At 41.2% G+C, this 144,179-nt stretch overlaps 2 protein-coding genes across 7 annotated transcripts in view; one reads left to right on the top strand and one right to left on the bottom strand.

Annotated features, from left to right (window-relative positions):
* Nucleotides 1-12,826, top strand: part of LOC123762741 (uncharacterized) — a 30,828-nt gene extending 18,002 nt beyond the window's left edge. For both annotated transcript variants that reach the window (XM_045749486.2, XM_045749487.2), the window contains exon 5: nucleotides 5,645-12,826. In XM_045749486.2, coding sequence (XP_045605442.1) covers nucleotides 5,645-6,022 — 378 coding nt within the window. In that variant the 3' untranslated portion in view covers nucleotides 6,023-12,826. The remainder of the gene's footprint in view (nucleotides 1-5,644) is intronic.
* Nucleotides 12,827-14,470: 1,644 nt separating this feature from the next.
* On the bottom strand, nucleotides 14,471-106,903 carry Hph (HIF prolyl hydroxylase). Of its 5 annotated transcripts, none has more exons than XM_069332279.1 (6): nucleotides 106,883-106,903; nucleotides 30,877-31,141; nucleotides 27,486-27,754; nucleotides 26,434-26,553; nucleotides 20,318-20,454; nucleotides 14,471-19,136 (listed from the first exon to the last, which is right to left on the bottom strand). In XM_069332279.1, the coding sequence occupies exons 1-6, from the start codon at nucleotides 106,886-106,888 to the stop codon at nucleotides 19,049-19,051; spliced, it is 885 nt and encodes a 294-aa protein (XP_069188380.1). In that variant the 5' UTR covers nucleotides 106,889-106,903; the 3' UTR covers nucleotides 14,471-19,048. The 5 variants fall into 5 exon arrangements, with proteins under 5 accessions (XP_069188380.1, XP_045605445.1, XP_045605444.1 ...); XM_045749489.2 differs by lacking the exon at nucleotides 106,883-106,903 and adding an exon at nucleotides 46,162-46,988 and having other exon boundaries at nucleotides 14,471-19,133; XM_045749488.2 differs by lacking the exon at nucleotides 106,883-106,903 and adding an exon at nucleotides 46,162-46,987.
* Nucleotides 106,904-144,179: the final 37,276 nt, after the last annotated feature.

Genomic DNA, 144,179 nt, shown 5'->3' on the forward strand with positions numbered 1-144,179 from the left:
TGTTCAAGAGAGAACTATCAACATCAGAGGCCCGAGACTGTTCAACACGTTTCCACTACACATAAGGGACATAACTGGCCGACCCCTCACAGTGTTCAAGAGAGAACTATCAACATCAGAGGCCCGAGACTGTTCAACACGTTTCCACTACACATAAGGGACATAACTGGCCGACCCCTCACAGTGTTCAAGAGAGAACTATCAACATCAGAGGCCCGAGACTGTTCAACACGCTTCCACTACACATAAGGGACATAACTGGCCGACCCCTCACAGTGTTCAAGAGAGAACTATCAACATCAGAGGCCCGAGACTGTTCAACACGCTTCCACTACACATAAGGGACATAACTGGCCGACCCCTCACAGTGTTCAAGAGAGAACTTGATAAGCACCTCCAAAATATACTTGATCAACCAGGCTGTGACTCATACGTCAGGCTGCGAGCAGCTGAGTGCAACAACCTGGTTGACCAGACCATCAACTAGTAGGCCTGGTCAGAGGGTTCTTGCGAGAAACAATGGGCAGAGTTTCTTTCACCCTATGCCCCTGTTACCTAGCAGTAAAATAGGTACCTGGGTGTTAGTCAGCTGTCACGGGCTGCTTCCTGGAGGTGGATGCCTGGTCGAGGACCGGGCCGCGGGGACACTAAAAAGCCCCGAAATCATCTCAAGATAACTTCAAGATATGCGATGCTCCGTCATCTCCTCCAGAGTGCTTTATATTATTTGCTGAATATCTATAACCGTATTTGGGAGACGTCATCAGTCTCCGAGGTCATCAGTCACCTCCGAGGTCATCAGTCACCTCCGAGGTCATCAGTCACCTCCGAGGTCATCAGACACCGAGGTCTGGCTTGAGGCCGTTGTTTTTTCTATTTGGTAACCGGTTCTAAACGGATTTCCCCCTGAGGATTTTCACCCCATTGCCCTGACAAGTTGCATTTGCAAACTTTTCGAATGTATGATCAAGGTACTTCTGATGTTGTTCTTAGAGCACAGTCGCCACCTCTTCCTTCTCAATTTGGCCTTTACAGGTGTCGCAGCTTAGCGGATGTTTTATTGGACGTAGAGTCCAGCATTCGTACTGCCTTTGCTGCGAAGACCTCCGTTGTTGCAGTTCTTTTTGACCTGGAAAAGGCTTATGACACCACATGGAGATAAAACATTTTGTCCAAACTACACTCTTGTAGTTCGTGGATATCTCCCACTCTTCCTTCACTTTCTAGTCATTTGTTTTAAGCGAGACTTGGTACCACTTTGTCTGACTCCTGTCGACAATACGAAGATGTTCCTCAAGGTAGTGTTCTGAGTACTGCTCTTCCTAGTTCTCTCTAAATGGTCTTCCTTCTTTTTCTCGTTCTGGGATTTTTTCGGCCCTCTATGTTAACTGTCTCACCCTCTGCACTCGGGGTGATGGCTCACCTTTCCTCCAACGATGGCTTCAACTTGCGAGTGGTGCCGTGTCGTCCTGGGCCACGAATCATGGCTTCAAGTTCTTAACAACTAAGACTTGTGCTATGACTTTTACTTGGAAGCAGGTCGTTCTTCGTCCACCTTTGGTAATCCTCTGTGGTATCTCTGTGGTAATCCTCTTTTGAATAAAGACTTTGCTAAACTTTTGGGGATGATCTTTGGCGCCTCCTTGGCCCCCTCGTACCTGAATTTACCTGAGGACCACTAACACTAGTGGCCTTGACGAGGACAGGAAGCCGGCGGCTTGTCGAAGGTCCCTCCATTTGCCTTGATAAGCTTTTCTAGTTGGATATTGAAATTCAACAGTCTTGGCATTTACGACTTCGGCAGGTAGGCGGTTCCATGAGTTTATAGCCCAGTGGGTGAAAAGGCATCTACTGTTCTTAGCCCACATTGTGGCTTGCCTAGCTTGAAAACGTTGTTCCTTGTTTGTGTTACATTTGACCTTTTGAAGAAATTTCCCGGATCAACCAAATTGTTCAGTATTTAAAAGTTTCGATGAGATCAGTCCTGTCATGCCTGGTGTGCAGTGTTGCTGGCCCTGTGGCTCTCAACCGTTCCTCATACAGAAGATGACTTAGCTCTTATCTTACCTCTAAGTTGAATGCTCTAAGGTCCTAACCTTACTTAAAGTCTTGTCCCATACTTCCTGGGGAGCTGATAGACGCTCACTCATCTATTTGGCAGTAGGTGTCTTACCACTGCACTCCGGGGCGCAGTGGTAAGACACTCGCCCCGCACTTCGCGAGCGATTTGGCTTGGGTTCGTATCCTGGCCGGGGAGGATTGACTAGGCGCCAGTCCTTAACTGTACACCTTTGTTTATCCAGCAGTGAATGGGTACCTGGTTGTTAAACGATTTGCCGGGTCGTATTCCAGGGAAAATTCAGATTAAGATTAATTCAGATTAAGGACCTGTCCTGATTAGGGGCGCCTGACAGCTGGGTAGACAGCGCTTCGGATTCGTAGTCCTAAGGTTCCGGGTTCGATCCACGGTGGAGGCGGAGACAAATCGGCAAAATGTTTCTTTCATCCTGATGCCCCTGTTACCTAGCAGTAAATAGGTACCTAGGAGTTAGCTGCTACGGGCTGCTTCCTGGGGGTGGAGGCCTGGTCGTGGCCGCGGGGACACTGAGCCCCGAAATCATCTCAAGATAACCTAACTGCCCGAAACGCTATGCGTGCTAATGGTTTTATAAGAATGTAAGAACTCTTGTATATATAAATAAAATAACTTTTAGTATAACAGTTATGAACGAGTGATATCTTCCACTCTGCTCGGTCAGAACAAGCTGAAAAAAGGCGTCGCTACATTAAAATATATTATATGCAAACTTCAAATCATAAATTTACTAATATGAAAACAACATTTAGCAGCATCTACGCATTCAAGACATTAACCGTCAGTGGGTTACACAATATCAATATTTCGGAGTGTGGATAGATTCTAAAATGACATTCAACAAGCAAATTCAATATCTAAAGGAGAAAGCAAAATCACGACTAAATATAATGAGAGCAATCACAGGGCCCCGTCTAGGAGCGGGACACAAAGTGTTAAGAATGTTTTACATACACGCCGTTCGTTCCCTAGTTGATTATGCAGCGCCTGCCTTACTCACTCTTTCTCCTGGTCAGTGGGCAAACGTTGAGGTTATTCAAAATGATGCATTGTGAATCATAACAGGAGCTCCCAGATGGACTAAAATACTGAGCCTAAAAATAGAAACCAAGCTAACGTCAATTGAGATAAGGGTAAAAGGGATTGTGCTGCATACATGCTGATCAAGATATTGACTAGACCTAGAATCAGTTCACTTAAAGATATAATCACTGGAGCACTAACTCGGGACAGAAGAGCCTTCAATAGCAACAGGTGGACCCATTGTATGATAAACACCATCAATACATTCGATATAACAAACACAGTCACTGAGAGAGGTGTCGACGAAATACATGCAGACTTTGTTATGCAATCCCCTTGGGAATCTCTGCCAGCAGACTTTAAGATTATGGTTATTGAAGGAAAAAAGAACCAGACTAATCCTCATCTGCTACGTAATATTGCACAGATGCATATAGAAGCAAACTTGGCATCTGACAGCTTCACTTACTTCACAGCAGGGACAAGAAACCGGAGCTCCAGTTAACTCAGGAAACTCTGAAAATAGTTGGGGAAACTCAAATGGGTGTTCGACTTTACAAACAGAGATGCTAGCCATTCAAAAGGCTTTGGAACATGCTCTTGCTGAACACCGACAACATGTTATCATGTTGCATGTTATCATACAACATGTTATCATGCTACGCGTACTAGTGGCTGTACAAGAATGTAACAACTCTTGTATATATCTCAAAAAAAAAAAAAAAAAAAAAAAAAAAAAAAAAAAAAAAAAAAAAAAAAAAAAAAAAAAAAAAAAAAAATCATACATACAGATTCGAGAACTGCTATTGAAACCTTGCAACAAGAACACATACATGATAACATACATCTGATCACAAATGTCATATCATTAATGCAAGCACTCAAACGTCAAGGCCGTTGGGTACTTATCAACTGGGTGCCAAGTCATGTGGGAATAATAGGAAATGACATTGCAGACGAAGCTGCAAAACTTGCAACTAAGAGACGAAATGTAGACATTTATATATCACAGTCTATTACAGATTAAGAAAGTAATTAAAAACAGAGCTATGAAAAAGATGTACAGTGACCACAACACAGCAGTTGCAACATCAGGATCTGCGGGTTGGTACAAGAATTCAACCAACTACGAACCACTTAGTTTGATGAGAGGGAGCAGTAGAACAACAGAAGTACACTTACATCGCATCAGGCTTGGATACCCATGTGCATGGGAAATAGGCTTACAGGTTCCGGAAGATGAGAGGAAATGTCAGCACTGTGGAGAAATGCGCAACAGACCACTGGAACATTATCTAACACAGTGCACAGTTACAAACCCATTAAGATTTGAACTTAGATTCAACAGAGCAGAAGAAGTTGTTAAAGACATGGGACAAAATCTTACTGAAGCGACCATACGAATTATAGATATTCATACTCCGCCCAAGTAAAACAGAAACAAGCAACACTTAGTGGTCCAGCCAGAGGCTTACGGCCCGCGCAGGAATATCCCTGCAAAAAAAAAAAAGCAAGCAAGGACATGCTACATTAACAGATGTAAATTACCGGCTGGTATATTAGATTACACGACCATGCAAAAGTATTAATAGTAAATGCAATCACTGCATTACCACAAATGCAATATGTAATTAAATTATCATACAGTTGTATCTAGCTATGACAAACAAAACATTTCATTAAGCTATAAAACTTCTACCTGACTCACAGGCTTCAAATTTCACATGTACAATGCAAACCAACATTATCAACATGATATAATAAGGTACATTAAGCAATATAATATAATTAAAATTATGACGACTGGATCACCTCGTTCATGACAGGGCTAATACTTTAACACGTCCTTATCAAAGAAACATCTTATATATGTAATATACAAAACAAAATCTTAAACGTTAATACTATCTATGATTCAAGTTATTATAACTGTAATTTCAATCTTTAGGATGCTCCTAATTCTACTATACAACAAACAGCCCATCTTCATATAATGACAGTACTTTAGTAACTGTTTGGGGAAAGTACCAATATGAAGTGATGGACCACCAGAAAGACGACTTGTATTATTGAATTTTGACAAACCCGAAACTTTTTAACTGCAACATAAATATAAGACCTCCCTAACCTCTCCTAGCAATCCTAAGCCTAATACACGCTATCTTGGGCATAATATAGTACTCAGTGTATAAGGGAACGTTTAAGTTTGTTCAAGTTAAGCCTTATTTTTTCAGAGTCTATAAAATTAATAGTACAAAAAGTGGTTTACAAGTGTTCCATCACTATATATTAGTACTTTATACCAAATAGTTACTATAAGTACCATAATTTCAGCAGGATGAGTTGTATACAAATATTATCTAATGCCAATGGTACATCGCATATAAAGAGTGATGGTTAATAATATATTGTTAATATTTAATATATACAATTTAATTTACTATTTAAATCTCACCGAGATATAGTAATACAAATGCAACAAATTATGTCTGGGCCAAATTATTTGTTACTTTTATTAATCTACAGAAAATGGAGACGTTGTGGAAAGAATGGACTGGCGCCCTCTACATATACTGTAACATTGATGACGACCTCGGCCTCAAGAGACTTAGCTTTTACAGGCGCTCCTCACGTCACCACGCAACACTATTCTCCTACTTGTTGTTAGTGGAGTTGGACACTGTCACTCGGGAGAACTCCCTTTTCCTCCTTGACTTCACTTACCGAATGCGGATGAGGAATATGACCGGGTACATTTCCGTATACCAAGAGCACCTGCCTGACGGAGCTGTGGATGTGGTGCCTGGAGGCTCTCCTGTGCCCTCCACCGCTCAGGCTACTGCTGCCGCCTCTGGTGTCCTCTTAGAAACGAATGCCCTTGATCTCACCAGAATTAATATTTAAATGTTGCTTCGAGCGGCGGCTAGTTTATTGTGCACCCCATACTCAGCATAGCGGAATGCAAAGGGTACATTGGCCCCGAGGACAAGAAGCCGGTAGCTTGCTGTTATGGAAAGTAATGTGATTGTACTGAGAGGGCCAATGGTACAAGATAAGAGAGTTCCTAAAATAGTGGAAATAGGAAGGCCCCGGCCCCCAGGGAAGAATATTCCCAGTAATTAATAAGTTAGGTTAGGATATATATCTGCAGTCTAAGGTAATCTCCTATTCCACACTCAGCAGGATTAAAGGAAAACCTCCTATCTTATACCTTATTTATTAAACCCTCTAATAACCCCCCATATACAATAATATAACTATTTTCTTAACCACTCTACTTCACATTAAAAGCCTTGGTCCACATAGGCAGGATGCAAGGTTTTACAATTACAAAACTAGGGTAAAGTCTACTTGGATAGGGCACTAGCCAAGGCTATAGGTAGCCTGGAACAACTTGAGCACAGTGGTTTCACCAACAGTCTCCGGCAGTCTCCGTGGTGTAGTGGTAAGACACTCGCCTGGCGTTCCGCGAGCGCTATGTCATGGGTTCGTATCCTGGCCGGGGAGGATTTACTGGGCGCAATTCCTTAACTGTAGCCTCTGTTTAACGCAACAGTAAAATGTGTACTTGGATGAAAAAACGATTCTTCGCGGCAGGGAATCGTATTCCAGGGACCATAGGATTAAGGACTTGCCCGAAACGCTACGCGTACTAGTGGCTGTACAAGAATGTAACAACTCTTGTATATATCTCAAAAAAAAAAAAAAAAAAAAAAAAAAAAAAAAAAAAAAAAAACCACAAACTAGAGTAATCTTAGGAATATAAACACTAGCTCAGGCTACACAAACTACTACACACTTTTGCCAGAGACCGGTACACCTTATACATATACTTATCTTGTAGAACTGAGAATCAGGATATGGTAAAGAGAGAGAAGGTAAAGGGGTACAGAACCCGCGAGGGGAAATGTGAGCCCAACCACAGCCAGCACCAGAGAGAGCTGCCCAGAGTCCTCCTGCCTCCTACCCTGATTGCTGCCGGACGGATACTCAGCTGATCGTACAGCAGACATCATCCCAAGTTTACTCAGACATTCATTACTAGCTACCTTAATCATTCTAAGAATAGCTGATAATTATTTCAATATTATATTTAATAATCAACAAGCCCAGAGTCTTCATGCTCTGTGAGAAATAAGATTCGTCTTACGTCTGGCAAGGAAGATAGGAACAAAAGCGCATCAGCGGTGAGAGGAGCCAGAGTATAAATGTTATTGTTAATTAACTATCCTTCTCACATGATCCAATCCTATCAATTAATGTAAAGTAATTATTTAGAGCTCAATTTGACATCTGGTTTCCAACTAAGGAACCCAGGGTCGTAACACTTGCCAAAGGTTCCCCACCCATTTGTCCTGATGTTTTTTCTAGCTCGATTTTAAAAATCATGTTTTTTTTTTTACATTTATTGCTGCTGCGGGAAGGCGGTACCATGGGTAGGCCTGTGGGTGCAAAAAAATAATCTGTTCTCAGTCCTACATTGTGGCTTGTTGAGCTTGAAAACGTTGCTCCTTCTTTGTGTTACATCTGGCCTTTTGAAGAAGTTGTCTGGAATAAACATCCTCCAAATTGTTCAGTATTTTAAAAGTTTCGATAACATCTGCCCTGTCATGTATGGTTTGCAGTGTTGTTAGTCCTGTGACCCTCAGCCGTTCCTGGTATGAGAGTTGATAGTTCTAAAATGAGTTTTGTTGCCTGGGGTTGAAATTTTTTCCAGAGCAGCTATGTCTTTCTCAACATTAGGTCTCCACGCTTGGATACAATAATCCAAGTGAGCACCAGAGATATATACAGTTGAATGACTACCCTCTTTCCCTAAAGTCAAAGGTTCCCTTGATTATTCCCAAGGCTTGATTAGCTTTTTTTTCTTTTTACTACTGCTCTCACTTGTTGTGCAACTTTCAGTGAATGATGCATTCTGACTCCAAGGTCCTTTTCGTCATCAGTCTGTTGCAAGGTAATGCTGTTAATTTGGTAGTTGTGTATACCACATTTTCCTTATTATCCGATTAGTGAGAACATCGAATAATCATGTTCTTGCAGCCAAATGTGTGAGGGGATTCATAGTTTATTAGCTCACTGAACAAAGTGGGACTTTAGATTAGGCTTCGAGGAGTGCCTATACAGTGTAGTTGAATTACATTAGCTTCATTGCTGTAGTCTTTTAGCTAGCTCACACAATATTACTTCTTTATTTTCAATATCCAGGGCATTTTTCAACTTAAAAGAAATATATGTATGTGCCTTCTATTATCATGTTCAATTTAAGGGTTGTACTCTAGTGATGAGTAAAACCATTCCTCTGAAGCAACATATGCTCTAATCGATGCAAAAATAATCTGTTGAGTATCATGCTTTCAAAGGCTTTAGACGTGCGATTACTGGTCATTGAGAGGCGAAGAAAAGTGTCAATTAATTAACGTTTTAAATTTGGCACAACGAAATTGGAAGTTCTGCGACAGGCAGCTGCCAAATAACATAACTCGCATTATGCAATGCAAAGTATAATGGATTGTTGGGTAGAGAGTTTCAGTGGACTGTCTCATCAATATCTTCCTCGCCGGGTGCAGTGCTACTGGACTGTATTCAGTTCATAATCAGTATATAGAACATTATTTATCATATTGTTTAACATGATTTATGAGTGTTTCTAATCTTAGATTATCCATACAATTTCCACCTTAATGCTAGGTTGTAACATAATCTGCAGCAGGACTGGATAAGAAACTTGTCCGTATATGTTACCTATGATATTGTTAATATATTTCCAGGTTTTGCTAAAGTGTGCTGAGACCATAAACAGCATTTTGTCAATCAATTTGTCTAAGTTAATTCAGTCTCTTCTTTCACTGTAGCAAGCGAGACTTGAGAGTTTAACATCCAAGATACTCTAATTGCTTCTTATAACGTTACCATATTTATTAATTGTTAATTTAATGCTTTTAGTTTACGATCATCATACATTGATTATGTTTGTCTTGTTGACAGCTTGTTGACAGCCTTTGTATATTTACAAGCTCATATATTATTAAACCAGTTTGCAATATAATCTGTGAAGTTATTTGCAAGCCATTGTATACATTGCATACATGTGTATGCAATGTATAAAATGTCCATACATTGTAATGTGCTGCTACTCTATTTTATATGAAGGATTACAGTGTAGATCAGAAACTAGCTATAAATTCATCTAATTAATATTCCCATCTCAAAGTATGGTCAGTCATACGTAGAATCAGGAGAGAACATGAAATGCGAGTTTAAGCCTGCACTAGCAAACTCTGTGTAGGGCACAAGAATATCTTCCAGTATTCATGAGTGGTAAAACAAAAAAAAACGACAGTCTGCACGTTCGCCACGGGAGCAGACGTGTCCGCTCTGCTGCCCCACAAGACATCCAGACCCACTGTGGTCCGTAGAGGGGGTGGTACGGGAACTTAGCTGCCGACCCAAGCTTCTATGGTCCAGGGCCCATCTGCACCATGTTGCACAGGGTCATGGTTCGCCTCCGGGAGATCCTCGTTATCTCCACGGCTGCGTTTTTAGTACAAAAACTACCGCCAACTTTTCTCCTGCTGACATCCTGGAGACCAGAGAGGGTGTCCACCCCCTCTTCGCCATCGATTTGGACCTTGAAAAGATATTCGCCACCCTGCTAGACGCCGGCCTAGCTTACGCTCACACCAATCCGTTGCTACCTGGGGGACAGGACTGTGTTTGCCAGGAACATAGCACAAGGGTCACCGAACGCGGCCGACGACATCCTCGCCAGCATCAACTCCAAGAACCCTACGCTGACCGCGGTAGCGGCCTGCAAGACCATCACAAACTTAGACGACATCCACAGACCAACACTTTTATTATTATTATTATTATTATTATTATTAATACATGAGGTACATCTGCATTAGTGCAGATACCCTAGACTATATGAAGTGGAGTACAGTGTGTCAAAAAAGCTAACTACGTGATGCTAAAAAAAAATCCCCATCACACAGGATGGTTAGTCATACAGAGGCATGTGGTAGGCAGTCTGCACTGGCAGACTCCGGATGCATTTTGAGGATATCATCAACACAAGAGTGAATAAGGCAGCAGTGGTAATAAAAGTCCCCATCTCGCAGGATGGTTAGTCATACAGGGCCATATGTTTAGTAGCCTGCACTGGCAAATTTTGGGTGCAATATGAGGATATCCTCAAGAATACGAGAGTGAATAAAGTAATTGCAAAGCTCCAGGTACCTCATGCCAACTGGTCTGAAAGGTCTAATAACTGGGCATTCGGTGATGTAGTGTGGGAGATCATGCCGCAGTTCCTGCTCACAGAGTTTGCACCTGGAGTGCTCAGGATTGGGAGATCCGTCACCTGTAGCCACCTGCCACAGGTAACGGTATCCCAACCTGATCCTTGCAACCACTGTGTCGCACAGTCTGGTGGACGTTTTATGCTGCCCATAGATATAGGTTTCAGATCTGAACAAATCATAGCTTTTAATACTAGTACTTTCAGGTCGTTGGGAGTCAGTAATTTCTTCCGGAAGATGAGAGGAAATGTCAACACTGGAGAAATGCCCGACAGACCACTGGAACATTATCTAACACAGTGCCCAGTTACAAACCCATTAAGATTTCAACTTAGATTCAACAGAGCAGAAGTTGTTAAACACATATGGCAAAATCTTATTAAGCGACCATACGAGTAATAAATACTCATACTCCGTCCAAGTAAAACAGAAACAAGCAACACTTAGTGGGCCAGCCAGAGGCTTAGGGCCCGCGCAGGAATATCTCTGCAAAAAAAAAAAAAGCAATTTCTTTCCTATTAGACCTGAATGTTTGGACCAATACAGTTTTGATATTACAGATGGGGATACCTAGATTTGATTCAACTTCATCTTTGTTGCACGCTAATTTGGCTGCAATGTCTGTCTCATTATGATGGGTTATATTTATGTATGAAGGTATCCATATAAAGGAGATTCGAGACCCCTTTACTCTGTGCAGCAATTAGATCATTTATAATTGGTAGTATGAGGTTCTTGCTGTAGATCTTCCAGGAGAAGTTTTCGATTGCTTGAAGAGCAGACTTTGAATCACAAAATATTATTCCTCCTCCAATGTTTTTTAATGTACTGGTAGCTAGGTGTAATGCTGCTAGTTCTGCTTGTGTGGAGGTCAGCCAGTTGTTTAACCTGACACTGACAGTCTTTGTGCAAATATTATTTCTATAAAACCTACATGCTGCTGCAGTCCGTCCAGTAGAAGATTGGACTGAGCCGTCGGTGTAGACACAGTGTTCGTGAGATCTTAAACTCTCGATGACCCTCATCTACTCCAACCCCAACCCACATACACTAAATGGTGTTGTTAATAATGAAACAAAAAAAGTCCACTTATGGATGTCAACCAACAAACTAACACTTAACATAGAAAAGACCTACTACATCCTATTCGGAAGCAAATCTACAAATGCAATTCAGCTTCAGATTGACAATGTAAACATTAGCAATAAAAATGATGGAAAGTTTCTTGGCATATTCCTAGACAAGAGACTCAACTTCAGTACCCACATACAACACATAACTAAGAAAGTCTCTAAAACAGTTGGTATACTCTCCAAAATCAGATATTATGTTCCTAACTCTGCTCTCATCTCTCTATATTATGCACTAATCTATCCCTATCTCAACTGGGGTGCATGGGGTTCAACCACTGCAAACCACCTCAAGTCCATCATCACCCAGCAAAAATCTGCTATCAGAATAATATCAAATTCTGCTTTCAGACACCACACAGCCCCCTTGTTTAACTCCCTAAACATGCTAAACATAATCTCACTCCACAAATTCTCTTGTGTCAACTACATTTACAAAACCCTGTTCTTAAATGCAAATCCTTGTCTGAAACTCTTCTTGGACAGATGTAATAGGACCCATTATCACCACACCAGAAATAAATATCTCTTTGATATCCCCAGAGTTAAACTTAATCTGTGTAAACACTCTATGCAAATAAAGGGACCCAGTTTATGGAACTCACTCCCTATTGAATTGAAAAGCTGTCCAACTTTTACATCATTCAAAATCAATACTAAAAAGTACCTAATTTCATCTTCATAGTTTTTCACTTTTTGCCTTAAAATTGCACTGTATCAATTGCTACCCAATCTCCCAACCTTTATGTTCCCAATTTGAACATCTTTACCATTGTGATCACTGCTGTTTTCTTATGTGCTGCCAATCTGTTGTATGGTGTTTCTAAATCTTGTTTATCTGTATCTTTTGCTACCCAGTCTCCCAATCTTTATGTACCCAATCTGAACATCTTTACCATTGTGATCATTGCTGTCTTATATGTGCTGTCAATCTGCTGTATGTTGTCTTTTAACCTTGTTTAAATTACTAATCAAGCTGTCAATGTAATCAATCAGAGCTTAATATAACAATATGCTTTAATATACCTACTTATCTCTCTCATCTCATTTTTCTCTTGTAATGTATCTTTATCATTTATCAATTCTGATTGAAATTACCTACTTAAAATTATCTGCTAGATTAAGGACCTGCCCGAAACGCTGCGCGTACTAGTGGCTTTACAAGAATGTAAATACTGTACTATCCAATGTATTCTCACAAACCCAATGTACCTTCTTGTATATATATAAATAAATAAATAAATAAATAAATAAGTGTGACAGCTTTGAGTAGAGCAAGATTCTCATTATCTTTCTTGGTGACAGGTGTGTATGATACTTGAATGGTGGGGTACAGATAAAGAGGAATATCAGAGACAGGTAGATTGCACTTACAAGGAATGCTGAGTTTAATGAGATTGTAGGCATTTTTCCAACACTGAAGGTGACCTTCACCACGGCCATCGCAGCGATCCACGCCACGGACTGGAATCACCATACTGCATATACCCAAATGACCAAGGAACGCTACACGGAACTCCAGCAGTGCTTCAAGTGCTACCGGCACTCTCACTATACCAGGAAGTGCACCTAGCAAGCAGAGAGATGCAGTATCTGCGCACAGGAGCCCACTACACGGCCTGCACATCATCCAGTCAACGCTGTCTGCTCTGTAGTGACTCACACTGCAGTCCCATCTGACTGTCTCCACCGACAGGGGGGAGGTAGAAATAGCCTAAGCTACTCTATCCCTTTGAGGTGTATTTTATTGTTTAATAAACGTACTTGAACTTGACAGGAGATCAAGAAAATTATAGCTAACGCTATCACCACCTCACATCGACCAGCAAACCCACTCACGTCTGCATTCCTGGCCTTACCCAGGAACACATCTATGACTACCTCCTGGTCCTGTCCACCACCCAGCCAAGGGGGACGACACAGCCGACCGCACCACCTGTGTCCACACCATCACCGGCCCAGCGGCCCCAGCCTGCAGCCTACACCTGCCCTGTTACCAATCCTGCTCCACCTAGCAGCAAATTGGCGGGCAAAGACATCAACCGCTACTCCCTGTTAAATAATCTCCCCACCTTCAGGGCCTATCACACTAAAATACATACCTAAGTGAAGGGTCCTTACATCATCTGTATGTCAACAAATGCTATACGATCCTGGTCCACTTACCACAGTGCAATACTGGACCCAGGGTCGTAACAGGGTGCAGGAGCAAAAGGTTAAAAAATGACAGATGAAACGCCAGCAATCAAACATCACACTCCGGCAACCTGCACCAAGTCCCCCACCCGCCAACGACGTCTGGAAGGGAAGGCTGCATGAAAGTTGTTGGATAGTAATTACCTAAGTGTAGTTACAGGATGAGAGCTACGCTCGTGGTGTCCCGTCTTCCCAGCACTCTTTGTCATATAACGCTTTGAAACTACTGACGGTCTTGGCGTCCACCACCTTCAAGGGTGGTGGTGTTCTAGCTCTTGTCCAGAAACTGAAGCACCAAACGTTTAGTCTGGTTAAATAACGACTTAAGAAACACCATTTGTCGATGGTAACATTAGATATGTTCATGATCAATGTTGTTTTATATTTTGTAAACATCAGAGATTAGAGGTACTTCTACACACAAGTTTGGCTGCTTCTTAATTAAATAAACTATAAATATGCATTCAAAATAAACATTTTGTGCTCATATATGAATGGAAAATTATGGATGCTTGAGAATTACAAAATCACGTGTATCCCAAACGTGCACAAGCTAGTAGTAATTTTAAAGAAATACTGCACGTTTAAATTGTTGGTTTATAATAGAAATATCATATGTTTTTTATATTCTCCATAAAATCGCATTAATTACCATTACCAGAATATCATAAGTTTGATAACATGTTTGGGTGCCTTTTCTCCCAGGTAAATCATAGACAGTGTAAGATATAATATGTATTCTTTGCACTGGAAAAAAAAGACATTTGAGTTGAGAAAAAGCACGAAAAGTAATCACATTGTGTATATGATAATCACAAATACAGTACAGTATTAGCATTACAAAACGAAATTAATTAAAAAAAACATTTAGTTTCTTGGCATAATGAGGGCTAGAAAAAACTTTGAGCCAGTAAAATATACATCAGCTACAATAGGGGCAAACATCATATAGTATATATATATACACAACACAAAATTACTTTACAAGACAATTTTCCTTTTAATGTCTATATTTAAATTACTTCGGAGTAATAAGAGTACATTATATGTTCACCCAACAAATCTCATATTATACCAAAGATAATGTTGGGTACCTGCTAATTAACTTCTCAAGTTACTGATGCAAGTAATGCTTATTTTATTAGTCCTAACTTTAACAAAATTTCATTACTATGCATGCAAGATGAAGGGTTCCAAAATATCCAGTATGATGAAAGAGGTGGGTATAAACAAGTACACTACACAGCAGGTTGTAAATAACCACTTGACAATAGTTAGGTTAAGAGTTAGTGTGCTGTGGTTGCACCTTCTTCCATTCTCTTTGCTGCAAGATAATATCGATTATTTTCAAAGACCAAAATCAATGGGCTATGCAGAACAGGAATTTGCTTTGTACAAGTTTATCAAAATTTAAAATGCTTTTTCATACTATTTTTTTGTGCTATTTTTCCAATTCGCATGAACAGGCAACATTTGCAAAGCTGAAAGCAGAGACCGTCAAGAAGTAAAAGTATGCTATATAATTATACTGTATATAATTCCTCCCCCCTCAGGTACTCTTAAAAATATCCAATATAATGTGTTTACATCAAAGAAAAATTAATTATTTAGCACTTAGTTCTACAGCACTACAATAATATATCAGAATTCACCTTTTAATGTTCACACATTGTACCTTCTCACTTACATTGTTATAAGATTGCATAACATAGTTGTCAGCTAAATTGCTATCAATCTTTTTGAATACTGTACTTGCAAGGAATGTGCAGAGTTCACGAGAAACAACCACATTACCCTACTTTATTTCATAAGAAAGACAATGTTGCTATGTATATAAACATTAAATGGTGAAATATGGTCTCAGACATAATACACTTTAATCAAAATTCTAGATGGGCAGAATTAATTACTTTACATGCAGCCGTCCATGAACTGTTGGCACAATGCTTACAACCGGTATGTGATAAAAATAAATTGGTATTAGGCTTATATAATAGCCTTTAACAAATTTAAGGTACTAAATGTTAAGTTCAACAAGTGATGCAGTTAGTCAAGAATTAGTACTATGATGAGGTTTGAGCTTGAAACAGGGCCATCGAGGTCCTTCAGGACAAACAAAAATTGAAACCATGAAGCAACTGGAATTATTTTTTAAATGCAAGTACTGTAATTATTAAAAAGGCACCAAGCCCAGAAGACTATATAGCACCACCTGTCATTTTTTTTAATGTACAAAGACATTCAGAATGTTTAAAAAAAAAAAAAAAAAAAAAAAAAAAAAAATTATGAAAATATACCTTGTACATGTTCACAATTTCATCTAGCTTGCATTGTCTTGCAATTGCAAAACATAGTATACTTATTTATGTAGTAAGCAATCTGGCATAATTACATATACCCATTAAGAAAATAATTTTCTTTGTCCAAAGTATTAGACTATTTTTAAGCAACTACAGCAAAATTAGTTTAATGCCTTTATTAGTACTTTTGTATTTCTTTAAAATGGCATTACCTGAAACTCAACATTTGCTTTGAATGACCCAATTTATGTTTAATGTATTGGAAACTATCTGCAATTCATTCAACTTCTAAAAAAGCAATCATGAATTTAAAAGAATAATAAAAAACAATTTCATTCAATTATTTTATGACTCAAATTCTTTTATCTGCCCTCAAATTGTCAACATCCTTTAAATAAAATGTCATACAGAATGCCTATAAAATACTGGGTTATATACAAACCAGTTGTTGCCCAGCAATTCATCTAAAATTGGCTGGCACAATGGAAACAATGGAAACTTTTACTTAACAAAAAACTAAATTATTTCCTAAATTTCCTTGGGTGATAATTTTAATATGGAAGCACAGTAATTTTAATATGGTACACTTCAAAACATACATAGTAATTTATTATTAAAAACATTATTAACTGAATATACAGTAATTTTGAAGAAAAGTTTCCAGTGCACAAACCTAATCATAAGATGACAATGTTAAAGTACCGTACATGCTATAGCACCAGGTATATGCAACAAACTAATTTTCAGGCCGAGGCACAAAATTCACTGAACATTAGAGTGCCAAAATGTGGCACTGTGATCTTGATACATTGACTACAAGCTCATTTCCCCTCAGGAACTATATAGGAATCTGAATTTCCATATACAGTATGTTCTCTTGATCACCACCTTATGATGAACGAAAGAAAACATTTGCATCATACATACAGACTTTTCTTGCATGAAGTGTAATCAAGTTGCACATTTTACTGACAAAAATAAGAAAATAACTTAACTTCTCCTTCATATACTAATGCTGCAAACGTATTTGTAAAATATACATAATAAGTTACAGATTGGATATACTGTACCTTTCATCATACACTATCAAACATTTTAAGTTAAATGTTTCCTAACAAACAAAAACTAGCAATTCCATTCTTGCATGCACAGCCATGTCCAATAATTAATGTATTTCAAACATTAAAGTGAGCTAGTTTCTCAAATGAGCCAACAGCTCTATACGACCAGATTCTTTTTTGTGGGGGGAAATACTGACACTCAGCACATGTGCAAAAATGTCTATATAGTATTTTCTGGCAACAGCCAATTAACCAATTTGTCCAATTCCAAGATAACACTTGAAATCTCTACAGATTTCCAAGGTTAATAAACAAAATTTTGTTTACGAACCTTCGTGGATATACGAGTAAACCATATTAACATGGTCCATCATTAGCAGCAAAAATGTTGTGGGCCCAGGGGCGAGGCTCTAACATTGATACATACACTTTCACAGTCAAATATGGAAGGAAACCTTAGAAAGTAGATCCAATAGCAATCTTGTGGTGTTCCTCCAGATATGCAACCGTTTCACCCAGCTATAATTGTGCCATCCAAAGATGACTAATGGAGTACATTTTAGTCAAAGTTAACAAGTTTTATAACAGTAAACACTTTTGTTAAAAGGCCATACCAATTAATTAAAAAAATTAAACCAAAATATTCAGCAAAACTCCAATAGTTTTTGTCACTTCAATATATAAAGCATGACAACATAGTTGATCAGTTCAGATGTAAACGACAAAGAAACCAGTGACCAAGTTAATTTAAACCGACGACTAATAAGCATCATGCAAACTTGGTCACCAACTACCTGGGGCACATAACATTTTCACCTTCATGGATATCTTTGGTAATCGTAACAAAATTTGAACATCATAATACTGAATTTATCACACAATGTGTGTAAAGACTTATCACAACCACTACTAATCAATATAAATGTAATTTACACACAAGTGTTAATGAAATTTGTAATATAAATCACAATACAGCAACACTATTTCCTAAGTACATATCAACATATGACACATGCAAACCTTGAGACTTGTTTGTATGAGGTATGAATGTTATGTTCCAATACTAGAAACTAGTAACCTGACAAACAGCATAGAAAGCTCTGCCTTCAAATTAAACTGCTTAATATGTGCAAACAAAATTCACACGTCAACAAAATTTTTGCATTTCAGGTTCCATATTTGTTGGATAATGCACTTCTATGGTATTTGCTGTAGAATATTTGTTATAGTACGCCAATTAAGGCCAGATACTTCAGTTACATCTAAACCAATGTCCTACTTATCAGTGACATGCATCATTATTTTACTATGCACGAGTCAAAACTTTTCCCACTTTACAAGGTATATTATATGCATGGTGTCCTACTTAAGAATTCAATTGTGCTTTACAATTAATATCCTAAAATGGCAGGACCAAACAATGAAACAAAGGTTAGGAACTCAAAATCTTGACAGCAAGACGGAACAAAGCATTACAAGGTAGAAACTCGTGTCTTGATTGCCTATTTTCTTATCTTTTTGATTAATTTTTGACAAAATGCACACATGCTGAGGTTGTTTTAATAAAAAAATTGTTTACGTTTCAAAATAAATGCCATTTGAAAACATTCTTGACAGCCAATTACACTCGGTAATAAAACAACCTTTCATCAGGGGGTTGAATTTTCCTCTTTACCAACAGTTATTGAAATCTGAAGAACTTATTTCCTGTAATGATAGTCAACACAGTCTAGCATCATTATGGCACACAGTCACTCACTGTCTTAACACCTGTACATGTGGTCACTGTTATGAACTGATCACGGTCCATGCTAATATTATTAATCTGGTCAAGTTCAGTGTGACAGCTCTATCAAAAGGTTTGCATGATGGTGAAGTCACAGCTATAGTGAGTTCAAGTATGGATCCAGCTGGGAAAGCAGAGTGAAGCAACATCTCGTCAAGTATTAGAAGAAGTATTAGATACCCGAGCCAAGTAATCTTCCCTTTCTTTTTGGTCCAGATACCATACAGTAATGGCATATCTGCTGAGAAAAAGAAAAACTCACATCAAATAACTGTCAATAATATATTAAAATATATATTCATTTACAAAAATTTATATATTTTTAATCTATGTACTGTACAGTAGTACCACAAATAAAAATTCAAAATACTGTACACTGATATTTATGCTATCCTGTAAGAATAATCACCACTGAGAAGTTATTTCTTTCTAATCCTTCTAAGGCACAATTGTCTTTAAACAGGAAGGTGGGATGCATCTCTCATTCCTAACCGAAGAATGTAAATTTTGATTAATCTGCCCAAAGAAAATAATGTACCTATGTACAGAACTAAGACAGGGCCCTGAAAAGTATTTCCAAATCAACAAGGAGCTGTTACATCAGGGTTCATATCCTAGTTAACTCCATTTATAGCAGCACTATTTATGTCACACTCAAGAGCTTATGCTTGACCCTAGCCAGGACTGACTAGCAGATTTATCTGGCCAGGACACAAAACCTCCCATCATAATCTAATCGTTTTTAAAAGGTGTGCACTACCTCCCAGAAGCAACCGGCCCCAGTAGGCTTAAATTCAAAAGGACACAGGAATTTTAGTACATGTGGCAACATGCACAATAATCCCACAAGTGGCATGAATCAATATAAAGGATGGAGAATATTTGTATTGAAATTGACTATTGTAACAAGGTCTGTAGAAAATTAAAAAGTTCTTCATGGCACTAATTAAATTTTCAACAAGTCACTGTCTACCCTTGCTTTAAGTTTATTACATTGAGAGATACCATAACCAATTTCAAAGGTCTATTACTGTCAAATGTAGAATATGAAAATTCATTGCAACTGATAATATCCAATGTAAACTTTTCATAATGGATTAGACAACCCAGGAAGGATAAAAATGGAAGTGTGAGCAGATAAAAATAAAGATAAAGCAAGACAGGAGTAGCAGTAACTAACAAAATTAATCCACAAAGTTTATATAAATTTTATTACAATAAAGTTTAATGTTTGTGAAAAAGGACATGTTACATAGGCAGAACAATGACGAGTACCGCATAATGTTGTGGCAAGTATATTCTTTTGGTGAAATTCAGTGTTTAAACCAAAAAATAAAAGCTTTACACAGCAAGTGTCTTGATAACTCATTGTTGAAACAATGAAATCATTATTAACAATGTACTCGGACAACATGAACACACCTGGTAATTTTAGCTGGTAATACTTCATGAGGATTACGACGATCTGACCAGAAAAAGAGCATACGATCAAACAAAGGTTCAATCTCTGCTACTTGGTCGCTACAACCTTTGGGGTAGATTCGCAATACACCACCATCCTGCAAAATGAAAGATTTATAATTACATAAAGAAAAGTTAACACTGTGTAGTAATGTTGCTATTTTACCATCATACAGAGATGCAGAATGCCCATAAAACACAAAGTTCATCAATTCAGGCAATAATACATTTGCACAAAATTACTATGTTCTTAAGGGCATTAAATGATTTGTAAACTGCCACAAATGGGAATGATATTGGAGCAATTGGATGGAGTTTTGCAGAGAACAGTCAAGTTTTTCGGGGACTCTTGCAACCAAATCTGAGTTCTTTAGTGACAAGAAGTTGATGGCTTATCAGAGGCCAAGATTTATCTGTATTTCATCTAGCTGGATTTTGAATTCCAGCAATTCAAATTACTGGAATGTCAAATTAATGTCATAATTGACATTATGGTTTCGGTGGGTAGGCGGTGCCATGAGTTTATAACCCTATTGTAGTGGTGTTCCTTATCTACCTTTCTACTACAGTATGTGACATAACATATATAAAACGCTAAACTGTAATGCCAATCCTGACCTCAAAAGCTTCATAGAAGGTTGTAACAGAACCCATGAGCACCACACCAGAAATAAATACAGTTTTGATATTCCTAGAGTACGACTTAATCAAACTAGAAATGCTCTACAAATCAAGGGACCCAGATTGTGGAATGACCTTCCCAACCATGTTAAAGACTGTACCTCTCTCAACCAGTTTAAGATAAAAACGAAGCTTTACCTAATAAATTCCCTGTAACCTACCTTACCCCTCTATTGTCAACCAATGTCTTTTTTTTTTTAAAGAGCGCTGTTTGTCGACAGAATTGTATTTGTGCTGGTTTTTCAGCTATGTTTTCATTCCATGTTTTCATTTTACTCTTTATGCTCAATTAGTATTAAGCTTTAGTCATTTAAGTTTTTCATGCCCGAAACGCTTTGCGTAATAGTGGCTTTAGGCATTGTATGTACTAGCCCTATCTATAAATCCATCACTCTTTGTAAAATCTCTTGTATGTATGTACCTTACCTAAATAAACATTTGATTTGATTTGAACATTTCAAAAGAACTATTTTTAATTTCTACAAACACTAGTCATCTCTCTGTGTGAAGACACTCTAAAGAAATTGACACTTAGATCCATGCACTTGGTACTAAGCCACATATCCACTGATATTCTATAGCTTTACTTTTTGTCTGGAGCAAGATTTCCTAGTACAATAATTCAGAAAATTCTTGTTGACTGACCAAAAAAACATTTCTTATCAAGCTGTTAAACATCTATACGAGACTATCCATACAATGATGAAAATGTCCTCTCAATTATATTTATAAAATTTATAATATTTCTAGTACAGTAAATTTTGAAGTAGTTTTTTAGCACTTTAGTAGCACTTTACTATGCACTTTTTTAGTAGCACTTTACTATGAATCACAAAGTTACCACTGTATTTTGAGCCTATTAGTTGCTAGTTGTAGTGCAGCTAACCTTGAACTGAGCCAACTGTTAAGCAAAAGGTTAAAAACTCCATGAACACTACTAATTGAATAATGCCGATGTATAATAGGAAAACTCAAGTCACTCGACCCAAGCACTGACTCAAGCAGTTAGCTATTGACTCTGCTCCTCCTCCTCCTCCTCCTCATATAATACAAAACACACCTTACAATACAAGTCAACACAGTGCCATAAACATTATCATTTTCCAACTATTAAAGCTTAACATTATTATCTGCACATCATGGTATACCCAGCTGCCTCCCAAGGTGGCAAGTCCTTCAAGTTGGTCTCAAGGTGAAGCACACCACCTCACGGCAAGTCTAGAAACCCACATACAAATGTGAATACAAATGACCCTAATACAATTGAGGTCAGTTTATGAAACACTTAAGTCATGCTACACACATGACCTCTCAAATACAGTATCCAAATTCTAGGAAATCTAACAAGTAATTACTTTTTCTTCTGTATAGTAGTTATTTAATCTAAATTTTTGTTTACACCTGATCTTTATTTAATATATGAGCCTCATCTATCGTTGATACGTAATACTATAACATTAAAGCAAAGCCTTGCTATGGTGTACGTGACACAAGGCAAGGGGCCCCGGAAGAAGCATAACACTCAACCTGGGCCACTGACCGAGCACTGACAAGCAGCACAGGTAGTGGGCAAACATTCCCGGGAAATTTAATCTGCATTATATACGAGTATACTTTACCTTATCACAAATTATATGATTTCTAATAATTTTATATATTCTAAATGATAATTAACACAGTAAAAAAAAAAATTCCTTTAGGAGAAGAGAGGGGGGAGGGACATGCATATCTAAAACATTAACAACTGTCCAGTTATTGATTTCATTACGTAATATAACCTGAAGCTAGTCCTATGGATGACAACTTGTATGAAATGTGAATATTAGATGAACAGTTTGTTTTACACAAAACACTAACCCCCCATAAGGTAGGATACCAGCAGTGAAAAGTATCCAAAGTTTGTTAAAAAAAAAAAAAAAAAAAAACAAGACTTAATTAAAAGACAAATCGACAAGGACAATCATTTCTACAATAAAACCATTCAAGATAGATACAAATGATGTTGCAGGTACTTGGGAAGGTGTGATGGGTGCTCAGCAATGGGGTAAACCTGTTCCTTGTTCAAAATATCAACTAGACAACTTCAGCTTTCAAGATGGATTGCTCAATTTACTCAACAAAAAAAAATCTTAATTATTACTTTATAACAAGTTAAGAGTAATGTAATAATTATTTTAACTTCATGGACTGAAATGCTGAAAAGACTTTTTGAATACATGATCCTATACAGAGGAATTGGATTTTGTACAAGAAATGTTGGCTAAATGCAATATAAAAACTTAGAATCTAAAAACAAGACTCTAGGTTAAACTCAAGACTCGCAGGTTACTCACAGGTTAAACTCAAGACTCTACATGGACAGAATTAAATCTTAATATATTCTTCCATGTCTCTTTATATATACATTATTACATAACATATATCAATACAAAATTTTCTTTTCTGAGAACAAAGATTCTCCTAAATTAATAAGAGAATAAATAGCGCAGCAAAATAAAGCACTATTCTTTCTTTAATTTAACAATACAAACTATGATGAAATAATTTTGTTTAATACTGTTCAAGGACCCAGTGTGCAGGAATGCGACCCATTTACAGTACAGGAATTTAAAAAAATGTATATACTGTATATATGTATGTACTCACCTAGTTGTGTTTGTGGGGGTTGAGCTCTGGCTCTTTGGTCCCACCTCTCAACCGTCAATCAACAGGTGTACAGATTCCTGAGCCTATTGGGCTCTATCATATCTACACTTGAAACTGTGTATGGAGTCAGCCTCCACCACATTACTTCCTAATGCATTCCATTTGTCAACCACTCTTACACTAAAAAAGTTTTTTCTAATATCTCTGTGGCTCATTTGGGCACTCAAGTTTCCACCTGTGTCCCCTAGTGCGTGTGCCCCTTGTGTTAAATAGCCTATCTTTATCAACCCTGTCAATTCCCTTGAGAATCTTGAATGTGGTCATCATGTCCCCCCCCCCTAACTTTTCTGTCTTCCAACGAAGTGAGGTTTAATTCCCGTAGTCTCTCCTCGTAGCTCATACCTCTCAGCTCGGGTACTAGTCTGGTGGCAAACCTTTGAACCTTTTCCAGTATGTATGTATGTATGTATGTATGTATGTATGTATGTATGTATGTATGTATGTATGTGTGTGTGTGTGTGTTTACACACACACACACAGTACATATAAATAATGGTAAAATCATTTTTCATCATTTGTTAAATTACAAAGGTTTTCTTAAACCAATTTTTTTCACTTTACTGGTAATTTCAAGTTACAATACTATCATCTTGATAAACAAGAATACAGAAACTTCAAAAGTGATTAGCAAGTCAAAGCTAAAAATTTAACCAAGACCAACAAAGTCCAGAAACAAAATTACTGTACTACATTTCAGTCGAGTCAAACTGATACAGCAAAAAATGTAATACAAATCAAGAATGAATAAGCAATTTGGTAACCGTGACAAGCCTGCTATTGGTTAAGAGAAGTGATAAGGTATGTGTGATATGATTGTGAGGGATTGATGAGCGTGAACAAGTGTTCAGGGACGGTGGAGAGGTTGATCAACAAATTGTGCCAAGCACAAGTGAAAGTAAATACTGCAGAAAAGTTTGAAACAAAGCTACACCTAAGCTGCAAAGATAGACCTTTATAGCCTGTATATGTATAATCTTGAGCCAGCTCCATACTTGCCAAAATTTAAGTAAAATGATGTGTCAGTCTATAGGCATTTATTTTTGTATACAGTATATTTAGTTGGAGAATACTAGGGAAAGAAAAGTTCCGTATAAAAGTACATAGCTTAAATATGCCTTGAGAATTTAAGGCTGCAATTACTATATTTCTTAACTTAGAAGTACTACATAGCACAATACAGTACTACATACTTTAATCCCTAATATAATTATGTATGTAACAGTGTAAACCAAAGAGTGCACCTCTGTGTACATGTTCCCATTCCAGATAGCCCCAATATATATATATACATCAACTAGTAACAACCTTTTAAACAAGAACTGTTGGTCTAGGCTAATATGATTACTGAAGTTCAGCATTTATCATAATAAAAAAAGCGGAACATTTGTCATGAATTATATTATAAAAGGGGACATACACCAAAAATTGTAAATCCTTGGCTGTCTCAATATTACAGTACTGTATACTAGGTTAATAAACTAGAGTGTGGTCTTAACAATCATGACATTGGATTTATCTTAAACCTTACACCTAATTAAGATTCATTAACCTTTTAAGTTACATGATCAATTACCATAAAAAAATGTGGTTTGTTATTTGTAGTAGCTAACCTACATATGCCTTTAAGCCTATAAATGGAACCAACTCGTTAGTGTGATCATAGTGATCATAGTGCTAGTATGACAACTTAAAATACAGTACAGTACTTAAAATTTTGAAGATGGTAACAACCAAATCCATTACATAGTTTAACTGGAAATGTGTAGTGAGCATGTCTGGAACTTACATTGTGTTGCAGGGACAATTATAATTCTATTATTTAAATGAAGTTTTATATCCACAATCTTTTACCATTGCTTGAATGGTAGAACTTTATTTAGCATGTGGTGCCTTTGAAACTTGCTGTAGTCCACATCAACACCTACAGGAACAGGCCCTGTGAATTTCTGCATGTATATATATTCCTAAACAATATAGAATTGCTAATCTACTTCAAAATGAAGATTTGGTTCATTGAAGATGTCAGTCTAAATGCTGATACTACAACCATAAAGTTGGAGAGCCTTGGACCATGTCATCTCACTGGTATATTCAGCATATAGGTAATACCGTGTAATCACACTCGGTGAGTGCCACAGCAACATGCTTAAGAATACTGTATTGTAGTTGGATATCGAGTGGAACCTTAAGTTATAAACTGCACATGGAAAAAATTCTTTAGCGAGTAATAGAATGTTCCATGAAAAATTAAAAAGGAGGAAAAAACAGTACAATTTGAGCTATGGAACTACTGTATCTATTTAGGCAGACTTAATACTCTTGATAAAATACCAAAGGTTTGAGTAAGGATGAGGAGGAAGGGAAAAAGAATGCAAAGCAGAAAGCTATAGAGGGAAATGTTAGTAGTGGAATAAGTAGATCAAGTTTAGTGGCCTATCCATTATGGATTAGTCCCCATGTTACTGTTTGAATGGGGGCCATGAAGTAATTAATGCAATGACATTGGGTTGCAGGTGAAAGCTGTTTGCAATATAAGAATCCCTGCAGGGCTGACTTACGACAATGCAATATTATGAGCCCCACAGCTTAAAGGTTGAGAGTAATCATGATACTGTAGTTCATAACACTACTCAGCTTTGAGTTATACTCTTCTACAACAAGCATGCAGGACTACCAATAACAAAACATACCTGTGGTGTCCAATCTTTGTTGATATAATAAATAGCAGTGATGCATCGACCATCACCATTGGGGTTGTCAACATGTTTCACATAGTGTGCATCTCGCCCAGGGTAGCAAGCCACCATAGCCTGAAAAACAATCCCATAACTTGAAAAAAAAGTGTTCAATTAAAATTTCTGAAACAATTTCATCAGCATAACACAGTACATATCAATAAATGATACAATAACATTGTTTTGTTCTTTGTAAAAGTAACTACAGTACTCTTCTTAAAACCTAAATCGTGACTTGAACCTGGTGTAGGTTAGGTTCTTTATTAAACCTAAATACTGTATTTGGGGGATCATTACATAGAGTAAACAATACATTCTTTGCCTTTCCATAAGAAATTTCAGTTTTGCAATCTAGATACATCTAAAATACTAAGATTGTTCAGTTTGCATGGATAGTCACATTCAGCAATTATTGGCCATTTACCAAGTTCTGTTAATTTGCTAAAATAGCACTGCCATGGCATTTTCAACTAAATATATATATAATAGGACAATCTTTTAAACATTGTGCATTTCATAATTTAAATTAGCTTCAGAAATTTCTTTACAACAGTACTGCTTTGCTATTTCCAAATTCAATGCTAATTAATAACCAAGATGTACTGCATTGCTTAAATGTAATTCTTGCAGAACTTCAGGAGGGTACCGTATTACAGTACCTTTTATGTAAAAGGCTTTGCCCATGTCACTCAAGAGTCCTAGAGCACTCCCTACTACAATATTGTAATTGTACAAATGTTACGATGTTAAAAGCACAAAAATAATCAGAGTTCAGATATTTGATAGAAAACTATGAATTACTTGGTAACAGATAGGATCAGAAGGAAGGTGAAGAAAAGGTACCACGTCCTTCAAGAAAATCACATTGTACCTAGTCATGAAAATTCCACTGATGAACAAGCAATAGGTTTAAGCTATCTCAGGATAAATACTGTACTGTTCTTCAAATCATGCTTCACACTTCCTTAGTCTACAAATATTGTACAGTAGAAGGACAAGGTACACACCCGCGTCCTCCAGGTAATGTTGTAGTGCGCAAGTTTGCCAGCATCTTGGTGTTTGTTTACTTTCGCCACTACAGAATCTACTCTCGTCACTAATTTGCCAATATTAGTGCAGTTAGGCTCGCTTCCTGTGACCCAGGTAATTTTATCACCACGGATCATTCCCCGTGCCTGGTCCTGCACTTGTCTTGAAACAACCTGACCATCCTGGAACACACCACACGAGTGAAGTGCCCCAACCTCTTTCAAGATTTGTTCTGCACGCTCCTCCCCTGAAGGGTAAACAAAACAACCTTGTTAGTTTTTTAGAATTACAAAAATAATTTATAGCCATTATTGGTTAAACATGACAACATACTATGAATAGACGAGAGTATAATTTCACCAGGAATGCCATATTACTACATCCTGCATAAAATCACTGTAGTCACACCCCTGTAGTCACTGATAGGCAAGTACTATTCTGAACTATGCATTACAGCACAATACAAGGAAACTACACCATTGCTTAGAAAAACCAGTTTTTAAAACTAAGCTAAATGTTATTCTTAATGCAAAAAGCCCAGCAACCTTATGATGCATGTGTGCTGTAAAATTATAATTCATCAGTGAGCTTCAATATATTACTGACTTCATTACTATAGTACTGCACAATATACTTGTACTGGTACTTCTAGTAATTTAATATTTTTGTTTATGAATACTCTAGGTCTAATCAATGACATCTTATCTAGTTTAATTAAACAAATTTGGCAAGGTTAGAAAAATTTTACTAGTACTGTAATACACAAACCTTATCTAGACATGCACAAATATTACAAGTACTGTACTTTCAAAGTGCTCAGATTGGTGCAAAGATTTCTTTGGCACGGTAATATTACAAGGCAACCAGGCAGTACCATCACAAACCTAGTACAGTAGTGGTTACTAATTTCCATAAAAACTAAGAAATTACTATGCCAAATTCATCCAACTATTTCAAGATCATATGAATTGCAGTATCAGTTACACTGCACAGTAGGCACAATAGCTCAGGATTCCCAATTGCACTACTGTAACTTGTAATGGTGAAGAAATGAACATTAAAATTGCCAAGTTATGCCTAGATATCACACATGATTGTTACTGAACATGAAAGCAGGAATGTACTGTACAATATTGCCAAATATAATTTATAATTTAGTACTGAAAGTTACAACAGTTCTAATATAGTTTAAGTACTGTATAAAAATTGTGCGCCATGATGGGAAAACAGATACAGTACGAGCAAATTATTTATGAAACGGACTATATCAACTAAAAGGAATTTAACTACACTTAAATATGCACAGCTTCTCTAATGTGGGAATTGGTATACATGTAGGCGAGTGTGTGTTCAGGTGGGAACATAAGCATTTGAATGAGTTCATACACGAGAGCTTGGGAGCCTTTGTTTGTATATTATGAGAAGTGAAGTTTGAAGTGGTCAAGAGCGTCACTGTACCACCTGGCCAACTAACCTACACTTGACCTCTTCAGTGCCTCTCCAGTATACTATCTTAATGCATAGCACAAGACCATCAAGTCTAAACTCTTCATACAATACAGTACAAAAACCATTTTGTAACTTTAAATTCAAGTACAGTATTGTACATTTAATCACCATTTAAAAGTTAAGTTCATACAAATATAATGTGTTATTTTCCAATAGTTACCTTACTTGTGGAACCAATATATATACAAGAACTTTCTTTTCTAACATACTGCTTTAAATCAAAAGTAAAATTCATGATTTGGTCATATGCTACAGGTACTGTTCTGTGCAATTTCCTTTCCAAAATACTATAATTTATGGTAAATAATGTCTACTTAATGCATTCTTCCCTTATGTTAGAAATTGGAACAAGACCTTCCTTAAGTTACAATTTACAGTCTAAAATTGCAGTCAACTGCAATTTCAGGATATAAATTGTAATTTAAGGTTTCATTCCAGTTTCTAAAGTAGGAAGAGAACAATATGCAAGGCCATAGAGCAAAGTTGCAAATTTATATATTCTGCAATGTACAAAACTAAGATTTTTTCTGCTATTCTGCACTGGTACTAAACTGGCTATTGTGGTACAGGAAAGGCCAAAATAGGTTTTAATACGTGTACCTTAATCTTAAAGTATTAAAATTATTAATAAATTAAAAGATGAATACAGTATACTGTACTGTCATTTCAGTGCAGTATATAGCATGTAAAATAGCATTAAAATAATGCACCTCAAAATCAATAACATACAGTACTTTGTAAATTACATCTGCACCTGTAATTATTACATTATTATGCACTTTTATACCCAGTTCAAGGGCGATAGTGTAATGGTTAAAGGGCACACTATGGATCCAGAAACTAAATTTATCAAGCAAATTGCAGTGGAAGATAACTACTTGCAACAAGCTTCTTTCTTAACTCACAGTCGGGAATCCCAGTTTCGACCTACGGGTGGGACAGAAAAGGTTGGGCAAATTTCCTCTCCTAACAGCTAATGTCAATAGTTCAACCTAAGAGGGAGGGGTTACCTTGATACAAGCCTAAAGTACAGAGGTACTTAAAGTACAGAGGTAAAGTTCATCCATCTGCCCGAAACGCTTTGCGTAATAGTGGCTTTAGGCATTGTATGTACTAGCTCTATCTATAAAGCCAACAAACTTTGTAAATCTCTTTATGTATGTACCTTACCTAAATAAAGATTATTATTATAGGTGTGTGTGTGTATTTATGTGCACATACACACAGTATATATATAAATTTTTTTACATCACTGCCCAGATTCAGTTAATAGGTTTCAAGCATGCCTTTGGAATTTGATACACAGCTAACAATAATGAGGTCAAGTTAGGATGCACATGTGTACATCTACTGCAAGACGTACATTAATTAACTCTGCTCAGATGGTTGAACCAAATTACACATTTATGGTAAAATGTCAATAATTCAGGTCATGTTCGTGTATATGTGTAGGAAGCCATCATTGTACTGCAAGCTACATAGCTCAGGTGAGTAAATAATTAAAAACTATCAATACCAATAAAAATATAAAAAATACACGAAACATATCCATAGCATGTTCTCAGATCTATGATTAATACAGAATTTCCTCTACAAATGTACTTGGCAAGACTTCTGGAATTTTAAATGTGCAGATGTAGTTCTTATAATGTATGGTTTTACATCCAAAATATTTACACAGTTGATACCTGCATGAAGCCCTTTTACATTACATTTTATAAAACAAATTTTCCTATTTTTATTGCCTAGGCTAAATGTGTTATGCATAAGGGCGAGTGTCCAGGCTTCATCCATCTTGTTACTCAACATAATCAACAATACTTACCACACTGTACGAAGTAAAAAAGTTTAATCACTTACCCAAGAACTGATCGACGACACAGACTCCATATTTATTGAGGTCACTCATCACAAGCTGCATAACTCTTGAGAACCATTCTTGACTAATGACTCCTTCCTCAAGTGACTGAGAATCTGGACAAACTTCTACGTGATATAAAGAAGGCGTCTTGGGGCGGAAGTGTTGAGAGGACGCCTCTAAGATGTTGCTGGAGTCAATGGGGGTGCTGAGGTCGGGTTCTGCCAGGGACCTTCGCCTTACCCCTTCAACACATCCACCACTCCCCTGAAATTGCAGGCCATAATCACTCATAACAGTACCTTGACTGCAGGCTACTGCGTCAAGCACAGACCTGTCAAGGGAGAAGTCAGTGTGTGCCTGCTGCCTCTTACTTGTTTTCCTACTTTTAACAGCAAGTGCTTCGAGAGGCATGACACCATTTTTGGGTTTGCAGAATGGCTTGTGGTGCTTCCAGTGTTGCCTCTGGTGGTCTGGGCTGCAGTACCAGGCCGCCTTACACCTCCCACATACCTTCAGGTGATCGTCTTCACAACTACACACACCACAAACTCGAACTTTCACTCCATGGTTCATTCTCCTAGCACAAATGAATCGTCTGTCGCTATAAGCACCACAGCCGAAGTTGTCTGCGAGGACAGTGGTCATTACAGTCACTATAACACGGTGGGTACCGGCGAGCCCCGATCACCACAGCCGACCTCTCCTCCAAGTGTCCGGGTCTCTTCTCCTCAACCTGTAATAATGCAGTCCAACATGACAGCTACGAGCTACCAGCCTCCTGGCCTCTCCCTCGCCTGCCATTCAGTTTACTCCAGCTATCTCTCACACAGATCAGTGACATCCACTGACTCCAGTTTTCAACGGAGCAGCTATGACAGGAGTGGCAGGGATATATATATATATAGTGTATAGAGAGGAGAGGAGGAACAGATGACCCGCCACAGGGTAGGACTGGAGCCCGACTGACGTGGAGGGACCCTCACCCTTGACTGTCTCTCACTCACTCAGCTGTTGCCCCACTACCTGTGTTATCTCACTGCTGCCTCACCTCCTACATATTTCAATTATGCTACATTACTGAACTTACAATCATAACAACAATTTATCTTATGATAAAGTCAACTTTAGGAAACGTGCTTTCATTTCACATAGTTCAAATAATAAGTCAGTAATTCAATGTAAGGAAAGTTTTGGATATCAAAATGTGGTGGACGGCAACTCCAGCAGTGTTGACAAATGTGTATTTAACAGGGTTCAGGAAGGGCAGCTTGAAACGATGCCAGAATTTTAAAGATAACAAATACTGAATGTCCGTTGATGCTCATCTCAATCAGCTTATAGCAGCATATAATATAACATGTCAGTAAATGGTAATGTTGGGCGGATGGTACCAACGTGTACCCAAGACAGCTCAAACATTCATGTTGCTTAGAATAGCTATATTGGTATATGAGGGATTTGATTTTGATTATGAAGCACCAGGTAAATCGATTTTATAATAACTTTTTACGATATATATATATTGTGTGTATATATATATACATATATATATATATATATATATATATATATATATATATATATATATATATATATATATATATAAAGTTATTAGTATAAAATCGATTTACCTGGTGAATTGATACAAAATAAAGATCCAATCACCATATACCAGTATAACTAACCAGTATGTCTTGTGAATGCTTGAGCTGTCTTGGGTACACGGTCGGTACCATCCACCCAACATTACCATGTAGGATGTACTATACTACTTGTGCTAAGGGCGAATGTATATGTTTATCTCTCATAATGTTTGGTAATATGTTTATTGTTTGTGATGTGTATCTATGTATGTATTAACACGATGAGAATAGCTCATCGAATAGACTCATCGAATAGCAGAGAATAGACACGATGTACTGAACGGGGTGAGAATAGCTTGAGCTACCTCATCCCTTTGTGTGTATTTTACCTCAATAAACTTATTTCAATTTCAATTTCAATGTAGGATGAGCTGAGGTTCACAGAGTTGTATAACCTCTACCTGAGACAAGTATCAAATCGTGCGACACTAGTGTAGAGCTGGCATATAAGTGCAAAAATAAAACTGTAATGGAAGATGCGATAAGAAAACTGCATAACTTCGTTGGAAAAAAGGAACCCGGAGAAGATTTCTAATATCCCCATCTCACGGGATGGTTAGTCATACAACGAACCAGGAAAGATCATGCAATGGGAGTATAATGTGTTAGCCTGCACTAGCAAACCCTTGGTAGGGCACAAGAATACCTGAGTTTACCTGAGTTTACCTCAGAGTCACTAACACCAGTGGCCTCGACGAGGACAGGAAGCCGGCGGCATGTTGAAGGTCCCCGCCCCCCCCCCCCCCATTTGCCTTGATGGGCACAAGCTGTACTTTAAACCCCAACAGTTTTGGCATTAACAGCTTCGGCGAAAAGGCGGTTTCATGGGTTAATAACCCTGTGGGTGAAAAAGCATCTCCTGTTCTCAGTCGTACATTGTGGCTTGTTGAGCTTGAAACCGTTGCTCCTTGTTTGTGTTATCCTAATACCTCCCAGTATTCGTGAGTACACGAAGTAGTTACGTATAATAGCTCAAAGTATTTCAGTGAGAAGAGAACAAGAGAGGACACATATCGTGTTGATTTAGGGGGCGACGACGATCGTGGGATCGGATGCACGTATATTCCAATCGGTGGCGAGGTAGAGGGACAAGTATTTATATATAGTGTACAAGCAATGGACAGCAAGCAGTAAACAAGTAGACAGCTAGAAAGGCAAGTAATGAAAGCTAACTTCAGTCGTACCTGTAAAAGTATATGACAGAGAACAAAGGTTCAAGAGTCACTGTCTAAATTTAGCGAGAACAAAAACATCTCTGGAACATGAGGTTATTTCCAGAGGCCAGTTAGGTAAGAACACACACACACCGGGTTATAAACACAATAACTTACCAGTATAGCACTCACACTCCCTTTTTAACCAGCAATGCTTGAGAAGAGCACTCGCATACAGAATAACTGGGTCAAGAACTCTGACAAGAACTAAAAGTGTAAGATGGGCACACATGGACGCGACAAGTGGACTTACTCGTGAGCTCAGAGCAGCAACCTCCATTTCATGCATTCCCTCCAATAATACAAACTAGTTCTTGTCAGTTTGTCTCGCCATTCATGCGATAACGACTCGTTCCATGCTGTCTCAGTCGAGATCGAGAGAGCAGCTTAACAGTTGTATAATGTGGCAAAATTCAAAGTATTCAAGGATCTGAGAACGTGAAAAAGCATCTCCTGTGTTCTGTTCTACATTGTGGCTTGTTGAGCTTGAAACTGTTGCTCCTTGTTTGTGTTACATCTGACCTTTTGAAAACGAAGTCTGAATCACTATCCTCTAAATTGTTCATTACTGTATTTTAAAAGTTTTGATGGGATCATCCCTGTTATGTCTGCTCTGCAGTTTGTTAGCCCCGTGACCCTCAACTTTTCCTGGTATTAGCGTTGACTTAGACCTGGAATGATTTTTGTTTCTCGGTGTTGAACTTTCTCCAAAGCAGCTATGTCTTTTTGACGATGTCTCCATACTTAATTACAATAAATAATCCAAGTGGAGGCGTACCAGAGACTCACTATTTAATACAAGTGAATAACTACCTTCTTTTCCTTGAAGTTAAATGTTCGCTTAATTATTCCTAGAGTTTGGTTAGCCTTTTTTTATTACAGCTTCCACTTGCTGTGCAACACTTAGTGAATGACAGAGTCTGACTACAAGGTCCTTTTCTTCATTAATCTGCTGTAAGATAATATTGTTAATTTGGTAGTTGTGGTGAGAATTTTTGTTCCATATGCAACAACTTGCATTTTTCTATTTAAAAAGCATTTGCCAGTCTTCCGACCATTTGAGGAGTTCATGTAGATTTCTTTGTAAGACCTCAGTCTCATTTTCACTCCCCACTTTACCATAAATCTTAGTGTCATCTGCAAATTTGATGATATGGTTTGTAATATTCTCACGTATGTCATTGATGCATATGACAAAAAAGAGTTGACCCCAAAATGGATCCCTGTGGCACCCCACAGATCTTCAGTTCATAATAGCAATTTAAAGGCGATGATTTGTTCAACTTCATCTAGTTTTCCATCTTGTTTGTTGGAAGCCTAGCGTGTGGCGGGGCAGGTAGCTCCATGGAGTCGACGCACCCATGACAACCACCTCAGCTCCCAGACACGCGCTCTCTGCTAAATAGTGATGGCGGGAGGGACGTGGCTAGCATGGCTCATTAGATTTATCTCTATCATCTACACATGCCACCGCTTCCCATAACCTTTAGTGCTCAGTGCAAAATTTTCCTGGTTACAAGGGTTACCAAACCTTCCAGCTGATCCAGTCACCACTAGGTCACACTAGTGGCACCACGGATCACACTAGTGGTACCACAAGTCACACTAGTGGTACCAGAGGTCACACTAGTGGTACCACAGGTCACACTAGTGGAACCAGAGGTCACACTAGTGGCACCACGGGTCACACTAGTGGAACCAGAGGTCACACTAGTGGCACCACGGGTCACACTAGTGGAACCAGAGGTCACACTAGTGGTACCAGAGGTCACACTAGTGGTACCACAGGTCACACTAGTGGTACCACAAGTCACACTAGTGGTACCACAAGTCACACTAGTGGTACCACAAGTCACACTAGTGGTACCACAGGTCACACTAGTGGTACCACAGGTCACACTAGTGGTACCACAGGTCACACTAGTGGTACCACAGGTCACACTAGTGGTACACAGGTCACACTAGTGGTACCACAGGTCACTAGTGGTACCACAGGTCACACTAGTGGTACTACAGGTCACACTAGTGGTACCACAGGTCACACTAGGGTACTACAGGTCACACTAGTGGTACCACAGGTCACACTAGTGGTACCACAGGTCACACTAGTGGTACCATAAGTCACACTAGTGGTACCACAGGTCACACTAGTGGTACCACGGGTCACACTAGTGGTACCACAAGTCACACTAGTGGTACCACAAGTCACACTAGTGGTACCACAGGTCACACTAGTGGTACCACAGGTCACACTAGTGGTACCACAGGTCACACTAGTGGTACCACAGGTCACACTAGTGGTACTACAGGTCACACTAGTGGTACCACAGGTCACACTAGTGGTACCACAGATCACATTAGTGGTACCACAGATCACACTAGTGGTACCACAAGTCACACTAGTGGTACCACAGGTCACACTAGTGGTACCACAGATCACACTAGTGGTACCACAGATCACACTAGTGGTACCACAGATCACACTAGTGGTACCACAGATCACACTAGTGGTACCACAGATCACACTAGTGGTACCACAAGTCACACTAGTGGTACCACAGGTCACACTAGTGGTACCACAGGTCACACTAGTTGTACCATAGATCACACTAGTGTACCACAGGTCACACTAGTAGTACCAAAGGTCACACTAGTGGTACCACAGGTCACACTAGTTGTACCATAGATCACACTAGTGTACCACAGGTCACACTAGTGTACCACAGATCACACTAGTGGTACCACAGGTCACACTAGTGGTACCACAGGTCACACTAGTTGTACCATAGATCACACTAGTGTACCACAGGTCACACTAGTGTACCACAGATCACACTAGTGGTACCACAAGTCACACTAGTGGTACCACAAGCCATCAACAACACCAGCTTCACAATCATATATATTTTGTTAAATTGTTCAGCATTATATATATTTGTTAATTTAATTACATTAGGAGATTAAACTTGGGATATATTTTTTTAATAGTGACGGACAGTTTTAGTGACAATGTCATTGTTTTTATAATGGCTAAGACAGCCAGTATAGCTGCCTGTGGCGTTTGGTATTTCCGTCAGCTGGAGGATAGTTGTCTAGCTGTATATTATAAATCGCGCATGAGTTTTAACCCGCTGTTCTGCGGGGAATAATTAATTCACTGCAGCTCTCTGAACGCGCCTCTTAGCTATTGGCTATCTGGTGCAGAGTCCCTCTAATGATACTAATCCATTGCGCATTGTCATATCTATTAAATGTATCGGCTTGCACAAAATTAACTTTAAGCTCATTCCGATTGATTGTTATTGTACAGTGAAGGAATATAAGTACAATATCCTTACCTTATTACTCTATTATCCTTACTCTATTCAGATTTCTGAGAGTACATTTACTAATGTACTTTCTAATTTACTATTGTACTTTTATTTACTAATTTCGAGTATACAGACAATAAATAAACAACCCAACACACACATATGAAACAAAAGAAGGTGGGGAGGGTCAGGACTTGGTAAGGGTCCAGCAAGGACCTACACGTGACGTTCTCTCCATTCCTGAGTTGGCGTACGTATTGCTTCAGCCCCGTTGTTGTGACTTATTCTCTGTAGTATATATATTACCTCCTAGATATAAGGTAATATCAGAATACTGAACACTGAACGTGGAGAGGGGGGACCTGCTGCATGGGTAACAGCTTCTCCTCCATATCTACCTACCCAGGCTTTGCGCCCTCTCAGAGCGCAACTCCATAGTCTTAGACTGAAGGATGCCTTCTACCTAGATATAAGCAGTAAATTATAGTGACTCAATTCGCTTTCCTTCTCGGATCCTATAAGCTGCCTCCCCTCACACTTTACCGTGCTTGTGATCTATCCAGTTTTCATCCTCAATGCCTTGCATTTATTGGGGTTAAGTTCTGAAAGCCACTTTCGCATTTTTCGGGAGGGTCGTACTCCAGGGACCATAGGATTAAGGACCTGCCCGAAACGCTACGCGTACTATTGGCTGTACAAGAATGTTAGAACTCTTGTATATATAAATAAATAATAATAAACAAATAAAAAACTAGTAGTTATACTTGGTTTATTTTATATAATGTAGATGAGCTCGTTTGATCTACCACTTAATGATAAAACTGGCCATTTCAACATATATTGATCAGACTGGGTTTACTGAATCAAAAATTTGATTAATTTTTTATTTGATTGGACGATTGATATCCCCAGGTGCCTACAACCGGGGGATGATAATACTGTGCACTTCTTGCTCATCCTGCCAGTGGTGGCACACAATACATACACTATATAGAGTTCCAGTCAGATTTTTTTACCATAGATTATCACAAGTTATAATACATTGCAGTTGCTATATATAATAGTATAATACTGAATACTGAAACAGTCATTCAAAATACACTTTGAATGTGTTCAAACAGTTGGATATTAATAATTTAAATGGTACATTTTATGTAGGATAGATTTTTTCTAAAATTATTAGAAAATTATAGTACTTCTGTGCTATAATCTTAGGGAACCATTCTCTCAAGGGTTTCATGCGTTCAATTAGTTAGTAACGCGGATGGAAAGCCATCTATCCTTGTTTGTTAAAATGAGGTCTAGTTTGAATATTATTTCACTTTATTGACGCGTATATTTCGATCAGACCATTTGATGAATAATAGTTCAATGTGGTATATCATATGATAAATAATAGGTGTCGTGATTATTTGCTGTAATATCTGTCGTTAGATTAGACCAAAGAAATTGGATACAAGCCCAAGGGGTGCTGCACTGTGAATTGCACAATTTAGATAGTGCTCACTGCGCAGTGCTCACGGGGCACTGCGTTGATTATATTCAGGATAACGTAATATAACGTCATTATTTGTTTTCGATCCGAAAACACTAAAATACGAGGTCTCTAAGGTATTGCCGCCATGTTGGATTAGCGTATGTAGCCTCGTGAGCTCCTGGCAGCCGCTAACATTTTTTCTGTATGTTACTGAAAATAGCCCTGCCTAACCTAACTTAGCGAAACCCAACCTATCTTTCCACTATGCATTCACCCAACATAATTAATGAAAATGGCAATTATTCCCCTCAAACTTGGCTTTGACTTCAGGAGTCTTGAAGATATTTGAAGGCTGTCGACTCTTTATCTAGAGCTGTGACACTTTTTATTAGTCGGCAGCCTTCAAGACGTCTTTCCTGAGCTGTCTTCAGCAAAGGTCAACGGAAGGCTTGAGGGAAATAATGACCATTTTCTTCACTTTGGTTTGACCGATTGATGAAGATTAAGTCAGCACAATAGAGTAGCCCGCAGGTGGAAGATGTTTGGAGTGAATGTGATCTCTGGTCGTGTAACATCTTGAAGTATCTGGGGTTCTCTACAGTGTGGAGGCATAAGCAATTAGAAAACAACATTTACTACCCAGCAACAACAAAAATTGCAGTGTTATTACTTCATGGAATTAATAGAACAATAAGTTAATTTACAAGTTATAATTTTATTGAATCCGTCAAGATTAAAGTTTCAAGTGATCAACTGAACAGAAGTTTAGGAAAGTATTTCACTGCATAACTTTGCTAGGAGCAAATCTAGGAGTCAAAAAAAATTAGAGTTTAAATTTTATTTAAAAAATATGACGAGACAACAAACATCAAACAAATTCTGGAAGAGAAGAAATATTCAATATAAAGAAAATTTGGTGCAAAATATGAACAAAATCGCAGTCTTAGAGTTCAAAGCAATATACAATAATAACTGTACAATAATTGTAACTAACGTGACAAATATTCAGTTAATTTTTTTAGAGCTATTATGATGAGAATTGCACAATGTTGCATTTACCATACCTTAAACTCTTAAACAAACCAAAGAACCAAAAAGGAGGAGCGGTAATAGGGGTGGGGTGCATAATAAACATTTATTCACCCTGCAGAACACCGGTCAGAGGCGGCGACATAGCGTGAAGCGAATGTACTTACACGAGTCAGGTGTAAACTCACCATATTATACATGGCTAAGTGGGAGAAGGCGGCGGGAGGTCCGGAGCTAATGTGGAAGAATCTATGATATATTAGCTGATTGGGGAAGGCATTAAGTGTTGCAGGGGGCGTAGTACTGTCGTGAAGATACGAGAGAATGCACCCGCCCGCCCCGGCCGCCTCACTCCCAACTCTACCATTCGCCCTTGCCACCTCCGCTGCCGCCATTGCTGCCACACATGCGCTCACGAGCACACCTTACCTGCACCCACGTACGTACACGCATACACCAGCACCTCTTATCTTGCCACAGCTGTTAACCGTCAGCGCCTGCCACCCATCACGTACAACAATGATATAAATGCATACAAGAATTTCTTATGTCGAAATACATGTTATCAAAACAAGCTAAACGTTCATTACGTTTCGCCGTATATTTCATATTTGGAAACCGGGTAAATAGCCAAGATTTTCACCTGTTTACGATCAGATGCAGACACGCAGGTAAATTTATTGTTGTTGATCTCCAGCAATAACTTACGCAATCTTTTTGTTTTCTCAACACAAAATTCAGTCATTTATATTGAGACGGGTTGAGTGCCGTTGCTGTAAGTGCTTATCGTATATCGGTTATACTGTGTCCCTCGTGTGGGCGTTATATGTTCAATATTTGAACAAAACTGATGTTGTTGCAGTTGTGAACATTATCGGAAAAGGAGCGAATAGGTTAAAATGCAGATACTGTAAATCAATACGAATTATATGTATGGTCAACAAGCCGCAAGCGTTCTCACGCAGAAGGCACAATCACGCACACGACACAGGAAAATGCGAGGACGCAGCAGCAGATGAGGCAGGACGCAGCAGCAGATGAGGCAGGACGCAGCAGCAGATGAGGCAGAACGCAGCAGCAGCAGATAAGGAGGGACGCAGGTAAAACTCCGACAAACGATAGGACTCGGCAAAAGGCAAGGACTTATGAGAAGAAGACCCGTGCAAGTCAGGCCATCGTGTAGAAATTACAGAGTATTGCAAGTCACCAAGTCTGAGAGTGTGTCACCTCACTCCAACAATGGTTCTCCAGGTGGAGGCGGGAGAAGGTACAATATATATCGAGAAAAGGAAAAATGTAAACTACTGACAGTGAAACATGTCATTTCAGAGTTTTCCAAAATATAGGTGTTATTGGAAATATATGAATAAATATATTATTCATATTTGCCCGAAACGCTTTGCGTAATAGTGGCTTTAGGCATTGTATGTACTAGCTCTATCTATAAAGCCAACAAACTTTGTAAAATCTCTTTATGTATGTACCTTTACCTAAATAAATATTATTATTATTATTATTATTATTATAAATATAATTGCCACTGAAGTGTTTCATAGTAAATTACTAAATTACTTAAAAAAATTAAAATGCAAATTTTACAAAGTAATGAGTCCTAGTTAAACCGACATATGATTATTGTTTAAATTGTATTTCCATCAAAGGCAAGGCTTATATGTGCGGCATTTGTACAGAGCACATTTTATAGGTAAAGCTGAAGCTCCCGTTACAATTAAACTGCTCATTCCTCAGTGGTGTTATTGTATTTTCCAGGGGGATCTTTAAGGAATAAAACATTACTCGAGAATATATTATATCAATAAATATTTAGGGGGTTTGTTCAACACACCATGGAATGGGTCTGGCGTCGGGCCTAAGGTTCGCCAACTCTCAGAATGTTTGGTAATATGTTTATTGTTTGTGATGTGTGTATATGTATGTATTAACACGATGTACTGAACGGGGTGAGAATAGCTTGAGCTACCTCATCCCTTTGTGTGTATTTTACCTCAATAAACTTATTTCAATTTCAATTTCGGGAGGAGTGATAAGGACACCCACATATAGGAACTTACTCTCTACATTGCCTCAGTTATTTACTAAACTGTTATATATTATGAAAAATATCTTATGTTGACCATAATATATGAATGAGAGCTATCAGATACCGGATTAGCAAAATTTAAACTAGCATCATATAACATTTTGCAATGAGGTATGAATATGTATAAAATATGTATAAATGTGTATATTTATGTACAATAAACTAGTATAAAACTAGTGTTTCACCTGAAATAATATCGCATCTATAACTGGATTTTAATAATGTATGTTGGAATTCTGATACATTTCATTTAAGAACAACGGTAGGCTGTTCATCACAAAGTTTGCGACGCGCATCAACACAACCCATTGTTTCCCAAACAGCAAAAGCCAGTCCACTCGTATCAATTTATTTTGATTCACTTTGTGTAACTTGAAGTACTTACACAATACTATGCAAGTATATGCCCTTGTTGATCCGTGGGTTGTTGTGGTTAGTGAAGGGCGGCTGCGTGAAGTACGTGAGAGACTGCACATTACTCTTGCCTCCTCTCCCCCCATCCCTACCTCACACACCCACCAATCCCAACCATATTACTAATTACACTTCTCAATTCAATCTCCTGAAACTGATGGATGCCTACTACTAATTCATCATTCTATCGTGTACTTAAGTTTTTATTCATTCCAAAGTAAACTTGATTTTAATTGTTTTTCATTTAGGTATTAATCTATTATTAAACTAATCTACCAAAAACATTGATAGTCCTAGAGCCCTTACGTGCAATTATTTCCCCCAAAAGTTCCAGTAAATTGTAATTTGTTGGAAATAATTATATAAGATAAAATTGTATAAGCTCTTTAGGGTCATCATTTAAAAGTTTCAACAATATTTTCTTAAGAAAGCGTTTATCATGATGCTTTCAAACGTAAAAGTGCACAGCAGGATGAACACGGCCCTTGGGTGCACAGGCCAGTCCCAGTATTGTTGATACACAGACCCTAGCACGGGCTATGGTGAGTCCGTAGTGGACTTACAGGATTAGGCTAGGGAGAGCAATGGTTTTAAGTTTAAAGATAAACAAAATGCCCATTGAGTCTGTATTGCATTATATCTTCTACCCCTATTCCTGATATTTTTTTGTTCAAACACTACTTAAATACCAAATGTATAATAAAACTTTAAACATACTAAAAAGTATTACACACTTGTGTATATTTAGAACTCTAAAATATCTACAAAGGTGTATTGTTCCCAGTTTGAGTTGCTGATATTTAGTATACATTTATGCACTAATTATAATATTTAACTAAACGTAAGGCAAAAGAAAATCCAAAAACTGGGACCAGAAAAGTGATAACAATATATATATATATAGGAAAACCGCAGTCGAGTTGAATTCGCTCACTTGGGTACTAAATGAGAAAATGATGGAGAAACAATAGGTGTTGCGTCAGAAGCCTGTTAGACGGAATGCGACTAGCTGACTCTTCACCGTTTCCCTGTTTATCTATATCTAATTAATACGCAAATGGACGAAATACTTGATCCCAAGATGATAGCACAGTCGTCGTATAATCATATAGAAAATAACGGTTGCAGATCAGTGTCCAAAGCTAGCCTATCAGTCACGGTGTTGGATGTTTTTGACTTCTGGTAGCTTATCAGTGACGGTGTTGGATGTTTTTGACTTCTGGTAGCCTATCAGTCACTTTGTTGGATGTTTTTGACTTCTGGTAGCCTACCAGTCACTGTATTGGATGTTTTTGACTTCTGGTAGCCTACCAGTCACTGTGTTGGATGTTTTTGACTTCTGGTAGCCTACCAGTCACTGTATTGGATGTTTTTGACTTCTGGTAGCCTACCAGTCACTGTGTTGGATGTTTTTGACTTCTGGTAGCCTACCAGTCACTGTATTGGATGTTTTTGACTTTCTGGAAGTGCTGCGCCACTCCCTTTTCCTCCGCTAGCAAATCTGGGTAAATTACGTTGATGTAATGTGGATCATCGTGGAAAACATTGATCCAACGTCGATTACATGTTACTCGAGCAATGTTTCGCGGGTACTAAGGTGGAAACCTTGACTGTGTTCGGGGACACTTTCTTCCACTGCAGGAGCAAGCATTCCTCGTCAAAGACTCATGGCGCTATATATAAACCGCTATTTGGGCACGAAATTCACAAAGGCTTATTTCCATTTTCTTTCTGGTCAGTCCCAATGTAGTAGTAGTAGTACACTATGTGAATGTGGCGTGATGTATATTAATCTTTTTCACATTAGGATATACCAACCAGGTGAATAACCCTTCATCATCGCAACACTGGTGCCTATTTTCACTAACAGAGCTTACAGAATTATAGGACCTATAACGACTATTGTACATAATAAAGGGCTTAATTTTGGACTGTATTAGGCTTGGCATACGAAAATGGTTCTTTTATTCCTTACCTCTCCAATTGGTTTACAATTTACGTAAACGCTTTGCGTACGCTTTGCGTAATAGTGGCTTTAGGCATTGTATGTACTAGCTATACCTATAAGTTAAACAATCCTTGTAAATATTTATTGTATGTATGTACCTTACCTAAATAAAATTGTATTGTATTGTATTACTACAGTACAACATATGCACTAATATCCACTTGCAAAGTCCATATTCCTCTCAAATACCATAAGTACAATTATTTCGGGGAAATATAGGAAATATGGATCCCCGACCGAATCTCTCCTATTATCGCCGGGCTGCGCAGAGCTATTACGTGCTGTCACTTCCCGGAAAACAACCCCTTCAAAGTAGAGTTCAACTTTAAGTGCTTGCATCCTGTCAATTTCAGGATATCCTGAGGACGTGAAGAACACTTCACGCCATTTGCTATTGTAGTCTAATAATCGTTATATCTCTCAGTGAAATGAGACTGCTATTATTGCCTGAAACTGGTAGAATGCTAATAATTAAGACTATTGGATTAATGTTTCGGTTAGATTTCTGTGATAATTTGTGTTATTAATCGTATTTGATTTTTTCATTAAGTGCAAGTATAACTCATTGCATAAAGCATTTCCCGCAAGCGTTCCCATATAGTACTAGTACTGAGTTACTACTAAGGTCAGTATAACTTAAAAGTTTGTATCAAATGCTGAGATTATTGCATACAATGTGCAGTTTAAGTAATTACTGACACAAAGTACAGATTTTTAGAAATAAATGGTGCAATCTTGGAAAGCCGCGCATAGACTTTTGAGCATGCACCCACCAGACTTGACAAATAATTCCGAATTTGCCACTACTAGCCCTATCATACAAGCCCAGCCCACACAAAGCTAACTTCATGATTTATATGCCAGCTGCAGACTAGGTTGTGAGAAGCGTGTGGTGAGCGCCGGTGTGGTGTCGCTGATGAGGAGCAGGTTGTGTAAGGTGACCCTCACGGGGATTCATCACCCCCCACCTACTGGTACAGCAGGTGTGGGAGGAGACCAGGCGGGGGGATGGGGAGGTGTGTGGGGGGGGTAAGACGCCAGCCACTCAGGCATGCATACACACACACCATGTTTACATAGTGGACCAGGAACGCTTTCACACGCACTCGCAGTTTTAGGTACACAATGCGCACCCACGTGCACCTAACACATTTGACATAAGTGTACCTGCTGACACTATTATTAGAGTCAAACTGAATCTACATAAAGTTACATTTTCTTGCAACTTTAAAAGTATATTAAGCATGATGTGGTGTAGACTGCGTGATTATAAAACATTGTCACACGCTCCCCTGGCAAGCAAGAACGGCAGAATGGGAAAATTGCCCCTCTACACCCAGTAGTAATTACGAATCTATATATATATATATATTAGAAACTCATCCTCGTGAAGGGTTCGAACCCAGACAGCTAGGGGCTCCATTCATCTTCGCGTATTACTTTACCCACTACACCACATTGACTATCAGTGTGGTGTAGTGGGTAGGTACTTTTGAAGTTATTGGTACTTACGGGCTACTCATGCCCGTGCCACCCAAGAGCTATTCCTGCCCGTGACACCTCTTGGGTGGCGTAATCATCAATCAAGTTATTGGCACATCTGTACACCTGCTGACTCTATATATCAAACATTAACGTGAATTTAAATGTCACATTTCATACACCCACATTTTGCAAAGTTACTCAATTTCTTATGAATACTAAAGCCACGCTCATAAGCATTAATAGACGTTTTCCCTTGTACTTGCACAACATAGATAGCAAAAAAGCCTAATTTAAAAGACAACAAAAATCCATTCACACGAAGCTACCTTCTGACACATACACCACTAAAAATATCACACCACAACCACCTTGACACGTATCACCATTCGCCATAAAATATATTTAAAATAATGTCTTTGTATTGATATAAAACATTAAAGTGAGTGTATAACTATATATGTTTATGGTCTTATACATATTTGTGATTTTCCTACAAATAGCTAAGCAAAGTATATCCATTTAATTAATAAAGAATGACTTGAGCTATGTAAGAAAAAAATCATCTGGAGAGAGATTATTGTATTTAAAAAGAGTCAACTTACCCATCTGAACTGAGGTATGAGGAGGAAGTCGCCGTATAAATAAAATAGAGGAACATTTTCGCCTTTGTGTCCACCATTGATTAGTGCTCTTCTCTTTCTAATTATTAGTTTCTTTTCGGCCTCTCTGTCTTTCAATTCCTTGTCTTCATCTATCATTTTCCTCTTTCTGGTGTGGCCGGGAATGGTGTCTGGACAGGTACAGTTGTGTTCATCGCTCTGTTGGCTGGTGTAGTGTGTGTTGGAGGACAGGTGTGTGGTGGTAGGCTGTGTGTCTGCTACCAGGAGGTGGAGAGGTAGGCGGCAGTGGCTGGCCTGGTCTGTTGGTGAGGCCGCTGGAGTCACACATGTCTCACTCTGGTCCTCGGGATTGGTCTCCCCACACATGACCACCTGTTGCAAAGACTGCAGCTGCTCCTCCTCCCTCGAGTTGTACTGGGGTCTTGTTGTTAGTTGCATAATGATCGTTTTCTCTCGCTCTCACAATGACCTAATTTTATATTTATATTATAATATATATATATTGTTTATAAACGAAGGCACCGTTTATCGTTAGGTTAAATGGTATCTGGTACTATATCAAAATTATCACAGAACAATCTTTGGTAATCATTTGTACTTGTAAGAGATCAACCACGTGATATCCAATGTCATTCACGCACAATGCACCTCATAAAGTTGGAGTACGCGAAAATAGTTCCCAAGTTGTGCTATTTATATACCACTCGAGACTCCACTCAAGGCTGTATGAAAGCGCCACAAGAGTGTGTCTGTCATGCCCTAGGAGCCGCGGACGGTGCAGCACTCCGCGTGTCTCGCACTGGAATGGATAAGACAAGTCTGCCAGCTGCGTTATATGTCTTTTGAACCTCCCGCCACCACGCTGCTCCCAATCTACCACACCTGGGCGCATGCGCACTGCCTTCCCGACCTCCCAATTTATAGTTTAAGCATGACTAACACATAAAGGTTATCCTGTTCTTATAAATAAGGCTTCCACTATATGGTGCACACACAAAATCCGCGAGAGAGGGTGTTTAGGACGGTGTAGAAAATGCGGGAAGTTGAGCGTGGCAGCAAGGTGCAGCCGGCCATGTTGACATTTGAGGACGGAGCGGCGTGTGGCGGCGAGGAAGTGTGTACGTGACGGACTCAACGTATCTGCCACTCCCGCCACCTCACTCTCTCACTATTTCCAACCTACAAAATATACTGTGGCTTCATCACAGGAAAAAAGGTTATCATGTATAACCAAACTCAATTACGGGCTCACCATAGCCCGTGCTACATGGACCACTTCGTCCTGAGTAGCTAAATCTTTTAACAACAACAACATACTGTGGCTGACCCCATTGCCACTTCCAGTGATGTTTGGAATGTAATCACACGCCAGCCTTTTTAATCGATTCAGATTCACCCCCGTGGACAATTTTTCTACCCAAATAAGCGCGGGTCGATGTTAGAAAGCGTGAGAGTTTGTCATTCACGTTTGCACGGTGCTCTAACCTGATGTGTTCCTCCATGTTGCAGCGAATTGCCACATTCCCAAACGCCAGAGCCGAGGCATACGGAAGTTGGGATGTAAAGGTGACAGCTAGGAGGGGTCTTACGTAACTTTTCAGAAAAGGGTAGGAGAGTGTGTGTGGGTGTAGGTGTGTGTGTGTGGGTATAGGTGTGTGGGTGTAGGTGTGTGTGTGTGGGTATAGGTGTGTGGGTGTAGGTGTGTATGTGTGGGTATAGGTGTGTGTGTGGGTATAGGTGTGTGGGTGTAGGTAGGTGTGTGTGTGGATATAGGTGTGTGTGTGTGGTGTAGGTGTGTGTATTAGTGTAGGTGTGTGTGTGTGGGTGTAGGTGAGTGTGTGTGGGTGTAGGTGTGTGTGGGTGTAAGTGTGTGTGTGGGTGTGGGTGTAGGAGAGTGTATGGGTGTAGCCTGTACCTGCAGGCTACACCTCGCCCCGGACTCTAGTCTCGTGGTGCTGGTCCGTGTCCACCGTCTCTATCGATTTCAGTGTGAATTAAATGTTTGTGTTATAGGCCTTTTTATGTGCGTGGGTATGTATATATGTATGTACTCACCTAGTTGTGCTTGCTGGGGCTCAGCTTAAGGCTCTTTGGCCTCGCCTCTCGACTGTCAATCACCTGGTGTACAGGTTTCTGAGAATATCGAGCTCTATCATATCTATATTTGAAACTGTGTATGGAGTCAACCTCCACCACGTCACTTCCTAATGCATTCGATTTACTACTCTGACACTGAAACAATTCTTAATGCAAATCCAATTTCGATAATTACAGACTTATAAATATGTAAAATATTGAGTGTTGATTTTGAGTGTATTCATGAACTATAAATAGGTTCAAATGTGAAATTCTTTACAACGTGTGTGATTTAATCACGCGGCAGCATAGTGCTATTAATTGCCCATATTTTCGGGAGTCGGGGATTGTCAGGAGGGGGCCAGGAACTGTTAGGATGAGCTAGGGACGCCTTATAGGGGTTCACTACGAGCAGGGAACAAGACAGTGGTGAAAACAATGGTATTCAGACAAGGGGGATCATAATTTAATTTTATTATTTGAAATTTCAGTGCGAATACTGAAGGCATCAATTGCAACATTATGAATAATATATTTTTTTTGTAGTGAACTCTATTCAATTAAACAGAATAAAAACTGTATTTATAATATTTTAAATGTCAAGCTAGTAAGCAGACTTATTCAATAAATCATAGTATAATTTATATATATATTTATATCATTAATATATTTACAGAAAAGTTTAACTTAGTGCCTTCATAATTAATGTTTACACAGGAACTGATAAATAACAATGGTTTGTTTATTGAATGTTTAGATTATCAACCAACATGGTGAGTTGAAGACAGGTGTGGTGAAGACAGGTGTGTTGACGACAGATGTGTTGAAGGCAGGTGTGTTGAAGACAGGTGTGTAGAAGACAGGTGTACAGAAAATGCATAAACATTTTGTCATATATTTCACTTCCAGTAATAACGACCAGAAATATCTTAACCATGTACTTAAGATTTATGATGTAGGTAGACCAGGAATTCCTTTTTCATAAACTCATAAGTATATCAGACATGAAAATGTTCAGTAAATATCATGAATTACTGAACCAGTCACATAAATGTTATGGGTGCTTGTGGCTTTCCAAGAATGTACCAAGTGAGTACCAATCCAGTATTATATGTATTTCTACAACCCATTGTACCTTATTGTATGTAAATAAATAAAATAAATAAACAACCAGTCATTTGATACCCTGAACCAGTCACGTAATATACTGAACCAGTTACCTAATATACTGAACTAGTCACTGGATATACCAGTGGCACTTATTATACTTGACCTGTTACACTTAATATACTGAACCAGTGTTACTTAGTCATGAACCTATGACAATTAGTATATTGAAGCAGTCACTTAAAATCATGAACCAGTGTCATTTAATATGAACCAGACACAATATACTGAACCAGTATCAGTTAATATCATGAACCAGTGCCACTAGATTTTAGATGCTACTTGGAACTTTTTGTTCCAAACAGCGAGTCTTAAACAACAATAACAGCAATGTGGTCCTTTGGCGTTTAAATATAAATTAGCGCGGAATGAGGTGGAAGGGAGGAGGGGATAGAGAAGAGTAGGGTGTTCAAGAAGTGGTAGTGGGAGAGACAAGGACACGGTTGGTCACCGGCATGGTAGAGGTCTTGGAGCAATGTAACGTGATGCAGCCAACCAACATCTTAATACGGTCTGTTGACGGTTGACTAAACATAATGAAGCTCTTTTCGTACATTCAAACCCCGGAATGACAGTTTATCACGTAGGTGTACCAGCGTCCTTTACCAGCGGTTGCATTAGAAGCTAAAAATAACTTCTGTGTTTACCTTGACTCTTTGGATATACGAGTGTGGCAGAAGGCGTCCTCGAGGTGTCCGCACCCTCCCGCGCGGCGCTGGCCGTCACCTCCCTCCCACTGTCTCTGTTTACACGCTAATCTTATCAACCTAACGGCCCATTCAGCTTGATTTAAACATATCTATTGAAATTTGATCCACACCAAGCTAACTCAGGTCTCCGTTGTATCGTTAATTATTGTCTGTGATGCGAAGCCTGACGTAGACTACGTATTGAAAACAATGATCCGAACACTTCAATTCTAGAAGCATGTGATACTTCATATGTTTTGTCATGGATGCAGCAGCACACCTATAATAATGATTCGTTTTGTAGGGGGGACAGGCAGCCTGTGTATGTATGCACGTTAGGCTGGAATCGAGGTCGCACCCAAGGTTGAACTACTGACCATTCCAAGGACGCAACACGACAAAAAACTAACAAACTCGGGTACCTATTTACTAAAACATGCACTCCCTTGAACATTATATTGTACAATGTCCCATACTGACTGACTTTCGCCCTCCTGGGCTGAGGTATGCTGAACTCTGTAAATAATTATGAATACTGGAACACTTGATATATTGAACTTGTACCCAAGATTGACCATGTAATGTATCAATTATACAATGTATGTGATGTAACTATAACCTGAGCTTGTGAAAGTATCTTTATCACCTTCAGTTATCAAGTGCTTAATAACACACTAGTTTTTATGGAAGCTATCTTACCATGTCAAAGTAGGAGAGACATAAGTGTGTGTGTGTGTATGTATATATATATATATATATATATATATATATATATATATATATATATATATATATATATATATATATACACAAGGTATGTGGAAGCTGGTCAGAATTGCATGTCACCTTTGTAAACGCACATTAATGACACAGTGTAAAAGACACCTCGAACACTGTTTATGTAGGACAGACGTAAATCTCTGTATTTATGTGTGTAGGTTAGATTAGCATTTTAAAAGCATTACAATCACCTTCTGTGGTTGATTGTTCAATAAATTACTGAACTATATGTTTAACAGACCTCTAACCTTGTCCATGGAGGACAGAAGAAAATGTACATATGCTGGTTAGCAGTGTTAATGCCAACCTGCCTGTACATTCCTGTAAATTCTCTGCCACGTCTGTCGTAGGAAAAACAAACTGCTAGGTAGACAGGAGCATCAGGTGATAGGAAACGTGCCTAACTATGTCTGTCCCGCTTGGCATTCGAATCTGGTATTCCCGATTGTGAGTCGAGAACGAATCCAACTATTACCGAGACCACTACTGACGCCGCTCCAGGTAGCGTGAGGAGTGGGGGGACGCAATGATTATGTTCTGAAAATCCTGTAAAGTGATTGATAATTATACTTCCAAAAGGCTTGCTGACACAACTGGTCAGGTCAATGGATCGAAAATCCCTAGGCGAAGTTTCTTATGAACCGTTTCTTAATGGGACGAACAAACACCTTGAGCCAGGCTTCGGGGATAGATCCAGCATTCCAGATTTGGCTATAATATGGAGGAAGATGGCAGAGATGATCATAGTGAACACCATCAGAGTCCGCCTCCGTGAAGTGGCAAAGGGACGGAACAAATTGAAGTTCAGAAAGAGCCAAGAAATCATTGTAGTACCGAACCTGCAAATAACAATCCAAAGGATGAGATTCAGCACAAAATTTACGGCCACGGAAGTCAGGAGGCGAACACAGATCGAGATGTGTGACTCTGGGTCGGCAATAATGGAATCATAAAGTTGATGGACAGGCAATACGTCTAGAACGAATTTACCTGCAGTCTTGCTAATCTTCTTCTAGACATAGGGAAGAGGAGTGTTACCATTGATAATGGACACTTAAGATCTCTAATGCTCCAATTTATGAAGATGAATGACCCTGAGGGCTTCGGGACTGATTTTTTTTAAACAGAATGGAAAAGCCTATTGTCGTAGAGTGCAGGTGTTTCCTCCATGCTGTGAGCGTACGCTGCCACAGATCAAATTCCACTAAAGAACACACTGTTTCGTGCCATGGAAGGCATAGTGGGAGATGGAATAAAGGGCAGCATAAAATAAGTTGAAAGAGAAGAAATTGAGCGTGAAGAAGACTTCGGAAATAGAGGTTTAGGTGGTAAAGAGTTTTCAGTAAGTTTGGTCAAAATGCCACTTAGAGACAGAAAAATAATTCAAGAACAAGATAACAGTAAAAATGCCGCTGTTATTGATGACGTCTAAGTTCCATCAATCCAGGTCCAGTTGAAAGAAGTGTAAATAGAAAGATCACTACATATAGTAGCATTCGACAGAAATAAGAATGAAGAAAGCATGAAGGGTTCTAAAAGACAGCCATGGATATTAAAAAGTGAACCTCTCCAGAGGCCAAAGATAACGTCACCTAAAATAAGTAATAACGTTGGTAAAAAATCTAAAAACAGCTTCAAATCAACAAGATGGGTCAGATGATGGGGGAGGGAGATCAAGAGAACAGATAGTCTGCCATTTACTAAAGAATATACGAGCGGCAGTGGAATGTGTGTGCAATGTAACAAGTAAGTGGGAGAAAGGGAACACTCAACCCACCCCCACACATATAAAAGTAAAGCGACGACATTTCGGCTCGTCCTGGACGCTTTATGAAATCGAAACAGAGACATGCTGAGGAAAGAAGTAATATACATCTTATTTCGATCTTATAAGGTTCTAGGACCTAATGAGGAGGCCGTCACACTTTGGAACGAGCGTCGTCAAATTACAGAGTCTGAGGACGTCCTAATTCCTGGATCAGACGACGTCATCATTGCGGAGTAACGACGTCCTCATTCCGTACTGAGGATGTCGTCAACCTTCTGAACGAGGACGCTGTCAGACAGGAATGAGGACGTCGTCACTCTGTAATGAGGACGTCGTCACTCCACAATGAGGACGTCGTCGCTCCGCAATGAGGACGTCGTCTGATTCCGGAATAAGGACGCCGTCAGACTCCTGAGTGAGAGCGTCATCGTTTTTCGGAACGAGAACGTCGACAGATTCCGAAACGAAGACGTCGTCAAACTCAGGAATGAGGACGTCGTCAAAGTTCAGAACGAGGGCGTCGTCAGACTCTGAAACGAGGACGTCCTTAGTCTCTGGAACGAGAGTGTCGTCTGTTACGTACCCTTATAAGATACGTAAGTGAATATATTAATATGTACATTTATAATTGTATGTAAATTACAAACATGTATATTGTTATACTTATATGTTCTATGCAAATGCACATTCATGTTACAGTGTTGGCGTTAGGCCCAACGTATCGTGGGAATGATTGTTTATTTCTTTGTGTGATCAGTTTCCCACGGGAACTAATGATTTATATGTGATCATAAGTGGGTAACAGAGTGAAATAATAATTGAGTGAACTGTATCTGGCAAATTGTCGTGGGATCGTCCGTTGCTGGGGTGTGCATGCCATTATTTCCTTCTGTATGCATATTTTAATTACTATGTAAAGAACTATTACCTTTTGTTTGTGTATATCAATATGTACTAATTATTCATTAAGTTAGTTTAAGATTACTCTTGTCACAATGTATTGCTCCATTGTTGAAATATTAAATATTGTAATTTTGGCAATTTATTCGCGGGGCAAGGCAATCTGTTTTTTGACTCGCGTGATGTAGTTCAGTAGCTGAGCAGAAGCCAGGGAGAGAACAACATCTTGGAGTTAAGTCATTCTTTTGTTCTATCATAGCCATATATATTAATCTTGATTTAATGTCTGGAAGTTACAGTGATATTTTTAATGTGATATATTGTGACCATATAATCATCTGTTTGCCTTTGAGATTTATTTAATATAAATTATATATATATGCTTAGTCTTTATTCTTCAGTCCTATGAAGATTCTATTTTTATGCTCATTACCTAGTAAGGGGTTATACTGGTGATTCGCTATTGAGAACAGCAGTTGTGTCGTATCCCTAGACTTATTAAAGTTTGGCTGCTGTAGGATCACGAGCCGTAACGTACGATAGGTAACATCGTCAGACTCGGGAACGAAGATGTCGTCAGATTTCGGAACGAGATCGTTTTCAGATTTTGGAAAGAGAACGTCGTTATACTCCGGAACGAGGGCGTCGTCAGATTTTGGAATGAGAATGTCTTTAGATTCTGGGACAAGAATGTTGTCAGATTCCAGAACGAGAACGTCGCCAGACTTCGGAATGAAGACGCTGTCAGGCTCTGTAACGAGGAATTCATTATAATCTGGAACGTCAGACCGGAACGAGGATTTGTTCAGTCCAGTTGGAACAAGAATGTTGTCACATTCAGGAACGGGGACACGGTCAGATTCCAGAATGAGAACGTCGTCAGACTTCAGAACGAGGACATGATCAAACTGCGGACCGAGGACAGCGCCAAACTTCGGACTGAGGATGTTGATAGAGTCCGGAACGAGGATGTCGTCAGATTCTGGAATGAGAACGTCATTAGAGCCAGAACGAAGTTATTGTCATAGTCTAGAACACTCACGTTACCAGACTCTGGAAAGAGGACATCGTTAGGCTTCAGAACGAGGATGTCATCAGACTTCGGAACGAGAACGTTATCAGTATCCGGAACGAGGACGTCGTTAGACTGGAACGAGGACGTCATCAGACTGGAACAAGGACGTCATCAGACTGGAACAAGGACGTCGTCAGACTGGGACAAGGACGTCATTAGACTCCGTAACGAGGACATTCGTCAGACACCAGAATGAAAGCATCACCAGAGTCTAGAACGAAGACGTTGTCACACTCCGGAATGCAGAGGAAAGGACGTAAATGGAGATGGAGCCTGCAGAGGACCAACATTGACAATGGAGGTGCTGATAGACATAGGGGCGAGGCACTGGACCGCACATGGAGGATGGGCAAAAAAAAGTAATACGTGGATGATGGAGTGAAATCCACGTTGTCATGGGGACACCGTGAGATGTCACTCCAGACCGACAACCAGAGTGCAACTCCATTGTCTCCTATAACTGATGAATGCCTTCTACTACTCCAACCCAAGACTGTAGAGGGGTAGGAGAACGTGGCGCATCAGTCAAGGCTTTAGTGGCGAGGAGGAAGGGGACATTTGTGGCGTCTGTGAAAAGGTCCGGGTGTCATAATTAATGCCTTTTCTTGGAAAAGGTGATGCTGCCCTTGTGCTTGAGGTGCAGAAAGAGCTTCATTTTATAGTGAGTACAGTGCATAAGAGTGCAGGGTGGGCACCACTGCAATTAATGCAGAAATTCAGTAGCGTAAAGTAAGCAGACTAACATGATCGGACTCTCCACAAAATGAGAAAAAGTACATTGCACTTCTGAAAGCTGAAGCCACATGGCTAAATTCTCAACAAATATTGCACTGGTACTGGGATATGAGAAATTACTAAACAGAATATAGTTGTAGCAACTGCCACAGAAGGGGGCGGGGGTTGAGGAGGACCGGGAAGGTGACCAGGTGGTGGTGCCCAGACCGGGTCCACAACAGCACAGGCCGCGGCACCAACAAAGAGCTCCCCACTGCGTGAGCTGAAACAGATCTTCTAAAGGGTTTCGACTCGCGGACTTGTTCGCCTGTCACACGAAACTGAGATGAAGTAAGGCAGTGAGGTTGGAGAAATGCAAGGCATATGACGAGATAGTAAACGTCATTTCTCTGAGCCCTCACCTACCATGGAATTCCAACAAGGGGAGGTAAAAGCACTCAGAAGACCCCAGAGGTAACAGAATATACACCCCAGGTAGCCAATGATAAGTTAAAATGGTAAACAAAGAACCTACGGGAATATCGCCATCGAAGTTCCCACTTGACCCAACCCCAGCTAGTCCCGTTAGTCAGAGAAGCCGATTGATTCAGTTGGGCCTCACTAAACCTCCTATTTTACCCTCTATCCCTCTTCTGAAGACGTCTGTTGCATCTTACTTCCAACTGCAGCCACTTCCAGCCGACAGTAAACGGGGAATAAAATAATTTCTATGTTTAGCAAACACATGGGTGGAAGAGCCACAGACAGCTTATGGTCCTGGTTCTACCCAAGTAGAGTGTGAAGGAACCCAGTCTCACTGGGCTCCAACAAAGCCCTCAAGACCCACCACCAAAGCAGTGTAATTGCTTTGAGAATTCCAACTGGAGGAGTCAATCTTGTTGTTACCTTAGTGGATTCTAAAGCAAACTTACTTCCTTTTACATAGGACCTTAAACCATCTATCACGCTCTCACTACCGAAAAATCACGAATTAACAATTCTAGAGAATTAATATAACAGTTACTCGAAAAGCAGCCATGGGTATAAGGTATAAGGAAGGAGTCCGATATGTTGAGTCCAAGCATGGACTTGAGCCAACATGGCGCCACATGATACATATCATCATGAGTAGCTATACAGTGTATGTGTAATGAACTGAAATTGGAGGTAACTGAGGATAAATTCCTCCCAATTTCAAGATCAGATATGATAAGACGCAAGAGAGTAGGAAGTCAACATAATCAACCGGCAACATAATCAACTCACCCTTTAATCATATAGATGAATACATGATCTTCACTATTACTGCCGACTTTCCTGAAGTCTTCTTAGATCCCACATTCAGATGTGCTTTAGGACTCCTCAAGGTCCCATCCTCAGGGAGCGGGGTCTTCTCAGATCCCCAAGTTCGTGAGTTTTCAGCGCTTCTCGCTGTCCTACTGTGTCCTCACTGCACACAATAAACTTCACTTCACAGGATCTCTATACGGTCATCAATACTCATGGTCTACACATTACGCCATATTCACTACACATGATCTTTACTACACACAATCCTCACTATACATAGCGCATATGTGAAGAGAAGTGGGCACGAAGCACAGTCTAATTTTTTAAGTGAGCTGATGACTCAGCAAGCAATATGCTTGTTAGATCAAGTATTGGTTGTTGGGGAGAGTGGTGGAGGTGGTAGAGCCTGATCACGAGGAGGAAGGGAAGATGGTGGCGTAGACTGTGGGGGAAAACAATGGCGCAGTTTATAACAAAGGACTGGGAGTATGGGAGTGGAAATGTGCGCCCGGCCCGAACACAAAAAAACAGATGGCGGTTGAGCACGTAGCTAGCGAACCCAACGCCCGGCCCAGCTACAGCCACCTGCGGCCACAACCTAAATTTGGACTCTCCACGTATCTAATCCCAATCACTCCGAGCCTCTGACCAATTCTAACTTAGCCTAACACCATTCCCAGTTTTATCATTTCGAAATATATCTCCAAACAAAAATCTAACAACTCGTTTCCTTAAACTTTATCCCTAATCCTAGCCAATGACTAATCTTATTCTTACTACTTATTTTATTATAATCTTATCTAATCAATCTTACCTTATCGTAAATTTTAGTTTTTCTCAACTGATTCAGAGTTCTAGCCTAGCCCAACTATACGTATTGCTTCATCCCATCCTCGACTACTATCATAAAGGGTACCACCAGGTGGTGCTCGTGTCGACCCCAAAATATTCCACAATTTAAGTGAGAGGAGCCCCACAATTGAAGTCTGCCATTAGAACATGCATTTTGCATATCAATATCTTACTTTATATGATTAACTACTAACCCCCCCTCTAGCTATATATCTTGACACATAGTGTGTGTCAAGAGCGATCTATATGATACTAGAAAAATCACCTCATATCTCCAAGAATGGTTAGTTATACCAGCCGGTCCTCTTAAGACACAGATACCTCCTGCCACAGGTAGCGTAGCCTAGCCTCATCCTGACAACAAATAAGTCGCAATGTCTTCTAGACGTTTTGTGCTTCATATATAAGTGGGTATCAGATATAAGGAAATAATAAGTTTTAAACTGTACTCTCAGGCTTTTCAGAGTCTGTGATTTCTCTTCTTTCACACTTGAATGTTGGGAACAACATCGAGTACTAGAGGGGTACCCTGCGTTGCCCGGGTCTGTCTCCTATCTGTTCATCTTGCCCAAAATACTGTGCGTATTAGTGGCTTCAGACATTCTATGTACAAGCTCTATCTAGAAATCCAACATTATGTTTGTAACTCATCTTGTATGTATGTACTTTTACCTGGATAAACATTTGATTTAATTTATCTACCTATCTATCTATCCATCTTTTTCTCTAGCTATCCATCCATCTTCCTCTCAATGTCCAACCCATTGTCGGAGTCAGTGGGCTTAATGGCTGTCAGTGTAATGCTCCATAGGATGGGGTTTCATCTTTCCTTTTGGAGCCTTGTGCTCCTGTGGCCATCTTTACTAAATTTGCTGGACAACTTTTATCTTGGGGTTCTTTCTTCCCTCTCCACCACTATTTTCTGGATGAGGCTTCCTGATAACTCGGTTCCGACCTCGAATATTCTTTCGTTTAACTTCTTGTGTTGTGATGGAGAGTGGAGACATTTTTTTGCAGGGATATTCTTGCGCGGGCCCTAAGCCTCTGGCTGGTCCACTAAGTGTTACTTGTTTCTGTTTTACTTGGGCAGAGTATGAGTATTTATGACTCGTATGGTCGCTTCAGTAAGATTTTGTCCCGTGTTTAACAACTTCTGCTCTTTTGAATCTAAGTTGAAATCTTAATGGGTTTGTAACTGTGCACTGTGTTAGATAATGTTCCAGTGGTCTGTTGGATATTTCTCCACAGTGTTGACATTTCCCCCTCATCTTCTGGAACCTGTAAGCCTATTTCCCATGCACATGGGTATCCAAGCCTGATGCGATGTAAGTGTACTTCTGTTGCTTTACTGTTCCCTTTCATCAAACTAAGTGGTTCGTAGTTGGTTGAATTCTTGTACCAACCCACAGATCCTAATGTTGCAACTGCTGTGTTGTGGTCACTGTACATCTTTTGCATTGCTCTGTTTCTAATTACTTTCTTAATCTGTGATAGACTCTGTGGTATGTAAATGTCTACATTTCTTCTCTTAGTTGCAAGTTTTGCAGCTTCGTCTGCAATGTCATTTCCTATTATTCCCACATGAGTTGGCACCCAGTTGATAAGTACCCATCGGCCTTGTCGTTTGAGTGTTTGCATTAATGATATGACGTTTGTGATCAGATGGATGTTATCACATATGTGTTCTTGTTGCAAGGTTTCAATGGCAGTTCTCGAATCTGTATGTATGATAACATGTTGTCGATGTTCAGCAAGAGCATGTTCCAAAGCCTTTTGGAACTTGGCTTCATCTTCATCTTAACACATTCACAAGGGAGACATCTCCCGTCATGCAGGGTGCATTCGCACCTCCACAGATCTTCAGTATCAGCTCTTGATACTGGTAATGGCTTAAAAAGGCCTCCACTTACGGGCTATTCATGCCCGTGCCACCTTTTGGGTGGCTTAATCTTCATCAATCAATCAATCTTCTCCGACAGGATATATGCTCGTGCATTGCACCGCACCTCTCTTCCCTACCCTCCTTCCCTCCATCAGTCCCGCAATCGTTTCCAGGCCTTAAACCCTCCATTACGGACTCACTATAGCCCGTGCTACATGGATTTTTTTCCGAATAGCTGAATCTAAAACAACAACGACAGCCTTCAACCCCGACACCTTCACCAAGTCGTCTTCTGCTTCTCTGCGATCTCAAGCAAAGGGTGTTTCTTGTGGTTCACCAACCGGTATCTCTACCTTTCCTTCCCAGTCTTCTGCTGGCCTTCATCTTAGTATAATTACTCCACTATGTGCAGGCGATGAGTCACAATAACGTGGCTAAAGAATGTTGACCAGACCACACACTAGAAGGTGAAGGGACGACGACGTTTCGGTCCGTCCTGGACCATTCTCAAGTCGATTGGGAAGCCCCGACCAATCAGGTCGGGGTTTGTCCGTCCAGGCCAATGTCCATCCTTCTCCCAGGCGTTTTCGTGTCCGTTCTCGTTCTTCCTCGATTCCTGAGAAAGTAGAGACTGTTGCAGAGTACACCTGTGTCACACACCTGTGTCTCTCAGTCAAAAATACAAGCTTGGTTCCTCCCGTCCGTCCTTTCCAGCGGGTAAGAAAGTTTCAGTCCAACTCCCGCTCTCCACTTCGGACTGTCCGCGCAGCTCCTCTCATCTTGGAGAGGGAGTCAGCTGGCATCACTATGGAAACTCCCGGTACTGTCCTTGATCCAGACCTTCCTGCCGTTCCCTTGACCGCCCCTCCCCAGTGCCTTCTTCCTCACCGGGACATGTTGATTTGCCTCTGCCCCTTCCCGCCGCCCTCTCCACTATACCGTCTGTGCTAGACTTACCCATGCTCTCTTGGTTCGAAATGATATCCCCTTCGTCCTCTTGCTTTTTCAGTCAAACGTTCATTCCACTACCGCCTGTATCTTTGTTAGCAAATGGTACACAGTTTATTCTATTAGTCTTTCGCCACCTATTCCGCTTTCTCTTCCTGATCTTAAGCACCTGTTGGACTCATTACCGAATTCCTGAATTCTGGTGAATTCATGTTGACTCGTGCACTCACACTCTTTCCTGTTTTGATCTTTCTCCCTTCTCCTGTTCGGTGTAGGTTTTTGATAACCTCCACAATAGTGACCATTTGGCTATCCTCGTAACCTTCTTTTCTTTCCGCCCTTCCCTTTCATTCCCTCTGTGGCAGTTTAAAATTCCGTGCTGAAATTTTCAGAATGTATTCAATCTCTGTGCTACTCTTTCTGGCCTATCTGACACTGCCTCTTCCTCAAGCCGCCCTTTTTTCCATTTGACGCTGTTCTCCGCTCTATTTTTTTTTTTTGAGATATATACAAGAGTTGTTACATTCTTGTAGAGCCACTAGTACGCGTAGCGTTTCGGGCAGGTCCCTGGAATACGATCCCCGCCGCGAAGAATCGTTGTTACAACCAAGTACACATTTTACTGTTGAGTTAAACAGAGGCTACAGTTAAGGAATTGCGCCCAGTAAATCCTCCCCGGCCAGGATACGAACCCATGACAAAGCGCTGGCGTGCCTCCCGCGAGGCACGCGAATCACGATTCCTCTCGTGACATGCGAAGGTGCGTTCCCTGGTGATGGGAACCAGCGAATTTGGTACTCCTGAATATGACTTTCGCAAATGCCGCATCACAGGTGATGTTTTAGTGGACGTGGAAGACATTCGTACTGTCTTTGCTGTGAAGACCTCCGTTGTTGCAGTTCGTTTTGAGCTGGAAAACATAGCTTATGACACCAGCTGGAGACACTATATTTTATCCCAACTACTTTCTCGTGGTCCTCGCGGTACTTTCCCACTCTTCCTCTACAGCTTCTTCTCTAGTCGTTTGTTTAACGTGAGACCTGGTACCACTTTCTCTGAGTCCTTTCAATAATATGAAGGTTTTCCCCAAGGTAGTGTTCTGACCACTACTCCTTTCCTAGTTCCCCTTAAATGATCTTACATAAGAACATAAGAACAAGGTAACTGCAGAAGGCCTATTGGCCCATACGAGGCAGCTCCTATCTATAACCACCCAATCCCACTCATAAACATGTCCAACCCATGCTTGAAACAATCGAGGGACCCCACCTCCACCACGTTACGCGGTAATTGGTTCCACAAATCAACAACCCTGTTACCAAACCAGTATTTACCCAAGTCTTTCCTAATCTTCCTTCCTCCTGGTATTTTTACGACCGTCTATGTTGATAATCTTACTCTCTACTGTCGGGGATCAACAGTATCTACTTTCCTCCAATTCACAGGAGGTTCTGGAGGTGTAAACAGGTGCCCAATCAGGATTTTTATGCTAGGCCTACACTCAACCCTTCGGGTAATAGTAATATAAATAGTTCAATCTTCTGGATGGTGTCTGGAGGGTCACAGTCTATCTATAATGTTTTTCATGACCCTCTCTTTCGTTGTGTGGAGAATAACACAGTAAAATTGAGCTTTGGAGAGTTACTTTGTCAACTTCCTTCTCAAGTGAAGTATCCGGTGGTGAGGTATTTACTAAGGTACTACAACCTTCATCTTTATAGGACCCCTTGTTATGTTTATGTTGATGTAAGTCTTTGTTGATGAATGAGATGCTTCTCTTCTTCGCTACCCCCCCCTCTCTCTGTCTCTGTCTGTCTCTCTCTCTCTCTCTCTCTCTCTCTCTCTCTCTCTCTCTCTCTCTCTCTCTCTCTCCACCAATGTACGCCCTCCCCAGCCCTCGCCCTTGACTACAGCTACCATGGCTAGTTTTTGTACTTCTGAGTTGTTTCCCTACCACGCTTCAAGGTGATGCTCTTGTTCCTCTCCCACACTCCCATGTGATGGTGTTCCTCTCCCACACTCCCATGTGGTGGTGTTCCTCTCCCACACTCCCATGTGGTGGTGGTGTTCCTCTCCCACACTCCCATGTGGTGGTGGTGGTGTTCCTCTCCCACACTCCCATGTGGTGGTGGTGTTCCTCTCCCACACTCCCATGTGGTGTGGTGGTGTTCCTCTCCCACACTCCCATGTGGTGTTGTTCCTCTCCCACACTCCCATGTGATGGTGGTGGTGTTCCTCTCCCACACTCCCATGTGGTGGTGTTGTTCCTCTCCCACACTCCCATGTGATGGTGGTGGTGTTCCTCTCCCACACTCCCATGTGGTGTTGTTCCTCTCCCACACTCCCATGTGATGGTGTTCCTCTCCCACACTCCCATGTGATGGTGTTCCTCTCCCACACTCCCATGTGGTGGTGTTCCTCTCCCACACTCCCATGTGATGGTGGTGGTGTTCCTCTCCCACACTCCCATGTGATGGTGTTCCTCTCCCACACTCCCATGTGATGGTGTTCCTCTCCCACACTCCCATGTGATGGTGTTGTTCCTCTCCCACACTCCCATGTGGTGTTGTTCCTCTCCCACACTCCCATGTGGTGGTGGTGTTCCTCTCCCACACTCCCATGTGGTGGTGGTGGTGTTCCTCTCCCACACTCCCATGTGATGGTGTTCCTCTTCCACACTCCCATGTGGTGGTGGTGTTCCTCTCCCACACTCCCATGTGGTGGTGGTGTTCCTCTCCCACACTCCCATGTGATGGTGTTGTTCCTCTTCCACACTCCCATGTGGTGGTGGTGTTCCTCTCCCACACTCCCATGTGGTGGTGTTGTTCCTCTCCCACACTCCCATGTGGTGGTGGTGGTGTTCCTCTCCCACACTCCCATGTGATGGTGTTCCTCTTCCACACTCCCATGTGGTGGTGGTGTTCCTCTCCCACACTCCCATGTGGTGGTGGTGTTCCTCTCCCACACTCCCATGTGATGGTGTTGTTCCTCTTCCACACTCCCATGTGGTGGTGGTGTTCCTCTCCCACACTCCCATGTGGTGGTGTTGTTCCTCTCCCACACTCCCATGTGGTGGTGGTGTTCCTCTCCCACACTCCCATGTGGTGGTGGTGGTGTTCCTCTCCCACACTCCCATGTGGTGGTGTTCCTCTCCCACACTCCCATGTGGTGGTGTTGTTCCTCTCCCACACTCCCATGTGGTGGTGGTGGTGTTCCTCTCCCACACTCCCATGTGGTGGTGTTCCTCTCCCACACTCCCATGTGATGGTGGTGTTGTTCCTCTCCCACACTCCCATGTGGTGTTGTTCCTCTCCCACACTCCCATGTGATGGTGTTCCTCTCCCACACTCCCATGTGGTGGTGTTCCTCTCCCACACTCCCATGTGATGGTGGTGCTCCTCTCCCACACTCCCATGTGGTGGTGTTGTTGTTCCTCTCCCACACTCCCATGTGATGGTGTTCCTCTCCCACACTCCCATGTGGTGGTGGTGTTGTTCCTCTCCCACACTCCCATGTGATGGTGGTGTTCCTCTCCCACACTCCCATGTGATGGTGTTCCGCTCCCACACTCCCATGTGGTGGTGGTGTTCCTCTCCCACACTCCCATGTGATGGTGTTGTTCCTCTCCCACACTCCCATGTGGTGGTGTTCCTCTCCCACACTCCCATGTGGTGGTGTTCCTCTCCCACACTCCCATGTGGTGGTGGTGCTGTTCCTCTCCCACACTCCCATGTGGTGGTGGTGCTGTTCCTCTCCCACACTCCCATGTGGTGGTGGTGTTCCTCTCCCACACTCCCATGTGGTGGTGTTCCTCTCCCACACTCCCATGTGGTGGTGCTGTTCCTCTCCCACACTCCCATGTGGTGGTGCTCCTCTCCCACACTCCCATGTGGTGGTGGTGGTGTTCCTCTCCCACACTCACATGAGGTGGTGGTGGTGTTCCTCTCCCACACTCCCATGTGGTGGTGGTGTTCCTCTCCCACACTCACATGTGATGGTGCTCCTCTCCCACACTCCCATGTGATGGTGTTCCTCTCCCACACTCCCATGTGATGGTGGTGCTCCTCTCCCACACTCCCATGTGGTGTTGTTCCTCTCCCACACTCCCATGTGATGGTGTTCCTCTCCCACACTCCCATGTGGTGTTGTTCCTCTCCCACACTCCCATGTGATGGTGGTGCTCCTCTCCCACACTCCCAGGTGGTGTTGTTCCTCTCCCACACTCCCATGTGATGGTGTTCCTCTCCCACACTCCCATGTGGTGTTGTTCCTCTCCCACACTCCCATGTGGTGGTGTTCCTCTCCCACACTCACATGTGGTGGTGGTGTTCCTCTCCCACACTCCCATGTGGTGGTGTTCCTCTCCCACACTCACATGTGGTGGTGGTGTTCCTCTCCCACACTCACATGTGGTGGTGGTGTTCCTCTCCCACACTCCCATGTGGTGGTGGTGTTCCTCTCCCACACTCACATGTGGTGGTGGTGTTCCTCTCCCACACTCCCATGTTATGGTGTTCCTCTCCCACACTCCCATGTGGTGGTGTTCCTCTCCCACACTCACATGTGGTGGTGGTGTTCCTCTCCCACACTCCCATGTGGTGGTGTTCCTCTCCCACACTCCCATGTGGTGGTGTTCCTCTCCCACACTCCCATGTGGTGATGCTGCTCCTCTCCCACACTCCCATGTGGTGGTGGTGTTCCTCTCCCACACTCCCATGTGGTGGTGGTGTTCCTCTCCCACACTCCCATGTGGTGGTGTTCCTCTCCCACACTCCCATGTGGTGATGGTGTTCCTCTCCCACACTCCCATGTGGTGGTGTTCCTCTCCCACACTCCCATGTGGTGGTGCTGTTCCTCTCCCACACTCCCATGTGGTGTTGTTCCTCTCCCACACTCCCATGTGGTGGTGGTGTTCCTCTCCCACACTCCCATGTGGTGGTGTTCCTCTCCCACACTCCCATGTGGTGGTGTTCCTCTCCCACACTCCCATGTGGTGGTGCTGTTCCTCTCCCACACTCCCATGTGGTGTTGTTCCTCTCCCACACTCCCATGTGGTGGTGGTGTTCCTCTCCCACACTCCCATGTGGTGATGGTGTTCCTCTCCCACACTCCCATGTGGTGATGCTGCTCCTCTCCCACACTCCCATGTGGTGGTGTTCCTCTCCCACACTCCCATGTGGTGATGCTGCTCCTCTCCCACACTCCCATGTGGTGGTGTTCCTCTCCCACACTCCCATGTGGTGATGGTGTTCCTCTCCCACACTCCCATGTGGTGATGGTGTTCCTCTCCCACACTCCCATGTGGTGGTGTTCCTCTCCCACACTCCCATGTGGTGGTGTTCCTCTCCCACACTCCCATGTGGTGGTGTTGTTCCTCTCCCCCACTCCCATGTGGTGGTGGTGTTCCTCTCCCACACTCCCATGTGGTGGTGGTGTTCCTCTCCCACACTCCCATGTGGTGCTGTTGTTCCTCTCCCACAGTCCCATGTGATGGTGGTGGTGTTCCTCTCCCACTCTCACATGTGGTGGTGGTGTTCCTCTCCCACACTCCCATGTTTTTTCTCTTCACCTTGATGGAGCAGCTTGGCCCTACACACACACACACACACACACACACACATTATCAGAAACGAAACTTGAAGGAAATATAATAAATGAAGTCATATTCCCAAGAGGCTACTCAGTTTGGAGACGTGACAGGAAAACTAGGAAGGGAGGAGGAGTGGCTGTACTGGTGAAAAAACACCTGAAGGTAAAAGAGTTAATATTTGAAAACCCTCGAGATATTGACATAATGGCATTGCAGGTCTGGAATCAGGATGATAACCTGATAATTGTAAATGCCTACAGCCCACCAGCAAGCAACACGTGGACAAAGGAAGAACTGGATGACAAACGAGAGGGCCTCATAATGGTCATGAGAGATATTATTGTACAAGCAGATAAAGATAAATCACGACTGTTGATACTGGGGGACTTCAACTTTAGAGCAATAGACTGAGAGCAATAGACTGGGAGGCCTATGAAGCAAGAACGGAGGACTTTTGGACATGCAGATTTGTGAACCTCATTCTGGAGACATTCTTGTATCAACACATAAAGCAAGCCACAAGAATGATGGAAGGAGATATACCGTCAGTACTGGATCTAGTATTCACCAGGAAAGAAGAAGAGATTTTTGACATCCAGTACCTTCCTCCCTTGGGAAAGAGTGATCACGTCCTGTTAGACATTAAATATGCTTTAAGATATCATCTAGAAGAAAATGGGGACATTGAAACAGTTGATAAACTCGATTTAAAGAGAGGCAACTATGGGGAACTTCGAAATTTTTTTAATGAGTGTAATTGGACAGAATTGTTGCTAGGCAGGGAAGTAAATGAAATGTATGCCAAATTTTTAAAACTATACGAGGAAGGCACACAAACATTCATACCAAAACAGAGATGCAGGACCAGAAAACAGGATTGGTTCGACAGAAATTGTGAGAGGGCAAGAGACCAAAAGACACAAAAATGGAATCAGTATAGGAAGAGGCCAAACCCCCCAAACATACCAGCGATACAAAGATGCGAGAAACAATTATACAGCAGTAAGGAGAGAGGCAGAAAGAAATTTTGAAAAAGGGATAGCAGATAAATGTAAAACAGAACCGGGCCTATTCTACAAATTCATAAATAACAAATTGCAGGTAAAGGATAATATCCAGAGGTTGAAAATGGGAAACAGATTCACGGAAAATGAAAAGGAAATGTGTGAAACATTAAATGAAAAGTTCCAAAGTGTGTTTGTACAAAATGAAATATTCAGAGAACCAGACACAATAAGAATTCCAGAGAACAACATAGAGCGGATAGAGGTGTCTAGAGATGAAGTGGAAAATATGCTAAAGGAGCTCGGGAGGAACAAAGCAGCTGGCCCAGATGGCGTTTCACCATGGGTTCTGAGAGAATGTGCATCTGAGCTCAGCATTCCACTTCACCTGATCTTTCAGGCATCCCTGTGTACAGGAATCGTAGCAGACGTGTGGAAACAGGCTAACATAGTTCCAATCTACAAAAGTGGCAGCAGGGAAGACCCCCTCAATTATAGACCTGTATCATTGACAAGTGTAATAGTGAAAGTATTGGAAAAGCTAATCAAAACTAAATGGGTAGAACACCTGGAGAGAAATGATATAATATCAGACAGACAGTATGGTTTTCGATCAGGAAGATCCTGTGTATCGAATTTACTCAGTTTCTATGATCGGGCCACAGAGATATTACAGGAAAGAGATGGCTGGGTTGACTGCATCTATCTGGACCTAAAAAAGGCTTTCGACAGAGTTCCACATAAGAGGTTGTTCGGGAAACTGGAAAATATTGGAGGGGTGACAGGTAAGCTTCTATCATGGATGAAAAATTTTCTGACTGATAGAAAAATGAGGGCAGTAATCAGAGGCAATGTATCGGAATGGAGAAATGTCACAAGTGGAGTACCACAGGGTTCAGTTCTTGCACCAGTGATGTTTATTGTGTACATAAATGATCTACCAGTTGGTATACAGATTTATATGAACATGTTTGCTGATGATGCTAAGATAATAGGAAGGATAAGAAATTTAGATGATTGTCATGCCCTTCAAGAAGACCTGGACAAAATAAGTATATGGAGCACCACTTGGCAAATGGAATTTAATGTTAATAAATGTCATGTTATGGAATGTGGAATAGGAGAACATAGACCCCACACAACCTATATATTATGTGAGAAATCTTTAAAGAATTCTGATAAAGAAAGAGATCTAGGAGTGGTTCTAGATAGAAAACTATCACCTGAGGACCACATAAAGAATATTGTGCAAGGAGCCTATGCAATGCTTTCTAACTTCAGAATTGCATTTAAATACATGGATGGCGATATACTAAAGAAATTGTTCATGACTTTTGTTAGGCCAAAGCTAGAATATGCAGCTGTTGTGTGGTGCCCATATCTTAAGAAGCACATCAACAAACTGGAAAAGGTGCAAAGACATGCTACTAAGTGGCTCCCAGAACTGAAGGGCAAGAGCTACGAGGAGAGGTTAGAAGCATTAAATATGCCAAAACTAGAAGACAGAAGAAAAAGAGGTGATATGATCACTACGTACAAAATAGTAACAGGAATTGATAAAATCGACAGGGAAGACTTCCTGAGACCTGGAACTTCAAGAACAAGAGGTCATAGATTTAAACTAGCTAAACACAGATGCCGAAGAAATATAAGAAAATTCACCTTCGCAAATAGAGTGGTAGACGGTTGGAACAAGTTAAGTGAGAAGGTGGTGGAGGCCAAGACCGTCAGTAGTTTCAAAGCGTTATATGACAAAGAGTGCTGGGAAGACGGGACACCACGAGCGTAGCTCTCATCCTGTAACTACACTTAGGTAATTACACTTAGGTAATTACACACACACACACACACACACACACACTGTACTGGCGTTTGAGTGATTGAAGAAGGGTTAATGAAGTCAAGGGGGGGTACTTAAAACAAAAGGCTGGCATTTCGAAAGGGAAACTATGAGGAGATAAGGAAATTCCTAACAGATATATCATGGGAATCAGAGCTCAGAGGAAAGACGGCCCAAGACATGATGGACTACATCACGCAGAAGTGCAAGGACGCAGCAAACAACTTTGTTCCAGTCCAAAAGGAAAACAATGAAATGCAGATGACAAACCCATGGTTTAATCACAGATGTAGGCTAGCTAAACTGCAAAGTAAAAGGGCATGGAGAAACTATAGGAATAACAGGACTCTGGAGAGCAGAGAAAGATACCAGAGTGCCAGGAATGAATATGTCAGGATGAGAAGAGAGGCAGAAGGACAATACGAAAATGACATCGCAAGGAAGGCAAAAGACTCAACCTAAATTGCTGCACAGCCACATCAGGAGAAAAACAGCAGTAAAGGAACAGGTAATGAAATTGAGGATAGTGGCAGACAGATTCACTATAAACGACAAGGAAGGTCACGAAACTAAGCAGTGGAAACAAGAGGCCAAACACAGGATACCGACTGGGAAATGAAGTACTTCATGAAACTGACAGATAAAAATATCTAGGAGTTGATAACACACCTGTTACCTATCGTACGTTACGGCTCGTGATCCTACAGCAGCCAAACTTTAATAAGTCTAGGGATACGACACAACTGCTGTTCTCAATAGCGAATCACCAGTATAACCCCTTACTAGGTAATGAGCACAAATATAGAATCTTCATAGGACTGAAGAATAAAGACTAAGTATATATATATATAATAGTATATTAAATAAATCTCAAAAGCAAACAGATGATTATATGGTCACAATATATCACATTAAAAATATCACTGTAACTTCCAGACATTAAATCAAGATTAATATATATGGCTATGATAGAACAAAAGAATGACTTAACTCCAAGATGTTGTTCTCTCCCTGGCTTCTGCTCAGCTACTGAACTACATCACGCGAGTCAAAAAACAGATTGCCTTGCCCCGCGAATAAATTGCCAAAGTTACAATATTTATTATTTCAACAATGGAGCACTACATTGTGACAAGAGTAATCTTAAACTAACTTAATGAATAATTAGTACATATTGATATACACAAACAAAAGGTAATAGTTCTTTACATAGTAATTAAAATATGCATACAGAAGGAAATAATGGCATGCACACCCCAGCAACGGACGATCCCACGACAATTTGCCAGATACAGTTCACTCAATTATTATTTCACTCTGTTACCCACTTATGATCACATATAAATCATTAGTTCCCGTGGGAAAACTGATCACACAAAGAAATAAACAATCATTCCCACGATACGCTGGGCCTAACGCCAACACTGTAACATGAATGTGCATTTGCATAGAACATATAAGTATAACAATATACATGCTTGTAATTTACATACAATTATAAATGTACATATTAATATATTCACTTACGTATCTTATAAGGGTACGTAACAACACCAAACCTCTCTCCTGAAGCCCACATCAAAAGAATAACGTCTGCGGTATATGCGAGGCTCGCTAACATCAGAACAGCGTTCAGGAACCTGTGTAAGGAATCATTCAGAACCTTGTACACCACATATGTAAGACCAATCATGGAGTATGCGGCCCCAGCATGGAGCCCGTACCTTGTCAAGCACATGAATTACGAGGAAAGGCTGCGTGAGATGCAACTCACGACACTTGAAAACAGAAGAATAAAGGGAGACATGATCACTATCTACAAAATTCTCAGAGGAATTGACAGGGTAGATAAGGATAAACTTTTTAACACGGTTGGTACGCGAACAAGGGTCCACATGTGGAAACTGAGTACCCAAATGAGCCACAGGGACGTTAGAAAGAACTTTTTCAGTGTCAGAGTAGTTAACGGATGGTATGCATTAGGCAGTGATGTGGTGGAGGCTGACTCCATACACAGTTTCAAGTGTAGATATGATAGAGCTCAATAGGCTCAGGATCCTGCACACCTGTTGATTGACGGTTGAGAGGCGGGACCAAAGAGCCAGAGCTCAACCCCCGCAAGCACAACTAGGTGAGTACACACACATACACCTGTGTATTTATAGTAGTGCCAGGCAGCCTCGATTGGAAAGTTCACTCTCAAATGTGGAAGGTTGTGGCCTCATTTATCTGCCTGTAGAGTGCACCAGCCCCCAATACAGGTCCCTGGCTTCCACTAACTACCAATGCAGCTGATGCAGTCTTCAGCATGTTATCCTTATCCTCTCGTCCTATTCCTGCTCTCGGTCTCTCACTTCTCCGTGTGAGTAACTCTCACCTCTCCCGTCTTCTCTTCAACCAACCAGTAAATTCTAGTAAGCCATTTTTCTCAACATTCTCAGCTATCTACGTTTTCTATTCGTTTGTTTACAACTTTGCTTTCACTCGTCTCACACTCGCATTCCTGACTCTGAAGTTTTTGAAATCTACAGCTAGCCGCCAGGGGCTGATTTCCAGTTCTTTTGCTCAGCTGTGATGAGACTTTTAAGACTTGTACATCAGACCAGAGACTCAGCCTTCACTTGTCCGTGTCCCTCTTGCCTGCACCTCTGCTGCTCCTCTCACTTGTCTGGCTCAGTAATTTGTGTGTCATTCCCCCGTGTTGGTTGATGTATCTCCTCAAGACATCCAGAATGTTGCTCTCACTCCACGCAACCATACCTAGAGCGGTTATATTTAACCCGGGACGATAACGGATTTTGTTTTGTCAACATCCCGCGTTTCAGCGATGCTCTCAAACTCCAGTGTGGAGGGATGATACGTATAAATATTATGCAAGGTATAGTATATATAAATATATCGCTTCATAACTTATAAATATGATATAAGGTATAGTGCGTATATTCCTCATTTAACCAAGAAATATATTTGGTAACGATGGCAATTGAACGTATTAATTAAAACTGTTTTACGAATTTGTATACCTATATAAATATATATTTAAATAATATGTCTAATATTCTCGTAGCGCACAATACCATTAACCGAACCTGACCAACCAAGCAAGCCTTAAGTTTAATACCTAACCTTAGAGTTTAAATAGTACTGAAATAGGCTGCAACAATCAAGTCAGTAAACAAAGAATTCCAACCCTGCAATATGGCCGACTCCCGGGCTGATGACGCAACGGAAAAGTTAGTTTAGTTTATTTATTATGTACCCCATACCCATCTTGTGGGCGGTAGTGGAAAGGGTTACAGAGGCACATAAATGGGCTATGTGATGGAGTGCGAAAAGATACGTGAATTTAGAGACAATTCTATAACCAATGTTCCAGCGATGTGTAAATATTTCATTCAAAATGATCTGCTACCAGAAATTTTAGCCAATTATCCCCAGTTTGCAACGGAAAAACTCCCTTAAATGTGTTCTTGAGTCAAGTCATTAACCGGAAGTCGGCCATATTGGAGGCAATCATTTCTTTATTTATAATATGGTTGTTGCAGCCTTGGTCTGTTAGTCCCCAAATGCTGCCTACCCCAAGGGCCAGGACGGATGTTGTTGTTGTTATAGATTCAGCTACTCGGAACAAGTTCCAAGTAGCACGGGCTATGGTGAGCCCGTAACTTACCTGGCACAGGAGCGGGGCAAGAAGCACGGGCTATGATTAGCCTCGTGGACGGGAGATGTCTCCCGTCTGCCAGGACGGACGAAACAAACAAATATATAGTCTAGAGTAAGTGGGGGGTGGGGGTGGGGTGGAAGGGAACTATCAAGAGAAAGCACAAGCCATTACCACTATATGGCACTTAGAAGAGTGCTTAGGATATGGATTTGAGATGGGACGCGGGGAAGGAATGGTGCCCAAGGACTTGGACCGTCGGGGATTGAACGCTGACCTGCATGAAGCGAGACCCGGTGAGCGGTGGGAAGGTACAATAACCCTACAGAAATCCTCACTCTGACAGCCCGCTCATGCTATATAATTATAACAATTTACGACCTGAAGTGTTCATTTACGAAACCTGTACATCTTTCCTAAAAAATGGTGGCTTAATTTGCATTTATTAAATAGGATTTGGGCTCGGAAGACACGTTCACCTGAGGGTACAAACACCACCATGTTCACCTGAGGGTACAAACACCACCATGTTCACCTGAGGGAACAAACACCACCATGTTCACCTGAGGGTACAACACCACCATGTTCACCTGAGGGAACAAACACCACCATGTTCACCTGAGGGTACAACACCACCATGTTCACCTGAGGGTACAACACCACCATGTTCACCTGAGGGAACAAACACCACCATGTTCACCTGAGGGTACAACACCACCATGTTCACCTGAGGGAACAAACACCACCATGTTCACCTGAGGGTACAACACCACCATGTTCACCTGAGGGTACAAACACCACCATGTTCACCTGAGGGAACAAACACCACCATGTTCACCTGAGGGAACAAACACCACCATGTTCACCTGAGGGTACAACACCACCATGTTCACCTGAGGGTACAACACCACCATGTTCACCTGAGGGAACAAACACCACCATGTTCACCTGAGGGTACAAACACCACCATGTTCACCTTAGGGAACAAACACCACCATGTTCACCTGAGGGTACAACACCACCATGTTCACCTGAGGGAACAAACACCACCATGTTCACCTGAGGGAACAAACACCACCATGTTCACCTGAGGGTACAAACACCACCATGTTCACCTGAGGGAACAAACACCACCATGTTCACCTGAGGGAACAAACACCACCATGTTCACCTGAGGGTACAACACCACCATGTTCACCTGAGGGAACACCACCATGTTCACCTGAGGGTACAAACACCACCATGTTCACCTGAGGGTACAACACCACCATGTTCACCTGAGGGTACAAACACCACCATGTTCACCTGAGGGAACAAACACCACCATGTTCACCTGAGGGTACAACACCACCATGTTCACCTGAGGGTACAACACCACCATGTTCACCTGAGGGCACAAACACCACCATGTTCACCTGAGGGAACAAACACCACCATGTTCACCTGAGGGTACAACACCACCATGTTCACCTGAGGGAACAAACACCACCATGTTCACCTGAGGGAACAACACCACCATGTTCACCTGAGGGAACAAACACCACCATGTTCACCTGAGGGTACAACACCACCATGTTCACCTGAGGGTACAACACCACCATGTTCACCTGAGGGTACAACACCACCATGTTCACCTGAGGGTACAACACCACCATGTTCACCTGAGGGAACAAACACCACCATGTTCACCTGAGGGTACAACACCACCATGTTCACCTGAGGGAACAACACCACCATGTTCACCTGAGGGAACAACACCACCATGTTCACCTGAGGGTACAACACCACCATGTTCACCTGAGGGTACAACACCACCATGCCGCGTCATCCACACCTGGGGCCCGCCTGCCCGCCTACACTTACACTGGTCACGTCAACAAACAGCAATAGTTACGTTGCCAAGGGAATATAGGTAACTCATATTCCAATATTATTTTAAGCAAATTTGTATAAAATAGAATATACTTCCTCAGATTGAATTGGGAAAGGTAATAATAATAATAATGATAATGAAAAACTAATAATAATAATAATAAAACACATTGAATATCACACTAACGTGACTGCATCAATGAGAAAATTCGTTGGAGCCATGATGAGAATTCGAACCTATGCGGTGGATGTTCCCACGCCAGTCCGTCCTCATAAACAAAGGCTCAAGCTCGTTAAACAGCCCGTCCTCCAAACAAAGATCCAAAAGTGATTCCATCCACCCGCCAAACCTGCTGTTTATGAGTGAAAAACGGTTTACACACGACTCACAACTGCTGACGTTCGAACACTTCCGGAACAAGTGTTTCACTGACGACTTTTGTTCGAACCACAACGCTGTAAATGCTTCACCCACGTACTACAAATACAAATAATCGCCAACAGAACCTAAACACCTAACCTAACCTATGCCTATATATGCACAAAATGCTAATATATTATAATATTAATTTATGTTTGAGAAAATTCCCGTTTTGAATGAACAGCATGTAATACTTTATAAAGGCGTCCGTGGGGTCGACCGCTGGATGTAATGGACTTGCAACCCGTCCTCGACTCAAGTCCATTACATCCAGCGGTTGACCCCACAGATGCATTCATAAATTTTAACATGCTGTTAATTCAAAACAGGAATTTTCTCAAATATAAATTAATATTATAATATATTAGCATATTGTGTATATATAGGCATAGGTTAGGTTAAGTTAGGTGTTTAGGTTCTGTTGGCGATTATTTGTATTTGTAGTACGTGGGTGAAGCATTTATAGCGTTGTGATTCGAACAAAATTCGTCAGTGAAGCACTTGTTCCGGATATGTTCGAACGTCAGCAGTTGTGAGTCGTGTGTAAACCGCTTTTCATTCATAAACAGGGGGTTTGGCGGGTGGATGGAATCACTTTTGGATCTTTGTTTGGAGGACGGGCTGGAAAATTCGTTGAAGTTATGATGAGAATTCGAACCTATGCGGTGGATGTTCCCACGCCTGTCCGTCCTCATAAACCAGCCCGTCCTCCAAACGAAGATCCAAAAGTGATTCCATCCACCCGCCAAACCCGCTGTTTATGGATTAAAAAATGGTTTACACACCACTCACAACTGCTGATGTTCGAACATATCCGTAACAAGTGCTTCACTGACGAATTTTGTTCGAACCACAACGCTATAAATGCTTCACCCACGTACTACAAATACAAATAATCGCCAACAGAACCTAAACACCTAACTTAACCTAACCTATGCCTATATATACACAATATGCTAATATATTATAATACTAATTTACATTTGAGAAAATTCCCGTTTTGAATGAACAATGATAGGCCTCGTAGCCTGGTGGATAGCGCGCAGGATTCGTAATTCTGTGGCGCGGGTTCGATTCCCGCACGAGGCAGAAACAAATGGGCAAAGTTTCTTTCACCCTGAATGCCCCTGTTACCTAGCAGTATATAGGTACCTGGGAGTTAGTCAGCTGTCACGGGCTGCTTCCAGGGGGTGGAGGCCTGGTCGAGGACCGGGCCGCGGGGACACTAAAGCCCCGAAATCATCTCAAGATAACCTCAAGATAACAACATGTAAAAGTTTATGAATGCGTCTGTGGGGTCGACCGCTGGATGGAATGGACTTGAGTCGAGGACGGGTTGCAGCAAATGCTTCACCCACGTACTTCAAATACAAATAATCGGCAACAGAACCTAAATACCTAACCTACGCCTAACTACACACCGAAATGTAATGCATAGTAATATTAGTTTACATATGAAAACAAAACAATTTTTAATGCACAGTATGTTAAAATTGATAAATGCGTCTGAGGAGGACGGCCGCTGCTTTAACCAGCCTAGTGTGCGTGGGAACACGCACCGCATAGGTTCGAACCCTCATCACGAGTCCTACGGATTTTCTCAACAATAATAATAATCATAATAATAATAATACCAGAGGCTGGTGGACCCCAATGATGTTTATGCTAAACAATTTATATTTGTGGTGAGCCTAGCCCCGTTCTTCAAAGTAGACATCCTAGTCCTCCACCCTCAGAGGAAGACATCCTAGCCCTCCAGGGTAGACACACTGGTCCTCCAAGGTAGACATACTAGCCCTCCTGCCTTCGGGCTCCTCTACCAGGTACCGGGGGCCGTAGAAATAGCCTAAGCTACTCTATCCCCTTGAGATATGTTTTATTGTCTCAATAAACGTACTTAAACTTGAACCTCAGATGATTGATTGATAAAGATTAAGCCACCCAAGAGGTGGAACGGGCTTGAACCTCAGGTACCTACTCGCTTATATACTCTCCGTCCGTGCCTTCCCTGGGAGTGTTTTCAGCAATAGACCCATCTCTGCTCCCTCTGAGGTAATCCTCAATCCTACTCGACTCCTTCAACTGTAGCCTCTGCTTTCCTTTGTTACCCCAAAGTGCGCTGCTAGAAGATGCTAGTGAGGATCCAGGTGTTCCCCGACCCTGGAGGAATTAGTTAATGTATTGAAATGACCATGAACCCCTGATTCAAGGGGTTCCGACACGTATACTGAAGTAACCTCACTCTCAAACCTCCATGCGCTGTGAGGTACCCACCCCAGTATTCAACTTCGACGGTGGTGGCATATATTCCAGCTGGAACACGGTGGCGGCGGGAGACGCATGGGGCAAGTCACGTAGCCAGAGATGGAGTGAGAGAGCCAGCGACGGGTCGCTCGCCGGGAAACTGTTGCTTGGATGATCTGTTGTCGTTACGTTTTCCTGCTGTGTACACGCGCGCGCGCCATGACCCCTAAGGCTGAGAACGTGGCGTAAGACACGTTCTCTCTCACCTGTGGTGTGAGAGGGGGTGCTCGGGTAGGCAGGGAGGGGAAAGTTGACCTACAGCTGTACGCATGTGAGACGCAGCTATGTGATTATCCGCAGGTATACATATCACAGTGAGTGTACTCAGCTATATGTATTCACTATAAAGTGGTTGCATTGTTGAGCACTAGCTCTTGAGCCCCGTCTCACCAGCTGTCCGTTGTCTAATGCATGGGAGGTATGAGTATGATGCAAGTATGAGGGACCTATGAGTGTCCCGACACTCAGTAGTACCGTAGTACCGTATCAACTTATGAAAGTGAAGAGCACAAGGGTTGACAACAGTTTATGGCTCAAATATGGTGTCTCATTTTTTCTCCACATATCTACTTTTGAAACTAATAACTCTGTTAGTGTTATTTTCTCTATCTATTCCTTCTAACCCAGTTCATTTGTTCATTTCCCTTACGCCGAGCCGGTCGGCCGAGCGGAGAGCACGCTGGACTTGTGATCCTGTGGTCCTGGGTTCGATCCCAGGCGCCGGCGAGAAACAATGGGCAGAGTTTCTTTCACCCTATGCCCCTGTTACCTAGCAGTAAAATAGGTACCTGGGTGTTAGTCAGCTGTCACGGGCTGCTTCCTGGGGGTGGAGGCCTGGTCGAGGACCGGGCCGCGGGGACACTAAAAAGCCCCGAAATCATCTCAAGATAACCTCAAGATATATAACGCAATCACAACTTCAGCATACCCCTGAGTTATCTGCGCCTCAAGTTTGCATACATGTTCCCTTGTTGTGTCAACATAACCCTAACATACTCCCTTAATTATCACTTCCCCTGAGAATCTTAAATGTCGTTATCATATGTCTTCAAGTATAATGAGGCTCAACTTCTCGAGCCTCTTAAACCTCAAGCTTTCGCACTTCTGGCAGGAACCCCGTTGCATACATCTTGATTTGTTCTTGTTTAGCTTGTTTCTTTGTGAGGGGCTCCACCCCGAGGAGATACGTCCAAGAATGAGCCTCAGATATGCCATGCACAGTATTCTGAAGCCTCATTTCATAGTCATAAATTAATTTTCAATATTTGTGTTACTGTGGGTCCTTCTTAACCGTTTCCCGTGTCCACATACTCCGTCCTCCATCGCTTATATTGGATAGTTAGGGCTGGATGGGTTCGTCTGGTGCTCTTGGGTGAAGGTTTATTCACTTGTGTGTTCACCAAATGTGTCAAGATGGTCGCTTCCCAGTCGTTTGCTGGAACCATAGGAGTCTAGCAGTGCTGTTGTTAACTGGTTGTGTCGACCTCTTGAGCTAGCTGTTGCGGGTCCTAGAGGGGTATTGGTGCCCTCGAGGTTGAAGGAACACTTGTCGGGTGTTTCCTGGATAGTCTCGCCCCTTGTGGTTCTGCTGCTGTGGTCCAAATCTGTTCGGCTTCACAACTCATCTTCCTGTCACTCACACTTTTCACGGTATCGAACAAAGTTTTGTTAATAATATACATAAGGGTCTTACGTCCATAAGGGTACATAAGGATCTTATATCCACTTTTGGCTTAAGTGTGTGTGGGGGAAAGAAAGAACAGAAAGCCTTTCTCTGTACAGAGAAAGAGCTTGTCTGTCCGCTATTTTCCCGTCTACAATATTACACCCAGGTACCAGGAGAGGCATATTGTGTAGGAAGAAAGCAATAGCCGGGGACAATCTGACTGTTTCGTGGGACTTGGTGGGTCCACTACTCGTTCAGCCGGGATTCATTGCTGTGTTGTCAACTGCATCTGTGGGTCTTTCTAAACTTTTCCTTGCTCCTCCTTTATCTTGGGGACCTCCTGTTTCAAGGTTAGGTCAAGAATGGTTGGTTTAGGTGCCTTTTGACCTTGCGCAGTGGACCTGCCAGCCCCGGGAAGAAAAGCGCCGGTAGAATCCATCTCTTCTCACGTTATATACGTGAGAAGATTCACGTTATATACGTGTGCTGCAGGGACCCCGCTGTGGGTCCCTGCTGGGAGAGGCAGTTGGGTCCTGGATGTGTCGTTTAGTTTTGCTTCCGCCGTCTGCATAATCTCCTCTCGGTATCCCCAGTTCTTAAACATCTGCCAGAGGTCCTTCAGCTGGGGGATGAGGGGTCTCGTCTCTGCTGTTATTTCCAGGTGGAGACTTAGTGAGTAGGAAAGAGATTTCTTTAAAGCTAGAGGGCAGTTTGAGTCAAATTTAAGGTATGTGTGGAGATTTGTAGGTTTGTAGAAGGCTCTCGTGTGGAGGAGCCTGTCTGCTTCACCTATGTACACTGTAGTATCCAGGAAATTTATTTCTGAGGTATTTTTTTCCAGTGTGAATTTCAGGTTAACATGGACTGCGTTGGCCCATGTGAAGAAGGCTCCGGGTATAACTCCAAAAATGTCGTTAATGTTGCGGAAGTATACAGTTGGTGTGTTCTCCTTCCACATTCTCTCCTGTTCGAAGGCTGTCAAAACTGTATTGGTCCAAACACTCAGGTCTGATAGGAAAGAAATTACTGACTCCCAACGACCTCAAAGTACTAGTATAAAAAGCTATGATTTGTTCAGATCTGAAACCTATATCTATGGGCAACACAAAACGTCCACCAGACTGTGCGACACAGTGGTTGCAAGGATCAGGTTGGGTTACCGTTACCTGTGCCAGGTGGCTACTGATGACGGATCTCCCAATCCTGAGCACTCCAGGTGCAAACTCTGTGAGCAGGAACTGTGGCATGATCTCCCACACTACATCACCGAATGCCCAGTTATTAGACCTTTCAGACCAGTTGGCATGAGGTACCTGGAGCTTTGCAATTACTTTATTCACTCTCGTATTCTTGAGGATATCCTCATATTGCACCCAAAATTTGCCAGTGCAGGTTACTAAACATATGGCCCTGTATGACTAACCATCCTGCGAAATGGGGACTTTTATTACCACTGCTGCCTTATTCACTCTTGTGTTGATGATATCCTCAAAATGCATCCGGAGTCTGTCAGTGCAGACTGCCTATCACATGCCTCTGTATGACTCTGGGGATCTTCAATCCTGTGTGATGGGGATTTTTTAGCATCACCTAGTTACATGTAGATTACACTAGGTGTAATCACCTAGTTAGCTTTTTTGACACACTGTACTCCACTTTATATAGTCTAGGTTAGCTGCACAAATGCAGCTACCTCATGTATTAATAATAAAAAAAGACAGGTCAAACGCCTCGTCAGCTTGGTCGACGTCATATCTATGTACTTAGATTGAAAGTTACATCCTTCGTGGGGGCAAGTGTACATGTATACAACGCTTGACTGCTGTAGAGGGTTCTCCGTCGGCTTCGGGCTGTTTTTGATAAGGAGGTCGGTAGAGTCTTCTTGGTTTTGTAGAATATGATCAGGTTTATGTTTTGGTTAGGAGTAGTGCTTTTTACTCCTTTACGGATTATTTCTTTCATTATTCTTTCTACTTTTTTATGTACACTGTGCATAGTTGATTTGTAATATAATTTTATTGGAGGTGTTCTGGTTTCTGTTCTGGGTTCAGGATTGTACCATCGGTCCAAGTGTCTTCTTATAGCAGCGTTTATTTCTGTGTTGCTATATCCATTGTTCACCAATACCTGAGTTACTCTTTCAAACTCTCTACTCACGTTGCTCCATTCGGAGCAGTGGGTAAGCGCTCGACGAATATAAGCATTGAGAACACTGGTTTTGTATCTTTGGGGGCACTCACTTCTACCGTTCAGGCATAATCCTATGTTGGTAGGCTTAGTATATACATTGGTGCTTAAAGAGGTTCCTGTTTTTGTTATTAGTACATCCAAGAATGGCAGACTATTATTTTCACTATTTTCATGTGTAAATCAGAGTACTGACTCTCTCTCTAGATGGCTTTTTAGATCAATTAGTTCGTCTGAGTCTTTTACTATGACGAATATGTCATCTACATAACGGCAATATACAGTTGGTTTTTGTCTGCTACTGAAGACTCTCTTCGATGGTTCTATAAAAAAATTAGCAAATAACACTCCTAAGGGGGAGCCCATTGCTACTCCGTCTATTTGTAGATACATGTCCCCTTACGGACTGATGAAATGAGTTTCCTTTGTACATGCCTCAAGAAGACTCTTCAAGTGTGGCTCAGGTATGTTTAATTTGGGGGTGCTCTCGTCTCTGTATACTCTGTCCAATATCATTCCTATGGTTGTGTCGACTGGGACGTTGGTAAATAGGGATTCGACGTCCAGGGAAGGAATGATTCCATCGGGCTGAGTAGTTTTGATTAGTTCTAGGAAATCTGCTGATGATTGTAGACTATAGTTGCTTGGAGTGTATGGAGTTAGGAGTTCATTAAGTCTTTTTGCCAGGTGATAGGTTGGAGTTGGTATTTGGTTGATCATTGGGCGTAGTGGGTTACCTGGTTTGTGTGTCTTAACATTGCCTTAGGCGTATCCCAAGCCATAGTCGCCTTGGAGTTTGGTATATATATACCAAATATATGGAATTTGGTATATATATATATTTACTGTAGTTACCGGTACAAATCACTGTTAATTGAACACAAAACAAAGTTGGAGAATATTTAGAGGTATGCTACCAGACTAGTCCCAGAACCAAAAGGTACGAGTTTCTAGGAAGTGTTTAAAAGAAATAAAGGCTAGTGTCATTGGAAGACAGAAGAGTTACGGTAGACATGATTAATACGTGAAAAATCCTCATGCACATTGACAGGTCAGAGTATTTATTAAAGGTGGTATATAGGTGAATAAGTAGAATGCACTAAAAAGTGAAGTGATGAAGGCAGACTCCAGACACAGTTTCCAAATGCAGATATGCTGGGGCTGTGTAACCCGTACAGCAGTTACCTGGTTGATACCTGGTTGATGGGGTTCTGGGAGTTCTTCTACTCCCCAAGCCCGGCCCGAGGCCAGGCTCGGTTGCATGTTGAGGGTCGGGGGCCTAGGAGGGGTGCCTCAGCTCCCACCAGCACACTAAGATGAGTACACACAGGAGCCCGTGGGTGGAGATGGGAGTGCCGGATGAGGGTGTGGCCAGCGGAGCAGCGTGACTCCACTCTTGGCCAAACACCACGTGTCTCACAGCACGGACGCTACTTGGCAATGTCTTGTGTATGTGTCCGTGGTGGGGGGAGAAGGATGTACTGGAGGATGGGTGGATGAGGGAACAGGTGGCGGTGCCCGTCGTCTTAAAAATAACGTCACTCTTGGCTGGTATGCGCGCTATGGCCAAATTTGGACGTAATTTGAAATGAAATTGGCTCACAAAAGTGACGTACTGTTCCGTTTTCTGTTGGAGTCGTCCCTCTGTAAGGTTAGAATAGATGACTTTCAATTCACGTTTTTCATAACGTTTTGAAACTTTATGAGAATTTCCTGCCCACCTAACCTATCAGAGGACCCTTAACTTACTGTTGTTGAAAAAAAAAAATCCCAAATTTATTTTCATTTTTTTTTCATTTTCAAATTACGTCCAAATTCGGCCATACGGGCAAACGGCCAAAAGCGACGTAATTTTAAAGAGGACGGGTTCCCTGGTGACGATTGGTTGGAGCACAGACCGCTCAGTCCCATGCTTAAGAAGACGGACTAAAGCAAGATGTAGATTTTATAGAAGCAACAATGGCAGACAGACTATCAGTGTCAGGTTAAACAACTGGCTGATCTCTACACAAACAGAACTACCTGCACTACTACTAGCTACCAGTATATTAAAAACACAGGAAGAGGAATAATTTGATATAATTCAAAGTCTGGGGCCAGATTCACGAAAGCACTTACGCAAGCACTTACGAACGTGTACACCTTTCCTCAATCTTTGACGGCTTTGGTTACATTTATAAAACAGTTTACAAGCATGAAAACTTGCCCATCAACTGTTGTTATTGTTATAAACAGCCTCCTGGTGCTTCGGAGCTCATTAACTGTTTAATAATTGGAAACAAAGCCGCCAAAGATTGAAAAAAGATGTACAGGTTCGCAAGTGCTTGCGTAAGTGCTTTCGTGAATCTGGCCCCTGGTCTTCAAGCACTTGAAAACTTCTGCAAGATGGAGAACAAGAACCTCATAATAACAATTATAATTAACCTGATCGTTGCACAGAATCATGGGTGTAGAATATCTTCTGTACGGATAACATGTCACGTAAATATAACCCATCATGATGACTGACACAGCAGCCAAATTAGCGTGTAACAAGGACGACGTTGAATTAAACCCAGGTATATCCACCTCTGTTGTTAAGACAATATTGTTCCAAACATTCAACTCTAATGAGAGAGAAATTACTGACTCCAAAGGCCTGAAACACCAGTATAAAAAGCTATAATTTGTTCAGATCTGAAACTTATGTTTATGGGCAGCACAAAACGTCGACCAGACTGTGCGACACAGTGGTTGCCAAGATCAGGTTGGGCTACCGTTACCTGTGGCAGGTGGCTACCGTTACCTGTGGCAGGTGGCTACCGTTACCTGTGGCAGGTGGCTACCGTTACCTGTGGCAGGTGGCTACCGTTACCTGTGGCAGGTGGCTACCGTTACCTGTGGCAGGTGGCTACCGTTACCTGTGGCAGGTGGCTACCGTTACCTGTGGCAGGTGGCTACCGTTACCTGTGGCAGGTGGCTACCGTTACCTGTGGCAGGTGGCTACCGTTACCTGTGGCAGGTGGCTACCGTTACCTGTGGCAGGTGGCTACCGTTACCTGTGGCAGGTGGCTACCGTTACCTGTGGCAGGTGGCTACCGTTACCTGTGGCAGGTGGCTACCGTTACCTGTGGCAGGTGGCTACCGTTACCTGTGGCAGGTAGCTACCGTTACCTGTGGCAGGTGGCTACCGTTACCTGTGGCAGGTGGCTACCGTTACCTGTGGCAGGTGGCTACCGTTACCTGTGGCAGGTGGCTACCGTTACCTGTGGCAGGTGGCTACCGTTACCTGTGGCAGGTGGCTACCGTTACCTGTGGCAGGAGGCTACCGTTACCTGTGGCAGGTGGCTACCGTTACTAGTGGCAGGAGGCTACCGTTACTAGTGGCAGGTGGCTACCGTTACCTGTGGCAGGTGGCTACCGTTACCTGTGGCAGGTGGCTACCGTTACCTGTGGCAGGTGGCTACCGTTACCTGTGGCAGGTGGCTACCGTTACCTGTGGCAGGTGGCTATCGTTACCTGTGGCAGGTGGCTACCGTTACCTGTGGCAGGTGGCTACCGTTACCTGTGGCAGGTGGCTACCGTTACCTGTGGCAGGTGGCTACCGTTACCTGTGGCAGGTGGCTACAGGTGACGGATCTCATAAATCATGAGCACTCCAGGTGCAAACTCTGTGAGCAGGAACTGCGGCATGATCTCCCACACTACATCACCGAATGCCCAGTTATTAGACCATTCAGACCAGTTGGTATGAGGTACCCGGAGCTTTGCAATCACTATTAACTCTTGTGTTCTTGATGCACGTTCTCATAATGCACCCGGAGTCTGCCAGTGCAGACTACTGATCACATGCCTCTGTATGACCAAACATCCTGTGTGATGGGGATATTTTTAGCATCACGTAGTTAGTTCTTGTCACACCCTGTACATCTTCGTTCAGGTTTAAGACCATATAAATGTCTAGGTATCACATTGTAGCGAGAGAGAGAGAGAGAGAGAGAGAGAGAGAGAGAGAGAGAGAGAGAGAGAGAGAGAGAGAGAGAGAGAGAGAGAGAGAGAGAGAGAGAGAGAGAGAGAGAGAGAGGGGAGAGAGAGAGAGGGGAGAGAGAGAGAGAGAGAGAGAGAGAGAGAGAGAGAGAGAGAGAGAGAGAGAGAGAGAGAGAGAGAGAGAGAGAGAGAGAGAGAGAGAGAGAGAGAGAGAGAGAGAATGATGTCGTAATTATCAACAGCATCAAGAAGGGAAGACTATACAGTACAGTACAAAAGCAAAAAACATAAAGCATACATATATGTGTGTGTGTGTGTGTGTGTGTGTGTGTGTGTGTGTGTGTGTGTGTGTGTGTGTGTGTGTGTGTGTGTGTGTGTGTGTGTGTGTGTGTGTGTGTGTGTGTGTGTGTGTGTGTGTGTGAGGATACGAACACTGGACCCAGGAGACACAGCCCTGGCGGGTACTCCCCCCCCCCCCCCCCCCCACGGCTCCTCTGCACACAAGGAGCGAAATTTGTAAGTCAACAAATAATAATTAAATGGAGGAATGTCACACGGTCAGTGGAAAACCTAGGCTCTCTCCCGTGATGAGCCCAAGACTGGTAGTGCTCACAGCGCTCTCAGTTACTGTGTTGACATTCTGTTTTCCTTGGTTGTGCTCGTACTTCACTCAACTGTTGCGTGTACACTCACTTAGATGTGCTTGCAGGCTCCAGCTAGCCTCATGGACCCGCCTTCCCAACCTTCGTATCTTAATGCAATGACTCATTTCTCACGTTTTTATTTTATTTTTTTATTTAGAGGGAACTTTTCCCCTCTCCCTTGCCTTCCTATAACCATTGACAAATTCGAGGAGCAGTTCTCACAGGGCCAATTATAACCGTAGTCTCAAATTTCACCTCGGTGCCATAAACTCGGCCTACAGCCACCATCTTGGACCTCAAGTGCCATATATTGGGGAGTAGAAGAACTCCCAGAACCCCATCAACCAGGTATCAACCAGATGTAGGCGTGGGAACGTTGGAGATTTCTGTCAAGGGAAACAGAACCTTAAGACAGGCCTACAGCCTAGCCAGGAGCCTTGATTAGTGGAAGACAAAGTGGTCTAAGGGGCGTGGCTAATCAGAGTTTTGGCTGGCCTAAGAGTAAGACTTTGTATTCATTGGTTCGAGCCTTGAGAGGAGGAGTTTATTGGGCCTAGGAAAACTTAGAAATGGGAGGAGCCTGTTCCCATTGAGAGAGTTTAAGAAAATATTAAAGTTAGTGTGTCTTGGGAGTGACAGGGGTACAGGTCAGGTGACCTGGGAGGAGCCACTCAACATCTGGGCTGCGTTTGGAGTACTAAGGTAATGTGCCACTTGAGTATTCATGTATATCAGTATGATAATAGGTTAAATAATAATTGTAATTACGAATCAATAAGATGCTTATCTTAACATACTAAGAATGTTAGGTAAGGTCGGTGTTTTCTATGGAGCTTTTCAAGGTAAACTAAAATATTCACAATCAATTAGTATGTCACATATGCACTTATTAAATAAGCCAATATTGAATGTAAGCAAGTGCGAGAACGGGTTGCAACATTACATTCTGTTGCCTCTTAGGATATTAAGAGTAGGATATATATATTTTCAATTTGTTTTCAAATACGTGTTTTAATTGAATAAAGTGATTAATGCATTTTGTGTTTAGTTATCTTGGTTCCCCCCTTTTTGTTTTATTAATATTGAGCTATTTTTATATGTGGGCTTTTATGTGCTGTGCTAGAAATTCCCCGGTGTTCCCCTCCATTTTATGGATATTAGAGTTGTTCTTGAATCCTCAAACAGTAAAGTAAAGATTACATTTTGAATTCTCAAGCATTCTTTACCAAGATCCTTATACCCCTAAAGTTCATGATTATTGGCTTCTGCTCTTCCTGGGAGGTCAATAAAAGACACATTCAGATTCTGAGTAGGGAGGTGGTGGTGGCAGTGTTTAATGAGTTTTTATTCCTTAATTTTAAATTAATAATCCCTTTTTTGTTACTTCCTCCTCATATAATATTCCAGTCCCAATATTAACTGACAGATCATTGAGGGTCACAGTGATCTGCAGTGTTGAGCTGGGGTGTTGAGTGGAGTAAGGGTGTAAAGCAGTTGGGGTTATAACATGGAATCTGCCTTGTTAACAATCTATTTTTCCTCTATAATGTCTACTAAAAAACCTAAAGGGGTACCACCTTAGGACTACGAATCTCGAGCGCTGTCTACTCAGCCGTCAGGCCCCGACCGTGTGTACTCACCTAGTTGTGCTGATTCCTAAGCCTACTGGGCTCTATCATATATACATTTGAAACTGTATATGAAGTCAGCCTCCACCTCATCACTGCCTAATGCATTCCACCTGTTAACTACTCTAACACTGAAAAAGTTATTTCTAACGTCCCTGTGGCTCATTTGGGTACTCAGTGTCCACCTGTGTCCCTTTGTTCGAGTACCACCCGTGTTAAACTGTTTATCCATATCTAACCTGTCAATTCCTCTGAAAATTTTGTAGGTAGTGATCATGTCTCCCCTTACCCTTCTGTCTTCCAGTGTCGTAAGGTGTATTTCACACAGCCTTTGCTCGTAATTCATGTCTCTTAGTTCTGGGACTAGTCTAGTGGCATACCTCTGAACTTTTTCCAGCTTTGTCTTGTGCTTGACAAGGTACGGGCTTCATGCTGGAGCTGCATACGCCAGGATTTGTCTTACATATGTGATATACAAGGTTCTGAATGATTCCTTGCACAGGTTCCTAAAGGCAGTTCTGATGTTAGCCAACCTTGCATACTCCGCAGATGTTATTCTTTTTGCGTGGGCTTCAGGTCACAAGTTTGGTGTGATATCAACTCCTAGATCTTTCTCTCTCTCCGTTTTATGAAGGACTTCGTCTCCCATTCAGTATCCTGTGTCTGGCCTCCTGTTTCCACCGCCTAGTTTCATTACCTTACATTTACTAGGGTTGAACTTTATTAGCCATTTGTTGGACCATTCATTCATTTGTGTGTCTTCACCTAGTTGTGTTTTTGCGGGGGTTGAGCTTTGCTCTTTCGGCCCGCCTCTCAACTGTCAATCAACTGTTTACTAACTACTTTTTTCACACCACACACATACACCCCAGGAAGCAGCCCGTGACAGCTGACTAACTCCCAAGTACCTATTTACTGCTAGGAAACAGGGGCACTTAGGGTGCAAGAAACTTTGCCCATTTGTTTCTACCTCGTGCGGGAATCGAACCCGCGCCACAGAATTACGAGTCCTGCGCGCTATCCACCAAGCTACCAGGCCCCCAACCTGGTATGTGTGTGTGTGTGTGTGTGTTTACTAGTTGTGTTTTTGCGTGGGTTGAGCTTTGCTCTTTCGGCCCGCCTCTCAACTGTCAATCAACTGTTTACTAACTACTTTTTTTTTTTCCACACCACACACACCCCAGGAAGCAGCCCGTGACAGCTGACTAACTCCCAGGTACCTATTTACTGCTAGGTAACAGGGGCACTTAGGGTGAAAGAAACTTTGCCCATTTGTTTCTGCCTCGTGCGGGAATCGAACCCGCGCCACAGAATTACGAGTCCTGCGCGCTATCCACCAGGCTACCAGGCCCCCAGGTGTGTGTGTGTGTGTGTACCTAAAACTAACTTAGCCAAGCCTTACCTAAGCTAGGTCTATGTAGGCTATATATTTGTTGCTATGTGGCTTTTGAATATGTACAAGATTGTAGACATGTGTATCTAAACTTAGGATTTATTTGTTTTTGCATATAGTGTAGGAGGAGCGGGCGCGGGGTGAGCTAGACGGAGGAGAACCGTTGGCCCTGACCTTGCACTACTGGCAGAATGTAGGTCGTCTCCAACCCAATAGCAATTAAACTGTAGGCAATGTAATCCTGGACGTTTAAGTTTATGGTATTTTAGCTCCGAAAACGTGACTCTACGATATATGTTACACAGACGTTTACAATTCGGATATTTCCATCACGCACTGCTTACATCCTGTCATTTAAATTTTGCCCCGAGGGGCGAGTTTATTGGGCAGCGTCACTCATCCTGTGAGTGGACACATCGCCATAGTGACAGTATTGGGCAGCGCCGCTCATCCTGTGAGTGGACACACCGCCATAGTGACAGTATTGGGCAGCGCCACTCATCCTGTGAGTGGACACACCGCCATAGTGACAGTATTGGGCAGCGCCACTCATCCTGTGAGTGGACACACCACCATAGCAGCATGTACAACACTCCCCAATAGGAAGAAAACCCGCTGCGTTGTTCATCCTGTCACTTGTACTCAGACACAGCTGGGACTTGCTTAACAGTCTCAAATGAACAGCTCCTCAAACAAAAAGATTAACATCTATCAACCCATTTTAATCCTTGATGATTTCAGTCTGTACACTGCTGCCTCCCAAGTTTTAACCGACCATGTACCTCTTCCGCCATCATCCGAATGAGTTAATACACAATATTTCAACCCCCGGACGTTATATTATACGACAATAATACAGCGTTGGGGGGTGGCATGGTTGGGAAGCACACAGCGAGGTGAACGGGAGCGACAGCCCTGACTAGCAGGGGAAAATGTACCCAACGACCTTGAGGCTCCTGACTCAGCGGGGGAGTGAGTGAGATGGTCGCGTGTTCTCTCCAGCACCACCCACCTCTGCTTCCAGGTATGTGGCCATCAACACGTCCGCACCTCTCTTCCCACCCTCCACAACCTCCACCCACACACACCTGTAACCGTACCTACAACCCACGCCTCTCTATAGTGTATGTATGTGATGTAACTATATAATCTGAGCTTGTAAAAGCACCTTCATCACCTTCAGTGATTAAGTGCTTAATTGCATACTAGTTTCTCTATCAGCTATCTCACCCTGTCAGAGTAAAAAAGAGACAAATGTATGTGAATGCATGTGTGTGTATAAATGTATTTATAAATGTATATATATATATGTATATGTACGTATGTGTGTGTGTGTGTATGTATATGTATGTGTATAAAGTATATAAGGAAGCTGATTAGAATTACATTTCACCTTTGTAAATGCACATTAATGACACTATGTACAAGACACATCGAACACTTTATGTAGGGCATACGTAAATCTGTGTATCTATGTATTTACGTATGTAGGTTAGCTTAGCATTTTGAAAGCACCGAATCACCTTCTGTGGTTGATTGTTCAATAAACCCTTGAACTATATGTTTAACACTTCTCTAACCCTGTCCATGGGGGACAGAAGAAAATGTATATATGCTGGTTAGCATTATAAATGTGTGGCCACATCTGTGGTAGAAAATAATACTAATAAAAAAAACCCGCCTGTACCCGCACTAAGATCATCATCCACACAAACACACTCATGTAACCGTTTCCATATCCGCACTTGATCCCACACACGCATTCTCAAGCTCATAACCAAACCAATATCCACACACACATTCCCATCCCACACACTAATACACCCTCACCTACATCCCCATTCACACATACTCAAGTATTCACAATACACTTGTACCTTTGAAATAAAAAGCCGGCCAATCAGGAAGGACTTTATTTGGAAGAGCCAATAAGAGCTCACAAGGTGGCCGTTCAGCCAATGGGAGTACGCCGGAGCCTGCATATGCAGGTGCTGCTTCGTGAGACATATGCAAGAAGTTGTAGATTGAAATTCGATTCCTGCGACTGAGTTCACGTAGGAAGCACCTGTCACTCCTGAGATGCAAATATGTACCTTGGAACAATCTAAGTTTGCTAACTGTGGATCATAAGTGTGGCTAGAGTATAGGAGCACCCAGCATTGCTAAGAAAGACGTTCGAATCCTCGTCACGGCCCTTGTGGATTTGTTCACGGTACTTTATGCTTAAGCATAGAGGAAAGGCTGGTCAGAAGGATTGATTATAAGACGTGCTACGATGCTACCGGTATTAAGTGGTAATTACCATGGTGGTGTATTTCGCTGACTGGAGAGTGTAGCCTAGTGACAGTACATTGAAATTGAAATTGAAATTGAAATAAGTTTATTGAGGTAAAATACACACAAAGGGATGAGGTAGCTCAAGCTATTCTCACCCCGTTCAGTACAATGTGTTAGTACATACATAGACACACATCACAAACAATAAACCTGTTACCAAACATTCTGAGAGATAAACATGTACATTTCCTCCTTCACAAGTGGTATGGTATCAGACGTACACAAATACTTTTATGACCTAGTTATACGGATAATTCAACAAAATATTACAGTCTTGGTGCAAAATTCTTATATCTCTCAAGAATATCATCAACCTTTCCTTTGTGACACATCCAGGCTATTTGCTCAGGAACAGTCCTTATCTCAGTGTTTCTATATACATTAATCAACGGACAATCAAGAACATAATGGGCCAGGGTGTGAGACCTTAACATACCACATAGTTTACACTTCGTGTCATTATCATGAACACCTATCCCATATTCCCAGTAATATTTGTACCCAAGCCTGAGCCGCATGTACACAGAGTCACTCCAAGCATTTCTCCTTTTACCATAAGTGAAATGGGTGTTTTGACTCACATACATGTAGTGTTGCATGGTTAGACTTCTCTCATACATTATCCCTCTCCTCTCCACTCCTGCCTGTGCCTGAATATTTCTGATTTTGCTTCTTATTTGTCTCATTGTGAATTCACATTCAATGTCAATTTGTGGTTTTGATGTGGCACGTTTGGCCAAGTCATCCGCCACCTCGTTGAGCACTATTCCAACATGAGATGGAATCCACATGAATTTCACACTATGACCTTTCAGCTGTATCTCAGTTATTCTTCTCTTACAATCCTCAACTATAGACATGAAGACTGGGTTTCGACTGTTTAAGGACTCCAGTGCTCCTCGGCTATCGACAAATACAAAAACATTTTTGTCGTCATGACGTACTTCCTCCAAACACGCCAGAATGGCCTGCAGTTCAGCTTGTGTGGATGATATATAATTACTAAGCCGGAGTTCAATTATCCTGTCCACAGTCCCAAACTCCGTACATGAGGTTGTAAGGAAACATCCTTAAATTACAGTTTTCTATGGAATTTGACAACTTACTGAATGTATACGGATTGTAACTAAGTTATATTTTCAGACTGACTTTATTAATAATTGATAGTCATAAGGCACTAATTGATTGTAAATTTAACGACGACTGTAAGATCATTTGAGATAAAGTGACCGAGTAAATTGTGTAATATTCACATATGTGGAAACTGCATTATTAAGGAGTTGATGATAACCAGTAATGTAATCTGAGAGGGACAGTATATTAGCTTTATTTTTAGGGATTTCTAATAATTTCTTAGAGATATTTTGTATCCTTAATGGGATGATATAGCCCAAGTTATGTCAAGTTGTGTTGAATGCTAATCTACTTACTCATTGGGTTACGGGTTGATTTAAAACGTGTTTCAGGCTTGACACAGGTGCACATGAGGGCTGCAGTGTTGCAGGCTTGGCCACAGGTGCACATGAGGGCTGCAGTGTTGCAGGCTTGGCCACAGGTGCACATGAGGGCTGCAGTGTTGCAGGCTTGACACAGGTGCACATGAGGGCTGCAGTGTTGCAGGCTTGGCCACAGGTGCACATGAGGACTGCAGTGTTGCAGGCTTGACACAGGTGCACATGAGGGCTGCAGTGTTGCAGGCTTGGCCACAGGTGCACGTGAAGGCTACAGTGTTGCAGGCTTGACCACAGGTGCACTTGAGAGCTACAGTGTTGCAGGCTTGACCACAGGTGCACATGAGGGCTACAGTGTTGCAGGCTTGACCACAGGTGCACATGAGAGCTACAGTGTTGCAGGCTTGACCACAGGTGCACATGAGAGCTACAGTGTTGCAGGCTTGACCACAGGTGCACATGAGAGCTACAGTGTTGCAGGCTTGACCACAGGTGCACATGAGAGCTACAGTGTTGCAGGCTTGACCACAGGTGCACATAGAGGCCACAGTGTGGACTTTACTGTGCATATCTGCACAGTATATCTGCACAGCATATCTGTGCAATATCTGCAAGCTAGAATAGATGCCCAAGATTACCATCAGAGTGCCGGCGGGAGGATGGGGAATTAGCTTCGGCTACCATCCTTTTTTGTCCGGTCGTGATGGTCGAGTGGTTAAGGGATCCTGTACATCAGTTGCAGAGTGCTTCAGGCAGTATGGGTTCGAGTCACTTCTGGGGTGTGAGTTTTCTCATATATATATATATATATATATATATATATATATATATATATATATATATATATATATATATAAATATATATATATATATATATATATATATAAATATATATATATATATATATATATATATATATAAATATATATATATATATATATATATATATATATATATATAAATATATATATATATATATATATATATATATATATATATATAAATATATATATATATATATATATATATATATATATATAAATATATATATATATATATATATATAAATATATATATAAATATATATATATATATATATATATATATATATATATATATATATATATATATATATATAAATATATATATGACAATGTCAGACCACGGAGGAAAATGAAACAGGAATTTCCTTAAGTACTTTCGTATATTAAATACATTTTCAGAAGGAAGATGTATTTAATTCATAGATGTATTAAGATGTATCATCTATTAATTCATAGATGTATTATTATGTATAGATGTATTCTTCATTCCTTCTGAAGATGTATTTAATATACGAAAGTACTTAAGGAAATTCCTGTTTCATTTTCCTCCGTGGTCTGACATTGTCACATTCTTAATCACGTGTTTATTTTCGTGATATACACACATATAAATATATATATATATATATATATATATATATATATATATATATATATATATATATATATATATATAAATATATATATATATATATATATATATATATATATATATAAATATATATATATATATATATACATAAATATATATATATATAAATATATATATATATATATATATATATATATATATATATATATATATATATATATATATATATATATATATATATTGGTAGCAGTCTTTCTTGTAAACATATATTATTAAATATGACCGAAAAAGTAAGATTAATAATTCTAACACGAATTTTCTCAATATTTCTTTTGTTTCTTTTCACTATCGATGAAATTGAAAAATCAATTCTCCAAAAATCATTTTTATTTCTAGTCTGACGTGACATTTGAACGCGTTTCGTAATAACTTATTACATTTTCAAAGACTTTAGTTTACACACACACAACTATAACCTGCAAACACTAAACAGAGTTGTACTATGCTATCATTTAAACAGCTTTCATCTTATATACCCGCATTTGGGTGAGGTTATATGTTACAACAGTTTTGGATAATTTGAACAACACTTTTAACACAAGATAGAGCAAACTTTCAACACAAGACAGAACATGGTGCAATGGGTATAAATTGGGTAAAATTAAAGGGAAGAATGAAAGTAACTGCAAAGGGCCTATTGACCCATATTTCTTTATGCTTCTATATTGGTGCAGAGTCTTGAAGTGGGTAAAATATAGTTGTGCATTAATTGGCTGTTGATTGCTGGTGTTGACTTCTTGATGTGTAGTGCCTCGCAGATGTCAAGCCGCCTGCTATCGCTGTATCTATCGATGATTTCTGTGTTGTTTGTTAAGACTTCTCTGGTGATGGTCTGGTTGTGGGAAGAGATTATATGTTCCTTAATGGAGCCCTGTTGCTTATGTATCGTTAATCGCCTGGAAAGAGATGTTGTTGTCTTGCCTATATACTGAGTTCTTTGAGGCTTACAGTCCCCAAGAGGGCATTTGAAGGCATAGACGACGTTGGTCTCTTTTAAAGCGTTCTGCTTTGTGTCTGGAGAGTTTCTCATGAGTAGGTTGGCCGTTTTTTTGGTTTTATAGTAAATCGTCAATTCTATCTTCTGATTTTTGTCTGTAGGGATAACGTTCCTATTAACAATATCTTTCAGGACCCTTTCCTCCGTTTTGTGAGCCGTCGAAAAGAAGTTCCTGTAAAGCAGTCTAATAGGAGGTACAAGTGTTGTGTTAGTTGACTCTTTCAGAGGTTGCATGGCGTTTCACCTTTCTTTTAATGACGTAGCCAACACCTGTAAACAACACCAGTAACCTTAGTTTACCCTGGGAGGTGGAGACAGATTTTTGTGATCCGTCTCTGCCGCCTCCATATTGTGCTGAGTTTACAGTCTGGCTGCATCAAATTGTTTTAACAATGATCAACAATTCGTAAAAAATCCGCACAAACCATATTAAACAGCGACGTAGATGTAGATTGCAACTTAATTTAAAAAGTTTACAATTTATCTGTTTGTTAGACAGGGAAAATTGATCTCATTGTGTCATGATAAATGGAGTTCAGAATTAAGTTCAGCCTGGTTTGATGCATGTATTTACAATTGTTCTATATTGTTATAGCAATACTATAACCATCAATAAATTTTACTTACAATGAAACATTAGGCTACCTAATATTTTACTTACAATGAAACATTAGGCTACCTAATATTTTACTTACCATGAAACATTAGGCTACCTAATATTTTACTTACAATGAAACATTAGGCTACCTAATATTTTACTTACAATGAAACATTAGGCTACCTAATATTTTACTTACAATGAAACATTAGGCTACCTAATATTTTACTTACAATGAAACATTAGGCTACCTAATTTAACTACAGTTGTCAAACGTATACACTTTTAGTTGTGTACTTGTAACTGAGTTACTTTTGTTTAAGTTGGACTCCATAACCAACCTGACTTATTTCCAGAATTTGCACATTTCAGCGCCATCTGTGATCGTATGGTGTTCTTATCAAATGTGAACGAAGGTACTGGCGCTGGTACCAGAAGCGACCTCTGTAGTCACTTTGTAGTCTGTTTACTACAAACATCCACAATTATTGGTTCTTCACCTGTGTGGCCTTCACATGTGGGATCTTCACCTGTTTGGCCTTCACATGTGGGATCTTCACCTGTTTGGCCTTCACATGTGGGATCTTCACCTGTTTGGCCTTCACATGTGGGATCTTCACCTGTTTGGCCTTCACCTGTTATCTTCACATGTGTGATCTTCACCTGTGTGGCCTTCACCTGTGTGGCCTTCACCTGTTATCTTCACATGTGGGATCTTCACCTGTGTGGCCTTCACATGTGGGATCTTCACCTGTGTGGCCTTCACCTGTTATCTTCACATGTGGGATCTTCACCTGTTATCTTCACATGTGTGGCCTTCACCTGTTATCTTCACATGTGGGATCTTCACCTGTTTGGCCTTCACCTGTAATCTTCACATGTGTGATCTTAACCTGTTATCTTCACATGTGTGATCTGAATATATGATAGCTTTGACTGAAATTTCTATTTAGCTTAAACTGAGTAGAAAAACTCAAAGCTATTTCACAACTGAACTTAAGGTCTCATAGCAAAGATTTTCCATTAAAAGGATCACATTCTTATACTGATTTGTCACTTACTGCTCGCTCATCTGAAAATAATTTGTCATTATTTGATCACGCTTTCTAAGCAGTTGGTCGCTGGCAACCTAAATGTTCTTCCTGACACATAGAGTGTCACTGGGGTGGTCTTGGGTGTAGGGGTGTCGTCCAGTGGTCTTGGGTGTAGGGGGTGTCGTCCAGTGGTCTTGGGTGTAGGGGGGTGTCGTCCAGTGGTCTTGGGTGTAGGGGGTGTCGTCCAGTGGTCTTGGGTGTAGGGGGTGTCGTCCAGTGGTCTTGGGTGTAGGGGTGTGTCGTCCAGTGGTCTTGGGTGTAGGGGGTGTCGTCCAGTGGTCTTGGGTGTAGGGGTGTGTCGTCCAGTGGTCTTGGGTGTAGGGGTGTCGTCCAGTGGTCTTGGGTGTAGGGGTGTCGTCCAGTGGTCTTGGGTGTAGGGGTGTCGTCCAGTGGTCTTGGGTGTAGGGGTGTGTCGTCCAGTGGTCTTGGGTGTAGGGGGGTGTCGTCCAGTGGTCTTGGGTGTAGGGGTGTGTCGTCCAGTGGTCTTGGGTGTAGGGGGGTGTCGTTCAGTGGTCTTGGGTGTAGGGGGGTGTCGTCCAGTGGTCTTGGGTGTAGGGGTGTGTCGTCCAGTGGTCTTGGGTGTAGGGGGGTGTCGTCCAGTGGTCTTGGGTGTAGAGGAGTCGTCCAGTGGTCTTGGGTGTAGAGGTGTCGTCCAGTGGTCTTGGGTGTAGGGGGTGTGTCGTCCAGTGGTCTTGGGGGTAGGGGAGTCGTCCAGTGGTCTTGGGTGTAGGGGTGTCGTCCAGTATTCTTGGGTGTAGAGGTGTGTCGTCCAGTGGTCTTGGGTGTAGAGGTGTCGCCCAGTGGTCTTGGGTGTAGAGGTGTGTCGTCCAGTGGTCTTGGGTGTAGAGGTGTCGCCCAGTGGTCTTGGGTGTAGGGGGGTGTCGTCCAGTGGTCTTGGGTGTAGAGGTGTCGTTCAGTGGCCTCGGGTGTAGAGGTGATGCTAATGTGGTGACAATGTACAAGGGACGGACAATAACCGTTCAACAAAAGACTTGTATTACTAACAAATACCCCCCGCAAGGTACAAGAGTGATCCGAGACAAAGTACAGCATTTAGAACAGCAAACTTCTGTCTCAAAACATCAGCTGGTAATAGTGACAGGGTGGACAAAGACAAACTCTTCAGCACGGGTGGGACACGAACAAGGGGACACAGGTGGAAACTTAGTACCCAGATGAGCCACAGAGACGTTAGAAAGAATGTTTTCAATGTCAGAGTAGTTAATAAATGGAATGCACTCGGAAGTGATGTGGTAGAGGCTGACTCCATACACAGTTTCAAATGTAGATATGATAGAGCCCAGTAGGCTCAGGAATCTGTACACCAGTTGATTGGCAGTTGAGAGGCGGGACCAAAGAGCTAGGGCTCAACCCCCGCAAGCACAATTAGGTAAGTAAAGGAAAATCCTTCCTGACAAACTTGTTGGAGTTTTACAATAACTTGACAGAAATCAAAGTGTCAGAAAGTCTTGGATATCGTCGCACACAATAGACTCCTACTCAAGTTAGAGGTAAGCAGCCTCGTGTATCGGAAAAGGAGAAAGGCCTGGGGAGTGGACAACCCCAAATATGATGCCAGAATCCCACATTATCAGAATAAAAGCAGCTGCATATGGCATACTGCCCAACGTCCGTCCATCCTTCAGAAACTTGGACAAAGGGACATTCCGGGTACTATATACAGCAAAGGTGAGACCCACGCGTGAATATCCCCCCCCCCCCCCGTTATGGAACCCTTCCCTGAATGATGACAAGGAAACGTTTAAAAAGTTAAAATATATGCAAAGAGACTCTGCCCTGAGCTGAAGGGATTGAGCTACGAAAAAAAACTGAACCTTATTACACTGGAAGAAAGGAGACATAGGTGGAGGGAAATGATAACATAAGATTCTACTAGAATTTGACAAAGTTGACAAAGCAGCCTTGTTCAAAGCCAGCAACTGCAGAACGAGGAGTCATATAATGAAATATTGACACAAATAAGTCATAGAGATGTTAGAAAGAACTTTTATAGTGTTAGAGCTGTCAATATTTATTTATTTATTTATTTTATATACAAGAAGGTACATTGGGTTAAAGAGAATACATAGCATAGTATTTACAATCTTGTAAAACCACTAGTACGCGCAGCGTTCCAGCAGGTCCTTAATCTAACAGATAATTTTAAGTAGGTATATTCTAGCAGAATTAATAAAATGATAACAGATACATTGCAAGAAAAAATGAGATTAGAAAGATATGTTGAATATGTTGAGAAAGATGTGTTGAAAGATGAGAAAGATGTGTTGAATATGTTGAATAGGTCAGACGTAGAAGTTAATTCGACTGAAAATTATATATGTAAATTATATAAAATTGTAATAAATGAGTCTGCTCTAACCCAAGGACGTTTGGAAGGCGGGGCTTGGAGCCTAGCTCAACCCTGCAAGGACAGCTAGGTGAGCACATACACACCAAGAGAGAGACAGACAGGCATTCAGGTTGACAGAGACAAAGATGTGTTCAGACGTGACAGGTGCCGCGCCATAACCCTGGCGGGAACACTGCCAATGAGCAGGATATACCAACCACAAGTGACCAATGCTAGGTCATGTCACCCGGCGCTGCCTCACTATTGCATCTTCTGGAGCAGTGCCAACAAGGGTGCCACGCCACAGATGACCACGCTACAGGTCATGTCACAGGTGACAGTCCCCCCTCCCCCCACCGGTGCAACACTGCCGAAGACTGGGGCGTAACAACCAGAAAAATCTTGCCGAAGGTCAAAAGTCTGCCAAAGTTTGATAACCGTTAGATTAAGGACCTGCCCGAAACGCTGCGCATACTAGTGGCTTTACAAGATTGTAAATACTATGCTATGTATTCTCACAAACCCAATGTACCTTCTTGTATATAAATAAATAAATAAAACCTATGAAACCGTTGTAATATGTGGGAGGACTCCACATATAACAACTCTATGACCAGTGAGAGTGATCGGCACAAGAGGTAACAGCTCTTATATTCTACATTACAAACACACATAGATATGTGTGTGTGTGTGTGTGTGTGGAGGGGGGGGGTGTAATGACAGTGAAGCACCACTAGGCCGGCTCCTTACTGTGCCTCCCACCGCTCAATACTGCCAAGGGCATGACGTCAAGCAACTATAGTCTCGCATGATGCCGTTCACCACCCAGTTGGAATTTGTGTTATTGACACCGATATTTTTGTCATTATCTCGTAAAAACATTTACATTATTAAGAATTTAGGTTTGATAATTTAGATACGTGAGGTCTGCATTATATAGAATAGTTATTTATCAGCAGAGGGGTCGAGACTAGTGCATGATTTGCCAGAAAGATCAGCATGCAGAGATTTTGCCTATCACTAGACATATTTGTTTTGAGTTATGTGTGTGTGTGTACAGTTTATAGAATGCTGCAAGAACACCTTTGTTAGGAGGTGCCTACCCTAGTGAGTGCACCACAGCTCAGCCATGGAGGTGGGGGAGAAACAGTGTCGTCAGCAGCCTCATACCTTTGCGCATGTCAATTCCGGGGAGGTGGGGAGGGGGACCTGTACGCCAAGCCCTTGTTTAAGGACGGCAGAACTCTGCGGCCTGCGAGGGTCGTCGTTATAAACACGTTTACATCCTAGTTCGCCTGAAAAGGTCATAATTAGCACGCCCATACCTTTGTTTGAGTGTTCAACTTAAATAGCAGCTACTCATTTTTGCCCAAAATAATATATTATAAGTTGAATGTCAATATATTCCGTCATTCTCTGGAGCTTTGCAATTATTATATTCACTCTCGAGTTCTTGAGGATATCCTTATATTGCACCCAAAATTTGCCAGTGCAGGCTACTGAACCCATAGCCCTGTATGACTAACCATTCTGCGAGATGGAGACTAAAAGTATGCCTTATCCTTATTCTGCTGCCTTATTCACTCTTGTGTTGGTGATGATATCCTCATAATGCACCCAGAGTCTGCCAGTGCAGACTACTTATCACATGCCTCTATATGATTAATCATCCTGTGTGATGGGATTTTTAGCATCACGTAGCTAGTTTTTTGACATGCTGTACTCCCCTTCATATAGTCTAGGGCAGCTGTACAGATGCAGATATACCTAAATGTGTTAAAAATAAAAAATTATAAGTAAATAAAAAACTGTCAGAAGAGAATTCTTCTCTTAATCTTCTTATTAGAATTCAAGAGAATTCTTCCTTGTGATAGGAATCACAAGGTATTCCTATCGGGAATAATTACCTTAACAATATTAAACAAAAATTATTTTGATTTTGGTAACCAAAAAAAGATATACAGGGACTTAGAAAATGATGAATATTTGTCAAAACGTAATTGAGAGGCTTGTAAATATTGGGTCAGCCCGAGAGTCCGCTAGGATCGCTGTGTTAAATCGTAGCACCATATTCTGCGCTGAGTAAATAATAATAATAAATAAATGTTTATTCAGGTAAGGTACATACATACAAGAGGTTTTACAAAAATTGATAGATTTATAGATAGAGCAGCTAGTACATACAATGCCTAAAGCCACTATTACGAAAAGCGTTTCGGGCAGGTCCCTGGAATACGATCCCCGCCGCGAAGAATCGTTGTTACAACCAAGTACACATTTTACTGTTGAGTTAAACAGAGGCTACAGTTAAGGATTTGCGCCCAGTAAATCCTCCCCGGCCAGGATACGAACCCATGACAAAGCGCTTGCGGAACGCCAGATGAGTGTCTTACTACTACACCACGGAGACTGTTGAATGGTAACTACCGTCCAAGGACATGTCTTACACCAGATGCCATGGTCAGTAATCTTCAGTTGTTACAGTCTTGCCTCTAACTGCTCTACACTCTACAGGGCTGTATGGTTCGTCATCGAATTTTATCAATGTTACTATATTAACATTGATACAGGGGCCTGACAGCTGAGTGGACGGCGCATATGATTCGTAGGCGGAAACAAATGGGCATAATTTCTTTCACCCTGTTTCCCTAGCAGTAAATAGGTACCTGGGAGTTAGACAACTGCTATGGGCTACTATATACATCCTGAGGATGTATAACAAAAAGGAGTCCTGGTAGAGGACCGGGCCGCGGGGACGCTAAGCCCCGAAATCATCTCAAGATAACCTCAAGATAATAGGATAAGACACCAAAGCTAAATTGATATTTAGGTAAAGTCTTAATGTTATTGTAAATTATAAATTTAGTTATAGAATCTACATGATAACAAAGGAAGATGACATTATTTGAGTTAAGAATGCGTTTCTGATAACGAGTTTCATGGAAGAACGCAAAGGTTCAATAGCTGAAGTCTCTGGTTAATGTACAAATGACAAATTGGTACACCACTGAGTGACAACTCACTTAACTGTGAGATAGATTGACACTTAACAAAGGCTTTCTTTTTTCCACCTTATAGCAAATGATGTTTTTGTTATTAACACATCCAGGAACTGTTGTTGTTGTTACTGCTCTCAAGTGTTAGTAACAAAAACAGAAGCATCTCTAAGCACCAGGGTATATACCATTCCTACAAACAAAAGATTATGCCTATGCCGTAGGAGTGAGCGCCCCCGAAGATATAAAGCCAGTATTCTCAACGCTTATATTCGTCGAGCACTTACCCAGTGCTCCGAATGGAGCCAAGAGAGTAGGGGGTTTGGCGGGATAAGTTCAAGTATGTTTATTGAGATAAGCAATAAATACATCTCAAAGGGATAGAGTAGCTTAGGCTATTTCTACCCCCCTAGCGGGATAACACAAGTACTGGTGAACAGTGGCTATAGTGACCACGAGATCAACACCACTATAACAACACTTGGACCGGTGGTACAATCCTGAACCAAGAACAGAAACCACAACATCGCTACTAGTATAAAATTATACCACAGATCCACCATGAACCGGTAACCTGTGGCTCAGTGGTCAGCGTTGTCGGCTCACAACCGGCACGTCCTGGGTTCGAATCCTGGGCAGGGCGAGACAGCTAGGATCGAAGCCGGTCGGCTGAGCGGACAGCACGCTGGACTTGTGATCCTGTGGTCCCGGGTTCGATCCCGGGCGCCGGCGAGAAACATTGGGTAGAGTTTCTTTCACCCTATGCCCCTGTTACCTAGCAGTAAAATAGTTACCTGGGTGTTAGTCAGCTGTCACGGGCTGCTTCCTGGGGGTGGAGGCCCGGTCCTCGACCGGGCCTCCACCCCCCCCGGTAAAAGAATAATGAAAGAAATAATCCGTAAAGGAGTAATTAGCACAACACCTAACCAAAACATAGACATCATCATATACTATAAAACAATCAGGACGACTGACCACCTCAATATAATCAGCCCGATGCCAACTGAGAACCCTTTACGGCAGTCAAACGTGGTATATATGTTCACCTGGCCTCCATGTAAGAATAATGTAGCCTTCACTCTAACTAAGTACATAGGTATAACGTCGACCAAGCTGACAAGGCGTTTGACCTGTCATCTTCAATTAAGTGTCCCTAAAAATCACATGAGACAAGCTCATGATATCATCCTAACATGAGAAATGCTGAATAAAAACACTTGCATATTTCAAAGCCTACAATGTAAGATTACAAATTCTTAAAGCGCTATACATAAAAAAGTAGAACAACTCACCATAAACACACACAACAGAACTATTCACTCTACCCACCATGAGAGTGAGAGCAAGATAGGAACCACTCTACCCACCGTGAGAGTGAGAGCAAGATAGGAACCACTCTACCCACCATGAGAGTGAGAGCAAGATAGGAACCACTCTACCCACCGTGAGAGTGAGAGCAAGATAGGAACCACTCTACCCACCGTGAGAGTGAGAGCAAGATAGGAACCACTCTACCCACCGTGAGAGTGAGAGCAAGATAGGAACCACTCTACCCACCGTGAGAGTGAGAGCAAGATAGGAACCACTCTACCCACCGTGAGAGTGAGAGCAAGATAGGAACCACTCTACCCACCGTGAGAGTGAGAGCAAGATAGGAACCACTCTACCCACCGTGAGAGTGAGAGCAAGATAGGAACGCCAAAATGCCACCAATAGATGGCGTCACTGCCCAAAACGCCATGCCCCACTATGGTCACCTCATCTCCAATTACCCTGTCACCTGACTTGGCATAGTTTATTGACCCATCACCTCACTCTACCTCTTTTTCTTTTGCCTTTCTCCTGACTTAATTACGTAAGTACCTAACCTCCCAATGTCATAACACCAACACTGCAATATCGTACAGGGCTTCTTGACTTAACTCATAACATACTCCAACATGTACTTGGCTGGCGACGTTCCCGAGCTCATCACGGTGTTTTATTTGAGCAACTTCTCAAAACTTAAAACAAACTTCTCAACGTTATACTACTTCATATACTAGTTTCACTTTGTGAGAAGCGAGGCTTCCCACAAAGTGAAAGTACTAAAACTATTTTCCTAGTTCTTGCGTTTTGAGGTCACATACTCTGTCACATATACATACACATACATATATATATAATATACATTTATATTGTAATTGTGTGCTGTATAAAGGCGATTATATTACTAATACCATGATAGATTATCTATAAAAGCGACCTGTAACGCCTCACACGATCAACCACCTTTGAAAACATTATGAATGAAATGTTCAGAAAAAATACCAAGCAATTCCTCAAAGGCAAATAAAACTATAGAGATCCTCTTGAAGAATGAAAGCAGGATATATAAGAGGAGTAGGGTGGGGGGGGGTGCAGGGTCAAGTTAGTGGCCAATAGAGACAATACTCCCAGAACTGATTCACGCTCAAGAATATATTTTTTTTCTACGTTTTATGAGATGAAATAAGAGCTGTGTGTATTTTTAAGAGGTGGGTGTATTCAAGAAGAGGAATACGTAAAAATATAATGTGAAGGTAAGAATACAGCTTATACGTTGTAGTGATGACTGTACTAACACATTTACACCTTTACTCCCTCTCTCTTTATTATGCCACCGCCACCCTCCTCAGCCCGATCTTATTACCGAGTACTGGCTTAGAAAGAGGTGCTCTTTATTACCCTGCACCTCCTACGTCACTAACAAGTACTTCCTTCTCTTTATGTAATTATGTATCATTATATAGGGTTGGGCTGTCTCATTATATATGGTCGGGCTGTCTCATTATATAAGATCGGGCTGTCTCATTATATAAGGTCGAGCTGTCTCATTATACAGGGTCGAGCTGTCTCATTATATAGGGTTGGGCTGTCTCATTATATAGGGTTGGGCTGTCTCATTATATAGGGTTGGGCTGTCTCATTATATAGGGTTGGGCTGTCTCATTATATAGGGTTGGGCTGTCTCATTATATAAGGTCGGACTGTTTCATTATATAAGGTCGAGCTGTCTCATTATATAAAGTCGGGCTGTCTCATTATATGGGTTGGGCTGTCTCATTATATAGGGTTGGGCTCTCATTATATAGGGTTGGGCTGTCTCATTATATAGGGTTGGGCTGTCTCATTATATAGGGTTGGGCTGTCTCATTATATAAGGTTGGGCTGTCTCATTATATAAGGTCGGACTGTTTCATTATATAAGGTAGAGCTGTCTCATTATATAAGGTCGGGCTGTCTCATTATATAGGGTTGGGCTGTCTCATTATATAGGGTTGGGCTCTCATTATATAGGGTTGGGCTGTCTCATTATATAGGGTTGGGCTGTCTCATTATATAGGGTTGGGCTGTTTCCAACTGTACATCTCATTTCGACACATAAATACCCAACGACCAAAATAAGATATACTATCAATCATATTGGCTTGAAAAACTGACAGAAATATCACATTTTCTATTAGCGGGTCCTCTGTTAGGTAAGGTTCGGGCAATTTACATCATTACATTTAGTACAAAACTTTTTTGACGTTGTGACAGCTCGAGACGAGGGGCCAGATTCACGAAGTAGTTACGCAAGCACTTACGAACCAGTACATCTCTTCTTAATCTTTGGCGGCTTTGTTTACAATTATTAAACAGTTAATGAGCTCCGAAGCACCAGGAGCCTGTTTATAACAATAACAACAGTTGATGGGCAAGTTTTTATGCTTGTAAACTGTTTTATAAATATAACCAAAGCCGTCAAAGATTGAGGAAAGATGTACACGTTCGTAAGTACTTGCGTAACTGCTTCGTGAATCTGGCCCGAGGACTGCATTATATTAGGCTGGAAATTTCGATTAAGTAAGATTGAATACTCATGGTTAGGTTAGACAGAATTCTCTAGGTTAGGTAAGAAATCTAATCTACCTCAACTACGCCAGATTAGATTCTCTATGTTAGGTTAGGTCGGGGTTCATTTTTAGAGTAAATCAAGCTATCGGAGCCAAAGACCTGGCTGTTACAGTGCCACGGAAATTAGGCAGCGATCTATCAATGGATCTTTCTTGGATAGGCTAGGTCAAGATTTCTTGGTTAAGTTAGGTCAGGCTCTCTTGTTTACAAGAGGTCGTGTTCTCTAGATCTAAGCCTTGCTGTCTTGATTGTGTCAGGTCGGGCTTCCATGATTAGTAAGGTTAGGTCGCATTCTCTTTAAGCGAGCAGCAAGAACTTATATATGTACTCACAATAATACTATTAAATATAATAAAAGACAAGCCACCAACACAACCCAAACATCGGTTGGGAACTTGACACGTTGATGCAAAGTGGCCATGATGAGCCGGTCTAGTGGTTCCTACGTGAGACTCTCTGGCCTCCCCCACTTGTACTCTGACTGGTCAGGTCGTCAACCAGGAAGCTGTCCTCGCTACGGGCTCTGTCACCCCCACAAACTGTCAAACTGTCATTGGTAGACTGACTTCGTGTCACCGTGAAACTCAAATCGAAATCAAATATATATAATTGTAATAGTAAGTGGTTATAATCATTATCCAAATAATGTTGATAATATAATTAATTCATAAATAATAATCGAAATAATAAATCATAGTTATAGTAGCACTTACAAGTAAGAAACAATAATAATGGCAACAAAAACAGCAACATATAAAATAAAACAAACACAGTGCCACGGAAATATTAGCAACAACATTTCAAGTCCGCACTCCATGGGAGGGCCCCCTCCCATGCATGCATGGATGGGTGGGCCCCCTCCCATGCATGCTTGGATGGGTGGGGCCCCTCCCTTGTTGTTGTTGTTTAAGATTCGCTACTTGGAACAAAAAGTTCCAACTAGCACGGGCTATGGTGAGCCCGTAGTCCCCCTCCCTTGCATGGGTAGGCCCCCCTCCCTTGCATGGGCCGCCCCCCTCCCACCTGAGTGCGGGAGGGGAGACCCCCCTTCACCGTCACCCTTGGCCCTGGGGTGGTGGGGGTGAAGGGACGCACCTCTTCACGGAGGAACGTGACGCCCGCACGTACGCCAGCACACTGGAACTGACTAACCCCCTCAAAACACTTACCTTCATTTGTTATTTTCTCCTTTTTTCCTCTCTCCTCCGTCTCTTCTCTTGAGGCGCAGTGTGGAAACGTGTCTAGTTAGGGGAGGGTCTGACTGGCAAGCCGACTGGCGCCATCAACCTCCACTCCCGCCATCTTGGTCGCCTCTGAACCTTTTGCGAAGCTTTGAATCACAATACAGTATTTCACGGTGCACATGAAGCCTTTTACGAAGTTTTGAATCATAATACAATAACAGGGCAGTCCGACTTTATTAACAAAGGCCAAATGTTTACTTTAAGATATCAACATGACGCCTTTAATTATTATAATTCTTTTTATCGAGGACTGAAAACCTGTATATATATATATTCTTTTGTATCGAGATCCCCTTATGGTCGAACTACTGATCTTCCTCAGGATACAGCCTCACAAAACGATTTCCAAACTCCCAAGTACCTATTTACTGCTATGTGAATAGAGGCATTAGATGAAAGGAAACATGCCCAATCATTTCTCTCCCGCCCTGGTATCGAACCCGGAATTCGCAATTGTGAGTCGAGGACAAAGCCAACTGTACTATGAGACCCTTTACGAAGCTTCAAATTAGTATTATTTATAAACAAAATTTTATATAAATAATTGACATGTAAAACAATCAAATATTCGAAATGGGCGAGTAATTTTCTTTTTTTACAATTTATCGACATTAAGAGACATATTACAATATACAGGAGACAATATATAATTGAATTTAAAGCAGAAAATCAGTAAGATGTATGCAATTTTAAAGATAACTAACATATCATAAAATTATACTAATTTGTAGCCTCTGCATTTCTCATCCAGACAGCACACCGCTGATGTATCTGGGATTTGATTTAAAGATTTAAAATGCTTGTCGACAAATCATCTCTTTGTGACAGTAATAATAATGAATAGTTCCCTGCAAGGTTCATCCCAATACTTTCTCTGATGACTCGTTCATTTATTATATTGTGCAGACTTGCTACATCATTATTGTGCAGATCTGCTATATCATTATTGTGCAGACCTGCTACATTAGTATTGTGCAGATCTGCTATATCATTATTGTGCAGACCTGCTACATTAGTATTGTGCAGACTGGTCAGGTTGGGCCGCCAAGACTTAACAGGAAAATTTTCCCTGGTCAATGATAAGTCCAAATGCAATCTTCAGTGTAAGTGTACAGAACATAGTCCGAATGACGGCATGTCATATACTAGTGACGGGAGATTATCTGGTAGTGACGGGAGATTATCTGGTAGTGACGGGAGATTATCTGGTAGTGACGGGAGATCAGTCGGTCTTCAAGAGTTAGGTGAGGACATTCACTCTGACATATGAGTGACAGCTGTATCATGCTGTGCTCATCACTCCCTGTTAAGCTAGGCTAGTTTTTCATAATGATTTATTGGCTGTGGCAGACCGATGGAACCACCGCAAGTTGGTCAATATTTAGAGTAAATTGTTTATTGTTTGACTATTCTCTGTTATTTGTGGTTACGTGATGAGTTGAAAGTTGTGAATACATGCTGTGGTTATGTATAGCACAACGTGGTAGGCTATTCTCGCGTTTGATTGCTAGGCTGACTGATCAAATAATTCCTGGAAGGCAGTGAAACAATAGCACCTTCCTTGCACTCAGTGCTCACTACAGACATAAACTTCTTTGACTCTGATGGTCTGTAGTGTACATAATATATATATCCATGGATGTAGCCCTTGTTTACACTAAATGGATATGTAATGGCATCCAAAGGGCACACGTGACAAGATTTAATTGGAAGATGAAATGTTTTCGGAGAAAGTGTGTTAAGTCATCCAAGAGAGCACACTTTAGAAACAAGGATATGTTAGAGTATCCTTATTAGGTAAGTTATACAGTTTCTAGATGGACTAAGTTAATATCAGTAAAAATCAATTTTAATCCAAGCCAATTGAGGGTAAACTGCTATAGTTATCAAGAAAGTCGCTGTTCTCACTATTGCACGTCGGCAGTAATGTTCAAATTTCAACAGGAACACTTTACATACCTCTTATTACCTATGCAAAAACTATCAAAACAGAAGAAGAGTGTGCAGCAGAGTAGAACAAGAGAGCCAAGACCGCAACAAAAGCACTACCTCACAAGCGCGCGCCTCTCAGCCTTGTCTTAAAATATGGCTGCCACTTAAGCCCCACCTCAAGCACTCGTCTGCGAATAAACACTCGGGTAGACGGGTGATTTACCAAGGGGCTCTTGACTGTTCACCACCGGCCACCCATCATCTTCAGTACAAGTTGGCCTACGTGCTCCTCTCGCTCCATGGCCTATCTGGCGCGCATGATTCACATGCCGATGCTTACGTGCGGCTCGTCGGCAGTAGAGGGACTACTGTAGTCAATATTCGAAAGCAATACGAAGGCATCGGCCAGAACGAGACACATTGCTGGAGCGGCAGTGGGCGGCGTGCTGAGCTTGTGAAAGCAGCAAGCACGTAAGCCGGAAAACACGGCATACGTGAGTGCAGGCATCGCGCCAGCCCCGCAAACCAACGGACTGAGTATATGAAAACAGCACGTAAGCATTTGAAGTCAAGTACCTGCAGCGTGGCGGCCGCGTACGTGCAAACAATACGTAAAATGCTTGTTTGAGTAGGGCACCTGTGGCGGCCCAACCTCAGTAGGGCACCTGTGGTGGCCCAACCTAGCAAGTTCATACATGCCAAGGGACCGTAAATATTTACCTCGCGAGCGTACCTTTGTGAGCCAGAAGGGAGAATGTTGTTAGGATAACTCAACTAGTGGGAGAAGTATGTAGAATGACTGATAAATGGATTATATATATATATATATATATATATATATATATATATATATATATATATATATATATATATATATATATATATATATATATATAACTGAAAACTCACACCCCAGAAGTGACTCGAACCCATACTCCCAGGAGCAACGCAACTGGTATGTACAAGACGCCTTAATCCACTTGACCATCACGACCGGACATAATGAGGTGATAGCCGAGGCTATATGAACCACCCCACCGCCGGCACTCGGATAGTAATCTTGGGCATAGCATTTTACCAAATCACCTCATTCTTTGGGGCACACATGAGGAACACAAATGCGAACAAGCCTGAATGGTCCCCAGGACAATATGCAACTGAAAACTCACACCCCAGAAGTGACTCGAACCCATACTCCCAGGAGCAACGCAACTGGTATATACAAGACGCCTTAATCCACTTGACCATCACGACCGGACATAATGAGGTGATAGCCGAGGCTATATGAACCACCCCACCGCCGGCACTCGGATAGTAATCTTGGGCATAGCATTTTACCAAATCACCTCATTCTTTGGGGCACAAAGAATGAGGTGATTTGGTAAAATGCTATGCCCAAGATTACTATCCGAGTGCCGGCGGTGGGGTGGTTCATATAGCCTTGGCTATCACCTCATTATGTCCGGTCGTGATGGTCAAGTGGATTAAGGCGTCTTGTACATACCAGTTGCGTTGCTCCTGGGAGTATGGGTTCGAGTCACTTCTGGGGTGTGAGTTTTCAGTTGCATATTGTCCTGGGGACCATTCAGGCTTGTTCGCATATATATATATATATATATATATATATATATATATATATATATATATATATATATATATATATATATATATATATATATATATATATATATATATATATATATATATATATATAGCGGATACAGGTAGGTGTATTATTGGCGAGGCAGTGGCCGACAGGTACGGACGGCATGGCCTTCTCTGCCAAAGGACAGGAGGATGACATGCAAGACACGGTGAGGTTAACGACATTATTAAGAGAAACCTTACCACAGCCGGTTGTCCAGCAGAGAGAGCCCCGTTACCTAATGCCCCGCAACTCTGATGAGCCTGTCGGTCGCCCAGACGGGATCACGGTGAACCCCTGGAAGAATGGTAGACAGTTGGTGTGGGACTACACTTGCGTTCTAACTTTAGCCAACACCCATGTTACCTTCAGTGCTGCACAGGCAGGAGGTGCTGCCAATCACCGGGAAGCAGCCAAGTCTCGTAAATACAGAGATCTTGAGCACCACTACAATTTTGTCCCCATTGCCTCAGGGACACTTGGTGCCTGGGGTAAAAGTGCTGCTAGTTTTTCGAAGGAACTGGGTTCTAAGCTAATTGAAACAACTAGAGACCCTAGAGCCGCCAGTTTCCTTTTTCAGTGCCTAAGTGTGGCGATCCAGAGAGGAAATGCTCACAGCATCCATGGTTCCTGCCCGCCATCCGAAGAGCTGGAGGAACTCTTCAACCTGTGACATGTAGCCTTGTACCCTGCATGTAACCAATTTTGTAACCCTTTTTGTGTAATAAAATTAAAAAAAAAAGTGAGATTTATATATATACACACATACCAAAAGAATAGGGGTGGTAGGAGAAGAAAATATCAAAATGTTCAGTGAGGATCCACAAGACCTGCTCTAAGTACTCTTTATTTTCTTCTCCGAGACTATGGGTCCCTACACTTGCACTTATCTATCTATCTATCTATCTATCTATCTATCTATCTATCTATCTATCTATCTATATATATATATATATATATATATATATATATATATATATATATATATAATCACTAAAATCTCTAATGACCCCTCAAGGATTGGAACATATAGGCCGGGAAGGTCTCCCTATTGACTGCTCTAGTTTCATAACCACTACACCAGCGATTGCTTATCAGTGCTTATATGTTGAAAGAATTGTGCAAACGTTTATAGTATTAAAATGATAACAGATTCCTTCAGTTCTTTATCTTTATAAGGAGCACACGTCCATATGGCTTATATATTGATGGTGTTCATATGTATGGATACTTCTCAAAGTGTTAATACTTATTAAAGAGTTAAAATAAATTATTAAAACTTGTAATAAATAAATACCATAGTTGTTCAGGTTACTTATGCTGAATCATGAATAATATTGCCTAAAAGTGTTAAAAACTAATAATATTAGCTGCATTCTGTACATGCTCCATTGTTTTGTTTTTATATAATCTTATTTATATTGAATGGTATATAGAATACCGTTATAAGCGACAGAAAGTATCTTAGGCTTATAGCTCCTAACCACGGGTGAAGCTATCTGCTCGGTCACCCATCCAGTGGGTGACCTTACGCTTAATGACCCCCATGACTCTTACATATCTACTGCGCTGCCTCCCAGTAGTTCTTAGAAAATCCTTAACACAAGTATTTCCACCTTAGGCAATGTTTACCAAGGGCAGTGTTGCCAACAGGCGGCTCATATTTTGATACGATTTTATTGACCACTGTTGCCACTCCTTGTTATCTCTGGGTGACCATTACAATGCATTCCTCTCCTGAGGTACCTCATATCATCATTCCTCTCCTGTGGTACCTCATATCATCATTCCTCTCCTGTGGTACCTCATATCATCATTCCTCTCCTGTGGTACCTCATATCAGCATTCCTCTCCAGCGGTGCCTCATATCATCATTCCTCTCCAGCGGTACCTCATATCATCATTCCTCTCCAGTGGTACCTCATATCATCATTCCTCTCCAGAGGTACCTCATATCATCATTCCTCTCCAGAGGTACCTCATATCATCATTCCTCTCCAGAGGTACCTCATATCACCATTCCTCTCCAGTGATACCTCATATCATCATTCGTCTCCAGAGGTACCTCATATCATCATTTCTCTCCAGCGGTACCTCATATCATCATTCCTCTCCAGTGGTACCTCATATCATCATTCCTCTCCAGAGGTACCTCATATCATCATTCCTCTCCAGAGGTACCTCATATCATCATTCCTCTCCAGAGGTACCTCATATCACCATTCCTCTCCAGTGGTACCTCATATCATCATTCGTCTCCAGAGGTACCTCATATCATCATTTCTCTCCAGCGGTACCTCATATCATCATTCCTCTCCTGTGGTACCTCATATCATTCCTCTCCAGAGGTACCTCATCATCATTCCTCTCCAGCGGTACCTCATATCATCATTCCTCTCCTGTGGTGCCTCATATCACCATTCCTCTCCAGCGGTACCTCATATCATAATTCCTCTCCAGCGGTACCTCATATCACCAACATGCACATATCCTCGGGACATTCAACGCTTCACCAGCCCCTGACCACCACATACCACCACATCACGTCACCACATACACAAACCACCACATCATCTGCACATCACCAACACAACGCACCAAGCCTCTGCTCGGTGCTAAGTGTCATTAACAAATTCCTAACCACTGTCTCTAGACGGATGTTGCGTTTGCATTTCTGGTTAAAATACATTCCCGTGGTTAGGCTGTCAGTCGTCCATATATATATGTCCTTATACTCCGTAAATGTTTTCTCAACATCACTATGGAGGTTAAATAATCTTCCATGTTTGGTGCCTTTTTTAATTAAGTGTCTGAGGTTGACCTAGACTTAGGAAGCTTCTTCTCAGTTATTATGGAGGGACATCGCACTCTAAGACCTGAAAGCACCTGCGTACTAAGCTATAACGTGTTTAAATCTCTAACCAATGTTATGGGAAACACAAAAGGTTCACCCAAGACTGGCAAATTTGGTACTTTCGTACCAAATTTGTAACCTTTCTTGCTCTTTGGTACTAAGCGTTGATAATTTAGTAATTTTTGTAATTTTCCTAATTTGATAAAAATCAAGATATAAAATTAAAAATGTTCGAATACAACAAAATCATGATTATATTAGTTTTCCCCAATTCTCATTCACAAGTTGAAATTGAAATTGAAATAAGTTTATTGAGGTAAAATACACACAAAGGGATGAGGTAGCTCAAGCTATTCTCACCCCGTTCAGTACATCGTGTTAATACATACATAGACACACATCACAAACAATAAACATATTACCAAACATTCTGAAAGATAAACATATACATTTCCTCCTTTACACAAGTAGTATGGTATCAGACGTACACATAAATACTTTTATGACCTAGGTATACTGTGTACACAATTTGCAGGAGACATGCAGATAATTCAACAAAAAATTACAGTCTTGGTGATTCACAAGTTTCATTGCAGAAGTGGCAGTGGTACTGGAGGTGTGGATCTGTACTGGTAGTGACCACGTCCAGTTCTCGCCCAGAACCTCCAGTAATGTGTTTCTGCCACATTAATGTCAACACGAGTGACCAGTCAGTCATGCTTTTGTTTAGAGGTGGCTGTGTTTGTGATATTTTGAGCTCTGACATCATAATGAGTCGGGAAGCCAAAACTGTGATAGTGACAGCGATTCTAGCAGGTCGGCGGTGACTCATACGAAGAAAAAAAGTGCAGAGATCAAGTATAAACAGAAATTATCTAATAAAAAAAAGTGCTTGGTGAACGATTTTGCGATTGGACTGTTAAAAATAAATCGAGACCAGGGGCCAGATTCACGAAGCAGTTAACGTACTTACTTACGAATGTTTTTCTTCTTAGCATCTTCGTAGTGGCTACGTTGGTATTCAGGTAGGCATTTAAGAAGGAAAATCTTCGTAAGTACACCATCTCGATTTAAGGACGGCCTCGACCACTCGTAGCTTTACGTAAACTGGATATGACAAATTTTTTCTCTACTACACAACACGGAGGATCGATTTTCTTATAAGCAAAACATTTTAGCTGGCGAGTTTCAAGACGGAGTCCTTCGAGTTAACTATATATGCATTCTCTGCTTGAAACTTGTAGTAAATATGTCTTTTATGATATTAGAATTAGTTTTATAATAGCAAGATATTATACCAGTAGTTATTAAGTAAATAAACACTGGTGAACATGAAATATGAGAGAAGGTGATGATCCCGGTCTGGTGGGAGCATTTACTATCACCAAATGCCTCTGTTCACCTAACAATAAGTATAGCTAAGGGTGTACCTTAGCTATTCATACCCCTTTTTAATTTATTTTGTTTGGTTTTATTTTAAAATTAAATCTGGGTGAGACAAAAGAAAAATGTGCTGCACAAATGATGTTAGGTAAGGAGAAGGGTAAAAACTTTTCTCATTGAATACTTAAACCTATAATTATGACTATATGGACTATTTATGGCCTGTTAAAAAAGAGAGGGGGAAGCAGGGGTCCAAGACCTCTTCCTGTTACACAATTTGGCTGTGTGTAACAATAATTATCAAAGGAAGGCACCAAGCCAGGAAGGCTATAGCAGCAATGAATGTAACAATAAACCTAATTTTTTTTAACAGATAATGCACCTGTGAGTAAAACAAATCCTGTCAGTTGTAAAAATATTGATCCAGTTATTTAAATAAAAAATATAATGAAATAAATATTTATGGGTTGTTTATCCTATTTTCTTCTAATGTATATCCAAATAAGTGAAAAATTGAGACATTCTGCACAATTTAATGATTCACAAGAAATATTAATAACATTGCTGTCTTCTTTTTATCTTCTAGTGTGTGGTTTGGTCAACATTACTGACATTACATATCAATATGAGATCTTAATGATCCATGGTTAACATTTAACATTTAATAATGATAATAATGGTAATAATAATAATACAAGCTATAAGTTAAAACCTTTATTACCTGATTTCTTTTTATTAACAAGCTTAGGTATACACAGCAATGTGCTGCTACCCTATTCTATATGAAAGGTTACAGTGTAGATCATAAACTAGCTACAAGCTCATCCAACATCCCCACCTCACAGGACGGCCAGTCATACATGGCATCAGGAGAGAATAAGAGATGTAAGGTTGATTTATTAGCCCCCACTGGCCAAATCTGGGTACAGCAAAATAATATCTTCCCAAGTTTATTTAGGCAAAAGTATGATATACATACAAAATGAGTTACAAGCAGAATGTTGGATATATAGATAGAGCTGTTATATACTATGCCTAAAGCCACTAATACCTAGAGCCTAGTAGATTATGCACAAAACATTTGAAAGAGTTTCAGAAAATTATAAAAACTGAGTTCAATGTCATACATCATATGACATTTTGCGCAGTTTAGGGGCTAGCACGCATAGCAAAATGCTATACGTGCTTGTGGCTTTACAAGAATGTAAAACTTCAATTCTCTGTACTCTCATAAACCCAATGTACCCTCTTATAAATAAATAAATAAATAAATAATAAATAAATAAATAAAAATTTGAATTATATTCAAATCTAGTTGATCTAACTGGCACTGTAATATGTTAAATTAACCTTATAACTGCCTAACATGAGTAAAGTGGCATTGATTTATTGAAGGTTGTGTGACAGTTTGCTTTGAAATTAAATGAGGCTGGCAGAGGTATGCTAATGTTTCAAATGTACATTCTTTTAATAGGAAATATTTTGTTAATTTTAAATACTGTGTTTGCGTTAGCCTTCATTCCAATTCATGTCATGTCTGACATATTTGAAAACGTAAGTAATAATATATTAATGCACCCAAAGGTGGCACGGGGCATAAATAGCCTGTAAGGTGACTAGGTGACCAGGATCGCCACCTGGACACCTCACGCTCTACTTCCTACCCTCTGGGGAGCAGGTGCAAGTGGGCAGTTACAGAGGTCCCTTGCCTAATTGTACTGTGTGTGTGTGTATGTATATGTATGGGTATAAAGTATATATGGAAGCTGATCAGAATTACATTTCACCTTTGTAAATGTACATTAATGACACTATGTAAAAGACACATCGAACACTTTATGTAGGGTATACGTAAATCTGTCTATCTATGTATTTACGTATGTAGGTTAGCTTAGCATTTTAAAAGCACCGAATCACCTTCTGTGGTTGATTGTTCAATAAACCCTTGAACTATATGTTTGACACATCTCTAACCCTGTCCATAGAGGACAGAAGAAAAGAAAATGTATATATGCTAGTTAGCATTATAAATGTGTGGCCACGTCTGTGGTAGAAAATAATAATAATAATAAAAATAATTGTACTCACCTAATTGTGCTTGCAGGGGTTGAGCACGCATATTCTGTGTTTATTATTTTCTGGTTTAGGGCTTCTATCCCTCCAACTATTTTCTTAGCATCAGGGCTTAATTGAAATAGGAGTTCTCCAAAACTCATTTTCGTACTTTTGAGGTGAAGAAAAGAAGTGATTTACTATAGAGTGTATTACACTTATTTATATAATTTGCACAACGTTTCGAACCTCTATATATATATGTGTGTGTGTGTGTGTATGTATGTATGTATGTATGTATGTATGTATGTATGTATGTATGTATGTATGTATGTATGTATGTATGTATGTATGTATGTATGTATGTACATGTATGTACATGTATGTATAACACTAACAATTGTGTAACTAGCTTCAAAAGATTGTCACTTGCTTAGCTAAAGGAACTCTGGTGTTCAGTACCTGAACCCATTATGTGCCTCTGTAACCCTTCCCACCACCGCCCACGGCATGGGTATGGGGTGCATAATAAAGAAAGAATCTTCATCTGTGGCCAATTTGAGTCCTACGTTTCTACCTGTGTTCCCTTGTTCGTGTTCCGCCTATGCTAAATAGTTTGTCTTTATCTAGCCTGTCATTCCTCTGAGAATTTTGTAGGTGGTAATCATGTCTCTCCTAACTCTTCTGTATTTCAGGGACGTGAGGTTTAATTCTCGTAGCCTTTGCTCATAACTCATACCTCTCAGCTCCTGGACTAGTAGTGGCATACCTATGAATTTCTCAAACTTTGTCTTGTGTTTAACTAGGTATGGACTCCAAGTTGGAGCTGCATACTCCAGGAATGGTCTGACATATGTAGTATACAAGGTTCTAAATGATTCATCACACAAGTTTCTAAAGGCAGTTCTTAAGTTGGCCAACCTAGCATACGCCTCTGATGAAATCTTTTTGATGTGAGCTTCTGGAGGTAGGTTCGGTGTGATATCAACTCCCTGGTCTTTCTACTTGACTCTTGAAGGATTTCACAAGATAGTACCTTGTGTTCGGCCTCCAGCTCCCTTCACATAATTTCATTTCTTTACGCGAGTTAAGCTCAAGTGGTTACTCTCTGGACCATTCCTCCAGCTTGTCCAGGCCGTCTTGTAGTCTCCTTCTATCTTTTCGTCTGGTTATTAGATTCTATTAAACCTGCGAGGCATGATTTACCATCCCTGGACCCATGTTGGTGGTGTGTTATAAAGCTCCTTCTCTCCATATATTCTACGAGCCTTTGCCTCCATCACCTTGCATGGTATTCAAGTTAGAGGAACTGGCCTGTAGTTCAGTGCCTCTTACCTGTCACTCTTTTTGTATATTGGGACTACATTAGGTGTCTTCCAGCTTTCCGGTAAGTCTCCTGTTGCCATTGACCAGTTAGACACCATAGAGTGGCACACAGTGCTTCTGCACCCACTTGCACCCCTGTGTGTGCGTGTGCGTGCATGCACCACCATAACAGTTCACTCCACTTGCTAACTACACTTACACTAAAGTATTTCTTCACATCCCTAAGTCTGATATTCATGTCAAGCGTTCATGTATGTCCTCTCGGTAATGCTCATCTGTAACATCCCGCCTCTTATATATTTCATCAATAACCCTGAGTATTTTGTGTGTCTTCATCACGACTTTTATTTCTCCCACATTCCAGTGTCGTGCAGTTAGCTCAATTTATCCCCGTAGCCCAGTCCCATACAGTATGGGCGCCATGTTGGTATTACTCTAGCACTGGCAATACATATGTTGTACATAAGATTTTGAAAGCATCCTTGTTTAGGGTCCTGAAGAATATCCTGATATTCACCAGCTCATCATACGCTGCTGACGTGATTCTATTTGTGTGTGTCTCCGGAGATAGGTTCTGTGCTATCTCTCCTCTCAGATCCCTTTCTCTCACTGACTCTGGTAAGCTCCTCCCTTACATTGTGTATTGTTCCTCTGGTCTTACAACTGTCTCCAGCCTCATGGCCCTATATTTGCCTGTTGGGTCGAGCTTCAGCTCTTGGACCTTGCCTTTACAATCATACCTGTTTTGTTTTTATTATATGAGTTGACTTCCATAATCTCCTAGTTTATTTAATTTCATTGGATTTTGCTCACCCTCTGAAGAAGTGTTTTCCATGGCTGACCCCTGTGTCTAGTGTCCATTCCGCTAGACACATTCCATTACGGCTGATCTCCTGTTCCCATGTTCCTTCTTTTATTGCCTTACACTTACAGGAATTGAATTTCAGTAGTCATTTGTCGAACCTTCTCTGTTTAGTTCTTTTTTGCGTTTTTGTAGTCTTCCTCTGCCTCAACCTGTCTTTGTAATTTTGCATAGTCCTCAGACGATGATATAAATTCCAATATGAGGAATTAATCCTCGAAGCTCTATCTCCTTGGCTATATCCCTGTGGCTCTATCCCCATGGATCTATCGCAGTGGTTATATCTCTGTGGCTATATCCACGTGACTATCTTCATGGCTATATCTCCGTGGCTGTTGTTACAGGGGGGAGAAGAGGAACAGTATCCTGCCGAGAAAGGTGCAGCACAACGCTGTCACAATAAAATCAGCAGACTTCTAGATGTTACTACTGCTCGGCTTAGACTCGGTTACAAGTATCTCTGGGAATTCTCATTATCTGTTGATGTAGACCTGACCAAATGTAAACTGTGTCAACAAAATTATTCGCACACCCTCCGTCACTATGTGATGGAGTGCGAAAAGATACGTGAGTTCAGAGACAATTCTATAACCAATGTTCCAGCGATGTGTCAATATTTCATTCAAAATGATCTGCTACCAGAAATTTTAACCAAATATCCCCAGTTTGCTAACTGTAGGTAGAAACTAAGTGATTGTAACCTATCCACCGCTGCCCACTGGATGGGGGGCGGTGTGCAGGACAAACATATACATTTTGACACTAGCTCTCCACATATGTCAGTTGCTTAATGTAGAACCTGTACTTGTGGTCGATCTCGAACCCATTGTTGATGTGATGACTTATATTGAATTTTGTAACTAGCTCATCAAGATTGTAACTTGCTTAGCTAAATGAATTGTGGGGTTCAGTCCCTGAGCCCATTATGTGCCTCTGTAACCCTTTCCACTACCGCCCACAAGATGGGTATGGGGTGCTTAATAAATGAACTAAACTAACTAACTGCTCCCAGACAGGCCCCCAATTTCTGTTACAGGGGCAGGTAGGAGTGGGATGGGGGGGGGGGAGAAGAGGAACAGTATCTTGTGGAGACGGGTGCAGACAACACTATCACTGCCCTCTACACTGTCCCACTTTCTGGGTATGGGGTTCAAGACTGAGAAAGTATCCCTTTACTCTTCCATGCACTTGACCCAACCACTGGGGCTGGACGGTAGAGCGACGGTCTCGCTTCATGCAGGTTGGTGTTCAATCCCCAACCATCGAAGGAGTTAGGCACCATTCCTTCCCTGCGTCTCATCCCAAAATCCTTATCCTGATCCCTTCCCAGTGCTATATAGTTGCAATGACTTGGTGCTCTCTCCTGATAGTTCCCTTCCCCTTCATCCCTGCACTCCTTCCCTCGTATTGAAGGCAGCACTTAACCCCCCCATGTGCACCAGTCAAAACACAGGGATATTCTCTGATAGAGCCCAGTAGGCTCAGGAATCTGTACACCAGTTGATTGATAGTTGAGAGGCGGGACCAAAGAACCAAAGCTCAACCCCTGCAAGCACAATTAGGTGAGTACAATTATTTTTATTATTATTATTATTTTCTACCACAGACGTGGCCACACATTTATAATGCTAACTAGCATATATACATTTTCTTTTCTTCTGTCCTCTATGGACAGGGTTAGAGATGTGTCAAACATATAGTTCAAGGGTTTATTGAACAATCAACCACAGAAGGTGATTCGGTGCTTTTAAAATGCTAAGCTAACCTACATACGTAAATACATAGATAGACAGATTTACGTATACCCTACATAAAGTGTTCGATGTGTCTTTTACATAGTGTCATTAATGTACATTTACAAAGGTGAAATGTAATTCTGATCAGCTTCCATATATACTTTATACCCATACATATACATACACACACACACAGTACAATTAGGCAAGGGACCTCTGTAACTGCCCACTTGCACCTGCTCCCCAGAGGGTAGGAAGTAGAGCGTGAGGTGTCCAGGTGGCGATCCTGGTCACCTAGTCACCTTACAGGCTATTTATGCCCCGTGCCACCTTTGGGTGCATTAATATATTATTACTTACGTTTTCAAATATGTCAGACATGACATGAATTGAAATGAAGGCTAACGCTAAAACAGTATTTAAAATTAACAAAATATTTCCTATTAAAAGAATGTACATTTGAAACATTAGCATACCTCTGCCAGCCTCATTTAATTTCAAAGCAAACTGTCACACAACCTTCAATAAATCAATGCCACTTTACTCATGTTAGGCAGTTATAAGGTTAATTTAACATATTACAGTGCCAGTTAGATCAACTAGATTTGAATATAATTCAAATTTTTATTTATTTATTTATTATTTATTTATTTATTTATTTATAAGAGGGTACATTGGGTTTATGAGAGTACAGAGAATTGAAGTTTTACATTCTTGTAAGGCCACAAGCACGTATAGCATTTTGCTATGCGTGCTAGCCCCTAAACTGCGCAAAATGTCATATGATGTATGACATTGAACTCAGTTTTTATAATTTTCTGAAACTCTTTCAAATATTTTGTGCATAATCTACTAGGCAAATGCTCCAACTTTGTCTAAATGATACCAGTTTTTACGATGTTGTCGTTGTCGGTTGCCTGTCCTTTACAGACAAACCAACTCAAAATCCATAGAGTGCTTACACTTAGATCAGGAGATCACCCTGTACGCTTCCTACTCTCGGAGAGGGGCTCAGCGTCACACCTTTAGGGGGTGCGGCTCCAATACTTTCCTCGTTGTCATGTGTACACACCCAACTTGAGCCGCTGTGACTCCCCACTCTCTCCTTATTTGGTATGACCTCCTCAATACCCCTTTCGTTTGAATTATAACTCTGTACCACCCTGTCCACAGCTGTGGTTCTTTCTACTTTCTGGGAAGCCTCACTAGGACAAGGGCAAACACCTGTTATTATAAACATTTAATAACAACACAGAACATATATAGAGCTCACATACTCACAAGTTCCACTCATTAACTTCTCTGGCCTCAAAGTACTCCCATCAACTCCTTCCTCAGACAAACCTGCAACCCATTGATACGCCAATAAAAATTTTCCTCTACAAACATATAACTGAAATGAACTACACACAATAAATGTTTCACCCGACATCTCCCTGCTTCCCGAAGGCCGTGAGGGGACTCCCCCATTCGGACGAATCCATGCTCCGCCCCACCAAGGTGGTCCTCGAGGCAGCTACTGCCGCCATGAGCCCTCCGCCCACAGTCAGTTAGCCACGGGCCTGCAAAGAGGGTGGATGCGTCGCCCCGCCCTCCAGGACGTTCCTCCATCTTTACTCTCTTATTTAAACTTTCTGCTTCAATCAAATTTGCCTAACATATCAATAAACACTTGCTACGGCTGCTGGGCACACGACCAACTACAGGCAATCACCGTTAACTGGTTAAAATGTGCTTACCACATAATTGTTTCCTGTGAGGGCGCTCACACGGCTGCCCACGAAAGTGTTTCAGGACGGCTTCGCAACTCTTCCTGCCGTCCAGGACTTGAACCCACACGTTTCCAGATTGATTCCACAGCTGAAATATCAGCACACTTCCTTCCTCTAGAAGGTATATCAACCAGGGGGTTCTTCTCTAACAGGAGCTCAATGGAACGCGACTTCCCCTCACGATTTCTGGTGCTCAAGTGAGGTCAACATCCTCAGAAGCGAGCCTCACAACCCCGGCAAAATTCTCCACATCTCATGACCAGTCATTTATTTGTATTCTTTTTCACTGCCCATACTTGCAAACTATTTTTCAAATTCAATCGAGTGTTTACTATATAAATATCCAGGTCTATATCTCCTTAACCTCTTAGTTAGGTCAGGCCTGGCAGAATAACTCTCAAGGGGAGACTCGTTTCTGCTGCAGCCTGAGATCATAACACAGTGTAATTTGAAAAATAAAATAAAATAGAAAATGATTATAAAATTGAATATTGAAAACTTCAGATTTTGGTGGACCTCAACACCCTGGCATGGTGTTGAGATTGCGAAAGGGATCTGGGAGTTATGATTAGTAAGAATTTAAAACCAAAAAATCAATGCATAAATGTTCGTAATAGAGCAAATAGAACACTGGCATTTATTAATTGAAGCGTCAGTAACAAGACACCTGGTGTTGTTCTTCAACTATATCTTGTTCTGGTTTGGCCTCATTTAGATTATGCAGTTCAGTTTTGGTCGCCGAAACTAATAGAATGGATATAAATTCACTAGAACGCATCCAGCGTAGGATGACAATGTTAATCTTACAAATTAGAAACCTGTCATATGAAGAAAGATTGACAAAACTTAATTTACATTATTTACAAAGCTTAATTTTACATCTTAAATTTTAATTTAATATATTTAGGAAAGACCTGGGTAAATACTAGTTCAGTAACAGGGTTGTCGATTTGTAGAAACAAATGCCGCGTAACATAGTGGAAGTGGAATCCCTTGATTGTTTCAAGTGTAGGTTAGACATATATATGAGTGAGTTTGGGTGGATATAAATAGAAGCTGCCTCGTATGGGCCAATTGGCCTTCTGCAGTTACCTTCAGTCTTATGTTCTTATAATTACTTACATTAATAATTTTCACGTTAGCACCATTGCCAGAATAACACCCTGACACAGCCTTGAGTACTCTGAGCCTCTCTTTATACTGACGACACAATCTGTTTACATAGTCAAGCTGGGAGCCATCATACTGTTGTGTCTTGCGGCCAGGTGTTATACTCAAATTCTATGTCAGTTGAAATGTAACCAATCACAGGCAAGTAGGCCTCTGACGTCATGCCAGACAGAGGAGCATCAAGCCATGCTCCCAGCAGCCTCAGTTATCCTCACAGACTCAGAGTAGAAGGACCTCGGCTGGATAGTTATACACCTGTTTGTCTCACTCAATAAATATATACAGAAGCGACTAATGTGTCTACATTCTACCCGAACAAGGCAAACGAAGACACAGCCTTGAGTACTCTGAGCCTCTCTTTATACTGACGACACAATCTGTTTACATAGTCAAGCTGGGAGGCATCATACTGTTGTGTCTTGCGGCCAGCTCCTCCTTGCCTGGGTGGATGCCGTTAGTATATTTTGATTTTCTCTGCTAAGTTTGACTATGTCCTGACGCATGTCTGATACAGAGTTAGGAATACCTTGCGTGTCACCATACCCAGTGGAATGTATCATTATATCATCAGTAGCTAATGATATGCATTTTCGGTTTATTAGACCCAGAGCTTAGTAGTGCATTTAATAAAATATTAAATAAGGTAGGGTTGAGGACAGCTCCCAGTGGGGGTAACTAGTTCAGTCCCTTGTTACTCGACCCAAGGTTATTATTGTTATAGACAACCTCGTAGCGCTTTATTAGAACCCTTAAACTGGGTAATGTATACAGACCAAGCCGCCATGATTGATGAAAGATGTACAGATCTCGTAAGTAAAAAGTGTTTGAGGAATCCTGGCCGTGGACTGCCCTCGTCGCGAGAGCAGAAGTGCTCGTGAATGTCCTCAGCATCACGTGCAGTGATAATATTCTTAACTCATACTTAGTACTATTTAGTAGAAGAAAGTATAGGCAAGTCTTAGCCTCCTTGTGATTCAAAGTGTGGTGGAGCCGCCGGGAACGAATGACTCGGTAAGTGTAGCCAGTCCGTTTAAGTGTAGGAGCCGAGCGGACAGCATGCTGGACTTGTGATCCTGTGGTCCCGGGTTCGATCCCAGGCGCCGGCGAGAAACAATGGGCAGAGTTTCTTTCCCCCTATGCCCCTGTTACCTAGCAGTAAATAGGTACCTGGGTGTTAGTCAGCTGTCACGGGCTGCTTCCTTTGGGTGGAGGCCTGGTCGAGGACGGAACCGCGGGGACACTAAAGCCCCCAAATCATCTCAAGATAACCTCAAGATAGCCCTCACGGCGCCCCTGGCTCATCTTCTCCTTGTAAACGTATCCAATGATAAAAGCTGACCAGTAATCAAGGATACACAAATAAATACATGTGAATTTTTAACAGATATATATGATAGGCAAATGGTAGGTGGATGACATGAGGAATGATGGCATGTCAAGCTGCACGTAGCTGCCCGCCTCCCAGGCACGTTGGACCCCTCGTCTTATCCGGAGTGAGGGAGGGGGAGGGGGAGTAAATTAACCGGAGGGGATCAGTGGGTATAAATTATCCGGGGGAAAGGGGGTGGGTAGACGGGAGACATCTCCCGTCGCGCAGGGTGCAGTCGCACTTCCACAGATCTCTAGTATCAGCTCTTAATACTGATAACGGCTCAAAAGGGCCAACACTTATGGGCTATTCATGCCCGTGCCACCTTTTGGGTGGCTTAATCTTCATCAATCAATCGGGGGTGGGTACTCTGGTCTGTGGCTTAATCTATATCAATCAATCCGGTTGGGTATATCTTGGCGACCATCCACATCAGTAGCCTCTCATACCAGTATTCTTATTACCATAATTTTGTTGTTTTAATACTGAAAAGACGTCACTTTTACCGTTTCTAATATTTGTAATGAGCGTTGAATTCTGTGGTGCAAGAGAGGCAATATATTGACTGTCTTGTTGCCTAAAAAAGTCTTACAAAGAGTAATTAAGGTGGACCTCGAAGGTTGATACCTCACTATTGAGCACATGAAGCGTGCTGACCCGCCGGGAGCTGGACACCCACAATATTTCCAGGTGTGTAAAAACAACTGGCCGAAGTACCCGACGTTGTAGAGTGAAGAACAGAAGCCACAAGTGCACTACACACACACTCTCTTCATCCTTGTTGAAGACGACCCCCGGAGTGCCCGCTGTACCTGCCTCATACAGCTTCCCACTCTCCGTCACTCATGGAGCAGCTTACATCCTCTCTACTGTGGCCCTCTCGCCCCCCACACCCCTCCCCGGTTCTTCCCCAAACTCAAAATGTGTGGGTTAGGAGGTCTTATCATGGCGCCTGATGTGTGTCTATGTATGTATTAACATGATGTACTGAACGGGGTGAGAATAGCTTGAGCTACCTCATCCCTTTGTGTGTATTTTACATCAATAAACTTATTTCAATTTCAATTTCAATCATGGCGCCATCTGGGGCGTTGATTTCCTGTAATGTTGCCACTTGAGGCGGCTAGTTTATTGTGCACCCCATACTCATCCCGTGAGCGGTGGCGCAGGTCACTAGAGTTTGTAGTACCCCTCCGGTAAATTCAGGTAAAAAGGAGTACAGAGGACACATAAGGTCTTAATATCAGACCACAGAGGACATATTTACATTTACAACACAATTACATTGGCCAAGATCCGTGGTCTGGAATAACTGAAGGACTTACCAGGAAAGTTAAACGTATCTACTTGACATATATACGAGTAAGATTGGGTGGATATAAATTACCAATCAAGTTGTCAATGTAATCAATCGGAGCTTTAATATACCAATGTGCTTTACTATACTTACTAATTCTCTCTCATCTCATTTTTTTCTTGCAATGTATCTGTTATCATTTTATTAATTCTGCTAGAATTTACCTACTTAAAATTATCCGTTAGATTAAGGACCTGCCCGAAACGCTGCGCGTACTAGTGGCTTTACAAGATTGTAAATACTATGCTATGTATTCTTTCTAACCTAATGTACCTTCTTGTATATAAATAAATAAATATATAAATAGGAGCTGCCTCGTATGTATAGGCCTTCTGCGGTTACCTTTATTCTTATGTTTTTATGTTAAGGAAGGCGTCTTATCTCCATCATATGGGCCGTGACGTTCTTCACTCAACAATTTACGACCTCGGAAGAGCTACGATGTCATCCTCAACCAAGGCTGATGTAAGACTTTTTTTAGAGGGTGAGGCTAGGGTAATGTGGTGGCGGACGTGCAGAGGTCCCCGAGCGCCTCTACTACTATAGACGCCATCACGGCTCCTCCCGCCCGCCCCCTCACACTACTTCTCAGCTCTCTTATCTTCTTCCCTCATTCTCCCTCCCACTATTACCTTTCCCCGCTAGCTTTCTTCCTTCTTTATCTCCCGCTCTCTTAATTCCTCCTGCACTTCCTATGCCTCTTCGTCACCACCTCAGCGCCCACCTTCTCACCCCCTCCACACCTATGCTGCTATGGTGGTGTGTCCACTCACAAGATGAGTGGCGCTGCCCAATAAACTCGCCCCTTGGGGCAAAATTTAAATTTAAATTTAAACCTCTCACGCTCGCTTGGCCTTCCCTAGCTAGTCTACCTCTCACACCCTACACCCTACACCTACACCCACACCCTACAGTGGCAGCACAGGTGGCCAGTGGCTAAGTAGACAGCACGATTGATAAGTAGTTATGTGGACCAGGGTTCGATTCTGCCGGGCCGGCAGAAACAAAATGGGCAGAGTTCCTTTCACCCTGCTTTCCCTGTTACCTAGGAGTAAATAGATACCTGGGAGTTAAGATAGTTGTTACGGGCTGCTTCCTGGGGGTGTGGGGGGGGGGGTGAAAAAAATAGTAACAGTTGATTGACAGTTGAGAGGCGGGCCGAAAGAGCAGAGCCCAACCCCCTCAAGCACAACAAGGTGATTAAAGGTCGCTTACTCTGGTCAGCCCAGCTACTGGCCACATACCCGTTGACGTGTTCTGCTACACCAATCATTTCAGGCTTTTGTTACTTGTATAAATACCATTATTTAAAATATATCCCCAAGGGTTCGATTCCCGGGCGGGAGAGAAATGGTTAGGCTCGTTTCCTTTCCCCTAATGCCACTGTTCACCTATCTTGAGATGATTTCGGGGTTTAGCGTCCCCGCGGCCCGGTCCTCGACCAGGCCTCCTTTTTGTTTAACCCCCCTCCAGGAAGCCCTCCGTAGCAGCTGTCTAACTCCCAGGTACCTATTTACTGCTAGGTAGCAGGGGCATCAGAGTGAAAGAAACTCTACCCATTTGTTTCCGCCTCCACCGGGGATCGAACCCGGAACCTCGACTACGAATCAGAAGCGCTGTCCACCCAGCTGTCACGAGTGCCTAGCAGTAAATATGCACCCGGAAGTTAGGCAACTGTTGTGGGTAGCATCCTGGGGCCAGATTCACGAAAGCACTTACGCAAACACTTACGAACCTGTACATCTTTTCTCAATCTTTGGCGGCTTTGTTTACAATTATTAAACAGTTAATGACCTCGGAAGCACCAGGAGGCTGTTTATAACAATAACAACAGTTGAATGGCAAGTTTTCATGCTTGTAAACTTAAATAAATGTAAGCAAAGCCGTCGAAGATTGAGGAAAGATGTACACGTTCGTAAGTGCTTGTGTAAGTGCTTTCGTGAATCTGGCCCCTGGTTAGTAGTTGGACCTGGGTGGGGTATGGACATAAATACAAGCCTAAAGTACACATATATACCCAAGCCTCCCTGTCCCTGACAAAACTAACTAAGAGAGAAACAAAGGTGTGAGCCACGTAAGACTGCAAGTGTCCCCGGGCCAGGAGGACCCAACATTACAGCTACACATCAACATCAGGATGGTAATATCTGTGAAAGATCAAGTGAGTATGAAGAGTGGAGGGGAGCCAGAGACCCTGGTGGTGGACAGGACATCCTTGAGGCGCTCAACACCATGAAAGACAGCAGATGATGAGGGGAGTCACAGTTGAGGCTGTGAAGGCGCCAGAAGCCGTAGCACAAGACACAGTGCGTGCTCAACAATAATACAACAAGCCGGACATGACAGGCCGGATCTCACTGGAACTTTTAAAATATTGACCAAAATGGAGGATATTAATCCAGACCCCTTCTTTAAAAGAGCACATGTAACACATACCTTCAACACCTTCAAACTCAACAAGTCAAAATATAGGACAGAAATTTTGTGATACAGTTGCGCCAATATGTGTCTTACCGTTCTAATGCAAGAGTTGACCTTTGACAATATACAATACACCCCCTCAAGGTTTCCTGCCCGAAACGCTTTGCGTAATAGTGGCTTTAGGCATTGTATGTACTAGCTGCTCAATCTATAAATCTATCAATTTTTGTAAAATCTCTTGTATGTATGTACCTTACCTGAATAAACATTTATTATTATTTAATGTTAAACATTCACTGTCTTTGCTATGTATCATCTTTCAAATCGTTAGCTGTCACTTTATGCCCAAAATGTAATTTATTTAGATTATTATAGACCTCTTAGTCCAGCCAACGTTGTCATGATTGGTACAGGTTGTTAGAGGTCAAGCTTGTGATGTTGATAATGAGAGTACTTGGGTACTCTGCTCTCACTCGTGGCATTAATGCACTCTACTTTATATGTAAACTTCCCAAATATAAATGTACCACCATTTATGAATAAATTCTTTGTTTTGATTTCAATTGATGGTTTTCATCCATAGGGGTTATAAACCCATGGAACCGCCTAACCGTCGAAAACGTAAATGCCAAGACATGACTTTAGTTTAAAAGTGAGCTGGAAGAAATTTTAAGGAAAAATTAAGGACCTTTGACAAGCTTCCGGCTTCCTGTCCCAGTCGTGGCCACTAGGTAAATTCAGGTAAAAATTTCTGCTGAGGTTGAGACAAGTCTTCGATGCTCTGGTGGCGAGGCGAACCATTCTCAGGCAGCCGAGCAACATAGTGTCATACTGTATATAGAGTATATACAGTGACACAAGGTAATTAGCTACAGGCCTGTAAGACCGTATATAGACAGATCAGGAGCCTGGCGGAATCACTAGAACGGACACATTTGTGAGAGTAACAACGCTTTGAAAAGTACCACAGGGACCAATGTTGGATCCATACTGCTTGTGTAGTATGGAACTGCAGTTTCCGTGGTGTAGTAGTAAGGCACTCGCCTGGCGTTCCGCGAGCGCTTTGTCATGGGTTCGTATCCTGGCCGGGGAGGATTTACTGGGCGCAATTCCTTAACTGTAGCCTCTGTTTAACTCAACAGTAAAATGTGTACTTGGTTGTAACAATGATTCTTCGCGGCGGGGATCGTATTCCAGGGACCTGCCCGAAACGCTACGCGTACTAGTGGCTCTACAAGAATGTAACAACTCTTGTATATATCTAAAAAAAAAAAATAGCAGCAGGAGAGCCGGGAAGCACACCAATGTGAGCACACACACACGGATCTACTGACACATTACACACACCAGGTAGACGCCTCTCAACCCGCTCATGAAGCATCACACATCACTATAATATTTGTCTGCAGTCTTTGTAGTCACCTATTTGTGCCAACAAAACTGAACGTCAGCTCTTGGGCCCCGCTTTTCCATGCGCCGGTTGTCATTAACTTTTGAAATCATGATTGAAATTTGGTTTGTAAGAAGGGTTAAAACTTCAAAAAATCCTCTCATTGAATACTTGAATATATAATTATGACTGTATGAACTACAGTACTAACATTACATATCAATATGAGATCTTAATGATCCATGGTTAAACATTTATGATTTAATAAGGATAATACTGGTAATAATAATAATAAAATAAGCTATAAGTTAAAATCTTATTACTGATTTCTTTTTACTCAAATCAAAATCAAATCAAATATATATTCAGGTAAAGTACATACATACAAGGTGAGATACAGAACATTGATGGATTTATAGATAGAGCTAGTACATACAATGCCTAAAGCCACTATTACACAAAGCGTTTCGGGCAGGAAAAACACTAAGACTAAAACTTAATACTAATTGAGATTAAAGTATAAATTGTGTTGAAAAAATAAAAAAGGGGGGGGGGGAACATGGCAGAAAAAATAGCAAAAATACCATTTGGTCAACAGAAAGCATTGTTTAAAATAGTAGACATGGGTTGACATTTTGGGGGTGAGGTAGGTTACATGGAGTTAATTAGGTAGTAGTTAGTTTTTATCTTAAACTGGTTGAGAAAGGTACAGCCTTTGACATGATTGGGAAGGTCATTCCACATTCTGGGTCCCTTGATTTATAGAGCATTTCTAGTTTGATTAAGTCGTACTCTTGGAATATCAAATAGGTATTTGTTTCTGGTGTGGTGCTCATGGGTTCTGTTACAACCTTGTAGGAAGCTTTTAAGGTCAGGATTGATATTACAGTTCAGCGTTTTATATATACATAATACACATGAGAGGATGTGCAGTAACTTAATATCTAACATATTCAGAGATTTGAGTAGGGGTACCGAGTGATGTCTGGGGCCAGAGTTAGATATTGTCCTAATAGCAGCTTTGTGTTGGATAATTAGAGGACGTAAATGATTTTGGGTAGTAGAACCCCAAGCACAAATACCATAGGTGCCCCGTCCTCCCCACCATTCTCCATTCCCCATCCCCTCGTCCCCACCATCCAAAACTTCCTCGTCCCCTCGTCCTTCCCCATCATTACCCCGTCCCTTGTCCCCTCGTCCTCACCATCTCTCACTTCCGTCCCCTCGTCATCCCCACCATTCCCCACTCCCTCGTCCGATGCCTTCCCAAATAGTCTGATGTTCCCATCAGAAAATTGGGAACATCAAGTGATCTGATGTTCCTATCACTGAAATATAAGAAAAACAGTTAAAAATGAAATGAAAATAAGAAAAAATATAAAAATAAACTATGCTCACGAAATGAACGGTCTGATAAACAACACAGCTCAATTCCAACGCAATTCACACGAAATAATTAAATCAAAATCTATGAAAATTCAATTTATCAATGCAATCAGAAACATTGAAATGGAATTGTAACATATTTAGTATAGCATGAGTGTTGCACTTACATGCAACAGATGGTGCTGGTTTTATATATATATATATATATATATATATATATATATATATATATATATATATATATATATATATATATATATATATATATATATATATATATATATATATATATGCATATATGTGCGAGTATATATAACATTAATAATTGTGTAACTAGTCAAAAAATTGTTATTTGCTTAGCTAAACGAACTAGAGGGTTCAGTTCCTGAGCCGATTATGTGCCTCTGTAACCCTTTACACCACCGCCCACGGCATGGGTATGGGGTGCATAATAAAGAAAGAAATTGAATTAAGTTATAATTCATCTAAATATCTTAGATGTTTCAATCCTTCTCTCCGTTCCTAACAACGTTTAGTCCAGCCTAATCAGTATTTCTTAGTCTCCCATTTACGGTAATTCTAGGACGCGCCTCATTGCTAACTGATTCTGAATAATATCACGTTTCTTAATACATTTTTAAATTGGACTTTACGATGAGGCTGCATACTGTAGGACTGGTCTCACGTAGATGGTGTCCAATAATCTGAATAGATCCAGATTGCTGCTCTGTTGTGTCCTAGTTTAGGACACAACAAAGGTTACTGCCAAAGGTTATTAAATTTATATATGTGCATCTGGAATTAGACTTCATGTGTATACTCGTGGGTCTTTACTCCATGTTTCAGGCGTGTGTGACGGGAAGGGGAGCGGGTATTATGAGCTCAGGTGCGCGAGTGGTCTCAAGCACAAGCTTAAAGCTGACATTTACGGGGAGCAGATCACGTACGTGGTATGGAAAGTCTTGCACAGAGTGCCGGCGCGGGCTGCTGGATCCGGGCGCTTACACCACAGAGCTCACGTACACACCCGCGTCCACCGCTCACCATAAACATTTAAATATAACATAAAATAAAATAAAATACATAAAGTAAATAAAATAAAATTAAATTAAATAAAATAAAATAAAATGTTTATTCAGGTAAAAGTACATCCATACAAGATGAGTTAAAATATAATTTTTAATTTATAGATAGAGGTAGTACATACAATACCTAAAGCCACTAATATGCACAGCGTTTCGGGCAAGGTGTGGTGGGGGAAAAACACTTAGACTAAAACTTAATACTAATTGAGATCAAAGCATAAATTGAGTTGAAAAAGGGATAAAAAACATGGTGGAAATCAGCAGTTATACAAGTTGGTCATCAAACATTATAGTTTGAAAATAGAAAAACATGGGTTGACATTTAAGGGGTGAGGTAGGTTACATGGAGTTAATTAGGTAGTACTTACTTTTTATCTTAAACTGGTTGAGAGAGGTACAGTCTTTAACATGGTTGGGAAGGTCATTCCACATTCTGGGTCCCTTGATTTGTAGAGCATTTCTAGTTTGATTAAATCGCACTCTTGGAATATCAAATAGGTATTTGTTTCTGATGTGGTGCCCATGGGTTCTGTTACAACCTTCTAGGAAGCGTATAAGTAAAGTACTAAAGTAAATTTTATTTAGGAAATTACATTCATAGTTGATTTACAAACATAATGTTGGATTTAAAGATAGAGGTAGTACATACAATACCTAAAGCCACTAGTACGCATAGCGTTTCGGGCAGGAAAAACATTAAAGACTAAAACTTAATACTAATTGAGATTAAAGTATAAAATGTGTTGACAAAAAATAAAAATGAAAAGGGGGAACATGGCAGAAAAAACAGCACAAATACAATTAGGTCGACAAACAGCATTGTTTAAAAATAGCAGACATGGGTTGACAACAGAGGGGTAAGGTAGGTTACAGGGAATGTATTAGGTAGTGCTTAGTTTTTATCTTAAACTGGTTGAGAGAGGTACAGTCTTTAACATGGTTGGGAAGGTTATTCCACATTCTGGGTCCCTTGATTTGTAGAGCATTTCTAGTTTGACTAAGTCGTACTCTAGGAATATCAAAACTGTATTTATTTCTGGTGTGGTGCTCATGGGTAATTCTGTTACAACCTTCTATGAAGCTTTTGAGGTCAGGATTGGCATTACAGTTTAGTGTTTTATATATGTATAATACACGTGAGAGAATGTGCAGTGACTTAATATCTAACATATTCAGAGTAGGGGTACCGAGTGATGTCTTGGGCCAGAGTTGGATATTGTCCTAATAGCAGCTTTGTGTTGAGTTTTATTACTGATGTTAATGTTGTCTATCTGTAACTGAATTGCATTCGATGGTTTGCTTCCAAATAAGATGTAGTAGGTCTTTTTTATGTTTAGTGTGAGTTTGTTGGTTGACATCCATAAGTGGACTTTTTTAAATTCATTATTCACAACATTATTTAGTGTATGTGGGTTGGGGTCTGAATAGATGAGGGTAGTATCGTCAGCAAAGAATAGAGGTTTAAGAATATTAGAGACATTAGGCAGATCATTGATATACATAAGAAATAGAAGAGGTCGCAAGATACTGCCCTGTGGCACTCCAACGGTTATTGGTAGAGTAGAAGAGGTTGTATCATTGATGGCTACACATTGATGTCTATCACTAAGATAGGATCGGATATAGTTCAGGGCAAGGCCTCGGATTCCATAATGCTTCGTCGGAGGCCTGGTCGACGACCGGGCCGCGGGGACGCTAAGCCCCGTCAGCACCTCAAGGTATGCTGGAGTTTAAGTAAGAGGTAGTTGTGATTAACAGTATCAAAGGTTTTTCTTAGGTCAATGAAGAGTCCAATCGGAAACTCATTTTTGTCAAGGGCTGAGTAGATTACGTCAAGGAGACTAATGATTGCATCATTGGTGCTCTTTTGGGACCGGAAGCCAAACTGGCAGGGGCTGAGTATGTCGAATTTTACGAGGTAGGAATAGAGCTGTTTGTAGATAATTTTTTCAAATATTTTTGATAGAATGGGTAGGTTTGATACTGGTTTATAATTGTTTATGTCCGCCGGATTGCCTCCTTTATGGACTGGCGTTACTCTTGTTTTTTTTTTAAGGATATCAGAGAAGGTGTGGCACTCTATGGATTTGTTGAACAGTAGAGCTATGGGTGGCGCAAAGGCATACATTTCATTTCTTCCATAAAAGTGTTCCCAGTTATCTATGAAAGATATTGCATTGGATTTGCAATATCTTTCCAGCCGGCAATTGACACCAAGTGCCCTCGACAACTATTCATTCCCAACGCTCTTTCTTTGAAGAATGCCACATATGATCGGGATTCCTCCCTTGCTCCTAACTAATTCTATGGCTTTGTTAAATTTCTGTATCAGTTCCTCACTCCTAACTCGTCCAACATCATTACCCCCTGCACTAATACAAATAATGGGTTTGTTCCCATTTCCCGTCATAATATCTTTCATGCTGTCAACAATATCTCCAATTCCAGCTCCCCTCTCCTATCCTTTCCCTAATCTTTGTTCGATATAACTGAAAAAATTCTTTAGGATTTGCCTTTGCTTGCCCTGCTATACGAACTTTATAGTTTCTTTTTGCCTTCCTTGGCTGCCCTCAGCTCCCCAAGGTATAACTGTGACGTGCTTATCTCTGAAGCTAGACTCAGATATAATGAAATAATCAATGATGGAGTCAGAGTCTGTCTCCTGTGGATTCCTTCCCATATTGGTCCCCGAATGCATGATAGAACTGATGAGTTGGCCGAGACTTTTGCTCGTAAAGAGGGAATTGATTACCAACTTGGAGTGCCTTTGAGCAGCCTGAGGGCAGCAATATCCCAGGAACATCAACTAAATTTCGGAGACTTGAGGCAAAGTGAAATTCACACCAGTTACTCCTTCTATCATCATTCTATTATGCAGGAAGAACGGCACGTCTATGGGTCATCCAATAATGTTAGCAGACTTCTAGTAGAAGTTACCACTGCTAGGCTTAGGCTCGGCTCCAAGTACCTCTGGGAGCTTGTAACATCTGCTGATGTAGATTTGACTAAATGTAAACTCTGTCAGCAGAACTATTCGCATACTTTACGTCATTATATAATACAATGTGAAAAAAAATCGCGGAATTTAGAGATAACACCATCAATAGTGTCCAAGAAATGTGTAAGTATTTCATTCATAATGATGTGCTGCCCGAAATCTTAGTCAAGTATCCAAAATTTGCTTACTGTAAGTAATGCATGCACATGACTGTAAAGCTGCCGCCCAGTTGGGTGGGTGTGGAGCACATGACTGTAAAGCTGCCGCCCAGTTGGGTGGGTGTGGAGCACATGACTGTAAAGCTGCCGCCCAGTTGGGTGGGTGTGCAGCAAGACTAGTAACTGTGTGACTCACCATAGATGTAAAGTGCCTTGTATAGTGACTGTTGTGAGCCTCTTGTTGATTACTTGTCACACAAACGATTATTGATGTGTGTATTTGTGTGGGTGATTAAATGTGTATGTGTATGTATATATGTATGTGTATGTATATATGTATGTGTATGTATATATGTATGTGTATGTATATATGTATGTGTATGTATATATGTATGTGTATGTATATATGTATACGTATATATATATATATATATATATATATATATATATATATATATATATATATATATATATATATATATATATATATATATATAGGCTATAATGTGTACATGTATATATAACATTAATAATTTTGTAACTAGCGTCAAAATTTTTTTATTTGCTTAGCTAAACGAACTAGAGGGTTCAGTTCCTGAGCCGATTATGTGCCTCTGTAATCCTTTACACCACCGCCCACGGGATGGGTATGGGGTGCATAATAAAGAAAGAAATTGAATTTTTGCCATCCTTTTTCTTAGACAACACATTAAGGAACCTACGGGGGAAAATAATACTTTAGATATAGTGTTAACCAACAGAGAAGCGCAAATTAATGACATCGAAATAGGGAGCGAGCTAGGGAACAGTGATCACAATGAAATCAGATTTAGCATAGAATGGAATAGACCTGTAGGAGAAAATTCTGTTAAAGTGCCAGATTTTCGAAAAGCTGATTTCAATAGCCTAAGAAATTTTTTGGGTCAAATAGATTGGAAAGTCTTGGGGATGGGGTGTAGGCTAGACGTGAACCCAGCGACAGGTGACGTAAAAGGGGATTTCGATGTGGATTCAAAATATAACCTTTTTAAAAATATTCTAAGCAAAGCCCAGGAACGTAGTATACCATATAAATTGAATAAATAAATAAACATATAATAAATAAATAAATAAATTAATAAATAAATAAATAAATAAATGTTTATTTAGGTAAGGTACATACATACAAGAGATTTTACAAAGATTGATGGATTTATAGATAGAGCTAGTACATACAATGCCTAAAGCCACTATTACGCAAAGCGTTTCGGGCAGGTAAAACATTAATGACTAAAGCTTAATACTAATTGGGTATAAAGAATAAAATGTGTTGAGAACAAATAAAAATAGAGATAAAAGAGGGGGGGAACATGGCTGAAAAAGCAGCACAAATACAATTAGGTCGACAAACAGCGTTGTTTAAAAAAAAAAGACATGGGTTGACAATTTTTAAGAAAGGAGTCACTTGCGTCAAACTATCGGCCAATTAGCCTAACGTCTATTGTGGGAAAGTTACTTGAATCAATAATTGCAAATACAATTCGTCTTCATCTTGAAAAACATAAATTAATAAATGAGTCGCAACGTGGTTTTACAAATGGCCCTTCATGTTTAACCAATTTGCTATCTTTTTATTCCAGCATAGGTGAGGCAGTTGATAGTGGTAAGGATTGTGATGTTGTGTACCTTGACTTTAGCAAAGCTTTTAGATCGAATACTAATGATCCAAAGTGGATAACAAATGATCTGAAGAACCTTATAGGTAAAAAGAGAGCTTGGTACAAAAGGATTAAGAATGGGGAAGTCAGTTTAGAACAGGAATTCGTACAACTGGTTAGAAATGTTAAAAAAGAGATAAGGAAAGTAAAAAGAAACTACGAAGTTCGCATAGCAGGGCAAGCGAAGACAAATCCTAAAGGAATTTTTCTGTTATATCGAACTAAGACTAGGGAAAGGATAGGTTCATTAAAAACTGAGACAGGTCAAATAACGGATAATGACAAGGAGATGAGTAGCATTTTTAATAAATATTTTGTGTCTGTATTTACTAAAGAAGAACTTAACAATATGCCTTCAGCCGAACACGTCAATGTGGGTGGGAACGAGGACAGGTTGACTAGTTTAGCAGTTACCAGGGAGGATGTAATTAAACAAATAGTAAAACTAAAACCAAACAAATCCCCAGGGCCGGATGAAGTGTTTGCCAGGGTGCTTAAAGAATGCAAAGAGGAGCTTTCCGATCCACTGTCTACCATATTTAATAAATCAATAGAGTTAGGCAGAGTGCCAGAGTCAAGGAAGATAGCTAATGTGGTACCAATTTTTAAGAAAGGAGATAGATCACTTGCGTCAAACTATCGGCCAATTAGCCTAACGTCTATTATGGGAAAGTTACTTGAATCAATAATTGCAAATACAATTCGTCTTCATCTTGAAAAACATAAATTAATAAATGAGTCGCAACGTGGTTTTACAAATGGCTGTTCATGTTTAACCAATTTGCTATCTTTTTATTCCAGCATAGTTGAGGCAGTTGATAGTGGTAAGGATTGTGATGTTGTGTACCTTGACTTTAGCAAAGCTTTTGATACAGTGCCACATGAAAGAGTGATTAAAAAGATAGAGGCTCATGGTATTGGAGGTGCTATATTAAGTTGGATTAGGGCATGGCTATTCCAAAGGAAACAGAGAGTTAGTATAAATGGGGTTAAGTCAGAGTGGGATAATGTTGTTAGTGGAGTGCCTCAAGGCTCTGTCCTGAGACCTCTGTTGTTTATAATATATATAAATGATTTAGATTCAGGTTTGAGTAGCAACATTTGCAAATTTGCCGATGATACAAAAATCGGTAGGGAAATTTACACGGATGAAGACTCACTATCACTTCAAGTTGATCTAAATAGGGGTTTGAAGTGGTCAAAAGATTGGCAGATGCAGTTTAATGCTGATAAATGTAAAGTTCTCAGGCTAGGTAATGATGATAGAGTTACAAGATACGAGCTAGATGGTGTTGAGATTGCGAAGTCGGATTGCGAAAGGGATCTGGGCGTTATCTTGAGGTTATCTTGAGATGATTTCGGGGCTTTAGTGTCCCCGCGGCCCGGTCCTCGACCAGGCCTCCACCCCCAGGAAGCAGCCCGTGACAGCTGACTAACACCCAGGTACCTATTTTACTGCTAGGTAACAGGGGCATAGGGTGAAAGAAACTCTGCCCATTGTTTCTCGCCGGCGCCTGGGATCGAACCCAGGACCACAGGATCACAAATCCCGCGTGCTCTCCGCTCGGCCGACCGGCTAGTGAGAATTTAAAACCAAAGGATCAATGCATGAATGTTCGTAATAAGGCAAATAGGACACTGGGATTTATTAATCGAAGCGTTAGTAACAAGACACCTGGTGTTGTTCTTCAGTTATATCTTGTTCTGGTTAGGCCCCATTTAGATTATGCAGTTCAGTTTTGGTCACCGCACTATAGAATGGATATAAATTCACTTGAACGTGCCCAGCGTAGGATGACTAAGTTAATTCCCCAAATTAGAAATCTTTCATACGAAGAAAGATTAACAAAGCTTAAATTGCATTCACTGGAAAGGCGAAGAGTTAGGGGTGACATGATAGAGGTTTACAAGTGGATGAATGGACATAACAAAGGGGATATTAATGGAGTATTAAAAGTATCAACACAAGACAGAACGCGAAGCAATGGGTATAAATTGGACAAGTTTAAATTTAGGAAAGATTTGGGTAAATACTAGTTCGGTAACAGGGTTGTTGATTTGTGGAACCAATTACCACGAAACGTAGTGGAGGTGGGGTCCCTCGATTGTTTCAAGTGTGGGTTGGACATGTATATGAGTGGGATTGGGCGGTTATAGATGGGAGCTGCCTCGTATGGGCCAATAGGCCTTTTGCAGTTACCTTCATTCTTATGTTCTTATGTACTGCTGCGCTCCTCATTTGCTTCTTCTTGGCGGTGTTCAGTCAGCCTTAGCTCCCTCATCTGTTGTACCCCCTCCCGCAGGGAATTCATCACTGTCCTCAGAGCTCCACATAGCTCCCTCACTAGCACCAGTTCACTCACTACAACTTACATTTTCAGTATCAGGACAATTGGAGCTCCAGCTACGCACCCTCTCACTGTGACTAACATAAAATTGAGTATGTCGAATTTTACGAGGTGCGAGTAGAGCTGTTTGTAAACAATTTTTTCAAATATTTTTTTATAATATGGGTAGGTTTGATATTGGTCTGTAATTGTTTATGTCTGCCGCATTGCCTCCTTTATGGACTGGCTTTACTCGTGCTTTTTTATATCAGGGAAGGTATGATACTCTAGAGATGTGTTGAACAGCAGAACTATGGGTGGCGCAAGGGCATGGGAGCCACTCTTGTATACCATGGATGGTATTTCACTATTGTTCCCAGCTTTGATTTTCAGTTTTACAACTGTATAAATCTCTGGGACTCGGATTATTGTATCCAAGCATGGAGACCTCATTTTCAGAAAGACATACCTGCTTTGAAGAACGTAAACACTGGGCAACAAAAATCATTCCAGAAGTGTCAACTCTCCTACCATACAGGAACGGTTGAGGGTCACGGGACTAACAACTTTCTGCACACCAGACATGACAAGGCGGATTGAAATAACAGAGACCAAAAAATGAAGCCCTGTTCAGCAGGACGCGGGAGATGCAGACTAATGGAAGGAAGAGGCTGTTGTTCCCAACAGCGTGTCAACTGAACTTGAAGCTGGAGTTGACGGTTCGTTTGGCTAAGGAGTTTTTTTTAATATGAACCACTATTCAAGGAGGGTGCTCGCCGGCTCTACATAACAGTTGGGAGAGAAGAGGCCGTGGAACACCTAACGACGGATGGGTTTGAGAATATTGTGATGATTATTCCGGAAAAAGGTATGATGTGCACCAAGGTCATAGTTTTTAAGTATCCAACTTATTTGGATCCTGATTATCTTCTTCTCAACAATGATAGTGTTGTTTGGGCAAAGAGGAACAGTGTTCGTGGTGAAAAACAAAGCCAGGTTGTTGCCTTGGTAAAGGGTGAGGCTCCAGAAAGAATTTTTGTGCAAGGACTAGGCTACAGGAAAGTGGCAAAATACAATGAGGAGCCTGTATTATGCATGAAGTGTTCTCGTTGGGAACATATGGCTTGGAAATGCCAGTTTGACCCCAGGTGTCGGTACTGTGGTAAGACGATTCTCGAGAGTGTAGAGTCAAGATTATAAACGGTGAAAAAATCGTCCCATCTTGTTGCAATTGTCGAGGCAGCCACAATGCTGGTTCCTATCTATGCCGCATGAAGCCTCATCTGAGAGAACCTAGGATGGGTCCTACAAGTAGGATAGATGTATCCTCGAAGGAAGGAAAGATTGTGCAGCAGGATCATAGAGGAAACAGCTGGAAGCCAATGACGCCCCTATGAACAATGTGTGGGAGAAAGGAACGGAGACAATTAAATAAATAATAAATAAATAAATAAATGTTTATTTAGATAAGGTACATACATACAAGAGATTTTACAAAGTTTGTTGGATTAATAGATAGAGCTAGTACAGCTAAAGCCACTATTACGCAAAGCGTTTCGGGCAGGAAAAACATTAATGACTAAAGCTTAATACTAATGGGTATAAAGAATAAAATGTGTTGAGAACAAATAAAAATAGAGGTAAAAGAGGGGGGAACATGGCTGAAAAAGCAGCACAAATACAATTACAAATTATTACAGACAATTACATTCAAACAGCGTTGTTTTGAAAAAAAAAAAACAGACATGGGTTGACAACAGAGGGGTAAGGTAGGTTACAGGGAATTTATTAGGTAGTGCTTCGTTTTTATCTTAAACTGGTTGAGAGAGGTACAGTCTTTAATATGGTTGGGAAGGTCATTCCACATTCTGGGTCCCTTGATTTGAAGAGCATTTCTAGTTTGATTAAGTCGTACTCTAGGAATATCAAAACTGTATTTATTTCTGGTGTGATGCTCATGGGTTCTGTTACAACCTTCAATGAATCTTTTGAGACGAGCCTTGGGAAAGTAGGTAATGCAGCTGAAAAAATTCAACCGTGTGGAGACAAGGTGCAGGACAATATAGTGAACTCTGAGGTTGGTACTCAAATATTGGAATATCTAAAAAAAAAGAAACTATACAAGAGGATTGAGGCATTAGAAAAATTAGCTATGGAAGATAGACGGGGTGAAGATGGTGGTGAAACAGGACGTGAAATGGAAAGTGAAGTGAAACAGGACTTGAAATGGAAAGTGAAACAGGACGTGAAATGGAAAGTGAAACGTGCGTAGAAGAAAGTAAGGAAGAACATGACGTATTGATGATAGAGGATAGTCAGGAAAATGAACTTTCAAGTAGTGTTAGCGGTGTTCAACCTTCTGTAGTGACAAATGTTGAAACAAAGGTTAAAGTAAAACGGTATATAAAATTAAAAAAAAATAGATATGAATAATATTACCGTTGATGTTAGTAGCTATTGTTCAAGTGAGGAGAAAGCAAAAATGTTACAGTTTTGGGATAGTGTCTAAGAAACTCTCGTATCTTACATAGAATGTGACGGACAGGGCAAAGGTAGTTTTAATATTAATCATGGATGAAAGTAGAGTGAGGATATAATCTTGGAACGGTAATGGGTTAAAAACTAGTTTTTTTTACTAATACATGAGGTATATCTGCATTTGTGCAGCTACCCTAGACTATATGAAGTGGAGTACAGTGTGTCAAAAAAGCTAACTACGTGATGCTAAAAAAATCCTCATCACACAGGATGGTTAGTCATACAGAGGCATGTGATGGGTAGTCTGCACTGGCAGACTCCGGATGCATTTTGAGGATATCATCAACACAAGAGTGAATAAGGCAGCAGTGGTAATAAAAGTCCCCATCTCGCAGGATGGTTAGTCATACAGGGCCATATGTTTAGTAACCTGCACTGGCAAATTTTGGGTGCAATATGAGGATATCCTCAAGAATACGAGAGTGAATAAAGTAATTGCAAAGCTCCAGGTACCTCATGCCAACTGGTCTGAAAGGTCTAATAACTGGGCATTCGGTGATGTAGTGTGGGAGATCATGCCACAGTTCCTGCTCACAGAGTTTGCACCTGGAGTGCTCAGGATTGGGAGATCCGTCACCTGTAGCCACCTGCCACAGGTAACGGTAACCCAACCTGATCCTTGCAACCACTGTGTCGCACAGTCTGGTGGACGTTTTGTGCTGCCCATAGATATAGGTTTCAGATCTGAACAAATCATAACTTTTAATACTAGTACTTTCAGGTCGTTGGGAGTCAGTAATTTCTTTCCTATCAGACCTGAGTGTTTGGACCAATACAGTTTTGACAGTAGAGATGGGGATACCTAGATCTAATTCAACTTCATCTTTGTTGCACGCTAATTTGGCTGCAATGTCTGTCTCATAATGATGGGTTATATTTACGTATGATGGTATCCATATAAAAGAGATTCGAGACCCTTTACTCAATGCAGCAATTAGATCATTTATAATTGGTAGTATGAGGTTCTTGCTGTCGATCTTCCAGGAGAAGTTTTCGATTGCTCGAAGAGCAGACTTTGAATCACAAAATATTATTCCTCCTCCAATGTTTTGGTAGCTAGTTGTAATGCTGCTAGTTCTGCTTGTGTGGAGGTCAGCCAGTTGTTTAACCTGACACTGACAGTCTTTGTGCAAATGTTATTTCTATAAACTAGTGCGGTGGATGTACACTATTATACTCTTAGAGAGTACTATATTAACCTGAAATGTTAAATGGGATTCTTGTATTGTGATTCGTGTCTTTGTACTCACTGAATATGTGCGCCCCTTGAGGGACTTGAAATATGGGAGGGGGGGGGGGTTACCTACCTTGAAGTTACCTTGAGGTGCTTCTGGGGCTTAGCGTCCCCGCGGCCCGGTCGTCGACCAGGCCTCCTGGTTGCCGGACTGATCAACCAGGCTGTTGGACGCAGCTGCTCGCAGCCTGACGTATGAGTCACAGCCTGGTTGATCAGGTATCCTTTGGAGGGGGGGGGGGTAGAAATGGCCTACGCTACTCTTTGAGATGTATTTTTTTTTTTACTTGTCTTAATAAACATACTTGTACTTGAAAGAACATTATGTATTAATATCAACTTATTGATAACTATATCAATATGGAAATAAGTAGTGCGCCACATCAAATTGTTTGGATGTGTGATAATGGTATGATAGATAGTATGCCTAGGAGATACAAAAATTTTGCCTCAATGAGTGTAACACTTATATGGTGTGCTTACTATATTAACCTGCAATGTTAAATGGGATTCTTGTATTGTGATTTGTG

Source organism: Procambarus clarkii, chromosome 27 (assembly GCF_040958095.1).
Source record: "Procambarus clarkii isolate CNS0578487 chromosome 27, FALCON_Pclarkii_2.0, whole genome shotgun sequence".
Lineage (NCBI taxonomy): Eukaryota > Metazoa > Arthropoda > Malacostraca > Decapoda > Cambaridae > Procambarus > Procambarus clarkii.

Coding starts and splice junctions, on each gene's coding strand:
- Hph (XM_045749488.2), bottom strand. CDS start 46,617: ATGCAACTAACAACAAGACCCCAGTACAACTCGAGGGAGGAGGAGCAG. Junction 31,142..46,161: donor TCATACCTCAGTTCAGATGG/GTAAGTTGACTC, acceptor CTGCAATTTCAG/GGGAGTGGTGGATGTGTTGA. Junction 27,755..30,876: donor TGTCGTCGATCAGTTCTTGG/GTAAGTGATTAA, acceptor TTTACCCTTCAG/GGGAGGAGCGTGCAGAACAA.